At 41.2% G+C, this 144,179-nt stretch overlaps 5 protein-coding genes across 5 annotated transcripts in view; 1 reads left to right on the top strand and 4 right to left on the bottom strand.

The window, feature by feature from the left end:
- LOC307167265 (alpha-2-macroglobulin-like protein 1) overlaps window positions 1–2,382 on the bottom strand; it is a 15,984-nt gene extending 13,602 nt beyond the window's left edge. The window contains exon 1 of the mRNA XM_079886252.1: window positions 2,240–2,382. The gene's annotated coding sequence lies outside the window, so the exon portion shown is untranslated. The remainder of the gene's footprint in view (window positions 1–2,239) is intronic.
- Window positions 2,383–10,797: 8,415 nt separating this feature from the next.
- Window positions 10,798–50,870, bottom strand: LOC307167525 (alpha-2-macroglobulin-like). Its single transcript, XM_079886691.1, has 34 exons — window positions 50,723–50,870; window positions 50,214–50,394; window positions 49,951–50,107; window positions 46,204–46,256; window positions 46,071–46,091; window positions 45,720–45,885; window positions 37,886–37,970; window positions 35,341–35,452; window positions 35,072–35,222; window positions 34,848–34,957; window positions 34,585–34,755; window positions 34,261–34,497; window positions 33,941–34,153; window positions 33,704–33,853; window positions 33,348–33,461; window positions 28,966–29,044; window positions 28,420–28,561; window positions 27,982–28,207; window positions 27,785–27,911; window positions 27,209–27,330; window positions 27,078–27,129; window positions 24,993–25,076; window positions 24,730–24,906; window positions 24,543–24,618; window positions 24,253–24,409; window positions 24,036–24,110; window positions 22,459–22,621; window positions 13,566–13,759; window positions 13,270–13,482; window positions 13,038–13,156; window positions 12,242–12,323; window positions 12,073–12,156; window positions 11,878–11,983; window positions 10,798–11,762 (listed from the first exon to the last, which is right to left on the bottom strand). The coding sequence occupies exons 1-34, from the start codon at window positions 50,806–50,808 to the stop codon at window positions 11,722–11,724; spliced, it is 4,326 nt and encodes a 1,441-aa protein (XP_079742817.1). The 5' UTR covers window positions 50,809–50,870; the 3' UTR covers window positions 10,798–11,721.
- An 11,581-nt stretch (window positions 50,871–62,451) lies between these two features.
- LOC307167530 (alpha-2-macroglobulin-like) lies at window positions 62,452–88,350 on the bottom strand. The gene is made up of 34 exons (XM_079886697.1): window positions 88,210–88,350; window positions 79,892–80,072; window positions 79,623–79,785; window positions 78,668–78,720; window positions 78,535–78,555; window positions 78,180–78,345; window positions 73,186–73,270; window positions 72,883–72,991; window positions 72,663–72,783; window positions 72,432–72,541; window positions 72,135–72,305; window positions 71,811–72,047; window positions 71,494–71,703; window positions 71,257–71,406; window positions 70,892–71,014; window positions 70,668–70,725; window positions 70,215–70,338; window positions 69,766–69,991; window positions 69,569–69,695; window positions 69,048–69,169; window positions 68,917–68,968; window positions 68,426–68,509; window positions 67,955–68,131; window positions 67,768–67,843; window positions 67,478–67,634; window positions 67,262–67,336; window positions 67,016–67,178; window positions 66,657–66,850; window positions 66,361–66,573; window positions 66,129–66,247; window positions 63,315–63,396; window positions 63,146–63,229; window positions 62,951–63,056; window positions 62,452–62,829 (listed from the first exon to the last, which is right to left on the bottom strand). Exons 1-34 carry the CDS (start codon window positions 88,293–88,295, stop codon window positions 62,789–62,791), a joined length of 4,266 nt encoding a protein of 1,421 aa, XP_079742823.1. The 5' UTR covers window positions 88,296–88,350; the 3' UTR covers window positions 62,452–62,788.
- Window positions 88,351–92,656: 4,306 nt separating this feature from the next.
- LOC307167641 (alpha-2-macroglobulin-like) lies at window positions 92,657–142,849 on the bottom strand. The gene is made up of 35 exons (XM_079886901.1): window positions 142,710–142,849; window positions 142,193–142,373; window positions 141,924–142,086; window positions 140,997–141,049; window positions 140,861–140,881; window positions 140,515–140,680; window positions 136,289–136,373; window positions 135,131–135,236; window positions 134,881–135,031; window positions 134,657–134,766; window positions 134,372–134,566; window positions 134,048–134,284; window positions 133,728–133,940; window positions 133,491–133,640; window positions 133,124–133,246; window positions 132,900–132,957; window positions 132,389–132,515; window positions 131,952–132,177; window positions 131,752–131,878; window positions 130,628–130,749; window positions 104,944–104,995; window positions 104,439–104,522; window positions 104,183–104,359; window positions 103,996–104,071; window positions 103,708–103,864; window positions 103,491–103,565; window positions 103,246–103,408; window positions 102,067–102,260; window positions 101,771–101,983; window positions 101,423–101,541; window positions 98,870–98,951; window positions 98,700–98,783; window positions 98,067–98,121; window positions 92,873–92,923; window positions 92,657–92,751 (listed from the first exon to the last, which is right to left on the bottom strand). Exons 1-35 carry the CDS (start codon window positions 142,793–142,795, stop codon window positions 92,711–92,713), a joined length of 4,323 nt encoding a protein of 1,440 aa, XP_079743027.1. The 5' UTR covers window positions 142,796–142,849; the 3' UTR covers window positions 92,657–92,710.
- LOC307167571 (uncharacterized protein) lies at window positions 113,533–117,339 on the top strand. Its single transcript, XM_079886778.1, has 11 exons — window positions 113,533–113,877; window positions 114,135–114,357; window positions 114,451–114,577; window positions 114,730–115,028; window positions 115,119–115,209; window positions 115,293–115,409; window positions 115,517–115,592; window positions 115,701–115,958; window positions 116,107–116,278; window positions 116,598–116,746; window positions 116,834–117,339. Exons 2-11 carry the CDS (start codon window positions 114,155–114,157, stop codon window positions 117,016–117,018), a joined length of 1,677 nt encoding a protein of 558 aa, XP_079742904.1. The 5' UTR covers window positions 113,533–113,877; window positions 114,135–114,154; the 3' UTR covers window positions 117,019–117,339.
- Window positions 142,850–144,179: the final 1,330 nt, after the last annotated feature.

Raw genomic sequence — 144,179 nt, 5'->3', positions numbered from 1 at the left:
CAGTTTCTTCTCATGTACTCGCATCAACTAGCCGGTAAGAGATTCTGCTCAGGTGTCTTCGCTTGCTCGCCATTCCTCTCCACGGATGGAATACGTGCGATATTCTCCTCAGGTGAGCCTAATAAGCCCTGAGTCTCCTCCAGCACTGACGACGTCAACGCCAGAGTTATGCCACCGGCAGCTTCCGCGCTTGGCTAGGTGCCTCCATGTGCATGGTTCCCCTCCGGGTGACCCCCACATGTGTATTCCACTGTAAGCCTCTTTGAGCATGTGTCTTTCCCTTGGCAAGCCACCTTGCCACCCCTGGGGTTGAAATATTCCACCTGCGGCTGGACACCCCAGTGTTACTCCGTATGCAGCCCTTCGGGGTCATATGTGTATTCCAAGTCCCCCCCTTCGGGTTGGGCATGATTGAATATTTCCACTGGATATGCTTCCCAGTGTACCTTGGTATTCCTGTGTTAAGTAGGACTCCTTCGTCCGTGCTAGTCTCACGACAGGGAGCTCAGACTTACGCAGGGCACTGGAAGACAGTCGAGACTCGAGAGGTGGCGTGATTTCACTGGGAACCCCATTCGTCGTCATCCGACGTAACTCGGAGTGACAACGAAAGGGAACGTCTCGGTTACGGATGTAACCCTCGTTCCCTGAGTAGGGAACGGAGACGTTACGTCTCCCTGCCACTTCCGCTGTACCGCTGGAAACGCCTGAGTTCAGTCTCGGCTCCTCAGCGAAGACATATCTGCATGTTGCCAGCGCACTTCCTTTATACCCCCAGGGTGGGGCGGAGTTACGCTATGCAAATTCCGCAGACCCATGGCATATCTTTGCCATTGGCTTGTTTTATATACTCGAAGGTGATAGGATTTCTAAGCGAAACCCCATTCGTCGTCATCCGACGTAACGTCTCCGTTCCCTACTCAGGGAACGAGGGTTACATCCGTAACCGAGACGTTTCTGGTCTCATTGACTTCCATAGTATATTTTTCCTACTATGGAAGTCAATGAGACCAGAAACTGTCTGGTTACTGATATTCTTCTAAATATCTTCCTTTCTGTTCAGCAGAAGAAAGAAATTCATAAAGGATTGAAACAACATGAGGGTGAGTAGGCTATATGATGACAGAATTTTCATTTTAAAGTGGAGTATCCCTTTAAACTGTACAGTGCAGAAGCCGGTTCGAGAATTACTAACTGTCAGAATCTCACTGACCTTTATGAAGACTGTTAATTTTCCTATAGGATTTGAAAGAGCAGAATATAGCAATGACATTGTAAGACTGTATTTACATTAATTGTGAACTGTATGGGCCTGTTGTTTGTGAACAAATCATAACATATTATTGCAAATGAACAAAGTTGAGTCAAATATGTTTCTAGAACAGTGATTAAAATGTTGAAAATTGGCTGGAATATGTTTTTGTATATGAGACATGAACTCTGGTGGTGATGCACTCTAAAAACTTTTAATATGATTTGTGTTTGGTGAATTTTTTTTTACACTTTATTATTAATATTAATAAGATTTTTAAGCAGTGAAATAAATTACATACAGTGTATTAACTGAGTAAATGTAAGTAAAACTAATTAAATAGATCTGAGTAACTGCATTTGATACATTAACAAATAAAATTGAGTAGAAATAATTGGGGGGGAAACATTTAAAAACAAATATTTATGAGTAATATTAACTGTGTTTATATGCCAGTAATATTAACTTTTTATTTCCTCTAAACCTTTGTAAAAATATTCCATACAACCAGTATAACTACATGCCATTGGCCTTTATTGTCGATGAGTAAGTAATAGCCTACAGCAATACAGCATATTTTATACTATTTTTAACAATTATACAATATTGCCTACATTTAAACTTATGTAAGAAACATTTTCGAAGTAAAACTTAAACATTTAGGCCTAAACATTCAAGTAATTCAAGTGTAATCAACCGGTCTGTTATCCAGCTGCGTCACTCACAGCCGAAAGATGCTGCGACGCGACTGACTCTATAACCTGCCAATAAACAAACAGTGCACAGTTCTGAGGACATTTTATCATCCAAATTAGTTATATTCATTATCTTTAGGAATATAGTCGTGTGTTTTTTTATGCAAGGCGTTAATCATGTGAAAAGACAGGCGCGAGTCGACACTCGTTTAGCTCGTATGTTCTTTCGCACTAAATAAAATGATTTGAAGCACATTAATGATTATATAGATAAAATAAAACATGCACACACCTGAATTTCACACAGGAAATGCACCAATTCTGCGCCGCTGAGGAGAGAAGAGGAGAACTGTTCTGGAGACTGAAGAGAGTTCAAACTAGAGTTGTGACGTTCGCGAACGAACCGATTCTTTTGAACGGCTCATAAACATGAACGATGGGAGCCGAGTTCAGTAGCACCTCAATGCAGTACACAAGATCCGAGGGGAGGAGTCGGATCTTATATAAGGGGTGGAGATTGGTAGGTTTAGGGGTGGAGATGGGTAGGTTTAGGGGTGGGTTTAGGGATCAGGGGGTGGAGACTGGTAGGTTTAGGTATGTAAGGTGGGAGGAGTTGGATTTTATCCAACTCCTCCCCCTGGATTTTATGCTCTGCATTGAGGACCATCTCGCCGAGTTGCGGCTGGAGGGGAGCCGTTCTTTCTGTCGTTCTTTTTTTCCTATGCGTGTTTCACACAGATGCACACAAATGAGCTCCTCCGCGAGACAGAACAGTTATAGGGGGAGGGGCGCACCCAGCGCAGGGGTGCTAATGCTGCGTTCTATTATTTATCCGTGTCGGAGTTCCGACTAGAAAGACAGACGTTGCCTAGCAACACGCAACAACACGCCCCCTTTCTGGTCCTTTAGAGCTGTGCCCTGTGTGACTTGTTTTCATTGTTTGTGTACCGCTTTGGTTGTTTAAATGACGTTGTTTGAATTTTAATCACTCGTCGTATTACTGCAATACCTTACTGCGTCCGTATCACTGCCTGTGGGTATGGGAATCGGTCTTGTTGTGAGTGCAATATTGAATGAAGCCTTGTTTCAAACAGGTGTTACTAACGTGGCTAGCGTTGCTAACAGAAGGTAAACTAGTTACTAGGTGAAGCACATAGTGCTACTTATTTTGGAGCGCCTGGTACTCGGCCAGTGCTACATAGCAACAGCTTTCCGGGTGGCGTCCATGTTTTTCTCCGACTCGGACGCGCAAAACATACCAGAACGCTTGAAGTGTGGAAGTGACGTCATATCCGAGGTCCGAGTCGGTTCGTTGACAATAATAGAACGCACCATTACAGCATGATGATAGTTGTGCACGCATCCTTGCTATCAAAATGTTCTTTTGTGATACTGTTCTTGTATAGAATTTTTTCACTAAAAGCTGTTTTGTACAGACATTCATTGCAGCCCACTTTGTTATTGTTCATTTAAGACTTGAAGGGGCTGATGTCCTATTTGCAAAGTTTAGTAGTAATAGTCGACTGTATGTAGACATTTCCATTTTATTTATTCTAATTTTATCTACAGTATATATTTAAAACTTTAAATATTTTTTGTTTTCTATCAAAATGTTCTTGTGTGATAACAGTGTTCTTGTGTGGAAGTGTTTGTAGTAAAAGCTGTTTTGCACAGAAATTCATTGCAGCCAGCTTTGTTTTTGATGTTTATTTGTGAGTAGGTATTGTATTTGAATAACATAAGTCAACGTAGCTTTACACACACACTTTGTACTAAAGGTAAATCCAAAATAGTGATGTCACTGTCTAAGCAGAGGGATGTTGTGCAACCCTATGGAATATAGTCCACACATGACAAATGAGGTAATAATCAATATTTCAGAATAATTCAAACTCAGATATTGGTGTGTGATAGGCTATCTGAGTTTGAATTATTTGACTACAAATCTCACCTCATCATTCCTCCCAGTGATTATTTCCAGGATAAACTGAGATGCCCCCAAGCTGGCTTCTTAAAGGTGAACTATTACCTTAACTGAACAGCTTCGGAGTCATTGGAATGGTTACATTACTTATTTCGGGTTGAATGGTGGTCGTTTCGCACCCCCCTGGTGCCCGTGAGCGGAAAATTCGCACTTGCAACTTTGAGCCGGCGGGCCGGCGGCCGCCGAGTCAGGAAGTCTCGCATGATATCAGGTCTCGCGATGTAAACAATTGCTTTACGGCCAAAAGAAATCTGCTAAAATGCTGTCATTATTGCGCTCCCTCACGCTGTTTGAACCCGAATGAAGAAGACGTTTTAAAGAATGTCCCATCTGCTTTGATATCGTTGATCTACTAGCCTCTGGTGTCCGAGAATCGCCTACGAGTTTTTACAACAGTGTTGTCAAATATCTATTCCGAAGCTGTGGGGGGAGCTCTAGAGAGAAACCTGCGAGCAAAAAGCGAGAATACAGCGAAGAAATCCCGAAGTTACTGAGCCCCGCTTTAAAACTGACTAAAAAAAGAGCCAAAAGAGCCGTTCAAAACTTTGAAAGGAACGGATCGCCAAGATCCGGATCCCCTCAAAGAGCCATAAATCCATCCCATCTCTAGTTCAAACAGCGCACGCCACACTCGCTCACTCAACCGTTGAGCTGTCGTCACGTCATAGTGGAGGGTGGAGGTGCGCATTGTTTTAATTGAGTAATCTTAATTTCTTATGCGTGTTAAATATTAATAATATTTATTTTATTTAAGTAATATCTGTGGTTCTTGAAACAGATTAGTTTAATTATGCATTCTCAAATATTGTGATGGAAATTTCACAAATATATTAGCTCAGTGTATTTTAAATAAATAATTGGTTAGTTAATTACTAAATTATTTTAGTGAAAAACTTCAAACTTAAATATAACTGTAAATTTCAGACAAAATTAATTGTTGGAGTTTTAGTCAATTATTTCGGTATGTTCATCTCAAACTATCAAGTAAATGATATTCAGAGATTTTATTAAGTTAATAAAGTTAATTATTTCTGTGATATTTACTAAGCCACTGAATTATTTTTTAGATTTTTTAGAATTTATTTTTTATTTTACCCATGAGAAACACTTCGACATTTAGGAAAGTTTTATGCTTGTAGGTTAAGAATAGAACTGTTGTATACCATAGTTGTACTGTGATAAAGTTTAGAGAAATTGTCACAAATGAAAATGAAATCTGGTGATGCAGGATTTAAAATGAAAATTATTTATATGTGAAATATGCAACTGTATCTTGTAGAACACACTCTAATAAATAATTTTGTAATTAAAATGTGTGCTTGTGTGTGTAGTTTAAATGTTGTGTTTCATCTAAGGCTGATTATACAGTATATACAGTAACCATGATTGACTACAGGCATAGGGCTCGACTTAGGACAAGATAAGAGCAAGCATGAGTGAAGTACAGCCTTACACTGATTGGTAAACTGCACTGTGTTTTATACACATCCATGCTGGACATTCATATTAAATTAGCATTATTTTCCTATGTTTTTACATCATGAAAATCTATATGGCTTCAGTTGTATGTAGGACATATATGACATAATATGATTAAAAATACATGAATATTATGCAATTTATATATGTGGTTTTTGCAGCATATATGTCCCTTACAATATTCTGTTGGAACATATAAGAATCACAGGTGTTTTTAGCAAACTTTTTCCATATGGGTGTAGGCACTGCAGTTCCAAAACATGTGCTAAATTAGATCTACTAAAGCCTTAGAAATACATTTGCGACAAATATTAAAAATAGAAGTCTGGCATGCAGTAAAAGTCAAGTCAAGTCACCTTTTTATATAGCTCATTTTACAATGCAGTTTGTTTCAAAGCAGCTTTACAATGATAACAGGAAAATAATGCAAAGTTTGTTTTGGCTGAACTCCAATAGAGTTAAGAATGCCTCTAAATGCCAATCCCAATGCATCTTTTTCATTATCTACATGGATATTAAAATCACCAACAATTAGGACTTTATCTGCAGCCAGTACTAACTCCGATATAAAATCAGCATTTTTTGTTGATAAAGTCTGTATGTTGGCCTGTATACAGTGGCCAGCACAAAAGTCAAATGGGATTTATCACTTACACTAGATAATGTTACATAAAGCCCCAACATTTCAAAATAATTATGTTTAAAAACTGGATCTCTTAGTAATACTGAAGATATTACTATACATTACAGCAACACCTCCCAGTTTGGCTTTCAGTTGTTTATATCAGTGTAACAATTTTCAAGTTTCAGAGAAGGATGAGGACAGGGTCGGCTTGCAGAGACTGCGGGCGTTTATTGAAAACGAATGAAAAAGTCGCGCACACAGAAAATCAAAAACTCAGTCAACTAGAATTCAGCAATCAGTCAAGACGTTTCTATACTATTTCTATAATATTTCTTTCCTTTTTCACCTTTTCCACATTCTAATATATTTTTAACATTATACTTTCCAATACCAATTTCTTGTAAATGATGTTTCAAATCTTGCCTTTTTTGTGTAGATTTTCAACATGACATACAAATGTGACTGACTGTTTCCTCCTCTTGGCATTCGTCACATTGACCTGTGGGATGTTTTCCTAACATACAAAGAGTTCCATTTAATTTACAATGCCCAATCCTAAGTCTTGTTGTTATAACTTGTTCTTTCCTTCTATTTGCCATATCTCTTACAATGCCTACTTTATTTTGAATCATGTATAGATGTCTTCCTTTACTTTCATGATCCCATTGATATTGCCATAATTCCATCACCTTTTTCCACACTAGACTCTTCCCTTCTGATTTTAACTATTTAATTTCAATGTCAACATGCTCTTTTTTTGTTGCCTCTTTTGCCAATCCATATACTTTCTCATTTCCCTGTATGCCTACATGTGCTGCTATCCACATATATGTAATATTTTTCCCTTGTCTACTTACTCTTGAATTTATAAACAAGACTTCATATAATACTTCTTGATGACTACTAGCTTTTCCAGTCTTCAAACTCATAAGAGCTGATACAGAATCACTACATACTAGAATGTTGTTATCTCTGGATTGTTCCTCTCACGGCATCTCGTTTCCTCATGGCTTTTATCGGTCTCCCCACGCCAATTACTGAAACAAGACACAGGTGTTTGTTTGTCATTCACACTTAGCCCACTCACGCCACATCTGTCTCGATCCTCTCTCCTGTCACAGACCTTGCTAAGCCACGCCCCCCTTGCCACAATCAGTTATCTTGGAGGGTGGACTCATTTAAAGTGATGTAATCGTCTGGTTTTAGACAGGTTTCTGTCAAAAACAGCACATGTAGATTATGATCTCTAATCATATCATTTACAATAAGTGCTTTTGAAGAAAGGGATTGAATATTTAGCAACCCGAGCTTTATCATTTGTTCATCTGTATTATATCCGTTTTTTTTTTTTTTTGTATTTGTTGAACATCAATTAAATTTTTATCCTTAAGTTGGTTTGGGAGTTTCTTGTATTGAATAATTCAGGGAACAGACACAGTCTCTATGTGATAATATCTAGGTGAAAGAGTCTCTATGTCATGGCATTCTGGGACTCGAGACAGCTAGAAGACGGTCGGTTTAGCCAGTCTGTCTGCTTCCTGACCCTGGCCCCAGTTAGTTGTAATGACTGAGACAAATCAGACACAATTATTTGTTATACTTTTCAAATGATTTTTAAAACTCACTCTGGGATCTATGGTCTCATCCCCCCAACATGGCCAATAAGGGTCTTTGTTACCATGACTACGATCAGATAAGTTGGTTTTATTGCTGTTAAAAATGTGGTCACGTGGAAAAAGCAGAGGCATTAGAAAAGACCAACAGCCCTTAAAACAGACAATTTCTGCATCAATTCATGGACGAACTGATCTATAAATGAACATGCACCACAGGACACTGCATATGATTTATTGCCTTGTGTACTATTATGTCTTTGATACTACAGTATGTATTTTATGATAAAACCAATGGTCAATAACCCCAACGGTATCTTGTCTCCTATCTAATTAATCCTCATTTAATGACTCACGCTTTAGTATACATCACCTTCTCTTAGAATGCAGTGTGTTTGTTATATCTATCTGAGTATTAATGGACACAAACGGCCAGGCCTATGTCTACCCACACTTGGAAGTTCCCCCTTTCTTATTGGTTGAGCCAACCCTGAAAATGTGGGACCTTTCTCAGGCTTTAAATGGTCTCTACACAAGCCCTTCCCTCTCTTCTTCTGGCCTCTACTGCTGCTTCTTTGGGTTGATCTCTGTGGCCACAGTCGCTATGCCTTCACTCTCCCAACAGAGTGTCAGAAGAAAACTGCAACTTTACCATCACTGAATGGGCAACCATTAACTTTTCCGATTTCCTCACTCCTTGGTTGCCTGCGTGGCCTCTCCGGCCCAGGGACGGCAGGGCACAATCTGCACGTGCTCAGCCATGTGCTCATGGAGAGAGAGAAAACCTTCAACCAGAACGGATTCAAACAAACCACTCAAGTTCACCAACTTTTCTTCAGTCAACGCTGAATAAATTGATTGACACTCATGGGACCATCAAAAATCCTTCTTCAGGAACTTCACGATATGTTTCACTACAAAGGCCATGCAAGTATACATTTAATGAGGTGCTCTGAAAATGATAAGCTGATGGTTCTTTTCATGTTCAATGAATCATTTCCATAGTTCCATTTCCTGCTTCTGGTTTCATTCTGTCATTCACCATTTTACCTATGCATGTATGTGTGTTTAGAATAGTTATGTTCGTGATTTAGTTAATAGATTGTGAACATTTCACTATCTGTTTATTTTGGGTCAGAGAACATCCTTAGCTCATACATCTCTTTAATTTTGTGCTGGATGTTGAAGTGCTAGTTAAAAGATAAAGGTATTAGTGGTAACACTTTACAATAATAGTACATGAATAATCATGTACTAATTCCTGAATTAATAATTACTTTACTATGAACTAATGATGAGTTAAGACATGTATTAATGAGGTACTAACCTTAATTACGACATGAGTATCATGAATTCCTACATGAATATACCATCTTAACTACGCGTTAGTACATGCTTGTTAATTAATGTATTAATTAACATTTCGAGGTAAAGTAAATCAAACATGCTCTAGATCAGAAGAAAGATGTACTAAAAGGGCACAATGTTAAATTGTTCATACATTTAACACCATCAATTGTCACATACATCAGTGAATGACACAAGATGTCTTGAAATATTTATATTAAACCTACTCATTGAACACACATTCCGTTTTAAGTGATTCCACTGCTGCCTTCAAGTGTAAAATACCTACTACACTAGCATATTCATTAAACAGATGCAATTTTCAAAATTAAAATCAGTGTTAGCACAGATGATGGTTATTTTCTGGATTTGTTTACTGTCTTTATATCATAATGCAGTCGGATGTTAGTCTTGTTTGCTGGCTCTTCTTTGGGGCCACTATTGCCCCTTCAAAATTTGTCCACTTTTTTCCTACCGTTCAGTTCCTTCTCCATCTAAATTCAGGCACAGCACCTCTGCTCTTCCACTTCTTTACAAACCACCGACAAGCACCAAATGATATCTGATTTAGAAGAGCTGAATATGTATAAAACATGTGTAATTGATACATTTTTGAAGATTTACTCTTGGATTTTCCAAGTAATTAATGATGAGTTAGTAATGATGTGCCCCCCCAAGTAAAGTCATGACATTATGATACATTAACAAGTCATGAATTCATGTTACTTTCCAAGTAATTAATGATGAGTTAGTAATAATGTGCCCCGCCATGAAGTAAAAGTAACATGAATTCATGACTTGTTAATGTATCATAATGTCATGACTTTACTTGGGGGGGCACATCATTACTAACTCATCATTAATTACTTGGAAAGTAACATGAATTCATGATTTGTTAATGTATCATGTAATTTCTTGTCTTGGCCCTCCAAGAGTAAATCTTCAAAAATGTATCAATTACACATGTTTTATACATATTCAGCTCTTCTAAATCAGATATCATTTGGTGCTTGTCGGTGGTTTGTAAAGAAGTGGAAGAGCAGAGGTGCTGTGCCTGAATTTAGATGGAGAAGGAACTGAACGGTAGGAAAAAAGTGGACAAATTTTGAAGGGGCAATAGTGGCCCCAAAGAAGAGCCAGCAAACAAGACTAACATCCGACTGCATTATGATATAAAGACAGTAAACAAATCCAGAAAATAACCATCATCTGTGCTAACACTGATTTTAATTTTGAAAATTGCATCTGTTTAATGAATATGCTAGTGTAGTAGGTATTTTACACTTGAAGGCAGCAGTGGAATCACTTAAAACGGAATGTGTGTTCAATGAGTAGGTTTAATATAAATATTTCAAGACATCTTGTGTCATTCACTGATGTATGTGACAATTGATGGTGTTAAATGTATGAACAATTTAACATTGTGCCCTTTTAGTACATCTTTCTTCTGATCTAGAGCATGTTTGATTTACTTTACCTCGAAATGTTAATTAATACATTAATTAACAAGCATGTACTAACGCGTAGTTAAGATGGTATATTCATGTAGGAATTCATGATACTCATGTCGTAATTAAGGTTAGTACCTCATTAATACATGTTAGTACCTCATTAATACATGTCTTAACTCATCATTAGTTCATAGTAAAGTAATTATTAATTCAGGTATTAGTACATGATTATTCATGTACTATTATTGTAAAGTGTTACCGTATTAGTTAATAACAAACAAACAAAAACTTTAAATCAACATGAAGCCATAATATTAATATATATAAAATATGGTATAATTACAGTTTGAGAAAATAACTTCCATAATATTTTATTTTAGTAAAGCTATGCCTGGATCAGCCAACACAAAGTTTTGCATTGTGCGTGAGACCTCGCAAAGATTACACCAATATTAGATTTCTCGAACATTGCATGTTTGCACTATGCCTGAAACTTACTAATCAACATGCATTTCTGTAGGTCTGTCAAAAAAAGCATCTGTTATCATGGTTTAGTTGTATTTTAAAACACTGCTTTTTCTTAAAAACATTGTGTCAGACATATTTGGAAGCATGATTATCTTGTTTAATCGTGTATTCAGTCCATATTTATCAGGCTGATATTTGTAGAAATAAGCAAAGTAAATTTATAAAACAAAAAGAACAAGTTTATGGCCTTGTGTCAGAACACAACTGGTATGAAGATATGTTTGGTTTTTAACTTTTTATTCTGACTTTAAAGCTAGATTATCCTTTGAAAAGTGTAATACAGCATTTGATTTTGGGGGAAAATCTGGAAAACTACCTTACACAAGCAGTGTTTTCGCCAATTGACCTAAGCCATTGACCCCTGAAGTTATGACTTCTGCAGTGTCTCAGAACAAGAAAAAAAAAAAAAAAAGCAGAGCCGAAATGAGATGAGAAATTCACAAGATATAATCGTAATAACCTCATCTGATTCTGAAATGTTGCCATAGCATGTAGCTACTACACATTCAACAGTTCAACCAGCTCACCATAACTTGTTTTCAACACTTTATTAATCATATGCATTGTGAATTGATAAGTCTTGATCTCAAGAGACGTAGCCAAAAACTGATTAGGATTTGGGGGTTCGTTAAAATTTGGGATGATGGACTGGAAATAATTTTATCCAGAATAAACATTATAATATTCAACATTAGAGAGCTCAAACATCTTTATCCAAGCTGGACTATAAGGTGACGCTCTTCAGCTTCATTCACAGTGGAAGAAGTACTCGGCCTCTGACTGATCACCTGAAGGAAAAGGAAGATGTTCACATTCGTACAACAATGGAAACATGGATTAAATCTGAATAAACAATGTGCATCACTTGATCAAAGCATTCAACACTGGCATATTAAATCTTACTTGTTTGGTAGTAATCGTACACTTTAATCAGAGCTGGCTTGAGATTCTTCACTTGAAGAACCTGTTTCGTTTTTATCTGGTAATTCACTGGAATATTTTGTGTGATCTACAGGAGGAAACAAACTCATCAGTCATGGACATTAAAGACATAAAGACCTAAGACATAAAATCATATGAATGTTGCTGTTTTCTCACCTCCTTCAAATACACAATGACACGATCATCTTTAGAATCGACCCGTTCCACAGGTTTTCTGTACGTCCCGGAAGAAGTTTTGAGCTGTGGGGAAAAAGTGCTGGTTAATTTCTAAAAAGAGAAACTCTACAAATGTGTACACATTTTGTGATGAATCACTCAAACGCACCATTGATGTATCAGCTGTGAATCCAGATAAGAGTTTAATATCCACAATGACCATGTTAGTCCTTTCCTGTAGACCATCATATCTGGAAAACAGCAAATGAAAAAATGCCTCATATAAATGTACAAATAAGAGAGAACAAAAGCCAGTATAATTACCAAGACACATGCAGAGTTTTAATCACTCGAATCACTCATAATGTGTCAATAATAAAAATGTTGTATCTCAAGTCAGTGTGTAGTGTTTTAACTACTGAGATACACCGTTTCAGTTTATATTGCTTTTGTGTTTATTAAGATGTTAAAAAATATTCAGAAAACATTTATTTGTTAGTTAATCTTAAGTCATTGTCATGTTCTAGTCTTTTGACTTAAAGTCCTCCTGTGGTGAAAATCAAGCTTTTAATGTTGTTAATATGTGTATGTGGTGTTTTTAATATGCTTTAAGACAAACCACGTGTAAATTCACAAGTCAACACCATTTCTGAGTATTTTCTCCTTAAAACTGCAGTGAACCAAAGACAGTCTCAAAAACACGGTTTGAAATCACTGGTGTTTCTGACGTCACAAACTACCTTGTAACCAATCAGATCAACGTGTGATCGTCAACGAGTGGATCTATGAGCTACTGTGAGTGAGTGGAGGCGGGGCTCATTTGCATATTCATAGAACCGCGTATACTAAATGAGGCAAGGGTGTAGAGTTACATTCAATCCGTTTTAAGGCATGAAGAATTTAAAGATGAGTTTTAAGGGATACAATTATTGACTACAGGGAACTTTAAATAGAAATTCTCTTACTTGACAGTGAAGTTCAAAATGAAATCTTGTCCCAATGTTTTGCAATCTCCCTCAATCTTAGCATCAATGCTCAATGTTTTAGCTTCAGTAGGAGTGGGAATGTTGTAGAACTGAGCCATCTGAGAGAGTCAACACCAAGAAAAATACATTCATAAATCATCTCACAGCAGAATAACCAAAATGCCAAGAGAGAAAGTGAGTGTGAGTAAATGAAGCTGAACGCACTACAGACCTGCACAGACACACAGGTTGAGCCCTTCACTTCAATGCTGTATGTGGCTGGAAGTTTCTGCAGCTGCTTCTCCTGGTACAGTAACTTGTTGTCCTGATTGACATTAAAGTGGAGAGTGTCTCCTGCTGACCGTACCGTCACTGTGCTGGAGCCGTCAGAGCTGAACACTTTGGTGGCGTACAAAGACAGAGCCTGAAGAGCCACCACTGTGTCCTGGGAAATAAAGGTGTTCAGTAATGCCACTTTTACTCATTCACACCAGTAATAATGTGTTTGATTGAAGAGGTTTGAGTAACCTGTGTGGAGGAGAATCCTCCATAAGCATTCTGCTGTTTGACAAGCCAACTAACAATCCTGTTAGCATAGCCCAGATCAGCTCTAGTGACTGAATCTGCAGTGAGAACAGCAAGCAGCACATATGAGCTGATCTCCACTGCCAGAGAATCAGAGTCATCAGCAGAGCCAGACTGAGACCAGTGGAGAAAAGAGCCTTAAGGACAAAAGACACACGCGTGACTCAAGGAGCATGATTAAAACAAAAAAAGGTAAAAAACTGTTCCATCATTAATGAATAATTACCCAGAAACAAATGAGTAACACATTATTATGACCGCCGCTAGCGTAGCTAGCGAAAGCGGTCATATAGGGATTGTCAAAGTATTTTTTTTTTTTTTTTCCCGTCACCTTACTGAATTTTTCGTCAACGATACCAGGGACACCGAAGCACCGGGGAACATGAAATTTGGTGGGCATGTAGCCCCACTAGACTTCTAAGGAAAAATTTCGTTTGGTCCCCGGGGGCCACTCCCCCCCCGCGCTGGGCCCCCCCAAACCCAAAAAAATGCAGTTTTTCCTAAATAACTACCTGAACCGTGGCACCGAGGATGAAGAAATTTTTATGGTATGTTGGTCTACTAGACTTTTACGGAAAAATTTCGTTTGGTCCCCGGGGGCCACTTCCCCCCCGCGCTGGGGCCCCCGTAAATTTTTCGTCAACGATACCAGGGACACCGAAGCACCGGGGAACATGAAATTTGGTGGGCATGTAGCCCCACTAGACTTCTAAGGAAAAATTTCGTTTGGTCCCTGGGGGCCACTCCCCCCCCGCGCTGGGCCCCCCCAAACCCCAAAAAATGCAGTTTTTCCTAAATAACTACCTGAACCGTGGCACCGAGGATGAAGAAATTTTTATGGTATGTTGGTCTACTAGACTTTTACGGAAAAATTTCATTTGGTCCCCGGTGGCCACTCCCCCAGCCGCTCTGGGGCCCCCGTAAATTTTTCGTCAACGATACCAGGGACACCGAAGCACCGGGGAACATGAAATTTGGTGGGCATGTAGCCCCACTAGACTTCTAAGGAAAAATTTCGTTTGGTCCCCGGGGGCCACTCCCCCCCCCGCGCTGGGCCCCCCCAAACCCAAAAAATGCAGTTTTTCCTAAATAACTACCTGAACCGTGGCACCGAGGATGAAGAAATTTTTATGGTATGTTGGTCTACTAGACTTTTACGGAAAAATTTCGTTTGGTCCCCGGGGGCCACTTCCCCCCCCACGCTGGGGCCCCCGTAAATTTTTCGTCAACGATACCAGGGACACCGAAACACCGGGGAACATGAAATTTGGTGGGCATGTAGCCCCACTAGACTTCTACGGAAAAATTTCTTTTGGTCCCTGGGGGCCACTCCCCCCCCGCGCTGGGCCCCCCCAAACCCAAAAAAATTCAGTTTTTCCTAAATAACTACCTGAACCGTGGCACCGAGGATGAAGAAATTTTTATGGTATGTTGGTCTACTAGACTTTTACGGAAAAATTTCGTTTGGTCCCCGGGGGCCACTCCCCCCCCCGCGCTGGGGCCCCCGTAAATTTTTCGTCAACGATACCAGGGACACCGAAGCACCGGGGAACATGAAATTTGGTGGGCATGTAGCCCCACTAGACTTCTACGGAAAAATTTCGTTTGGTCCCCGGAGGTCACTCCCTCCCCCGCGCTGGGCCCCCCCAAACCCAAAAAAATGCAGTTTTTCCTAAATAACTACCTGAACCGTGGCACCGAGGATGAAGAAATTTTTATGGTATGTTGGTCTACTAGACTTTTACGGAAAAATTTCATTTGGTCCCCGGGGGCCACTTCCCCCCTGCGCTGGGGCCCCCGTAATTTTTTCGTCAACGATACCAGGGACACCGAAACACCGGGGAACATGAAATTTGGTGGGCATGTAGCCCCACTAGACTTCTACGGAAAAATTTCGTTTGGTCCCCGGGGGCCACTCCCCCCCCCCCCGCGCTGGGCCCCCCCAAACCCCAAAAATTGCAGTTTTTCCTAAATAACTACCTGAACCGTGGCACCGAGGATGAAGAAATTTTTATGGTATGTTGCTCTTAAGGCCCCACATCAACCTAGCCCATAATCACTCATTTGTGATTTGCGCCCCTCCCATAAAAAATGAAAATGCAATATTATTCTGCTTTAATCGCCCCTATCTTCAGTGGAGATGTTCAGAACTGCACCATATTTCATGTGTATGATTAACTTGACATCCTCTGGGGGTATCCTCTGCTAAGTTTCGTAGAATTTCATCCATGGGGGGGTATAAAATAAATTCATTTATGTGCACATTTAGTGACTGTACACTCATCGGCCTGTAGATGGTGCTGTTGAGCGAAAGGGTTGCTGGTTTAGGATGATACTGTCACACACACACATGCAGGAATACAAACAAACGCAAGCATGCACACACACTGACATCCACACGCACAGACACACACCCATACACACACATACAAATCCACATGCACAGACACACACACACAAACACACACGCGCACACATGTACGCACACATACATACACGCACAGACACACACACACACACACACACAGACACACACATACACAAACACACACACATACACACACACACACACACACACACACACAGACAGACATGCACATACTACTACTTTTTTTAGGTATATACATAAACACGCAATACAGCCAAATTACTCCACGTCATTTATTTTTGTGGAAAGCCAGTGCAGGCCTGAGCGGCGGTCATATTTTGTACTGCGATGCGGTACATCTAGTTAACATTCTAGTTACTACTTTTATTATATCTGTGGAATACTTGAGTCTGATTGGTCAATAGCACCATCCAGTGGTGTGTTATTGCTCGACAACAACCACTGAAAACGTCTCTGGTTACTTACGTAACCTATGTTCTCTGAATAGGGAACGAGACGCTGCGGATAGCGCAGTGGGATATTCTCTGAATGTGCCGATTGCCTGAAGCCCTATAGAATCACGCCAATTCATTGGCTGATGGCGCCCGCGCAATCTGGCTCCGCCCCGACGCGCTTACGTCGCATCATTACATATTTGCGCGCGCCATCTGCTCCTCAGATTTCTCTGCCGAAAAGAAAACCGTCAGCAGCGCGGGGAGCTTGCCAGCTAACGCAGCGTCTCGTTCCCTATTCAGAGAACATAGGTTACGTAAGTAACCAGAGACGTTCTCTTTCATAGGTTCACTCAACGCTGCGGATAGCACAGTGGGAACGGACTACCAAACTCGCCAAGCTAGAGCGCTTTCCATGACTGGTACATAAATGAGACAACGACCAAGATGAGTTCAAACAGAAAGAACCTGGGAACCCGGGGTCATGTCAAGATCCAAATTATAGAACCTTACAAAAGGGTGCGGAGAGGACCAGCCTGCCGCAACACAAATGTCCTCCAAAAGTGCTCCTCTAAAAATTGCTTGAGAAGATGCCACACTTCTGGTGGAATGTGCTCTAATGCTAAGAGGTGAAGGCAAGCCACGCACCTCGTAAGCCAACGAGATAGCTTCTGTGACCCATTGGGAAATCCTCTGCTTTGATGCAGCAAGCCCACGGCGGCCAGCACCGAAGCAAACCAGAAGCTGGTTAGATTTCCTCCAACCGCCTGAGCGGTCTACATATATCTTAAGAGAACGAACTGGGCAGAGCAAGTTAAGCTTCCTATCTTCCTCAGAAGAAAATGGAGGAGGGTGGAAAGTGTTAAGGTTAACCACCTGCGAGCGGAAAGTTGTGGAAAGAACTTTGGGAACATACCCTGGTCTCGGCCTCAAGGAAACCTTGACCAAGCCAGGAGCAAAGTCCAAGCAAGACTCGCTAACAGAAAGAGCTTGTAAGTCTCCTACCCGCTTTAATGAGGACAAAGCCAACAAAAGAGAAACCTTGAGAGTTAGAATCCACTCCAGAGCTGACTCCAAGGGCTCAAAGGGGGCCTTCGTCAAACCCTCTAGGACAACAGAAAGGTCCCATTAGGGGAACTCTAGGGGAGCGGGCCGGTTTCAGGCGCTTAACCCCACGCATGAAGGCCTAAACTAACCTTAGTTTCTCCAGGGGAATCTCGTCCGATTCCCTATGTGCTGCAATAGCTGCGACATAAACTCTGAGAGTGGTAGCAGCTGCTCCAGAAGCAAACTTCTCCTGCAGGAACTCCAGTACTGAACCAACAGGGCAGTTAACTGGGCTCCTATCATGTGCTAAGCACCATGTCTCAAAAACCTTCCATTTGGAAGAATATAGCCTCCTTGTAGAAGGGGCTCTAGCACTCTCAATGGTCTCCTGAACGTCAGTTGGGAGATCAGAACTTAATGCTAACGGCCTCTGATCGGCCAAACATACAGCTTCCACATGTCTGGGTGAGGATGCCATATCCCGCCCTGCAGCTGGGACAGCAGGTCTTCCCTGACCGGGATCTTCCAGGGGGAAGATTCCAGCAGAGGAATTAGCTCCGAAAACCATGGCTGAGACGGCCAGAACGGAGCTACCAGGAGGAGGCGGACTCCGCTCTCTCTCACTCTGGCCAAGACCACCTGGATCAGTTTGATGGACGGGAAGGCATAGAGTTTCTGCGTTGGCCAAGGGTGAGCGAACGCATCTATCCCTAATGGAGCCGGGGGACTCAGGGAGAACCAAAACGGGCATTGGGACGACTCTTGAGATGCAAAGAGGTCCACTTCCGCTTCTCCGAAAACCTCCCAGATCAGGGCCACCATCTGGCGGTTCAATATCCATTCTCCCGATCAGAGTTTCTGCCTCCACAGAAAATCTGCTGCGAGGTTCAGAACCCCTGGGACATGAACTGCTCTTAGAGATAGGAATCTACTCTGAGACCACAGGAGAAGGTGACGCGCATGCCTGTCTAGGGTGCGCGACCGAGAACCCCCCTGCCGGTTCACATGAGACACCACTGCCATGTTGTCTGTTCTGACAATTACATGGTGTCCCTCCAGAAGAGGGAGAAAATGATGCAGAGCCAGAAAAACGGCTCTTAACTCCAGGCAGTTTATGTGCCAAGAGAGAGTCTCACCAGTCCAGACCCCACATGCTGGTCTGCCCTCGAAAACTGCTCCCCAGCCGGTGAGAGAGGCATCCGTCGGAATCATCTGGCGATGAAATACCGCACCCATGCTGACCCCTTTCCGAAGAAAAAGAAGGTCCCGCCAAACTGACAGGGCTCGAAAGCAACTGCGCGATACCTTCAGTAGGCGAAGGGTTGGCCCGGAGGGCCGAACCCCTGAGAGCTTCATCCACCACATGAAGGGTCTCATGTGGAGCAGGCCCAGCGGTAGCACGGAGGAGGCCGCGGCCATTAGGCCCAGCATCCTGCGGCAAGTGCCCACAGACACATGATGGCCTAGCGAAAAACGGGCCAAGCATGTCGTCAGACTGGAAATCCGTGCAGGAGCCAAGCGGGCCTGCATGAGAACGGAATCCATGTTCACCCCCAAGAAAACGGTGCTTTGAGCCAGAGCAAGAACACTCTTCTTCGAGTTCAACCTCAAACCGAGAGACTGGATATGACTCAGAACGATGTCTCTGTGGTGGGTCACTAGCTCCCTGGATTGGGCTAAAAGAGCCAATCGTCCAGGTAATTACAGATGCCCTGAAGCCGCAATGGGGCCAGAGCTGCATCCATACACTTCGTGAATGTCCTCGGGGCTAGAGCGAGGCCGAAGGGAAGGACCCTATACTGGAACGCTCTTTCTCCAAAGGCGAACCTGAGGAACTGCCTGTGTCGCTGTACAACCTGGATGTGAAAGTAAGCATCCTAGGTCTACTGTCACGAACCAATCCCCTGGCCGAATCTGAGATATGATAGCTTTCAGCGTCAACATCTTGAATTTCCCTTTGTAAGGGCGAAGTTCAGTCGGCGGAGGTCCAAAGACCCCGTTGAAACTGGGGGGATTGCGGCAAAACTGAAGAGTGTAGCCGAACCGAACTGTGCGATTTATGCCTGCCTGCCCAGCCGCCATGTAGGATTTCCCAATGAGAGGAAGTAGTCCTACATGCTTTAGAGGGGAGGAAGGGGCGTGACTTCCAGGACGGCGCAGACGACGGAGCAAGATGGTCGGCTAAAGTCTCCTCAAGCTGCTGCATTAGTGAGGCGCGCAGAGAAAGGCTGCTTCCAGGATCTGAAAATCTCGTGATGCAGATCACTGAAAATGGCAGCTTTCTCCGTTGAGGCCTATATATATATTTTTTTTATTTTTTTTTACATAAGCGCGCTCATGACATTTGCGGCAGGGGGCGCGCTGATAACAGCGGGCAGATTGCCCGTGCTTGACTCCTCTGCGGCGGTCAACCGAGAGGGGGAGGGCTGGGCGAGTCCCATAGGAACTGTCATGTCTGTGTGTGGATGTGGGCGCGGGATAGCGGGCACATTTACCACACTGAAAACATTGTCTGCTTGAGTGAAGCAAATGCACGTTGGTTCCGTTTTTATAGAAAACTTGAGACATGCAGAACGTAGTGTTTGTGGGCAGTGGGTAGTGGGCACATTTACCACGTTTAATGCGCAATCGATCTGAGTCGATTTTAAGTGTGCGAGCCCTGTGTAGACGGGCAGTGCTTGTGTGTAGGAATGGGCACTGTTTTTTTTATTTTTTTTTAACACATAAAACACCATCGGCCGTGGCCGGGACACCAGAAAATACACTCTCTTGGGGATTTATCTGGGTAGCCGCGAAAACGGCATTTGTGTGCAGGCAAGCGGGCAATGGAACCGGCTTTTTTGGCTGCAGAAAACACTGGACTAGTCACATTTGCTGGCCAATCAATAGCGAGCTTCTCCGTAGCGCGTGAAAGTACGTCAACGAGCCCCGCGTAGGCCGCTCGGCGGGATAACCTAGTCGGCGAGAGTAGGCCCGGCCGAAATCCTTGGAGTCGGAAGCCTCGGTAAAAGTACATCCTCCAGCCCGAAAGAGACCGCGTCGCGTGCTCTCGGGCTGGGGCGCAAATAATCGTGCGAAAATTCGACTGGCATGCCTCGCACGTGCCGAGGGGAGGGAGGGAGGGAGAGAAAGAGCGGGGCTCGTCTGCTCGAACTCCACATCCTCAAGCTCTACATCCGAACCCCAAGTCACGGATCCTCGAGATGCCTCGGGAGCGCGAAAGGGGGAGACGAATGATTCCCTCTCTAAAAACGCGTTTTAACCGCGATTTGAGGGTTTTGAGCAAAACATTTTCACAGAATTGCATTTAGACGATCATATGACTACATCGCGCGCATGTGAAAAGCCCAAACATAAACATCACTTACTGCGTGGGTCGTCGTTAGCGATGTAACGATCACATGGCGGAGTACAGCGTCGGTATTCCATGGCAACTTCACAGTAAGGAGAAACAGAGTTCCGCTTGAACAGTCGCAGAAGCGGCGAGAATAATCCAGAAGTCATATTTTTCGAGCTCAGAAAAATCACGAGCGAAGGGCAAACGTGACCGCTTCGTTCTGAAGGCAGATAAATCTGCGGAGCAGATGGCGCGCGCAAATATGTAATGATGCGACGTAAGAGCGTCGGAAAACGCTCCCGGAAAGTTTTGCTTTTGGTGAGCTAATAAAATATTAAAACTCAGTCGAATCAATATTTTGTGTACGGTTATTTAATTATGCCATCCAGTCTCGTGGACTCGCTCTCTCTTGTTTCATTAAAACGCAGATGCTGCCAATTTGCTATAGTTTTTTTGTACACTGTTGGATTATTAGACAACAAACAAGTACGATTTTAAAACAGCTTAATCTCATATCAATATCTCTTATCCCCATAATTATTTCTGTGGTGAAATGCTGTGTAATAAGTAGTATGACTGTATACCGTATCTCTTAATTGTCCGTCTAGTTTGAACTTGTCGCACTAGCAATAGCTCTCACCACGGCACCTTTGCATTTAAAGAGCTAGTTAAATATTTCGAATTAGATCAATATTTCGTGTCTTATTATTTACTTATGTGGCAAGTAGTCGTGTAATAAGCGGCATAATGCACATCCAGCCGGTTGTTATCTCAGAATAAACGCCTTCTGGCTCATTCCTGATCACCCTGTCGGGTTTATTCTGAGAGAACAAGCAGCTGGATGTACATTATCCCATACTTAACTAACAAGAAACTCTGATTAATTAATTATTAAAAAATAGTTGAATGTGGTAGTTCACTATTAGCTAATCAGTAACTAATACTTTTTCATAACTCACATAGGACTACAAAGAACTACTGTATACAGGTTCATAATTAATGTTAATAATCCATAATTTATAATATATGGTTATGGTAATTCAATAGTAATGACTCAAGTGTTACTACATCCTTCTAAAGGAACTACTAATAATTTGGATCAGTATTCTAAACTGAAGATCATGGGAACACACTAGTAATGACTAAAGTGTTACCAAATCCAAAATCGTACAATAATCTTAAAAGCGTACAGTTACTTCATAATTACTAGAGAGTTATCATGCTTTTCTCACTTTAGAATATTGATTCAAATTATTAGTAGTTCCTTTAGAAGGATGTAGTAACACTCGAGTCATTACTAGTGGATTACTGTTACCTTATATTATAAATTATGCAATATTCATGTTAATTATGAACCTGTATACAGTAGTTCTTAGTGGGAGGTATGAAATAAATAGTAGTTACTGATTAGCGAATAGAGAACTACCACATTCAACTGAGCCCTATTACTTACTAATATGTTAATCATATTTTCTTGTTAGTTAATATTAGTTAAAAGAATGTTAATAGTGTGTAACTCATTTGTTCCTGCGTAGTTATTCATTAATGATGGGACAGTTTTCTAAAGTGTTACTAAAAACAATAGTACGGTCATAAAAGACAACAGAAAGTCATCAGAAACAAACCTCTTACCATCTGAAATAGCAACATCTTCCAGTTTCTTGAAAAGCTGCTGTCGAGTGTCCGTGTCTCTAGCCAGACTGAAAGTGTAGGCGAGCAGGGCAGTGGTGTAAGTGTTTTTGACATCCTCAATGACGGACCTCAAGCATGACAAACCTTTACTGACGACAGGATCCTGTGGAAAAAAAAACACATACAGTAGGAATAAACGCTGTGAGTGTCATTTTTCGATGAGTTTTTACACTGTAAAAGGTGTTCAGTTCACTTAAATTTTTTTAGAAAACCTGTTGCCTCAAAATTATGAAGTAAATGAAGACTAAAAATTTACTGTTTAATGTTATGTATTTGTATTATTTTTCTTTATTCATAATTTCATAATGTATGTTGTCAAGCCAGAGATTCATGCCTGTGTTGAGTGCATGAGGAGACTTTAGATAGCATGGAACCATGTGAAGATCATGTCACATGAGACAGGTGGATGAGCTATATTTTGTAGAGGGTGTGTACAATGTAACATGTTGCAACTGATGCAGATGTAAACAACAAAGATAGTTCTTAATATGGAAGTGAATTTTGCCATGTGTTCGCATGACATATACGTTCCATTTTTAAAGCTCAAGCAACATAGTTTGTTACCATAAAAGGAAGCTGCTCTGTAATGTATATAAACTCAACCTTACTGTACCACCTCAGAGAAACAGAGGCATGAGAAACAGAGAAACAGAGGCATGAGGGCAGAGAAACATTAAGCCAGAGAAACCATTTACATCTAGCATGATGGGATGAGAAGATAAAGAAATGGGGAACAGAGAAATCTGGAATGAAGACCTCTCATGTAGCCTTATTCTTATATGCCTGTTTCTCTCTGTCTGACACATGATACATAATAAATTGAGATCTCTTGGCAAAGGTAACTGGTGTAGCTTCCGTGATTCAACCATAATGGGGAAACCAATGATCTTTAAATCTACAGTAAATGAGCTTACTATAGAGTTATGTGAACTTGACAATTCCACATTATTAAATTTTTTTGATTAAGCATAAGTTTAATACTTGCTTAATTTTGAGGCAACAGGTTTCCTCAAATTTTTTTAAGTTAAAGTTAAAATGAAAATGACCCCATGATTTACTCACCCTCAAGTTATCCTAGGTGCATATGACGAATGCAATCGAAGTTATATTAATAAACACCCTGATGCTTCTGAGCTTTATAATGGCAGTGGATTGCATCATTGCATCTATCAGTTTGAAGTACAAAGAAGCTCATCTATTCATCAAAAAAGTGCTCCACAGAAGGTCTTTATTAACCCCCCAGAGCAGTGTGGAGTTCGTTTATGATGGATGCACTTTTTTGAGCTTCAAACTGAGAGTTGCAATCTGGCAAACTGCCAATATAAAGCTCGGAAGCGTCAGAATGTTTATTAATATAACTCAGATTGTATTTGTCTGAAAGAAGAAAGTCATATACACCTAGGATACCTTGAAGGTGTGTAAATCATGGGGTAATTGTCATTTTAAAGTGAACTGCTCCTTTAAGTCAACTGATTACAATTTTAACAGTGTACCATGTTTCCTACAGATGAACTTACTGTGACTGGAGTTTCCAGTTCAAGCAATGATGCAGTAATGTAGGCAGTCATGGTCACATCATCATTCACCCCACCCTAGAATTTATTAGAAATAAAAGATAAATAAATCAACACACTCAAACCACTGAAGGAAAGTTCATCTAGACAAACTGTGATGTTGGCTTGAGAAAGTCTGAATAAAGACGATAGATAGAGAGATAGATAGAAGATGACAGACCTTCATTCTGTTGTTGAACAGTGTTCCCTGTTGGATAAAAAAGCCGTCTGAATCCCGTCTGCTTATTAACCAATTCTTTGCACTCTGAATAATTTTTGGATCAATAAATATGTATTTCTGAGCTTTGCCAAAGGACCTCAGCACAAAGGCAGTCAACCTGATGGTGTGGGAGATATAATTAAAGTCATTTGAACTGAGACAAATTTTTAAATGTGTTTATTGGGTTTATTTTTGTAGATTACCTTGATATTATTTCTGTTAAACAAAAGTAATAGTGAAAATATATTTACCATGTATTCCCATCACCATAACCAAATGTGCTGTATGATCCATCCGAATGCTTGTAGTTCATTTGTCTCTGGTATCCTGTTTAGTGTGATAATGGTTAACACTTCAACAGTTTGTTTGAGTGTTGAATAATGTATAATTTGGTATCAAACCGTCTCAGTATTTTCTTGACATGATTTTGTCTCTCACCGCTCTGCAGGAAGCCTGTGGCTCTCTCTCGGATGGCCGAGGTGAGCTGCTCCGTGTTCTCCAGATACTCCAGAATGTAAATATTGGGAGAAAGAAGAGCCATGTTTTGCTCTCCACAGCCGTACGGCATCCGTAATAATCCATGAAGGTTCCTCAGTGCACGACCCAATATGTCGCCTGTAAACCATACACAAATGACACTCACTACATTTTATAAGTCTAAAGCCAATCTCCTCATTTCTGCTCATGTTTGTAAATGTTACCAATGACTGAAAAAGAGGATCTGGCTGATCCCTCTATCACATCTTTAGGAAGAGTCAGAGCCACTTCCTCTGAGAGACTGTCACCTATGAACCAGACAGACAGAAACACATCAGTGATCAGCAGAGTAACGCTATAAACATTATAATACCACCTGAAGACCCAATAATAATAATATAATCACAAACAGGAATTATTGTGATTCAAGCACTTTAGAAAAGGGGAGAAAATAGCCACAATTTCAAAATTTGGCACAGCTGAACAACTAAACTACAGTTGTCATGAAAGGCTGACAAATTTCAACTTTCTCAATTAAAATGTCCGATACATATGCCCTCCACAATTATTGGCACCCCTGGTAAATATGATCAAAACTGGCTGTAAAAAATAAATCTGCATCGTTTATCCTTTTTATCTTTCATTCCAAAAATTTGCAAAATTCTAACCTTTCATTGAAGTAAAAGAATTGAATGTGGGGGGGAAATCACATTATGAAATAAATGTTTTTCTCCAAAACACGTTGGCCACAATTATTGGCACCCTTTTATTAAATACTTTTTGCAATCTCCTTTTGACAAGATACCAGCTCTGAGTCTTCTCCTATAATGCCGGATGAGTTTGGAGAACACCTGACAAGAGATCAGAGACCATTCCTCCATACAGAATCTCTTCAGATCCTTCAGATTCCCAGATCCATGTTGGTGTTTCTTCTCTTTAGTTCAGCCCACTCATCAGGTCAGGGAACTGGGACGGTCATGGCAGAAGCTTCATTTTGTGCTCCGCAACAAATTTTTGTGTTGATTTTGATGTTTGTTTTGGATCGTTGTCCTGATGGAAGATCCAACCACGGCCCATTATAAGATTTCTAGCAGAAGGCATCAGGTTTTGATTTTTTTATCTGTTGATATTTGATAGAATCCACGATGCCATGTATCTGAACAAGAAGTCCAGGACCTCCAGCAGAAAAATATGCCCACAACATTAAAGATCCAACGGTATATTAAATTGTACACATGGGGTACTTTTTATCCTTGTGTTCACCAAACCCATCTAGTGTGTTTGCTGCCAAAAAGCTATTTTTTTAGTCTCATCTGACCACAGAACCCTGTGCCGTTTGAAGTTCCAGTCGTGTCTGACAATTAAATTTGCTGGAGTTTGTTTCTGGAGGAGCGAGGAGGATTTTTCTTGAAACCCTCCCAAACGGGGATGTAGGGTTTTTTTAGTTTTTTTTTTAGGCTTTCTGACCCCAAGACTCAACTAATCTCTGCAATTCTCCATCTGTGATCCTTGAAGAGTCTTTGGCCACTCAAACTTTCCTCCTCATCGTCCATTAAGACAGTATAGACAGACGTCCTCTTCCTGGCAGATTCGTAACATCTTTAGTTGATTGGAACTTCTTAATTATTGCCCTGATGGTCAAAATGGGGATTTTCAATTCTTTAGCTATTTTCTTACAGCCACTTTCTATTTTGTGATGGTCAACAATCTTTTGCTACGCATCAGAACTATATTCTTTGGTTTTACTCATTGTGATGGATGATTAAGGGGATTTGGCCTTTGTGTTTCCTCATATTTAAACTCCTGTGAAACACGAAGTCATAGCTGGACAGTTTCATGTTCCTAGTCACCCTGGTGTGCTAAAAAAGGTAAATATTAATGGGAATATACTTCAGAGATATTTTACTCGTAAAAAATTCTAGGGGTGCCAATAATTGTGGCCAACGTGTTTTGGAGAAAAACATTTATTTCATAATGTGGTTTACCCCCCACTTTCAATTCTTTTACTTCAATGAAAGGTTAGAATTTTGCACATTTTTTGAATGAAAGATCAAAAGGATAAACGATGCAGATTTATTTTTTACAGCCATTTTTGATCATATTTACCAGGGGTGCCAATAATTGTGGAGGGCACTGTATATATATTTTAGCTCCCTCTATTGGTCTTCAAATTTGGTGTGTCCTCAAAATGTCCTCTATGCAATGTGTACTTATTTTCATGAAGTTGGAGTTTGTGTTTAGAAGACAAAGAGGGTTGCAGCATTATCAGCGCTTGTACACCAAAACATATGAAATATCTGCAGACTAACCCTTTGGACACAGTAACCAGCTGTGAGTCTCTGTCTTTTCAGTTCCTTCCGCCTGCAGCAGAAATCAATCACATCAACACATCATACATAAGCAGCATTAAGATCATGAGTAAATGATGACGTGTGCTGACCTGTACGAGCAGACTTCGTGTGACCGTGTCAATGCGTCCTCTCTCCGGGACGCTCACAATCTCATTGTCACACACAGTCTGGGACGCCTCTGCCTCTGCACTGACTGTAATATTCAAGACTCCTACAACACGAGACATACGTGAATATACAACTGAGAAACAGACGCGTTTCCATTACCCTTCAAATTGTCAGCCAAAATTATGGCGATGGATGTTGGTAGGTTTACGTATATCGCAGCCACCGCACTAGTCATTATTTTTAATTGAAGGAGACGTAGACGTGTTATCCAAGCATTAATGGCAAGGAAAGTGCCTTTACTTAGGAGCGAAATATTTAGCAAAATATTCCTTTTTCGAACAGCCTGAAAAACCACCTCATGCGAGCATAAAAACTACCAACATCCATTGCAATGATGTTTGGAATGACTTATCGTTAGAGGGAAAAATAACGTTTTAGTCGCATAACATCGGTTAATGGAAACGCCATCATTTTGCAATAGTTTTTAATCGACATTTCAAAAACATCCCAAAAGTTTTGTGCAAATCTGTAATGAAAAGGCGGACTGGAAAACTCACCAAGAACAGAGGGAGTGAGGATCCATTTAAAGGTTTTTCTTCCATTAGCACATAGACAGGATGAATACTGATCATCAGAGGAGGCTTTGAGAGTGTAGTCTGAGGAAGGAGCTGGAGTCACTTTAACCTGTCAATCAAACACACATGATTAGTGGCATATTTGATATGATTTGATTAGACTGCGTCTGAAATCTCACCATGATGCACTTGGACAGATAGTTGAAGACAGTGGCCTTCAGCTCAAAGATCTCCCCGCGGATGATGGAGTAAGGCAGAGAGAGCTCTAGGAAGAAGGGCTGGAAAACTGTCAGCTGAGCAGGAGGAGCCAGACCCAGACCTTCAGAGGACAGGCAGAAGGCCTCCGTCTCCCAAGAGGTGATGGTGTCAGGAACCGTGACAGGAACCTGAGCTGATCCAGAGTCCCTGTGGAGGAATTACAACAATAGGCATATTTGATTCGGACTCAGCCATTTTTCCTGTAATAAATGACAACATTCAGCACACAGATGATGAAAAAACTGGATTAAGAATCTGCAAAGCAAGCAAGGTATTTTCTGTCCTGTGGGCAAAAGGGGAGGAGATGATGTATTAAATATAAGATATGATGTTAAATGTACTGATTATGCTTTAAATACCCCACTTCAGCAAGTTCCCAGAGCCACGTTTCTGGAAAGACAGTTCGAATCGTCACTGCTGGAGAATCAGGTGTTGAATCAGTTTCAAATGTACCATCTATTAAATAATCTGGATGAGGCTGTTGCCATTCACGGACATAAACTGAAAAAAAGTGATATTTTGTAGTTTTAAGTGATATGTATGTGAAGAGTATACGTCAAAATGATCTATTCTATATCCAGTCATAAGTAAATATAAAATGGAAAGCAGATCATTATTTTAATACACATATTTTCACATATATTAAACGTTTCAGTTTATTTAGTTTTAATATTTTAAGGCTGCAAAAGTTATATAGTTTTATAGATGAGTTTATCTTACCAATATTAACACTGATTTAAAGTTCACTAACCCCCCTAACACATCTCAATAATTGTGGAATTGTGTGAGTTTCACAATTTCACAAATTCAATATATTAGATTTTTTTATATATATATATTTAATAACGAGCACCAATATATTAAAACATTACAGCTTGGACTGTAATAACAGTACATGTACCTACCTTTAATACACTCATGGAGTCGCACATAAAAATTTGATGCCATCTTCAATCCCACTTTCTTCCACATGGTGTAGTACTCCTGAAAAGAAGTATAAGGATTAAAGAAAAATGAAATAAAAGAGAGCGCTGCAGTGATGGCTTCTTTGTTGGTGTATTTACTCAGAATGAATGATAAGAGAATATGCATATAACAAAAGCTCAAAAACATTACATTCTCAACATTTTTTCACAGTAATGACTCGTTGTAGAAATAAGTGACTTTAAACATTCCATCACACTAGAAGGAATAAGAAAAATATGATCAACAAGCTATTTAACACTCTCTCTGTACAGTTCTAAAAACATACTTTAAAAGTATGTACTCTTTTTGTGAAGAAAAGGTATTTACTTTTGAATGTGTAGCAAAAAAGTAGGCAAGCTTTGGGACATACTACTTCATCATGTTCATCGCACGGATCTGTCGCGTGCATCCTGTCACGTAAACTGCCCTGTCAATCATCTTGTTACAGTTAAAATCCTCTATAAATCTAATTTAATTTCCTACCGTTTCGGAGAGAAATGTAGTAGCTGTAGCACGTTCATCTGCCAGTGGGTCCTTCATGGAGACTGTCCTCATGTGTTTGCAATTTGAATATAATAAGGCATTTAAAAGTTGTGTGCGCTTCACCAACGGACGTCGCTCTAATGCCTCTGGGAGCAATTGGATAGAACTAAAACCAATGAGAGCGATCGTCATTGTGTAAAGCTCGCCTCAATGTTTCTGATTGGTGCCGCGATTTCGACGGATTAGAAATGGGCTTGAATGAGCTCTTTGCCAAACTGCCGGAAGTTGTCTGGGTTTTCCCAGGGTACAGTTCTCATGCTCTAGCCCCAAAATGACGTGTGGCATTTACAGCTGGTAATAACACTATAATCTCATGCTTTTAACAAACAGAATAAAACGGAAACAACATCATGTACTCTCATACACTCAAATAACATTGACATAATGACCATTTATAATGAATAGCGGGCTATCGCGCTAATCGCGAAACACTCATGCTAACCATGTGCTCAGGCATATTAAACTCATGACACACTATTAATATAGTAAAAAACAACTACTTTAAACACACACAACTCATCAGTATTGCATTAACAATGTTTATACTCAAAACCAAAAGGAGTATAAGGAGTTACTCAAAAGGAGTATAAGGATTACAGTTATTTGGGGGGAAATTTTAATAATTTCATTGCAAGCTGATTTAAGGTGTGCCCCTAAATTTTCTGCTTGCGCTCCTAACATTTTCAGTCAGGGGCTACAGCGCTCCTAGTAAATAAAGTTAGGCCCTCTCCCAAATGGAACCATAGACAGTATATAAACTGGACACAGCGACCCCAGGTTTCAACAGAGAAAAGTGAAGCAAATTAGAAGCACTCACTTCCTGATTGCCAAGCGTACTGCGCAGACTCAAACTGAGCTTGACGACGTAGATGTGACGTGAGCAACCTGTCTGACAGTTGTAAGTCTTCTAGTAGCTGTGCCAAGCGACATCTGAATAATTCCCTTCCGAATCTCGCAGAGACGGAGAACGTGAGTATTAGCTGTCCATGAGCTAGGAGCAGGAGCAACTTTATGAATCTCTATGGGCTTCTCCCTTGACTTTATCAGACTTTATGCCTCCACGTCCCCCGATTGACTGCGAGCTTCTCCTCCTGTCTCTATGGTAATTTCCAGAGAGTTGTGTGGTTATGACGCAATCATTAGCCTGTTTTTACAAAAACTGCTTCTATGGGGCCATAACGTAAGATATAAGGTAATGGAGCCTTTTATACATTGTCGTATTTCTTTAGAATTAAATAATGGACAAATGGAGTCTTTAAACACCTCAGATGTAAAGTTATTCGCTGTCAAAATGATGCCAAAATGAATGGGAGTCAATGGAATGATAACAGCAGGTGATGGCTTGTTAGCCAATGGTGGCCCCCAGGGGTGGTACGGAATTCGAGAGCTCGATTACCCCCCTGAATGGAAAAAGCACTAAGCACTCGCGGTCTGAGTCCACACTTTCGTGACGTAATGCCGCTTTGACCAGGCGCGCAGATGGCACTGGGGACGGGGGGGACATGACCCCCCCAGATTCATAGTGACCCGATCCGTCCCCCGCCCTCACTATCCCAAACGCGATCAGTAAAAATCGACAAAAATCGGTAAAACGGGATTAATCAGTGTTTTCGCTATACATTATGTGTAGGCTATACACTATACATAAACGTGTTTTTGCAAAACGGATATAAATCCGATCTTCAATTCCCGCGCTTGGCGCGCTATAGGCCTATGCATATTTAATGGAGTGCACGTCACCGAAAGTAACCAATATGAGCTGCATTTTATTGATCATCAGCTAAAATTTCTAAATTAAAGACCGCAATAAGAGAGAGCAGTAACAGCCCTGGTAAGATCATTTCGTTTCTTTACTTATAATGATGATGATTGTGTGTTAAGCGTCTGTGACTTACTTTCACTTTGAGTTGCGATAGTTTGCACGTTTGCTTGAGTTCAGCTTCTCGTCTGCGACGATGCTGTTCCAGTAGCATCGGCATATTTGGCTATAACATTACATATAGCCTATAACACGCTCTCACGCGTTTATTTTTTAGCATTTTTGGGAGGAGTAAAATTTACATATATGGTTTCAACAACCATACATTACACTTGTTTGTTCAGTTTCGTCTGGGATGCGGCCCAGACCTCCTGAAGTGGTTTGAGCGCTCGGATTCAAATCTGTCTCGAATGCGTTTCGGAGGGCATTTACACCTGGTCTTTTCACAATCGGATAGATATCCGATCTTATTACATGGCTCGGCTGAATTCCAATGTAGAATGCGGTCTGTTATTTCTTGATAACAGACCGCTGCGAAGTATAACAGACCGTTGCCATGAAAAACAGCGCGTTGCTATGGACGCGGAACGGACTATTTTCTTTGGCGGAAGCAATACAATCGTTTTTAAATCAATAAACTCCTTTTTTAAATCAATAATTCGTGTCAAATTATTTATTTATTTTGTAGGTAGCCATGTAATAAGCGGGATAATGTATAGAGAGGCGGTCGTTATAGCGAATAACAAGCCCTTCAGGCTGATTCAAGACCCCTCCGCTTCGCGTCGGGGTCCTGTTCAGCCTGTCGGGGTTGTTATTCGCTATAACGACCGCCTCTCTATACATTATCCCTTACATAGAAAACGCATGAAGTGGCCAAGTGTAAACAGCCCCTATTTCTAAACTGAGCCGGTGATTTTCTGAACTGAAAAAAATTTACTGTATAAATGTCATATAAAGGTGATAAAGAGACAAAAAAATCACCTTGTTTTTTCAAAAACCAAACAATTAGTATTAGTATTATTATTTGCACATAGGTTCTTTGCTTTTTTCGTCATAATGATAGACTTTGTATGCTGAGATAAGCAAATGTTTAAAAAAAACATACTTTGCTGAAGACATGAAGTTTTTGGTGGGTGATTGGCATACTAGTCAAATTACAGTCTGATCATGCATTGCTAGTGGTGATCAGGTAGGCTTTTGTTTACCTTTGGTCATTGTTGTTTATCCATGATTTCAAATAACAATCCCCCAATGGCTTTTTAATGCAAATCATTAGCCCAAATTATGCAAAGTTACTACTTGAGCACTAGTTAAAGCCCAAATTACGCAAATAACGAATTGAGTTTAAATCATTTGCTGACAGCTTGGTCCCCCCCAGTTAAAAAATCCTATCTGCGCCCCTGGCTTTGACTTTCGGGAAGAAGTCTGCTGCGGCAAAAGTGCGCATCAAGGGCGCAAATCAACCACATGGGGGCGCTCGCGAGCACCCTTCTGAGATTTAAAAATTACAAATGGGACACACTACAGTCTCACTGCAGTTCAATCCACAAGACCGAAAGTGCACATGAAGTGTGCCATTTGGGACAGGGCCTTTGTTGGTGTATTTACTCTCAGAATGAAGCACATCACGGGCGCGTGCGCCACCCACTGAAGTGTGCGATGATGTAATCACGCTGGTATGCCAAGCGAAAATAATTAATTTAATAAATGCAAATAACACTCTTTTTAAACATAAAGCACAAATAAGAAATCGAACAGTATTTAAAAGTATTAGAAAAATTACATTTTACTATATATATATATTATAAAGGAATTGAAGAAAATGTACGAACATAAACAGCTTGTACTCACTATATTACAATGGCAATGATGAACCACAATAAAAGTCATGAAAATACAAATTACTTTCAAATTTCAGTATAACCATGAAGGCTTTTTATGCATTTACTTACACATGTGCAGTATATACTCTCCCAATCATTATCTACTGCACTGCCACACATATAATCCAACTGTTACCTTTAAGGATTCATAAGCGATTGAGTATTTCCACAAACGCATATTCCAACACTCGTCATCTTCAACAGTCTCAGGGTAATCTGACTCCGATTGCACTGGCAGCAGGTTGAAGATCTGTGACGGGACCATGTTCACACACTATCAGTATGATTTCTAAATAATACATGTATTTCCAACAAAATTTTATTTCCAATTTGGTGAGAAAGAATGAAGATTAATGCTAAATTTCCTGAGATCAAAATGTCAGCTGATGGATAATAGCAGCAATAAGTAAAGTCTGTTATCATTAGATTGACACTGTAGATTCCCACTATGAAGAGACATTTAATCAACACTGAATCTTAAAGCATCGAGACCTTGTCAGCATCCAGACGTTCTCCTGACTTCAGGATCAGGACGCTCTTATCTACAGCACTGAGGCCACACAGTGAACCAGGCTGAGCTGAGAGCTGGAGAGTGTTTCTCTCACCGGGAACTGCTTTAGCAGGAGAAAACTGCAGAGATACCTGTGACATACAGGGAATAGGATTTATTTTAGAAATGAGTCAGTAATACAGTTTAAAGAGGCTCATTTCTAAAGCTACAATGCACACCTTGTTTTTGAAACACTTTTCAATGTTGAAATCTTTGCTACTGGCCACAACCTTTTCACTGGGGAGAAAAACACAGTACGCCAGAATCTGCACAACAGGAGCCAGATCTAGACTAATAGACAGTTTGAACGACATTGAGCCCCTTGCTCCATCAGAAATCTTCACTTCAACCTTCTTGTATCCATGATGAACAATCACTCCTCTGGACAAGACCTGAAACAGACAGATGACACTCTGATAACAAACTGACTAGTGCAGCCAAATAATACTGTTAAACAAAAACATCTCTGTGATAATGTACATACTGCACATGTTCTCACCATATAGACGATGTCAGTTTTGAAGTTTTTAATTGTCTCTCCAACAAAATAATACTTGATGGTGACAGTAAACTCAGAGTCACACTTTAATGGTTGTTCAGTATTCTCTATAATCAATTCACTTTGTGTTGGGGTGTATGGAGTGGCAGGTTGGAAGAGCTTGACTGTTTTTTTATCAACAACGATGTAAGGCGTGTCGTCGTGTCCAAAACCACGGACCTCTTGATAGACACTTGCCTAGATTACAAAAAATCAGAAATAACTCATGTAACTAAACTCTTCATGCAATACAAAAGAAAATTAAGTGAACACAAAATATCTTACTATTAGATCAATATCACTTTTAGAATGACTGGATGTATTAAGAGAGAAGTTGGCCAGTCCATCGCTGTCTGTAATGAGATTTAGGAGCAGTTTTGTGGACCAAGTGTGACCCTCCATAAGATAAACCTTTTTGCTTTGAATTGGTGCACCTTTGAAATTTGAGAGTTTTATCTGTTGAAAATAAGATTTTGAAGGAATCAATTCAGGAATAATTCCGTACATATCAATGGTGTTAAACTGAGACAAACGGATTTTAGACTTACTTTTCCTTCAATAACTGATCCGTGTTCATATGTTTTGGGCAGGTCAGTAAATGTGACTTTACCAATTTCATAAGTGAGAGATACATAATCAGATTTTGTCATGGTGATCTCTGTAAATAGTCAAAACACCTACATAAATATTTATTCAAATAAAAGTAAAATGTCAAAAATGAGAAATATAAGAAATGTAGGTAACAGAGATCTGACCAAATTGAACAGCTCACCTGTTCCTTCTTCTGTAACCATTGCCTCAACATGAAGAAACTTCTGCATCGCACGCTGTGGATACCCGTGGAACCTACGATCTTCTACCAGTGTGACGTTAAAAAAGACTGATGCATCTAAGGTATGGATGGCACAGCCTGTCTTTTTTATCTAATTATAATGAATGAACACAAACATAACTATTAACAGAAGAATTAATACATAGATAAATGTATTAAAGATAATGTATTAAAGATACAGATAAGGTACTGTGTTTCAACTCACATACCTCAATGGTTTCCTCTAAACACCCTGAATTTGTAAAATAGAAAACGTGGGACCGTAACACATGGCACACTTTCACCCGTGATTTACCAGGTACAGGCTGTCCATAAGTGTATCTGTGAAAAAGGTACAAGCAACTGATCTACAGCCCAGGGTTGAGTTAAGAAACTAATATATTAGGATGGGGGGTTAAAGTAAGAAACTGACCCAAGAGTTAAAAAAATAATAATACAATTAAAGGAGAACTCCGGTCAATTTTAACATTGAGCTAATTTTTTTGTAAATTTAGAGTGCTGTCAGTACAGAGAACAACGACAAAAATCGGTGTTGCCTACACCGTGTTATCCTCTTTTTAAAATTTGCACCCTGTTGACTTCAATGGGGCAAGTTTTAAACCTGCTTTTAGCCTCTTAACATCCTTGATGTGTCATTACAAGTGCACAGCCATGTGAGTGATTCCTTCAGAGTGAACGCGGGTGAATCTGACTGCAGTAGATGTGCAAGATATGAATAAAAAATATACAATTTCAGCCAGCGCACATACCTGTATTTACATCCTGTTTTCGGCTGAAGTCCACAGTAGTCGATTGTCGAGTTCGGGCGCATGATCTCGATGCGCGTGAACTCGACAATCGATTACTGTGGACTTCAGCCGAAAACAGGATGTAAATACAGGTATTTGCGCTGGCTGAAATTGTATCTTTTTTATTCATATCTTGCACATCTACTGCAGTCAGATTCACCGCGTGTTGACTCTGAAGGAATCAATCACATGGCTGTGCACTTGTAATGACACATCAAGGATGTTAAGAGGCTAAAAGCAGGTTTAAAACTTGCCCCATTGAAGTCAACAGGGTGCAAATTTTAAAAAGAGGATAACACGGTGTAGGCAACACCGATTTTTGTCGTTGTTCTCTGTACTGACAGCACTCCAAATTTACAAAAAAATGAGCTCAATGTTAAAATTGACTGGAGTTCTCCTTTAACAATTAAAGGAGTCATAATGTAGAAATTTCACTTTTCCACAAGAATCAATGTATGTTATGATTGCATAATGATTGTACACTGGCCGGGAAGCCGATATTTAAGTGAAGCGTTTGTTTACCTCAGGGTTTGTAAAATAGGCCACGTGCACGCGCACGAAAAAACGAGATTTTGATTTCTTCCCCCTCTTGACGTCAAGACGGGGGAGGATATACCAAATATGGACACCGCAAACCTATGCCACGGGAAGCCCGCCCCTCTCCCCCTCTCCCCCTCAGATTCAGTTAAGTCGACTCGAGAAAGATGGAGAAACCGAGTGTAGCCTACACCTGAGATGCTCTGTGGGTGACTGCCACAAACAACATGCAAATGTGTTTTATCTACCAAAAACGGACGAAACTATCAGGGAACAGTGGAGGAAATTCATTTTTAATGACGCTGTCCCAACAACTCTTTCAAGTGGCGTATCGTTAGGTGTGTGTGCTAAACATTTTACACCGGAATCATTTACAAATTTGGGGCAAAATCAGGCGAACTTGGCCTCGAAGCTCCGTTTGGGAAAAGGTGCCATCCCAACCATCAGGGACTTGCCAGAAATTGAAAAGGTAAGACTGTGTTTTTATTGCTCTACTGTGGTTAACAAATAGCAGCTAACTGCTAATGCGGCTATTGTATGCAAGTTAACGTTACCTTCGAGGTAAACACGGGGAATGGACTCTACGAATGCTAGCCACATCTTTCCACTTTGTTTTACACTAGCATCTACAGTAGTGACGGTACAGGAGTCCATGCTCAGTGGCTAAAACTGTTTAAATGCAAGTAACTTATAACATCACGTTGCATGTCTAAAGAAGAAAAATATTGAATGTCTAAATAACCACAACGTGAAACAAGGCAAAAACACCACATGATAGTAAACGTCTATCTCAAAGCCACTGTAAGCTGATAAAAAAAAAAAACTACACCTCCGTTAATGTAATCTACATTAAATAAAAGGTAAATTTATGTGGGAGAAAATAGCAACACACGTTTTTGCTCGTTACTGATGTTAATGTATGTCTCAGTCAAAATGATTGTCTTTACCATTCAGAGACATCTTGATGTAGACGTCCTTCCATCGACTCTACATCTTCATTTTCCAGCTCTGGTTCAGAGTCCGGCTCAAACATGTACGGTTGAATCCCATAGGTCGCGGCCAGGTCGGGTTCATTGACAACTTGCGCCATGATGTCAGTTTGTAATGATGCTGAAGTTACCTGCGGTGTCAACCCCCCTCCTTCCTGCAACCAATCAACGCGCCCCTCATTTGCATTATTATAATGACCGTCCACGACAGCCAAAACATCGCATCAGATCTCGCGAGACAATAATGCCTTTAGAAATAAGGGTCTGAGGGGCTCTGTGTTTATTTTTTTTCCACTTTTCTTTTTTAGAAGGGCCTGAAAGACTATAATAGAGCATTGGGTACCAAAGTTAAAACAACATTATGACTCCTTTAAATGAAAGTGTGAATGGAAGAGCACTTTGCTTTTTTAATGCAGAAAAAAAAGAAGGAAACCACTCACTTTCCGCAAACCTCAATTCTCAGTTTCTCCTCTTCAACACTTAATTTATTTGGGATTTTTAGAGTAACTTCAAACTTAGGCAAAACTAGAAGTCAGAAGGCAGAAATCAGAGTTATTAGTACTCAATTTATATATTAAAAATTAAAATATAAACATATTATTGAAACTCTTCCCATGCAAAACTACAAATTGTCTGTTCCCTTTCAAGAGAACTCGTGCTGCGTCATAAGTTACGACACTATGGGAACACCTCTGCGTGATTGCATCTTGAAGCACGTGTGAAATCAGTCCAATGGTTTGGCGGAACGTCATAGGTGGGAGACATCATGACCTGGAAGGTATAAAGCACCCCTGAACCAAACAATGTCAGCTTCTGTTTCTTCAGCAAGCGGTCTGTGTTACTCTATCTGTCATATTTGGGGTTGTGTGCCTATATATCAATATATATTTCCTCTCTCAGGATCAGGAAGCCCGCTCTGGGGTTTCTTCCACCCCGAGTGAGGGCCCGGTGCTTCAGTTATCTTCCTCTGAGGAGGTTGGTGTACTGAGAGTCGATGCAGGAGAGTCTGAAGATTCGCCACTTCACTCTCCTGGGTACAAAAAGCTAGTGAAGGTTATCACTCGTGCTGTGTCAAAATAAAATATCAATTGGCCAGCAGAGAAGTAGGACTTTTTTTGGGGGGGGGGGGGGGGGGGATTTAGTACTTGTTTATTTAGCTACTCATTTATTTAATTATTTAATTGATTGATTTTATCACGAGGAATGACGTGTGCAAGATCTAAATCTCTGTCAATCATTTTTTTTTATAAACAATTATTGATAAAGCGAATTTTTGCACAGTATTGGAAATATTTACATTTTAAACCATGAAGGTGAGTCAGTGGTTATCACACAAGCAATGTGCATACTTTGCTCTAGAGTTATGGTGGTGAAGAAGTCTCAAACCCCAGTCAATTAATTACTACAGAAAGTGAAAGCAAAAACATTTGACACTGCATTAACGGTTCATATTCTTTCAGAGACGAGGAGAGCTGAATCTACTTCAGCGTGCTGATAATGGTATATAGGCCTAGGCTAACTGTCTTAATTTATTTTCTTAATATTTCTCTTGTGGCCCATAAGTAGTGAAAAAATTAGAAGAGAAGTATTTCGTTTTAATCAAGTTGTTTTTTAAATGAGGAGTAAGCTAATCTAACTAATCTTTTATTTTCCTCGCAGCTCTTTGGTAATGGGGTGATGCGCTTTAAAAATTTTCGGGGAAAACCTCTTCTGATCATTGTCTATTGGTGCATCAGCGCAGTGCGTCTATCAACTGAGCATCGTCTATCGGCACAACCTGGCACGGTGGTTTTTGTGGGGCCCTCCAACAAGCGCTTTTGAGCGATCTTTCCCCTGATTCAGCATCATCCCTCAAGGCCCCGACCTAGGCTTATGCAGCAGCAGGTCAGTCTGATGCACGTCTGCATACTATGGGCATTTTGCAGGCATAACAGACCGACCTGCTTAAAGACTTTGATGAGGGGGAGAGGCTTTACTCAAGCCACTGATCTGGTTCTACGGGCTACCAAGGAGAGGGCCAGAGCTATTGGCCATACTATGGCAGCTCTGGAAGCCTCAGAGAGACATTTGTGGCTTAATCTAACATTAAAGAAAGTGACAAGTATATCTGTTGGATGCCCCGCTTTCTCCTGTGGGACTCTTTGGCGACTCCATTAATTCAGTAGTCGAGAGGTTCCAGAAGGCTAAAAAGCAGGTGGTGGCATTCCAGCAGGTCTTCCCTTGTTGATCAAAGGTCTCAAAAGGCTGCTGGGCGGAAGTAGCCCCAGGCACACTCAAGCTCTTCGTACAGGGCGCAACAAAAACAGAAAGTGTTGTTTCTCGTGCCCCGCCGCAGAAAGAATGGGGGCAGGGTAAGCACTCAAAGCCTCAACCTGGCAAAGATAAAACGGATCTGAGGAATGTCATCATTACGCTTCAGCTAAGAGGTTCTAACGCCAGTGTCAGACCTCTGAGGGCTGGCCCATTCGAGGAGAAGTGGTTCACACCTCATCTTACGGTGCCCACTTCTCTCCAGTGCCCTCAGGGGGCCGCTCTGCCAACCCAACTAGTCAGTATCCCAGTGTACATCTGGGAACGTAGAGAAATGTAGTACAGAATTCAGTTTTGTTCTCGTTCTCCTCGCTTTCACAGGGTTCTGCCCACTGTGGTGGGTCCAGAGAAGTCTCTGGTTATGGAACAAGATGTGGGAACTTTCTTAGGGAAGGGGGCCATAGAACGTGTTCCCCACCAGAATTCGGATTTTACAGCCGGTATTTCATTGTTCCAAAAAAGAATGTCCGATTTATTTGCACCATGTAAATCGTGCGGCCAAAAGCTAAAGTTCAAAATGTTAACTTTAAAGCAAATCGTGACTATAATCAGTACAGAGGACTGGTTTGTTATGATAGACCTCAAAAATGCATACTTCCACATATCCATCCTTCAAAACCACAGGAAGTTCCTCAGGTTTGCTTTAGGGGGCAAAGTGTTCCAGTACAGGGTTATTCCTTTTGGCTAGCACTGTCAGCTTGCACTTTCAAGAAAGGCGTGAATGTTGCACTGGCTCCTCTGCGACTCCAGGGCATTCGCGTGTTGAATTACATCGACGTGATGTTAATGACGGATGCTTCTCTCACGTGTTGGGGAGCAGTCCTGGAGGGCCACTCATCCCAGGGTCTGTGGAAGTGTGTTTTCTGATCTACGGGGGACATGTTCTTGTCCATTTAGACAACACATCGGTGGTCGCTTAGGTTGAGACAAGGGCTGAGGCCCAAGGAATGGAGACTTTACCCCGAGGTGGTGGGTCTTCTATGAAGGAGGAAGAGAAGTGGAAGAGGACATATTAGTGTCTCAAGAATGACACACTGTCCGCTTTGGTTCTGTCTGACTCATCCAGCCCCACTAGTGTTGAATACCATTATGCCTGTATGCATTTCCCCCGGACACTCTGCTCCCGGGAGTTATGGAGAGAGTTTGCCGGGAGGGTGCCCATCTAATGTTGGTGGCACCTCTTTGGCCAACTCACATCTGGTTTTTAGACTTGATATTCCTCCTCTATGGCTCCCTTAAGGAGATTCCGATCAGGAGGGACCTTCTGTGTCAGGCTGGGGCTAAATATTTAACCCCCGTCCAGAGGAAAGTTGTGGGTTTGAGTCATAGAGTCAGCTATATTCGGCTGCTCCCTTTGAGCCTGTCAAGGAGGTTTCAGGAAAATTTCTGACCTTGAAAGCTTTATTTCTTTTGGCCATTACTTCTCTCAAGAGGATTGGAGATCTACAAGCCATTTCGTTTTCCACTTCGGGTTTGCATTTTTGCCCATGGCATGGTGTAAGCACACTGGGTAGTACATTAACATTGATAATTATATGTAGGGAATTTTAACAATTAATCAGGAATATGATTAATATATATATTGCATATTACAGTTACATTAAATTATCGAAACTGAAAATAGATTGATTGTCTATATGAATAACCAATCACAACGAATTATAATTCCTCATTCAGATATCAATAGGCTACTTCAGATCATTATATGAAATAACCCTTAATGGAAATTAATGTAATTATCAAACAGTGGTTTGTCCCGCAAACGGCCGTAAGATTAACTTATCAACTTCTCACTAAAGTTACCACTTCTTATAATTTCAGGAAGAACAGTTTCTGGCCGTGAAACTATTCTCCTGACCTTATAAAATTTAGGTTACTGAAAAGTAACAAATCAGCTTTGTAGCTTAAGATAGAAACATCTCATTGATCTGGTTATATGAGCATTTTAGACAGAAACAATCAAGCATATAATGGTTTTAATAATTGAACTAATTACTACATCGAACTAAGAAATACAAATTCTACAATTTACACGAGTATGCATATAACAATACAAACAGTAAACACAATACAAGACAAAACGGATAGCAGATGAGAGAGAGAGGATGAAAGGGTGAGCGAAAGAAAGTGAAAGCAAAATGTGCGATCCGAGAGAGATCACAGACCAGGTAACCTTTGAGAGAGACAACAAGAAATCAAATCACATTAAAAGTTCCATAAAACTATACTTGCAAAATGGTTCTCTTTGTTGCTGAAGAACGCAGAGTCGTGCTCGTGCGTGTGTCCTTAAGAGCAGCGTACGTGTTCCATCGTGTCTTTTGGGGCAAGCAGAATCGCAGGAAGATTTAAAGGTTCACCGAACGTGACGTTACCAACGAAACAATTCAGAGTTCATCTCCCTCGTGGAGGGAGAGGCGAATATGAAAATAAAACTTAGTAAAGAAAAGAAAAACGAAGATGGGAATTCCCTCAGGAGCCATGGAACCAGAAGTTCTCTCAGACGAAGTGCTCGTGCGTGCTTCCTTAAGGAAGAGGAGCTGAGCTGCGGGAATTTCAACAGAGTCCTTTTCTTTGAGTTGAAGTTGCTGGCTACGTTCGCTTCACTGAACGTAGGGAGAGTCCGAAGACGAAAATAAAGAAAAGACTTAAAGAAAAATAAAAGAGAAACGGAGAAAAGCTCCCGAAGGAGCCATGGATCTTGAAAACCTCTCACAGAAAAAGTGCCCGTGCGTGCATCCTTAAGGAAGAGGAGCTGAGCGCGGTCGCGGGAGTTGGAGTTGCCGGCTACGTTCACTGAACGTAGGTAGAGTCCGAAGACGAAAATAAAGAAAAGACTTCAAGAAAAGAAAAGAGAAACGGAGAACAAAAGGGAGCCATGGATCTTCTCTCACTGAACGTAGAGGGTTCGTAAAAAGTGCTCCCCGAAGAACTCTAGGTCGGTCTTCTTAAGGAAAGACTTAATGTACGCCTACTTTGCGTCCGCGGACCAATCATCTTAGAGCATCTCGGGCGGGAAGAGTCTTGTCAGGAGAACTTATTTGCATAGTTGATGATTGTATAAAATTTCGTCATTTCTAACCAGGAAGATTGTACACACAGAACAATACATTTTACTGTAATCTCCTATGTATGAGTGGTTCAGTCAAAACAAGACGGTTAAACAGATACCAAGAATGGCAGGTAAAGGTAGAAGAAACAAAGTTCTATTCATATGCAGAATTACACACATTTAAAGTTTGATTAACACACGATAAAATTGCAGATACTCCAATTTGATATGGGAAGACATCTAAGCACAAAAAGGAATAGATTTAAAACATTTAGAGGTACTTTTCTCTGAAAAGTTCCATGGATGGTGTTTGTGTGTGTGTGTGTGTGTTAATGTGTGTGTTGGAATGTGTGTGATTTCTCAGTCTCCCGGGGGTTGTAAAGTGTTATCCTCTAGAAAGGGGAGGTCGGGTTACAAGACCATGATTCTATTTGAGACATTAACTAGGAGAAACACTTCCAAGTTACAAATCAGAAAATCATGACCATGGCATGAAAGGGCTAACCAAACATGCATATAGGAAGGTACATATATTAAAAGGATATTTTCTATCCTAGGTTACATACAAATGATGTTTCTTTGTGTGTGGGTGTATGGAATGTCTATAGAGAGTTTCGTTATCTCTCTGGTCATCTCTTTGAAGCTCCCCACAGGGGAAGAAGAATGTTGGTTTCAGGTTCTGGAGTGTCTCTGAGATGCAATAGGTGTCGGGAGAGCTGTAAAAGTTGCCACCAGCGCAGACCTAGCGGCTCTGGGGCTATGAGTTACATTTACAGGTTAAACGTTAAAAGTTCTCCCAAAATTTATAATGACAAGGCTTCAGGAGTTTTGTGTGCAGGGAGAACAGAATCATGATTCTTGCACATCCGTTACAATGGTAAAGGCTTTTTTTCACCCTAGGTTGGGCTATATTCCTAAGGTCCTCACTAACGTGGCCAGATCTGTAGTGCTGCAGGCCTTCTGTCCTACGCCCAGACCAGGAGAAATTAAAAGTGCTTTGCCTGGTTAGGGCGCTTGATGCTGACGTTCACAGAGCTGCCGTGTGGCATAAATCTGATCAACTCTTTGAATGCTTTGGGTCGCCCAGAAAGGCGTACCCAGCATCTAAGCAGAGAATGAGTAAGTGAGTTGTCGAGGTTATCTCTCTTGCTTATGAATTGGCCGGTCAGCCTTCTCTCTTAGCTGTCCGGGCCCATTCTACTAGGAGTGTGGCAGCTTTTAAAGCCTTGTACTCTGGGGCCTCTCTTCATGATGTTTGTGTTGCAGCGGGCTGGTCCTCTCCGCACACATTCGTCAGGTTCTATGACCTTAACCTGGGCACCACCCCTGGCTTCCAGGTGCTTCAGTCTTAGTTGTGCTCCAGACAGGGCCGGAGTGGGGCCACTTTTCAGCCCGGGAGTTTCAGGCCCAAGACCGGCTCTCTTTTTCTATGGTGGAATTCCAAATTAGCACTTTTTCCAAACTGGATAAATGAAGCAACAGTTCAGCTCTTACTATTATGTAGTTTTTATTAATACCATGGTTCAACAAATAATGTAAAGGTTAAATAATAATTCACTTAAGCTGAGAAGTTAACAAAAAATATTCCACTATTCCACAAGGAGAGGTTGATAAATTAACAAAAGCAGAAAGAAAGAAAGAAAGAAAGAAAGAAAGAAAGAAAGAAAGCATTTGAAATGTATCCCACTCTTCCACAAATAGGCATATTGAACTAATGTTTACAGATTTATTTGTATTCAAAAATATTCAAAAATAATGCTTTTTTAATCAAAAAACGTGATACCTACTCTCAGATAAATGAGGCCTATGATTAATCAGATGCAAACAGAAATATAAAACCAGTCCTAATTAAAAGAAAACAAGTTGACAAAAAGATTGAATCCAATATTGGGTTATAATATAGTATAATGAGACATTTTTAAGCTATTTTTTGTAGACAGGTCATTTTTGACCGGGAACACCGCAAGTGTGACTATGTGCCATTTTGTACAAAATAAAAGGTTTTCAAAACAAATTTCCTGGTGAAAATTAAAGTAGACTAGTGTGGTCAACAGTGCAAATTTTTTCATATTTTATGTAATATTTACAAATTTGTTGAAGATTGAATCCAATATTGGGTGATTATATAGCATAACAAGTGATTTATAAGCTATTTTTTGTAGGACGGTCATTTTTGACTGGGAACACAAAAGGTGTTATAGGGTTTTGAACACAACCTGAGGGTTAAATAACTTTAATTCATATTGTTTACTCTGGTATCCTCTCTACCTGTCCCTGTAGTCATCATGGCCTCATTTTCAGCGAGGGACTGGCTCTCATGGTACAACCCATGCAGAGGCTGCGCGCTGCTGTGTCAGAATGCGGAACGTGTGTAGCCTAATGTAACTAACGTGACAAATGTGGAAAAAAAAATCCTCGACCGGCCCAAAAGTGAAGCGGCCCACCGGGAATTCTCCCGATTCTCCCGATTACCCACCCCGGGCCTGGCTCCAGATATTATTCACACTAGACAAGCACTGGTCAGTATGGCATAGTAGGTATTAACGTTCCCATAGTACTGTAACTTACAACGCAACGTCAGTTCCCTTGAAAGGGAATGCTTCGGTTCCCTGAAGAGGGAACGAGATGCTGCATTGCTCCGCCATAACTTATTTCACTTCACTTACTTACTTCATGACTTACTTCAGCCTATCAGAAGCTGACATTGTTGGGTTCAGGAGTGCTTTAATACCTTCCTGGTTGTGACGTCCCCCCCCCCCCCCCCATGACGTTCCGCCACACCATTGGACTGATTTCACACGTGCTTCAAGACGCAATCACGCAGACGTTCCCATAGTGTCATAACTTATGACACAGCGTATTGTTCCCTCTTCAGGGAACCAAGGTTACCGTCATAAGTCGTTTTTATGACTTACCATATTGTTTCACTTCAAAATCACGTGAGATAACCCTGTCACCAATAAAAGCCTTCAGTTTGTACATGCCTTGACGGGCCTCTGGGTTTAATTCATAAGAACGCTGCAAAATCCACCTTGTTGAAGAAACATTTGTCCATTGGCCAATCCAGTTACCTTCACTGTCCTGTTTAATAGCAAAGACACAGTGCAGATATTTTGTGACAGTCAGCTACACATATCCTGCCTATCAATGAAGAAATATATAATTACGCTACTGAAAATACAATAATTGCAAATATAACTGAATTTCTAGTTTTAATCAGATTTAAATTTTTTGTTATGACTGCACAGAAGGTTTTGTGTTCTTACCTCAAGAACCACTGTACTATACTGTGAAAGAGCAAATAGTAATTTAAGATTATAAGACAAAAATTATTTTATTTATTAAATGTGTATTCAACAGTGCAAGAGAAAATAAAGATGCCAGATAAACACATCAGACCTGCTGATCAAGGGGTGCAAAGTTTGTATCCATGGTAACAACTCTGAAGTTCACTGTAAAATAGAAATGTGTATTAAAAAATCTTCACTTTTGATGTCTTCAGCTCTTATGTAAGGGACAATTTCTTCCAGTCATATTTCTCTCCTGTAAATGACCAAACTGTGTGTGAACCGTATTAAGTTTCAAATACTGGGCTGACAACTGTATTCTGCTGCTGGGTGAATGTGTATTTAGCTGTCACAGCTGCCTGTTTTAGCCATAATGTTACAAAAATATCTGACAATTTGCTCCAGCTGACCAGGTAGAATCAAGTAGGCCTATCCCAGACAGCTATGAGGTTTATTACATGTAACGATTTATCAGTGTTGTAATGTAACGGAGTACAAATATTTCGTTACTGTACTCAAGTAGAAATTTCACATATCTGTACTTTACTTCGCTATTTAAATTTATTTCAACTTTCACTTTTACTCCACTACATTTCCTAGATAAAATGTATACTTTTACTCCGATATATTTCCACAAAGCATCTTCGTTACTCGTTACTACAAAATAAAATCAGAAGAAATGTGTGCGACTGCAATAAGGGAGGTTTGGCGAATCACTGCTCCTAGATTGCATTACGCACGCTCCGCACGGCGCGCGCTCTATTTCAGCGTAATGGTTGTTTGTTGCCATGCCAAAGGAGGAGGAAGCACAAATGAAACCGCCATGGAAGCACAAGCACCTACTGGAGGACCTCCCATTATCGTAGACGACCACCCTGACGCAGAGCTGCCAACTCTCATGCATTCACCGTGAGACACACGCAAATGACACTTTTCACACGCTTTCACGCCACACATCCATTTTCTCTCGCACAGAAAAATCGCGAAGCAAAGAGGACACGGAGACCGACAGACTAGACAGAGCAGGTTAGTTATGATAGAAAAAAAATCTCAGCTTTTTATTATGAAATTCAAACAATAAATACCGTGCCAAACTTGTAAATGTGACTTGACAGATCCCTAGCGCACGTGAACCGATCATCTATACTAGCTAATAGTAAATAAACACGAATGAACAATGTTAAAAGAAACAGTACAACTTACCGAAATGTATATTCATCATACATAATATCGATCAATCAGTGTTTTTCAACCGCGGAAAGGGTCAGTAAAACACCTGGAGAACAATTATGTCACATAACATTTACCTCAGGAAAGCCATTTGATGACCATAAGATAGGCGATAGCACGTTAGTTGGCTAGAAAAAAGAGCTATAGAGAGTATTTAGCTAAATATGTGTACTATATTACATATTTATTATATTTTTACTTATATCATTAAATAAAGTTGTTATTATGATAAAAAACGCATTATATTTATATCTGATAGGGCTCTCTGTATGTTTACAGCATTAGGTGAGATTTTTTTTCTTGAGAAAAATTAGTGCCTATCTTGTGTACCTAATATTTATCCAAATTAGTCAATATTGCATATTGTGATGCAAGATTTTTTTTTTTTACATCCCAACAACTTCCCCAGCCACCCACCCCACAATAAAGCCACAATAAAGTTCACAATCAAAGTTTTAACCGTTTGCAAAAAAAATAAAAAAAATAATTACTTTTACTTCTACTTCAATTACTTAAGTACATTAAATATCAGAAAATTACTTTTGATACTTAAGTACAGTATATATCAGATACTTTAAGACTTTTACTTAAGTAATATTCTAAAAGGTAACTTTCACTTCTACCAAAGTCTTTTTCTAGTATGATACTTGTACTTTTACTCAAGTATTGCTTTCTAGTACTTTATACAACACTGCGATTTATATCAGGGGTGTCAAACTCCTGGAGGGCTTCAGAGTAGGGCTGCACGTTTTCAAGTTTTTCATTAACCGTTAACCGAGGCCCTTAGCGGTTAATACTCGGTTAACCATAGTGTGCGTGCGCGCCGCAACCCCGAGATAGGCGTAATTTGCGGGTGGGACATGTCCCCACCACTATTTTCTAAGGTCGATATTGTCCCCACCACTTTTGAAACATCTCGCGGCACGAATACCAATACAAATAAACAAAACATCTCCAGTTAACTAGCAGAGCATTCATTTCGTTCGTTTTTTTTTTTTTTTAGGCGATCTAGCGCTGAAATGTTTTGTTTTTTAAATCAAGTGATCAAAGTGCTCGTTGCCGCTGCGATCGAGAAGGGTCTTGTAAAACGTGCTGAGGTATTATTAATTCGTGGCCACGAAACAATTCACCTGAATATTCACCAATTCACACACACACACACACACACACACACACACACACACACACACACACACAAAAAAGGAATAAAAAGCTGTACGAGAATAGTCGGCCTTCACTGAAGAGCTATCTTCACAGGTAACAAAAACAGTTTAATAATTATTATTAATTCGTGGCCACGAAATAATTCACCTGAATATTCACCAATTCACAAAAAATAGCATTCACTAATTAATAGTATCAAACTGTTTTTGGACACGTTGTAATTCGTTAAATCAAAATGAGGGAGGGAATTAGTTCAACGTGTCCACGATTTATTAAAATGAGGGAACAAATAAGTCGTCGTAACTACTAATTATTTAGATCAGTGGACAGGGCGCATAAGAACAAACAGAGAGAGAGAGCCCCGGCCGCGCGCGCGCGCACTCTCATCTTCTTCAAACAACTCGAGCGCTGTATTGCTCTCTCCCTCGCGCATATCAACACAATAGTAAAAGGTCGGAAGACCGATTGTGTTTTATAGATTAGTAGTTTGTTCATATAAAGTGTTTGATTTGCAAGTACATGTTTAGGAAATGCATAATACAAATTGTATGGGTTAATGTAACTGGTAAACGGACTTTGCGGGTAAAACTGTTGTGATGAAACTGCGCGTGCGCGGGGTAAAACTGCTGGGGTAAAGCTGTGGCTCTGCTGCTCTGCAGACAGATATTATTGTGCTGCGATCAGTGGCGCGGATACTATGTTTGTTTCTGGCTCGCGCACAGCCTTCACTCTCGGACGCGCGCTTTCTTTGCCCGCTTCATATTAGAAAACTGGTCTAGCGGTCTCTGGTGTTGCAAAAATGTATTACAACTAAATTCAATGCACGCCATTGATGCCACTTAACCGAGCAAAATGTTTCACTCGGTTACGCAATTTTTAACGGTTAATCGGTTAATCGGTTAACCATGGACACCCCTACTTCAGAGTTTAGTCCAAACCCTGTTGATTTCAAATAACCTTGAAGGACCTGATCAGGTACATTTAATAATTAGGGTTAAAGCTAAACTCTGCTGTGGGCTCTCCAAGAACACCCCTAATCTATTGTATCCATAGATTTCATATAAATTAAAGTCACACAGATACTGATATCAATATCGATATCATATTTGTAATTACAGTATTTAGGCTGAACATGTTTGAAAGTGAGGGGATTGTTCAAATGCACACTAGATGACCATTCTCGTGTTTCAAAGCTGTTAGAATTCAAAGCTACTCATCCTTAATATCTGCTTTTCTTATCTTTTCATTTGCTCCTCTTTTTGTTTGTAAATCCATTTAACTGTTTACTTCATACTCTTTTACCATCTGCTGGTTTGTGCAACATTTGTAATCTTTGACCTATGCTCGTTGCCTGATCATAGTGTGCTTTACTTAAATGTGCTACATCAGCTGTGATCAGGGTTTAGATGTCAGTGACACCAGCATTATTTACTGAGCTTTAGCCTTTGAGACATTCACAGCTCACCTGTCTGTCCTGGAGTATAGATGGGTTTATCAGTCTGGATAAAAGTCAGAGGATGGTCAGGCTTGAACATGACTTTTCTCTCTTCAGTCGTCCTGAAAGTCTCTCCCTGAAGTTCAACCTTCATCGTCTGCACTGATTCTGCCTTGACCAGAGGAGCCTGATGAGAAATAATTCCCTGTATTCACAACCTGCCACAAAAACTAGATGCATTATGATGAAACATATTTGATAATATTCATTATGTGCATGTTTTGATGGCAGACCTTGAAGTTAAAGCAGCGATGAAACTCTTCCTCAGCTTTCTCCTGCAGCAGTAATGTGCTCTGGACACCATGAACCAGATGAATGTTCATGACAAGGCTTTCATTGGGCTTGAGAAGACTTGCACACAGTTTGGCCTCAGATCCCGACTTAATCACTGCGGGAAACGTCACCATGAAATATCTGTCCAGAGAAAATGATCATACAATATTGCCTGAGTGGTTAGATATAATAAGAATAATAAAACATAAACTGGGAGGGAAAAAAATATATTTAATTTACTATTGATCAATTATATGCAAAGTGTATGTTTATTCAGAGCAATATTGCTCTTAAAAATACACTGTCAGTAATTATAAATAATCGTGTGCCTTAAGTTGTCTTTCAAACAGTAAACCCCTACTGTGCAACACAGATCGGTTAAATAAATACAGGAGAAATCATCAAGACTTACAAAATGACTATTGGTATATTAATGATTTATCCTCAGCAAAAAATGTTAAAAACTTACGGCCCTGATGTTTGTCCATTGACACAGATCAGGAGGAAAGAGAGCAGAAGAAGCCCTTTCCAACAGCAGCCAATATTCAGAGCCATGATGACGAGCGATCATCCACGGCATGAGATGAACTGGACCGTCTCTTTTAAAGGGGGCTCTCAGGCTAAAGGAGGTCCTTCAAAACATGTGTATTGATCATCTGATTAATGATTCAACCATGAAGGCACTGCAGTTCAAAAACATGTGCTAAATTAGATCTACTAAAGCCTTAAAAATACATTTGCGACAAATATTAAAAATAGTAGTCTAGCATGCAGTAAAAGTCAAGTCACCTTTATTTATTATTTATTTATTATTTAATACAGTTTGTTTCAAAGCAGCTTTACAATGAGAACAGGAAAGAGAACCTGGAGAACGGTACTTGACTGAATGCATTGTGCCAAGTCTAAAGTTTGGAGGAGGGGGGATAATGGTGTGGGGTTGTTTTTCAGGGGTTTTGATGGCCCCTTCCGGTTCAAACATGACTGTGCACCAGTGCACAAAGCAAGGTCCATAAAGACATGGATGAGCGAGTTTAGTGTGGAGGAACATGACTGGCCTGCACAGAGTCTCGACTGAACACCTTTGGGATGAATTAGAGCAGAGACTGTGAGCCAGGCCTTCTCGTCCAACATCAGTGCCTGAACTCACAAATGCACTTCTAGAAGAATGGTCAAATATTTTCCATAAACACACTCCTAAACCTTGTGGAAAGCCTTCCCAGAAGAGTTGAAGCTGCAAAGGGTGGGCCAACTCCATCTTAAACCCTACGGATTAAGAATGGGATATCATTAAAGTTCATGTGCATGTAAAGCCAGACGTCCCAAAACTTTTGGCAATATAGTGTATCTTCTCCACAAACTATACATAGAAAAAAACAGGCACCTGACCTGTGTCCTGAAACCAATCAATACTGAAATCAAGGGTCAACAATCCCCTACACCCACTCAGTGAGAGTGAGGGAGTTACAGTAAATGTTTGTTTATATTTGCAAACCCCTCGACCCCTTCCTAATATGGTGTCTGAAAAGATTTTATCATTAAAATAAGTAAGTCAAGTAAATATTTTTGATGAGCAATTAAACAATACATATATTTACTTGAGATCCTACACCATGATGAAGATTTACCATGTTTGTTTTTCTGCCTGTTGTAGAAGGATTAAAGGCATTGTCACATTATTTGGAGAAGAGACCACCAGAACAGATGCCCCCAGCAGAGTTGATCTTAAAACTAACAGAATGGACACTAACTAACAATGTTTTCTTATTCCAAAACAAATTCTTTAAGCAGATAAAAGGTACAGCAATGGGAGCTTGCTTTGCACCAACTTATTCAAATTTGTTTATGGGTCTCTGGGAGGAAACATTTGTCTATTCAAGTCTAAATGAATATATTAATAAGATTGTATGGTGGGGTAGGTATATTGACGGCGTTCTTCTTATATGGTCTGGGTCACAGCAAGAGCTGCTACAGTTTCATGCATATCTTAATAACACTAATCCTAATTTGAAGCTGAGTCTAGAGTTCTCATTAACAAATATCCATTTCCTAGATCTGGAGATAACAAAAGATGACAAAGGTGAATTGCACACGTCCGTGTTTAGAAAACCCACTGATCGGAATACCATACTGAGGGCTGAAAGTTACCACCCACCTTGGTTAATAGAGAATATCCCTTTTGGCCAATTTCAAAGGATTAAACGCATACAGTATATATGATTCTGAAGACGTTTTTGATAAAAATGCTCAAAACATGGTTCAAAGGTTTAAGAAAAGAGGATATAAACACAAGACCTTAGATACAGCCTATAATAGAGTTAAAGAAATTAGTAGGGAACAGCAGTTGGTTCAGAAACAGAGGCGAAAACAAGAGCCAAACCAAGTTTATTTTGTTACACAATACAGTAGTCAAGCCAATAAGATAAAGCAAATAATCAAGAAGAATTGGGACATAATAAAAAGTGATACCGTCTTGAGAGATGCACTGCCGGAGGTACCTACTATCACCTTTAAAGGAGCTCCTACTCTAAAAGATAGTCTTGTGAAAAGCTATATGCATCCTGTACAGAACAAAACCTGGCTAGGCACAAAAAGAGGTAACTGTAAGTGTGGAAACTGTAATCTCTGTAACAATATGGTCAAGACCAATATTTTTACAGATGTGACATCAAATCGTGAATACAGTATACACTCATTTATTAATTGCAATACCTCATTCGTTGTCTATAGACTTGAATGTCCTTGTGGCTCTTTTTATATTGGAAGAACCAAGCATAAGCTTAAAGAAAGATTAGCAGAGCACAAATATGCGATAAGAACAAGCAACCACCAATACCCTATGGCTCTACATTACAAAGAGGCGAACCACGGAAGAAGCGATACTCTAAAAATCTTTGGGATAGAACATGTTAAAATATCACCAAGAGGGGGAGATAGACTCAAAAAACTTTTACAAAGAGAATCCTTTTGGATTTATACTTTAAAAGCTAATCAATACCCTGGTCTAAACTTGGAATTTGATTTTTCTCCTTTTTTGTAACTGACTATATGCACATGTCAATGTTTTGCTATATGTATCTATCTATATTGATATTTCAAATCGTATCTTGATGTGGAAAGTGGTAAAATATAGAAAGTGTAAAATTATTCAACATCTGAGACTGCACATATTTATTAGAGCATGAAATGAAATCTTTTTCACAATGTAACCTTTTTCTGTAACTTGTCTTATATAAAGTAACCTCTTGTTATTTGTATCTATTTATATTGATATTTTAAACTATCCTGATGTGGGAATTGGTAAAATATTGAAAATGTGACTTGTCTTATATAAAGTAACTTGTTGTAATTTCTCTCTGTCAGGTGATACCTGTGCAGATGAGCACCTGTGCTTCTAGGTCATGTGACCACATGCAGATATACAGGATGCAGTCTACAGACTGCCATTTTGAATTTGCCCTGAAGAAGGCCACAGAGGCCGAAACATGTTGGCATGTTTTTTAATGGATAGCCAAGTTTAAATAAAGGCTTTATAAACTTATATTCCTTTTGAGTGCCTCAGAACTACTGTTTATTTGGGAAACATTTTGGATCTCCAAGCTGAAGAGCACCAGAGGAACACACCTCTCAATACCCAAGTAGCACTCCTAGTAACTCATTTGTGGACATATACAAACTGTTTTGAATCATTGAATCATTAAAAGTAAATGTATTTTTTACCATCATTCATTAAAAAGTCATCATCATTAGGCACACAGTAGTTGGCACAATACTTCATGTTTTATTTTAATTAAACAACATACAATATAACAAAATATTTATAATTACATTAATCATTTTGTCTTTATTTATTAAAGTGCATAATGTCAGCATCATATCATATCCGTATGCAGTGATAATAGTCATTACAATTCAAGTCTTATCATATCTGGTAAAACCTGAAAAGCCAAAGAAAGAAAACATCTGTATTTTTACTTTTTATATATATATATATATATATATATAATATCACTCTTTAATATAATATATTATAATATATAATATAACTATATTATATAACTATATATATATATATATATATATATATATATATATATATATAATATATAACTATATAACTATTATAATATAATTATATTTTTTTAATATCACTGAATATTACTATTAAATACTATGATAATGCCGTGATTGAGTCCTGCCTGTCGCGACATTACCTTATCTGCCTTCCCTTATAAAATAACCTAACATAGTAAAATCGAAATATCGTTCCCAATCCCATCAAAAGTATTTTTTAGCATAAAACATGTTCAAGATTAGCGAACGGGCTGTGTCGATGCAAAGTCAATGCAGACGGATGGATTGTTTTCCCCCCGGTGGGCGTGGTCTTCAGATTATGACGCGTCGCTCTGTCTCTATGCTTTGTCTGTCTCTATGGCTTTGGTGGGACCTTGATATCGTGCCTCCACTTCACGCTCACTACTGCGCAGACTCTGAGACTTCGGCGGCCTCTGAGTTTACAAGAAGAGATTCAAAATTCACTGTTTAATTCCTTTTTGATCACTGCTGAGCACCGTAGGCCTATGTAAGATGTACACTTTTATTACTGAAATGCTGGAAAGTATTTACAAGAACAATATTTCATCGCAGCTCCACCTCAGCGAACTAAAATGGGAAAGAGAAGAAAGCACGTTAAAAACTGAAATGGTTATCATGGCAGCAATATATGGTACAATTTTAAAATATGTTGGCTAGGCTATTAGGCTGGATTTTGTATAATATCCCATGAGTCCCTTTAGTTAAGTTATACCTTAAGAGTCTTCGTAGCACACTAGGAGACAATGTTATCGGAAACGCAGCCATGGTCTGTACAGGGGAAATGCGGTTAATGATTTCTGACTGACACAGGGTTGCCAACTCTCACGCATCTGGCGTGACACTCACGCTTTCAGCATCAATCTCACGCTCTCACGCACACGCAAGAAATGTCACGCCAAAATCCATGTTTCTCCCCTCTCAATCCGTTAATTTTCTGTTGATGACTAGACCACAGCGTATTAATGACAGGAGAGGAGTTTAAGGCCCACAGCTGTAACATCTGCCAACAGCGATCTCACTGCAGTATTCTCTGATCGTTGATTCGCTGAAAACCTTGCACCTGAGACGTCAGTTGCGTGTGAGAAGTTCAGTGAGAGTTCAGAGCACAGGTTCGGAGTCGGAGCCACTGATGCGCGTTTGAAAGTTTGGATGACAATGAATCAAGGTTAGCAGATAATACAATGGTGTGCCTTTCACTCACGGGCGTAATTTCCTATAGGGACAGGGGGGACATGCCCCCCCTCCTCCCCTCTTTTCGAAATCCTGTTCGTTTCCCCCCCACTTTCAAGTTAGTTTGTTATGATTTTTTAACCGCACGCCGTCATCGCCACAGAGGAGCAGGACCGAGTAGGACACGGAGCGCCTGCCTGCGTCAATGCACACAGCCGTGTCCAGGAACATCGCTTGCACACACTAAAAATACCTCATTGAAAGTTAATGAGCAGGTACCGCGCTGTCTGTGAATGTCCTGACGCACACACTCACACACACGACGCACAGAAAGACTCGCGCCAGTATCGAGCGCACAGACAGCGCGTCAGAATCAGTTTTGCTGGGCAGTTCTCTTACGCGCTTGAACGAACAATAACACACACCAAAATGCCAAAATGTCCGTTTTGTCGAGTATCCTCATAACAGAAAAGCAGTCTTAAATTAGTTACATAAAGTCTTAAATGAACAAGAGTAAATTAGAAAATGAGACGTGTGAGAGACTGTCAGCAGCGGCAGATTTTAAAGGGACAGCAGCCACTAATTCTGTAGTCAGTAACGTTAACCAAAGAACAAAGGGAACAGAGAAAATCACTCACTGCTCTTGACTAAAGAACGCTTGCAGCTTTAATAAAGATTAATCTAATTTAATTAATAATTTATGCAGTGCAGACTGTTTGATAACCTAATTCAATTTCTGTAATTTCATACCTGTTAGACAGGAAGGGCACATGTAAATATTACATTTATTTTTGGGTTTATGTGAGGATAGTTTTAAGTTCACTTATATTAAAAGTTGTTATAATTTTCAAAAGTAAAAACATCAGACATCAGTAGCTACAGTGATACTGGCCTTCATTCATAAAAAAAAAAATGCTATTAAACAATTATTTACTGTCTTTGTGTTGTTTCTATATTACAGTGGAAATTGAGTCTCAAATTATTTTAATTTTATTTGCACACAAAACATTAATGGTGAACATTTTTGACTTTATAAAATGATTCTCTCAAGTCTTGGCAATTTGCCCCTATTAAACAATAAAGAAAGTAAGACATATTTGTCTTATACATAGTTTAGTAGCCTACTTAATTTATGTTTAATTTATTAATAATCAACTTAATTATTTTGTATCACCATAGTCCCTAAAGGTATGTAAATGCAGGAAATGTGATTAAAATTGTGAAAAACCAATTTTCATTTTTGGGTGAACTATCCCTTTAATGCTACTGTTTTCATTTGGAGTAGACTGTTCCCTTACGAGAACGTTCTCTCGTACTGCGTTGCAAACGCTGTGGGAAAATATTGAAGCCTTTATTTTAAAACGCATTGCAGCTGCACAGCGAGAGCATCATAGCTCGACTGAGCGAGCTGATTGGCTGTGCTGCGGCAACTGCACAAACCTATGGCGAGTGAGCAGAGGCTCGCGGTCCAATGGGAGCGCTTGGCGGCCTGCCAGCCTCGAGCGCGCCAATTTGGACGCGGCTGGAGAGTATAAATTCAGAGAAAAACTCGCCAAAAGACAGATTTATTCTCCTTCAGCTCTGAGACTCACCTCGTCGCTGACTTCTCCGGATTTAGAAGCCTCTCTCACCGTAGAACAGCCCTTCAGCGCCTTGGCAGACATCGCCCAGCTGTGGCATCCGGCAAATGGCGTTGTTCCAAATGCCGCTCCCCATCTGTGAATCCTGCGGGATTCCTCTTCACTTGTCAGACCGACACACCCAGTGCGCTATCTGTCTCGGCCCTGAGCACGCTGAGGCAGCGCTCACTAAAGGCGGCTGCTCCGATCCAGACTCGCTCTCTGACGTAGCCCATCTTCCATCTTCGGCGCCCCACAAGCCCCGTAGGAAGAAGCGGCGCGATCAGAGGACCCTACGAGCATGGTGATTTAAGCACGTCCAGCCGGGTCCTTCCCCGCGTGCCTCGGCCTACACCAGGATCTGATACATCTCCGGTTCTGTTCACAAAGAGCGACCAACGCCCCAGTCTTGGAGCGGCAGGACTCGTTTCTTTCGGTGGATCTGCTGAGGAACTGGATGATGCTGTTTCAGTGGCGGCATCTGATGGTGAGGATTAGCCGGGCTCTGCGGACCCCCCCCTCTCTCTCAGTGTGATCATTTTGACACCAGAACGAACATTGACGCCGAGCTTCTCCGTGTCTTGACTAGCACTGTCGACGAGCTGGGTCTCGACTGGCTTTCCCAAGCTGAGCCCGCTAGAAGCCGCCTCGACGAGTGGTACCTGCCGGGGCGCCAACAGGCCCTTTTTGTGCGCCCTTTTCAGCTCGAAAGCGCTCTTCTGTCTCTGCTACGCTCTCTACTGTTGACTGCGCTGAGGAAAAGGGCTATGTGATGCTCCAGCCACTCGAAGAAGCGGTCGCCGCTCATTTGTGCCCTCCCACTGCAGGCAGTTGGAGAACAAAAGCAACGCACCCATCCAAACCGTGCAGGACTACTTCCACTATGGCCAGCCGCGCATATTCCGCCGCCGGTCAAGCCGCCTCTGCACTACACACCATGGCAATCCTCCAGGTGTTCCAGGCTAAGCTCCTCCGCGCTATGGATGAGTCGGGACCTGAACCGGATGCCTTTAAGGACCTCCGCAGTGCTACGGATTTAGCGCTACGAGCCACTAAGATCACTGCTCAGGCCATCGGTCGCAACATGGCCAGCCTAGTAGTTCTGGACCGCCACTTATGGCTTAACCTGACTGAGATCAGGGACGCGGATAAGACCGCCTTTTCGACTCGCCAGTCTCCACGACAGGTCTCTTCGGCCCTTCCGTCAGCGGCTTCGCAGAGCGCTTCACTGAAGCATAGAAGGCTTCCAGTGCGATGAAGCACTTGCTGCCAAAGCGTTCAAGTTCTGCTTCACGGCGCCCCAAGAGCACGCCGCAGCCAGAAAAACCAGTGCCGCAGGTCTATCAGCCAAGCCCAGTGGCTGAGACCAGCCAGCGTCTGAAGCCAGCTAAACGGTACCCGCTTCCCAAGCGCCAGGGCCGAAGCTCACGCTCGACCACGTGACCAAGAAGCCTTCCTAACCGGCAGAAAGAGGGGTCTATGTCCCGCCGCAGCCGGACCAGCCCCGAAGATCGCTCGAGTGCTTCTCACAGCCCCCTCTTCAGTTCAGGTGGCTGGAGTTGTGTTAAATGCAGAACATGGGCCCGTCATCTGTCACGCACACCTGCACCCAAACGCTGTTTTAACAGCAACCCACATAAAGCACAAATTGAGCAAAACCTCTCACATAAACCCCTGTCGGTTTGGGCCCCCGAGTCTGGGCGTTCCCCCGTCAGATATAATTTTACCTCTGGCTCATCGGGCTCTGGCTTGGCAGGCCATTCCCGGAGTTTCAGATTGGGTAATGAACATTGTAAAGCGCGGCTACTTGCTTCAATTCGCCCGCAGACCACGCGCTTTCACAATATAATCCAAACCTCGTAAGGAGCACCATGGCTCATGTCCTCCGCGCCGAGGTATCATGTCTGCTAGCGAAAGGGGGCTATCAAGATAGTTCCCGCTTCACAAAGCGATTCAGGGTTTTACAGACGTTATTTTCTCGTTCCGAAGAAAGACGGCGGCTTGAGACCCATTTTAGATCTCAGACACCTGAACAAGGCCCTTATGGCAAGGCCATTCAGGATGCTTACGACCAGACACATCCTAGCGCAAATTCGCCCAGGAGACTGGTTCTTTTCAGTGGATCTAAAAGACGCTTACTTTCACATCCAAGTGAACCCCCATCACATGCCATTCTTGAGATTCGCCTTCGAGGGGCAGACATATCAATACACAGTCCTACCATTTGGACTGGCGCTAGCGCCTCGTACAGTCACGAAGTGCATGGATGCGGCTCTCTCCCCCCGAGACAGCGGGGAATGCGCATTCTGAACTACCTCGACGACTGGTCGTCATACTGACTCAGTCAGAGGCGGAGTCCCATACTCACAAAGCCTGGCTCCTTGGTCATCTAGAATGCCTCGGGCTCAGGGTAAACTTTTCCAAAAGTATACTGTCCTCCGGCCAATGAATCACGTTCCTGGGAACAGTTCTCGACTCCGTACATATGAGAGCATGGCCTACACCGGACCAAGCTCTATCAATTCAGTGGCTCGCCGCGTCATTCAAAGAGGGCTCCATTGTACCCCTCCGAATGTTTCAGAGGATCTTGGGCCTTATGGCTTCGGCATCATCAGTACTCCAACTAGGCCTACTACCTATGCGACCTCTTCAGCTGTGGCTAACACCTCAAGTACCACCCCATGCATGGCGCTTGGGCCTCGTGAATATCAGGGTGGCCCAGCGCTGTATCAAAGCCCTGGACCCCTGGAAAAACACCAGCTGGTATCAGCAGGGTGTGAACATGGGTTTGGTTTCAGAGAGGAGGGTCATTTCAACAGACGCTTCCAACTCCGGTTGGGGAGCCCTGTACAAGGGCAGGCCTGCCTCCGGCCTCTGGTCGAGCTCGGAGAAACGCCTACACATCAACTGCCTCGAAATGAGAGCGGTTTTTCTAGCCCTAAAAACCTTCCTCCCATATCTGGCGGGACACCATGTCTTGGTCCGCACAGACAACATGTCAGTGGTCTCCTACATAAATTGCCAGGGTGGTCTCGCAACCTGTTCGCCATAGCCACACAGCTACTGCTATGGGCTCAAGCCAAACTGCAAACATAAGAGCAGACATGCTTTCTCGGGGCAACGTTCCCCCAGAAGAATGGTCGCTCCACCCCCAGACGGTTCTCCTGTTATGGGAGGTCTTCGGGAAGGCAGAGGTAGACCTCTTCGCCTCAGAAGACAACTGTCACTGCCCAATCTTCTTTACAAAGAGCAGGGATGCGCTGGCCCACGAGTGGCCCAGCCTCCCCCTTTATGCATTTCCTCCTGGTAGCCCCCCTCTGGCGAACCCAGATTTGGTTCCCAGAGCTGATGCAGCTGTCTGCGATAGCTCCGTGGCCAATTCCGCTGAGGAGCGACCTCCTCACGCAGGCAAACAGGACTATCTGGCACCCCCGTCCCGACTTGTGGGCCCTCCATGCATGGCCCCTCAACGGGTACCCCAGGACCTCCCAGAAGGTGTCCTGAATACCATTATCTATCATCATCATTATCGTCTACTAGACGCCTCTACCACCTTAAATGGTCAGTGTTCTCCAGCTGATGTTTAGCTCGGAACCTCGACCCACATATTTGTAAAGTACCAACGGTACTCTCTTTTCTCCAAGAGCTGCTGGACGCGGGACGCTCCCCCTCCACGCTCAAAGTGTATGTGGCAGCCATCACAGCCTTTCATGTGCTAGTAGCCGGCTCAACATCGTTCAGAGCCCAGGTTATCTCTCTATCAGCTCTCCCAGTTTCGAGAGAAGATAGTGATGCTCTTACGCTCTGCCCCGTCAGAGCTCTGAGAATATATTTCGTTATATTCGAAAAGCGTTCGGCCTCTTTCAGACAGTCTGAACAGCTCTTTGTCTGTTTCGGGGGTCGCACCATGCTGGTCACGAAACTCACGTTATCTAGATTGATAGTAGATGCTATCTCTCTGGCCTACACCTCACTGGGCCTCCGGTGCCCCATAGGTGTAAGAGCTCACTCCACAAGAGACATGGTTTCCTCTTGGGCATGGTCCAGTGGAGTCCCTATCGAAGACATTTGAGCGGCAGCCGGCTGGTCCGCTCCGTCCACATTTGCAAGATTTTATAACCTAGAGGTCCCTGCGCTGCAGGCACGAGTTCTCTCTATCTAGGCCCTGGCTCTACGGACCCAGGCCAGTGTATAGTCAGTGTATAGTATAGTGTATAGTAGACTCAGATACACTCTGTTGTGACTTCACATTTTCTATGTGGGAATAATATTCTAGGTCCCTGGCTCTGTCGACCCAGCCCTATATATATAACTTAGTGGCCCTTGTGCTTCACTATATACTTTTATATACATATCATTTAGACCCGAAGCTCTGGTCTGTGATATTCAGACTACTCTGTTATAGTCCCGGGGCTCCCCGGACTCCTTAGAGTGGTCACAGGCGAATAGCACTGCGTTTTAAATTGGGTTCCCACAGCGTTTGCAACGCAGTACGAGAGAACGTTCTCGTAAGGGAACGTACTTGGTTACTTACATAACCTCGGTTCCCTTAGAGATAAGGGAATGAGTACTGTGTTGCCTTGCCATGCTATTTCGCTCATATCAGGTATTTTGCTTCAGTCGATATAAACCTGTCTTTTGTCGAGTTTTTCTCTGAATTTCTCTCCAGCCGCGTGCAAATTGGCGCGCTCGAGGCTGGCAGGGCGCCAAGCACTCCCATTGGACCGCGAGCCTCTGCTCACTCGCCATAGGTTCGTGCAGTTGCCGCAGCACAGCCAATCAGCTCGCTCAGTCGAGCTATGATGCTCTCGCTGTGCTGCTGCAATGCATTTTAAAATAAAGGCTTCAATATTCTTGAGAAAAGGAGTTTTCCCACAGCGTTTGCAATGCAGTACTCGTTCCCTTAACTCTAAGGGAACCGAGGTTACGCAAGTAACCAAGTACGTTTATTGTAGTCTGCTTATTGGTTTATTGGTGAGTATTTCTACAGTTTTCTCTTTTTAAAATTGTGCAATTTGCTTGATTTATGAAATGCCCTGTTTAATGCTCTATGTATTCATGTGCTTTTATCTGGCACAATATATAAAGGCAATAAACACTTAAATCTTTTTCCTGGATTCTCTTTGTATGTTTGTTTAAAATGGGGTCATAAAGAACATTTTCATGAATGGTTCTACAAAGAATCTTATAAAGTGACATGAAGACCTGTTAAAGGCTCTTTTAAGAACTTATGAGGCGAGTTCTTGCAGTACCAAAAAGGCTCTTTATGTCACTAAGAAAAAAAAAAAGGTTCTTCTCACTATGAAAACCCCGTTTTGGTTATTTCTGGCACCTTTATTTAGCTGAGATAAGATATCAAAAAATAATATCATCATCATAATCCTGAAATATTGCCATAGCATGTAGCTACTACACATTCAACAGTTCAACCAGCTCACCATAACTTGTTTTCAACACTTTTATTAATCATATGCATTGTGAATTTATAAGTCATGATCTCAAGAGACATAGCCAAAAACTGATTAGGATTCAAATTTGGGATGATGGACTGGAAATAATTTTGTCCAGGATAAAGAATAAACTTTATAATATTCAACATTAGAGAGTTCCAACATCTTTATTCAAGCTGAACTATAAGGTGACGCTCTTCAGCTTCATCCACAGTGGAAGAAGTACTCGGCCTCCGACTGATCACCTGAAGGAAAAGGGAGATGTTCACATTCGTACAACAATGGAAACCTGTACATGGATTAAATCTGAATAAACAATGTGCATCACTTGATCAAAGCATTCAACACTGGCATATTAAATCTTACTTGTTTGGTAGTAATCGTACACTTTAATCACAGCTGGCTTGAGATTCTTCACTTGAAGAACCTGTTTCATTTGTATCTGGTAATTCACTGGAATATTTTGTGTGATCTACAGGAGGAAACAAACTCATCAGTCATGGACATTAAAGACATAAAGACCTAAGACATAAAATCATATGAATGTTGCTGTTTTCTCACCTCATTCAAATATACAATGACACGATCATCTTTAGAATCGACCCGTTCCACAGGTTTTCTGTACGTCCCGGAAGAAGTTTTAAGCTGTGGGGAAAAAGTGCTGGTTAATTTCTAAAAAGAGAAACTCTAGAAATTTGTACACATTTTGTGATGAATCACTCAAACGCACCATTGATGTATCAGCTGTGAATCCAGATAAGAGTTTAATATCCACAATGACCATGTTAGTCCTTTCCTGTAGACCATCATATCTGGAAAAGAGCAAATGAAAAGGTTCTTAAATGCCTCATATAAATGTACAAATAAGAGAGAACAAAAGCCAGAATAATTACCAAGACACATACAGAGTTTTAATCACTCGAATCACTCATAATGTGTCAATAATAAAAATGTTGTATCTCAAGTCAGTGTGTAGTGTTTTAACTACTGAGATACGCCGTTTCAGTTTATATTGCTTTTGTGTTTATTAAGATGTTAAAAAATATTCAGAAAAGATTTATTTGTTAGACAATCTTAAGTCATAATCATGTTCTAGTCTTTTGACAAAGTCCCCCTGTGGTGAAAATCAAGCTTTTAATGTTGTTAATATGTGTATGTGGCAGAGCCGATCCTGACCTCCCTGGGGCCCTAAGCAAAATTCTGTTAAGGGGCCCTCCTACCTGACCCATTAGCCATTTGCCACACAGTCACACCTGACACCCCAGTGCTCCCACTACAATCTTCCCTCCTTTAACTAGTAATTCCTTTTAATGAACTAGGAATTCCTGATATCAGAAATAGACATTGTTACTAGAAAAAGTACATTCTTAATATCAAGAATTCACATTTTAAATTGTACAAATTTAATTATTGATATCAAAAATGCATCCTGTGAATGAATAAAAGCTAAAATGATTTGCCATAGCTGCGTTTTAAATAATGAAAGCAATACTTGATACTTGATGGTTATTATTTACTGAGGGATGTGCATCCATATTGACCAGTATGTCCAGCCAATCAACATTTTAAATGCAATATAGCTTATAAATCAATAGTCAATATCAATGCTTTCCATCTTGTTTTATTGCAGAGTTGTAACTAAACTGACTTGGAGACTACAATCATTGTCTTGTTTTAAAAGTATGTGCGCCTATAATGAGGAGTGCATGAACGCAACATTAACATGCAATGGTTTGCAATGGTGTATGCAACGGTGTTTAATGCACGACGTGGTTATCTTTTCCGAGCTGCAGTTTATAAACAAACACCTTTGCCCTTTGTCGTTTATCAAACCTAATAAATAGTTGTATTTCACTCTCACTTTTTTTTTGTCAGGCACAAAGTCACAGAACACAGCCCTGGAAGTGTCCAACATTAGCAAGCAAGACACAGAAAGACCAAAATACAGTATGCAGTGCCCAGCTGTGTTAGACAGACAGACAGACAGACAGACTAAAGAGAGATGCACATCAACTTAACTTTACTGACATCAAACTTGGAGAGGAGAGAACCTAAGTCTACCTGATAATTCACTCTCATGGTGTTTTTTCCGCTTAATTTTCTCATCGATGTTTTAAACTTTGATTGACACGCTTTGACACGAGGGGGAGGAGGGGCCTTGAGTAATTTGCGGGGCCCTACGCAACTTGCGTATTGTGCGTATAGGGCTGATCGGCTCTGGTATGTGGTGTTTTTAATATGCTTTAAGACAAACCATGTGTAAATTCACAAGTCGACACCATTTCTGAGTATTTTCTTCTTAAAACTGCAGTGAACCAAAGACAGTCTCAAAAACACGCTTTGAAATCGCTGGTGTTTCTGACGTCACAAACTACCTTGTAACCAATCAGATCAACGTGTGATCTTCAATGAGTGGATCTCTGAGCTGAGTGAGTGAGTGGAGGCGGGGCTCATTTGCATATTCATAGTACCGCGTATACTCAATGAGGCAAGGGTGTAGAGTTACATTCAAGCCGTTTTAAGGCATGAAGAATTTAAAGGGTAACTAAACCCCTGGTCAGAGCCTGACTCCACCCACTGGCAATATTTGAAAAATGCTAGAAAAGTGGGAAGAGCCCAGCGGAGATAGAGGGGACAAACCGTGAGCGGGGGGGCGTGCACCTGAGACCTGCTGTCAGACTGTCTAAAATGGAGAGTTTGCTCACAGGGTCGCAAGACGACGTAAATATGCATCTGATGAGTTTTATCGAGTTGATGTCAATAGCGCGCGCGCTCTATAGGCATATTCATATTTTGCCGCTATGTGAAAAAATCCAGCAAAATGCACCGACGCGTTTGTCGACCCCCGATTGACTTTAGCCTAACCATAAATTGTAATTAAAATATATCACTCACATCAAGACGCCGCTGCGGTGGAGTCCATGCAGGAGGAGCAGCGTTTGGCATAGCGTCGCTTTTCAGCGCGAGCTGTGTGTGGAGAAGCCCATTTCCACCTCTATTGCGTTGTAAAATTTAGGTTTCACACTCACGGTCTTCCAGGCCAAGTGCATGCAAACACTGGCGCTTAATTTCCAAGTCTGCTGGAAAGCTATGCAGTCCAGCAGTGCTGTTGCACCCAGCAACACTACACCTACCACTGTACTAAATACAGATAAATCTACGCTAGCTCATCCAAGGGCGTGGTGAGCTCGTACCAAGGGAGGGCGTGGTGAGCTGGAACCTGCCTACGTCTCGCAGTACCGCTTACGTCACGCAGTACCGCAACATCCAATAGGAAAATTCAACTGCAGTAGCCACCGTTCAACCTGAAGAGGGCAGCACTCAGACGTTTTTACACCATATATTGTAGAATTAAAACACTTTATACCCAAATGTCAAAAAAGTTACTCAAATCAATGAACAGCACTAATAAAGCCCCATTCTTACAGATCATTAACTAAAAAAAGTTGGTTTAGGGTTTAGTTACCCTTTAAAGATGAGTTTTATTATTACAATTATTGACAATTATTGACTACAGGGGGACTTTAAATACAAATTCTCTTACTTGACAGTGAAGTTCAAAATGAAATTTTGTCCAAATGTTTTGCAATCTCCCTCAGTCTTAGCATCAATGCTCAATGTTTTAGCTTCAGTTGGAGTGGGAATGTTGTAGAACTGAGCCATCTGAGAGAGTCAACACAAACAAAAACACATTCATAAATCATCTCACAGCAGAATAACCAAAATGCCAAGAGAGAAAGTGAGTGTGAGTAAATGAAGCTGAACGCACTACAGACCTGCACAGACACACAGGCTGAGCCCTTCACTTCAATGCTGTATGTGGCTGGAAGTTTCTGCAGCTGCTTCTCCTGGTACAGTAACTTGTTGTCCTGATTGACATTAAAGTGGAGAGTGTCTCCTGCTGACCGTACCGTCACTGTGCTGGAGCCGTCAGAGCTGAACACTTTGGTGGCATACAAAGACAGAGCCTGAAGAGCCACCACTGTGTCCTGGGAAATAAATGTGTTCAGTAATGCCTCTTTTACTCATTCACACCAGCAATAATGTGTTTGATTGAAGAGGTTTGAGTAACCTGTGTGGAGGAGAATCCTCCATAAGCATTCTGCTGCTTTACAAGCCAACTAACAATCCTGTTAGCATAGCCCAGATCAGCTGTAGTGACTGAATCTGCAGTGAGAACAGCAAGCAGCACATATGAGCTGATCTCCACTGCCAGAGAATCAGAGTCTTCAGCAGAGCCAGACTGAGACCAGTGGAGAAAAGAGCCTTAAGGACAAAAGACACACGTGACTCAAGGAGCATGATTAAAACAAAAAAAAAGGTAACACTTTAGAAAACTGTTCCATCATTAATGAATAACTACACAATGTGTCAAAAACAATAGTACGGTCATAAAAGACAACAGAAAGTCATCAGAAACAAACCTCTTACCATCTGAAATAGCAACATCTTCCAGTTTCTTGAAAAGCTGCTGTCGAGTGTCCGTGTCTCTAGCCAGACTGAAAGTGTAGGCGAGCAGGGCAGTGGTGTAAGTGTTTTTGATATTCTCAATGACGGACCTCAAGCATGACAAACCTTTACTGACGACAGGATCCTGTGACAAAAAAACACAGAGGAATAGACGCTGTGAGTGTCATTTTTCTGAGTTTTTACCATGTTTCCTACAGATGAACTTACTGTGACTGGAGTTTCCAGTTCAAGCAATGATGCAGTAATGTAGGCAGTCATGGTCACATCATCATTCACCCCACCCTAGAATTTATTAGAAATAAAGGATAAATAAATCAACACAGTCAAACCACTGAAGGAAAGTTCATCAGACAAACTGTGATGTTGGCTTGAGAAAGTCTGAATAAAGACGATAGATAGAGAGATAGATAGAAGATGACAGACCTTCATTCTGTTGTTGAACAGTGTTCCCTGTTGGATAAAACAGCCGTCTGAATCCCGTCTGCTTATTAACCAATTCTTTGCACTCTGAATCATATTTGGATCAATAAATATGTATTTCTGTGCTTTGCCAAAGGACCTCAGCACAAAGGCAGTCAACCTGATGGTGTGGGAGATATAATTAAAGTCATTTGAACTGAGATAAATTTTTAAATGTGTTTATTGGGTTTATTTTTGTCGATTACCTTGATATTATTTCTGTTAAACAATAGTAATAGTGAAAATATATTTACCATGTATTCCCATCACCATAACCAAATGTGCTGTATGATCCATCCGAATGCTTGTAGTTCATTTGTCTCTGGTATCCTGTTTAGTGTGATAATGGTTAACACTTCAACAGTTTGTTTGAGTGTTGAATAATGTATAATTTGGTATCAAACCGTCTCAGTATTTTCTTGACATGATTTTGTCTCTCACCGCTCTGCAGGAAGCCTGTGGCTCTCTCTCGGATGGCCGAGGTGAGCTGCTCCGTGTTCTCCAGATACTCCAGAATGTAAATATTGGGAGAAAGAAGAGCCATGTTTTGCTCTCCACAGCCGTACGGCATCCGTAATAATCCATGAAGGTTCCTCAGTGCACGACCCAATATGTCGCCTGTAAACCATACACAATTTAATTTAATAACAAATGATCGTTGCGACGGAAACAAATCAATCAAAACTAATTTTAGATGGAAAATAACTTAACTCTGCTATAAAGCCAAAACAAGCTCTGTTACCTTAAATTATACTCTTACCTCTGTAAAGCTGCTTTGAAACAATCTACATTGTTAAAAGCGCTATATAAATGAAGATGACTTGACTTGACTTGACACAAATGACACTCTTTATAATAAGTTATAAGTCTAAAGCCAATCTCCTCATTTCTGCTCATGTTTGTAAATGTTACCAATGACTGAAACAGAGGATCTGGCTGATCCCTCTATCACATCTTTAGGAAGAGTCAGAGCCACTTCCTCTGAGAGACTGTCACCTATGAACCAGACAGACAGAAACACATCAGTGATCAGCAGAGTAACGCTATAAACATTTTAATACCACCTGTGAAGTTCCAATAATAATAATATAATCACAAACAGGAATTATTGTGATTCAAGCACTTTAGAAAAAGGGAGAAAATAGCCACATTTGGCACAGCTGAACAACTAAACTACAGTTGTCATGTAAGGCAAATTTAAACTTTCTCAATTAAAATGTCCGATACATATGAGTATATTTTAGCTCCCTCTATTGGTCCTCAAATTTGGTGTGTCCTCAAAATGTCCTCTATGCAATGTGTACTTATTTTCATGAAGTTGGAGTTTGTGTTTAGAAGACAAAGAGGGTTGCAGCATTATCAGCGCTTGTACACCAAAACATATGAAATATCTGCAGACTAACCCTTTGGACACAGTAGCCAGCTGCGAGTCTCTGTCTTTTCAGTTCCTTCCGCCTGCAGCAGAAATCAATCACATCAACACATCATACACAAGCAGCATTAAGATCATGAGTAAATGATGACGTGTGCTGACCTGTACGAGCAGACTTCGTGTGACCGTGTCAATGCGTCCTCTCTCCGGCACGCTCACAATCTCATTGTCACACACAGTCTGGGACGCCTCTGCCTCTGCACTGACTGTAATATTCAAGACTCCTACAACACAAGACATACGTGAATATACAAATGAGAAACAGACGCGTTTCCATTATCCTTCAAATTGAGCAAATTAAATTGGAAACAGTTTTTTCACATTTCCAGCTGACCTGAACTCATTCTTCACACGATCATTCACAGTTCCTCTGTTTCCATTATGATTTGTGCAAAACTTTTGCAGTATTTTCTAAATGTCGATAAAAAACTTTTGCGAAATTGATGCCGTTTACATTAACCGATGTTATGCGACTAAAACATAATTTTTTCATCTTGCGAGAAGCCAACATTATGGCGATGGATAGTTGCAATAGTTTTTAATCGACATTTCAAAAACATCCCAAAAGGTTTGTGCAAATCTGTAATGAAAAGGCGGCTACTGATGCAGACTGGAAAACTCACCAAGAACAGAGGGAGTGAGGATCCATTTAAAGGTTTTTCTTCCATTAGCACATAGACAGGATGAATGCTGATCATCAGAGGAGGCTTTGAGAGTGTAGTCTGAGGAAGGAGCTGGAGTCACTTTAACCTGTCAATCAAACACACATGATTAGTGGCATATTTGATATGATTTGATTAGAGTGCGTCTGAAATCTCACCATGATGCACTTGGACAGATAGTTGAAGACAGTGGCCTTCAGCTCAAAGATCTCCCCGCGGATGATGGAGTAAGGCAGAGAGAGCTCTAGGAAGAAGGGCTGGAAAACTGTCAGCTGAGCAGGAGGAGCCAGACCCAGACCTTCAGAGGACAGGCAGAAGGCCTCCGTCTCCCAAGAGGTGATGGTGTCAGGAACCGTGACAGGAACCTGAGCTGATCCAGAGTCCCTGTGGAGGAATTACAACAATAGACATATTTGACTCTGACTCAGCCATTTTTCCTGTAATAAATGACAATATTCAGCACACAGATGATGAAAAAACTGGATTAAGAATCTGCAAAGCAAGCAAGGTATTTTCTGTCCTGTGGGCGAGAGGGGAGGAGATGATGTATTAAATATAAGTAATAAGATAAATATGATGTTAAATGTACTGATTATGCTTTAAATACCCCACTTCAGCAAGTTCCCAGATCCACGTTTCTGGAAAGACAGTTCGAATCGTCACTGCTGGAGAATCAGGTGTTTCAAATTTTCTAAAATGTGGGTGAGGATCTGGCCCTAAACTGTAATAAACTGAAAAAAAGTGATATTTTGTAGTTTTAAGTGATATGTATGTGAAGAATATGTCAAAATGATCTATTCTATATCCAGTCATAAGTAAATAGAAAATCGAAAGCAGATCATTATTTTAATACCAATATTAACACTGATAGTGAACTGAAAAGTTCACTAACACCCCCCTATGACAAACTATGTATTTTCTTACTACATCTCTATAATTGTGGAATTGTGTGAGTCACAATTTCACAAATTTAATATATTTAATTTTTGAAATATATTTAATAAGCACCAACATATTAAAACATTACAGCTTGGATTGTAATAACAGTACATGTACCTACCCAGCTCACACAGAGGGAGCTCCACAAACAAATTTGTTGCCATCTTCAATCCCACTTTCTGCCAAATGGCAATGATGAACCACAATAAAAGTCATGAAAATACAAATTACTTTTAAATGTCAGTATAATCATGAAGGCTTTTTATGCATTTACTTACACATGTGCAGTATATACTCTCCCAATCATTATCTACTGCACTGCCACACATATAATCCAACTGTTACCTTTAAGGTTTCATAAGTGAATCTTTGGATTTGGTTTATCCAAAAACGCATATACGGACACTCGTCATCTTCAACAGTCTCAGGGTAATTGGACTCCGATTGCACTGGCAGCAGGCTGAAGATCTGTGACGGGACCATGTTCACACACTATCAGTATGATTTCAAAATAATACATGTATTTCCAACGAAAATGTATTTCCAATTTGGTGAGAAAGAATGAAGATTAATGCTAAATTTCCTGAGATCAAAATGTCAGCTGATGGATCATAGCAGCAATAAGTAAAGTCTGTTATCATTAGATTCCCACTGTAGTTTCCCACTATGAAGAGACACATTTAATCAACACTGAATCTTAAAGCATAGACCTTGTCAGTATCCAGACGTTCTCCTGACTTCAGGATCAGGACGCTCTGATCTACAGCCCTGAGGCCACACAGTGAACCAGGCTGAGCTGAGAGCTGGAGAGTGTTTTTCTCTCCGGGAACTGCTTTAGCAGGAGAAAACTGCAGAGATACCTGTGACATACAGGGAATAGGATTTATTTTAGAAATGAGTCAGTAATACAGTTTAAAGAGGCTCCTTTCTAAAGCTACAATGCACACCTTGCTTTTGAAACACTTTTCAATGTTGAAATCTTTGCTACTGGCCACAACCGTTTCACTGGGGAGAACACAGTACACCAGAATCTGCATTACAGGAGCCAGATCTGCACTAATAGACAGTTTGAACGACATTGAGCCCCTTGCTCTATCAGAAATCTTCACTTCAATCTTCTCATATCCATGATGAACAATCACTCCTCTGGACAAGACCTGAAACAGACAGATGACACTCTGATAACAAACTGACTAGTGCAGCCAAATAATACTGTTAAACAAAACCATCTCTGTGATAATGTACATACTGCACATGTTCTCACCATATAGACGATGTCAGTTTTGAAGTTTTTAATTGTCTCTCCAACAAAATAATACTTGATGGTGACTGTAAACTCAGAGTCACACTTTAATGGTTGTTCAGTATTCTCTATAATCAATTCACTTTGTGATGGGGTGTATGGAGAGGCAGGTTGGAAGAGCTGGACTGTTTTTTTATCGAAAGCGAAGTAAGGCTCGTTGTTGAGATAGTATTCAAAGATCACTTCATGGGCACTTGCCTGGATAACAAAGAATCAGAAAAAACTCATGTAACTAAACTCTTCAGGCAATACAAAAGAAAACTAAGTGAACACAATCTCTCTTACTATTAGATCAATATCCCATTTAGAATGACTGGATGTATTAAGAGAGAAGTTGGCCAGTCCATCGCTGTCTGTAATGAGATTTAGGAGCAGTTTTGGGGACCGTATGTTACCCTCCATAAGATAAACCTTTTTGCTTTGAATTGGTGCACCTTTGAAATTTGAGAGTTGTATCTGTTGAAAATAAGATTTTGAAGGAATAAATTACTATATCAATAAATAAACAAATACATATCAATTAAGGAATAATTTCGTACATATCAGTGGTGTTAAACTGAGACAACTGGATTTTAGACTTACTTTTCCTTCAATAACTGATCCGTGTTCATATGTTTTGGGCAGGTCAGTAAATGTGACTTTACCAATTTTATAAGTGAGAGATACAGATTCAGATTTTGTCATGGTGATCTCTGTAAATAGTCAAAACACCTACATAAATATTATTTCAAATAAAAGTAAAATGAAGAAATGAGAAAATGAGAAATAAAAGAAATGTAGGTAACAGAGATCTGACCAAATTTAACAGCTCACCTGTTCCTTCTTCTGTTACCATTGCCTCAACATGAAGAAAATTCTGCATCAGTTGATGTAGTTCGAAGTTAAAAAAGAGTGATGGATCTAAGGTATGGATGGCACAGCCTGTCTTTTTTATCTAATTATAATGAATGAACACAAACATAACTATTAACTGAAGAGTGGTTTAATTAGATAAATGGAGGAAAGATAATGTACTGCGTTTCAACTCACATACCTCAATGGTTTCCTCTAAACACACTGGATTTGTGTTATAGAAATTATTGGGCCAGTCACGGCACACTTTCACCCGTGATTTACCAGGTACAGGCTGTCCATAAGTGTATCTGTGAAAAAGGTACAAGCAACTGATCTACAGCCCAGGGTTGAGTTAAGAAACTAATATATTAGGATGGGGAGTTAAAGTAAGAAACTGACCCAAGAGTTAAAAAAAATAATAATACAATTAACAATTAAATGAAAGTGTGAATGGAAGAGTACGTTGCTTTTTTAATGCAGGAAATAAAAAGAAACCACTCACTTTCCGCAAACCTCAATTATCAGTTCCTCTTCTTCAACACTTACTTTATTTGGCCTTTTTACAATAACTTCAAACTTAGGCAAAACTAGAAGTCAGAAGGCAGAAATCAGAGTTATTAGTACTTAAATTATATATTAAAAATTAAAATACAAACATATTATTGAAACTCTTCCCATGCAAATCTACAAATTGTCTGTTCCCTTTCAAGAGAACTTGCGCTGTGTCATAAGTTACGACACTATGGGAACACCTCTGCGTGATTGCGTCTTGAAGCACGTGTGAAATCAGTCCAATGGTGTGGCAGAACGTCATAGGCGGGAGACATCATGACCTGGGCCGGGTTTCCCGATAACGATGTATCTTAGCTCTTAAGAGCGCTTTCTACGTGCAAGATTACGAACGCTCGCAGCAATTCTACGAGCGTTTCCCAAAAATGAACTTAACATGAACGCGCGAGAACGCGCTCTACGTGCTACTTAAGAGTCGCTGTCCATTCGTGAAGTTCTGAAACATAACCTTATATGGAATCGTATTCTGAACGTTTAACCTAATAATTGTAATCTGTTGTGGATTAGCAATCAAGACAAGTCTATATAAAGCACCTACAGGCGGAGGCACTGAAAAAATGGCTAAAAAAAAAAAAAAACATAATTTTTTTTTTTTAATTTTTAACAGATTTAAAGGATTTGTTTTATTTATTTTATGTTCATTCATTTCATTTTGATTAAAATGATTAAATTAAATTATTTCAATTTTTTTTTTGTTTTCTGACCTTTTTAATTATTTAATTTATACATTAATTTAACCAACAACAAAAAAGAGTAATAAAGTGTACAATAAAGTACAATCAAAACCTTAATTATAATCACATTGCATTTGAATAAAGCTAAAGGTGTAATCTGCCGGTTGTCCTGCAGGTGTCCTCATAAATCTGTCTTCTTACGATGCACTTGGGGATGTACGATTACTCCAGAGCACTCGTAGATCTACGAAGATTTTCAAGTGCTACTTAAGCTACGATGCTTTTGGGAAACAGACCGTAATATTAAGATCAGTCGTACGATCGTTTTTACGATCAACTTAGGCTTACGATGCTTTTGGGAAACGCAGCCCTGGAAGGTATAAAGCACCCCTGAACCAAACAATGTCAGCTTCTGATTCTTCAGCAAGCGGTCTGTCTTACTCCATCTGTCATATTTGGGGTTGTGTGCCTATATGTGTGCCTATATATCAATATATATCTCCTCTCTCAGGATCAGGAAGCCTGCTCTGCGGTTTCTTCCGCCCTGAGTGAGGGCCCGGTGCTTCAGTTATCTTCCTCTGAGGAGGTTGGTGTACTGAGAGTCGATGCAGGAGAGTCTGAAGATTCGCCACTTCACTCTCCTGGGTACAAAGAGCTAGTGAAGGTTATCACTCGTGCTGTGTCAAAATAAAATATCAATTGGCCAGCAGAGAAGCATTACTTGTTTATTTAGCTACTCATTTATTTAATTATTTAATAGATTTTATAACGGGGAATGACGTGTGTAAAATCTAAATCTCTGTCCATCATGTTTCGAACAATTGTTGATTAAACAAATTTTCACACCGTATTGGAAATTTTAAACCATGAAGGTGAGTCAGTGGATATCACACAAGCAATGTGCATACTTTGCTCTAGAGTTATGGTGTTGAAAAAGTCTCAAACCTCAGTCAATTAATTACTACAGAAAGTGAAAGCAAAAACATTTGACACTGCATTAACGGTTCATATTCTTTCAGAGACGATGAGAGCTGATTGTACTTCAACGTGCTGATAATGGTATATAGGCCTAGGCTAACTGTCTTAATTTATTTTCTTAATATTTCTCTTGTGGCCCATAAGTAGTGAAAAAATTAGAAGAGAAGTATTTCGTTTTAATCAAGTTGTTTTTTAAATGAGGAGTAAGCTAATCTCACTAATCTTTTATTTTCCTCGCAGCTCTTTGGTAATGGGGTAAAAAAATTCGGGGAAAACCTCTTCTGATCATCGTCTATCGGCGTATCAGCGCACTGCGTCTATCAACTGAGCATCGTCTATCGGCACAACCTGGCACGAGGGTTTTTGTGGGGCCCTCCAGTACAGCCTGCGTGCTCGTCTGCTGCGCCACTGGTTGATGCTTAAGGTGGAGCAGACGCTTTTGAGCGATCTTTCCCCTGATTCAGCATCATCCCTCAAGGCCCTTACCTAGGCTTATGCAGCAGCAGGTCAGTCTGATGCATGTCTGCATACTATGGGCATTTTGCAGGCATAACAGACGGACTTGCTTAAAGACCTTGACGAGGTGGAGGGCCTTTACTCCAGCCACTGATCTGGTTCTACAGGCTACCAAGGAGACGGCCAGAGCTATTGGCCATACTATGGCAGCTCTGGAAGCCTCAGAGAGACATTTGTTGCTTAATCTATCTATTAAGCCACAAATAAGTATATCTGTTGGATGCCTCGCTTTCTCCTGTGGGACTCTTTGGCGACTCAGTTAATTCAAGAGGTTCCAGAAGGCTAAAAAGGTTTTTTTTTTTTTTTTTGTGGGGCCCTCCAACAAGCGCCTGCGTGCTTGTCTGCTGCGCCACTGGTTGATGCCTAAGGTAGAGCAGACGCTTTTGAGCGATCTTTCCCCTGATTCGGCATCATCCCTCAAGGCCCCGACCTAGGCTTATGCAGAAGCAGGTCAGTCTGAAGGTTAAAGAAGGCTAAAAAGCAGGTGGTGGCATTCCAGCAGGTCTTCCCTTGTCGATCAAAGGTCTCAAAAGGCTTCTGGGCGGAAGCAGCCCCAGGCGCACTCAAGCTCTTCGTACAGGGCGCAACAAAAACAGAAAGTATTGTTTCTCGTGCCCCGCCGCAGAAAGAATGGGGGCAGGGTAAGCGCCCGAAGCCTCAACCTGGCAAAGATAAAACGGATCTGAGGAATGTCATCATTACAAGGAAGGCTTCAGCTAAGAGGTTCTAATGCCAGTGTCAGACCTCTGAGGGCAGGCCCATTCGAGAAATGGTTCACACCTCATCATACGGTGCCCACTTCTCTCCAGTGTCCTCAGGGGGCCGCTCTGTCAACCCAACTAGTCAGTATCCCAGTGTACATCTGGGAACGTAGCGAAATGTAGTACAGAATTCAGTTTTGTTCTTGTTCTCCTTGCTTTCACAGGGTTCTGCCCACTATGGTGGGTCCAGAGAAGTCTCTGGTTATGGAACAAGATGTGAGAACTTTCTTGGGGAAGGGGACCATAGAACGTGTTCCCCACCAGAATCCGGATTTTACAGCCGGTATTTCATTGTTCCAAAAAAGAATGTCCAATTTATTTGCACCATGTAAATCGAGCAGCCAAAAGCTAAAGTTAAAAATGTTAACTTTAAAGCAAATCGTGACTATAAACAGTACAGAGGACTGGTTTGTCATGATAGAACTCAAAAATGCATACTTCCACATATCCATCCTTCAAAACCACAGGAAGTTCCTCAGGTTTGCTTTAGGGGGCAAAGTGTTCCAGTACAGGGTTCTTCCTTTTGGCTAGCACTGTCAGCTTGCACTTTCAAGAAAGGTGTGGATGTTGCACTGGCTCCTCTGCGACTCCAGGGCATTCGCGTGTTGAATTACATAGACAATTGGTTGATACTAGCTCATTCAGAGCACATGGCGTTTTAACATCGAAAAGTTGTCCTCGCTCATATGAAAGAGCAGGGGTTGAGGCAGAACGCAAAGAAGAGTGTTCTTTCTCCAGTACAGAGATCCACCTTTTTGGAGGATTCTGTGATGATGCAGGCACGTTTCTCTCCTGCACACATAATCCTCTCAGCATTAAAAGAGCTGAAGCTAGGCCAGTCACACACTGTCAAACAGTTTCAAAGATTGTTGGCAGCAGCAGCCAACATCATACATTTTGGCCTGTTGTACATGAGATCCCTGCAGTGGTGGCTCAATACCAGGGGATTTTCCCCGAGGGGCAATCTATTCCACATGATCAAGGTTACAAGAAGATGTCTTTGTTCCTTGACGATGTGGAGGAAACCCTGATTCTTGTGCAAAGGCCCAGTGTTATGACTTACTTATCGTCACTTGATACTTATGACAGATGCTTCTCTCACGAATTGGGGAGCGGTCCTGGAGGGCCACTCACCCCAGGGTCTGTGGAAGTGCATTTTCTGATCTACGGGGGACATGTTCTTGTCCATTTAGACAACACATCGGTGGTCGCTTAGGTCGAGACAAGGGCTGAGGCCCGAGGAATGGAGACTTTACCCCGATGTAGTGGGTCTTCTATGGAGGAGGAAGAGAAGTGGAAGAGGACATATTAGTGTCATCCAGCCCCACTAGTGTTGAATATCATTATGCCTGTATGCATTTCCCCCGATCGCTCTGCTTTCGGGAGTTATGGAGAGAGTTTGCCGGGAGGGTGCCCATCTACTGTTGGTGGCTCCTCTTTGGCCAACTCACATCTGGTTTTTGGACTTGATATCCCTCCTCTATGGCTCCCTTAAGGAGATTCCGATCAGGAGGGACCTTCTGTGTCAGGCTGGGGCTAAATATTTAACCCCCGTCCAGAGGTATGAAAGTTGTGGGTTTGAGTCATTGACCAACTCATAGAGGCTGGTCTCACAACGGAGGTTTAGACCCAGTTAACTGCCCGGTTGGTACAGTGCTAGAGTTTCCGCAAGAGTGTTTCTATACAGGATTATCCCCTTCTACACTTAAGGTTTATTTGGCCCTGCTTACCACACTCCTTTTAGTGGTGTATCCTTGAAAAGAGACCCATTATTATCTCGTTTCCTCCGTGAAACCTTGAGGATTAGGCACCCTAATGGAACCGTCACCCCCCCCCCCCCCATGATGTTCAGCCACACCATTGGACGGATTTCACACGTGCTTCAAGACACAATCTTGCAAAGGCGTTCCCATAGTGCCGTAACTTACGCTGCAGTGTCTCATTCCCTCTTCAGGGAACCAAGGTTACAATCATAACGAGTCGTTTTTATGACTTACCATATTGTTTCACTTCAAGATCACGTGAGATAACCCTGTCACCAATAAAAGCCTTCAGTTTGTACATGCCTTGACGGGCCTCTGGGTTTAATTCATAAGAACGCTGCAAAATCCACCTTGTTGAAGAAACATTTGTCCATTGGCCAATCCGGTTACCTTTACTGTCCTGTTTAATAGCAAAGACACAGTGCAGATATTTTGTGACAGTCAGCTACACATATCCTGACTATCAATGAAGAAATATATAATTACCCTACTGAAAACACAATAATTGCAAATATAACTGAATTTCTAGTGTTAATTAGATTTAAAAGGTGAGTTTGTTATGACTGCACAGAAGGTTTTGTGTTCTTACCTCAAGAACCACTGTACTATACTGTGAAAGAGCAAATAGTAATTTAAGATTAAAAGCCAAAAATGTGTTCATTTATTAAATGTGTATTCAACAATGCAAAAGATAATAAAGATGCCAGATAAACACATCAGACCTGCTGATCAAGGGGTGCAAAGTTTGTATCCATGGTAACAACTCTGAAGTTCACTGTAAAATTGAAATGTGTATTAAAAAACGTATGTATCTTATGTAAGGTACAATTGCTTACAGTCATATTTCTCTCCTGTAAATGACCAAACTGTGTGTGAACCGTATTAAGTGTCAAATACAGGGCTGACAACTGTATTCTGCTGCTGGGTGAATGTGTCTTTTGAGCCAAATTCAACTAGCTGTCACAGCTGCCTGTTTTAGCCATAATGTTACAAAAATGTCTGACAATTTGCTCCAGCTGACCAGTTAGAATCAAGTAGGCCTATCCCAGACAGCTATGAGGTTTATTACATGTAACGATTTATATCAGGGGTGTCAAACTCATGGAGGGCTTCAGAGTTTAGTCCAAACCCTGTTGATTTCAAATAACCCTGAAGGACCTGATCAGAACATTTAATAATTAGGGTTAAAGCTAAACCATGCAGGGCTGTGGGCTCTCCAAGAACACCCTTAATCTATAGTATCTATAGATTTCATATAAAATAAAGTCGCACAGATACTGATATCAATATCGATATCATATTTGTAATTACAGTATTTAGGCTGAACATGTTTGAAAGTGAGGGGATTGTTCAAATGCACACTAGATGACCATTCTCGTGTTTCAAAGCTGTTAGAATTCAAAGCTACTCATCCTTAATATCTGATTTTCTTATCTTTTCATTTGCTCCTCTTTTTGTTTGTAAATCCATTGAACTGTTTACTTCATACTCTTTCACCATCTGCTGGTTTGTGCAACATTTGTAATGTTTGAACTATGGTGCTACATGAGCTCATTGCCTGATCATAGTGTGCTTTACTTACTGTATATGTGCTACCTCAGCTGTGATCAGGGTTTAGATGTCAGTGACACCAGCATTGTTTACTGAGCTTTAGCCTATGAGACATTTACAGCTCACCTGTCTGTCCTGGAGTATAGATGGGTTTATCAGTCTGGATAAAAGTCAGAGGATGAACTTGAACATGCTTGAACAGGACTTTTCTCTCTTCAGTCGTCCTGAAAGTCTCTCCCTGAAGTTCAACCTTCATTTTCTGCACTGATTCTGCCTTGACCAGAGGAGCCTGATGAGAAATAATTTCCTGTATTCACAACCTGCCACAAAAACTAGATGCATTATGATGAAACATATTTGATAATATTCATTATGTGCATGTTTTGATGGCAGACCTTGAAGTTAAAGCAGCGATGAAACTCTTCCTCAGCTTTCTCCTGCAGCAGTAATGTGCTCTGAGCACCATGAACCAGATGAATGTTCATGACAAGGCTTTCATTGGGCTTGAGAAGACTTGCACACAGTTTGGCCTCAGATCCAGACTTAATCACTGCGGGAAACGTCACCATGAAATATCTGTCCAGAAAAAATGATCATACAATATTGGTTAGATAAGAAAAATAAAACATAAACTGGGAGGGAAAATCAATACAGTTAATTTACTATTGATCAATTGAAAATATGAATATGAAAAGTGTGAATAAATGACCAAACAAAGTCAGGTGACTAAATTCTTTATATTTGTACGTTTATTCAGAGAATTGCTCTTAAAAATACACTGCCATTAAAAAAATCTGTCACTGTCCTTAATTTTAAATGATCTTATATGCATAAAGTTGTCTCTTAAAGGACAAGTTCGGTAATTTACACTTAAAGCCCTGTTAATAGATCGTTTCTGATGAAATAGAACGGTTAAGATTAAAATTTGGACACATGCTGCTGGCCCGAGAATTTTAGGTTTCTTTCGCTTTCCGCAAAACCTCTAGAATGGGTGTATAGGTGCACTGGAACAGTCCTTCCTAAAACACATTAAACTTTTGTTTACAAAGACGTGAAACTCACCGAGTGGTCAGGGGTGTCCACTGATATGCTCACACAAAAATCGCTGCAAAAGATGCTTTCCAACAGGTTTTATCGTAGTTTTTGTCCAACTCTATTTACTTGTATTGGATGTGCTGTGAGGTACGATATTACTCCGCCGCCACCAACTGGGCTGGAGTGTCTATTATTCAAGCTCTCAACGGAAGAATGTACGGGTGTGAGACGTTTGGAAAAATACGTCCACAGTTTTACAACGAATGATAAAACACCTGTTGGAAAGCATCTTTTGCATCGATTTTTGTGTGAGCATATCACTGTAGGTATTCCAAATGGGGGGAAATGCACGTTATTTTCCTGGTTTGACTGTGTTATGATCAGGCTTGGGAGGGTTACTTTAAAAATGTATTCCGTTACTACAAATTACTTCATAAAAAAAGTATTCAGTAACGTAATCCGAGTACTATAATATGAAAGTAATGTAACTGATTACTTTTGGATTACTTCAAGGTCACGTATATAAATAAAGACAAGCAAGAAGAAATATTATTTACTATATTATATTACTATATTTACTATAACTTTTATTTATTAAGAATTTGGTCCAGTGTACAATATTTGCAAAGTATACACACAGGCCTGAATATATATTTATGTAAAGGGCTATACAGACATCTAGTGGCTAATGTATGGTATTACAGATTGTTTTATTTTTAACTAATTTTTAACAAAAAAAAATAAAAACACAACATTTAAAATTTTTACACAGTCTACATATTAGTTTATTTTAATATAGGCCTACATGTTGACTAAAGCCGTGATCTTTCTTAATTTGCCTGACTGAACTTGGGGCGTTGGCAGTGGGAGTTCCCCCACGTTACCTAGACAGCGAACATCTCGTTATGTGAGAAAAGATTAAGAAAGGACATTTTGGGTACTAAAAAAGCTACTCTCCTAATTTCTACAAAATAGCAGCGGAATTTCCATGAATTAAAACAAGCGATTTTACCCGCAGGCAGCATCGTTTCTACTAGCAGCAGTGATTCAATCTGCGTCTGAGGAGATTGTAGAAAGCTTATTTGTGCATTCACCAGCGTGTGGCACACGTGTCATTACTGGCAACAGAACCAAGAACTACTGTATAATCATGCAGCGCTTAATATAGTGTTATTATGCCAAAATACTTATTTATTTAGTTTTAAATGAAACCATTGTAATCCTGAAAGTATTCCCCCTTTTTTCAATATGTAACTATAATCTGATTACTACGTTTTTTGACGTAACTGTAACGGATTACAGTTACTGGATTTTTGTATCCTGATTACATAACGCCGTTACATGTATTCCGTTACTCCCCAACCCTGGTTATGATGCATTTTAATGGCTCAGTGATCCAAAATGATGTTTCTGAGTATGTGTGGATGTCTGAGAGCAATGTGTGTCTGCGTTGACAAAAGTGTGTGTGTGTGTGTGTGTGTGTGTGTGTGTGTGTGTGTGTGTGTAGGGCCTAAATATAATACATGGTGTTTAGGCGAGTGACAAAAATCATAATATCCTGAAGGTCATATTTTATCCTCTCTCTCTCTCTCTCTCTCTCTCTCTGTGTGTGTGTGTCGGTGGTGTAGGATGTGTGTGTAGGCGTGTATGTGTGTGTGTGCATTTAGCAAGAGAAAGCACTTCTCACTGCATTGTTTTCTTTTGATTTGATTCATGCGTATTTTACGCACAGACATGAACCTTTGACACAGCTTTGTTTTTTTTTTAGCAGTCTACATTTCAAAGTTAATTGATAATGTCTCACCTACGTAGAGGCACAAACACAGCCATGCAGTCAGTCCTTAGACAATAATAACACCTTGCATCTTGCGGCAACACAAAGATGTAGCTGCGAGGGATCCAAAACAAAGGCAGACTTTGTTTTGGATTAGAAAAGTTGAGAAATCAGTGTTTATACAAGTGCGGTTGATGCAAAAGTTATAAAGCTGTGCACCTCTTTGGTGCGGCCATTTCACACTCGACAAGATGAAGAAAACCTACACGACCACCGAAGCAGTGGACTACGTTACTGAACCAAGTGAATAATAATATACCTGGATAAGGTATGTGCTATTAGCAACAGTAACTCACACATTTATTTATATACACATCTTTATGTGGTTTTCTAAAATATATAGGCATATTTAGTACTAAGTTTATCATGCATTTGTTTTTTCTTGTATATTTTTTTCTCTTATAACTTGGGCCAAAAAATAGATACATGTTATTCATTTTTCCTTGATCTTTTTTTTATTTTGCTCTATCAGTTTCCTATAATGCCGATGGTGTTATAAGTGTAGAAAATGTGCCCACTCCCACGTGCTCACACCTACCCGCTGCTCGCTCTGCCACTCAGTTACCCCGGGTTGCAGATCCTCTAAAGCTCACAAACATCCTGGCTCTGGCCGAAGGTGTCATAAGTGTAGAAAATGTGCCCACTCCCATGTGCTCACCACTACACACAAACACGGTCCCCATGGTAACACGCTCAGAGCGCACTCTCATAAAGCGTACACATGCCGCTCGAGTACTAAGTGTAGTAAATGTGGCCACAACTCTGTGCTCACACCTACCTGCTGCTCGCTCTGCCATTCAGTTACCTCGGGTTACAGACCCTCTAAAGCTCCCAAACACTGGCCGTGTTATAAGTGTAAACTCTGCGTCCGCTCACGAGCACGCGCACTCACTTTTAGACACGATAACCCCCACGCCGCTCTCGCGCCAGGAGTGTTTGACAGCAAAACGCGCTCCATCCTTAGGGACCGAGCTACCGTACGCTGTACAGCCGGCCAGCACTGTTTACCAGCCCCCGTGTTCGAGCACCGGCGGCGCACGCGCTGCCCCATCCTCTCTGATACAGGTTCCCCATCCCGCGCAGCGCGGCGATCTGAACCCAGAGACCATTCGACCCCTAGCTATGCGTGCAAAGCATGGGAAGCTATTCAGGGCGTGTCAGAATGGGTGCTGAATACTATAAAACACGGCTATTCGCTTCAATTCGCTCATCGCCCCCCACACTTCTGGCGCAGAAGGAGACGAAAGTGAGTTTAGAAGCAGCGCACCTGCTTCAAGCAGAAATAGCGAAGCTGCTGCACAAAGGGGCTATAGAACAGGTTCATCCTTCTCTGAGCGAGTCGGGCTTTTACAGCCGTTACTTCCTCGTACCCAAGAAGGACGGAGCGTTAAGACCTATTTTAGATCTGAGACATCTGAACAAAGCCCTCATGAGACGGCCGTTCAAAATGATTACAACCAGACAAACCCTCGCGCAGATTCGCCCAGGAGACTGGTTTATCTCTCTCGATCTAAAGGACGCGTAATTTCAGATCCAGATAACTCCCCGTCACAGGCCATTCTTGAGATTCGCCTTCGACGGTCGAGTATATCAATACACAGTCCTTCCGTTCGGCCTGTCTTTAGCACCCCATACATTTACGAAATGCATGGACACGGCCCTCGCTCCCCTGAGAAAACAGGGAATGCGAATACTGAATTATCTGGACGATTGGCTTATTCTAGCGCAGTCAGAGACGGAACTTGTGTCTCACAGAACAGCGCTTCTCAGCCATCTGGAGGATCTGGGTCTCTCGGTCACTGGACCAAGAGCTCGCTATCGCCCCGTCAGTCAATTTCCTTCTTGGAATAGAACTGGACTCGGTGGCTATGACGGCCAGATTGTCGGAGCAGCGCGCGCGCCGCATCCGTCACCTCGCCGCATCCTTCCAAATAGGCAGCCAGGCTCCCCTGAGGACATTCCAGCGTATCCTGGGGCATATGGCCTCAGCTGCAGCAGTGCTCCAGCTGGGCTTATTGCGCATGCGCCCGCTTCAACGCTGGCTGAAAGCGCGCGTGACCCACCGAGCCTGGGCGGCCTGCGGCTCGCGAGTCAGAGTGAATCAGGGCTGCATTTCAGCCCTGCAGCCCTGGCTGGCAGCCGAATGGTATCACACAGGAGTGACTATGGGGGTGATCTCACATTGGAAAGTTGTCTCGACAGACGCTTCCAACCTAGGTTGGGGAGCGGTCTTCGAAGGCAGACCGGTCTATGGCCGCTGGTCAGACCAGGAGAATCTCCTACACATAAACTGTCTAGAGATGCTCGCGGTCGAGAAAGCGCTCAAACACTTCCTCCCATTCCTCCACGGTCACCATGTTCTAGTCCGCACGGACAATACATCGGTAGTGGCCTATGTGAATCGCCAGGGCGGTGTCAGATCAAAGACGCTCTGTACCCTGGCGGAACGCCTCCTCGTGTGGGCTCAGCACTCTCTGCGCTCACTGAGAGCCGGGCATGTGCCTGGCCACCTGAACGAGGGCCCCGACAGACTGTCCAGGGACAACGTTCCCCCTGGGGAGTGGTCTCTACACCCCCAAACAGTCCAGTCACTGTGGCGCCGTTTCAGCAAAGCGAAAGTCGACCTTTTTGCGTCAAAAGACAACGCTCACTGCCCAGAGTTCTTTACGAAGAACGAGGACGCGCTGGCCCACACCTGGCCCAGCGGCCCGCTATATGCTTTTCTCCCCGGTCTCCCTGCTGCCTCAGGTCATCAGGAGAGTCAGGAAAGCGCGCCACACAGTGTTCCTCATAGCCCCATACTGGGAGAACCAAGCTTGGTTCCCGGAACTGATACAGCTGGCAGACACAGTCCCCTGGCCGATACCGGTGAGGAGAGACCTTCTCTCTCAAGCCCGCGGCTCGATCTGGCATCCCCATCCAGAGCGCTGGTCTCTGCATGCATGGAGCCTCAACAGTTACCCGTTGGTCTGCCAAGAGGGGTTATGAACACGATCTACGAGGGGGCTCTACACGTCAAAATGGTCTGTGTTTAGCAAATGGTGCACTGCCAAGGGGCTCGATCCACAGACATGTGGGGTATCGCAAATTATTGTGTTTCCTTCAAGAGCTGCTGGACGCGGGCAGGTTCCCCTCCACGCTCAAAGTTTATGTTGCGGCCATTTCAGCTTTCACTGTCTCAGAGCTGGGCCGCGCATTAGGAAGGAACGAGTTCGTCACCCGCTTCCTTAGAGGACCCAGGAGGATGAACCCCCCGCGACCCCCCTCGGTTCCTATGTGGGATCTTTCACTGGTCTTGGAGGCCCTGAAAACGCATCCCTTTGAACCCTTGGAAACTGTGGATATGAAATACCTCACGCTCAAAACCGTTTTTCTGATAGCTCTGTCTTCAGTCAAACGCGTGGGAGACCTTCACGCGTTATCTATTAACGCCGCGTGCCTCGAGTTCGGACCTAACGACTCTAAAGTTATTCTCAGACCGAGGCATGGTTACGTTCCCAAAATATTGGGCACTCCCTTCTAATATTGGGTCATTTCCCTCTCAGCCCTGCCAACTCCCGGTAGCGAGGCCGATAGTAATCTCCTCTGCCCGGTCAGGGTGCTGAGAAACTAGAACTACATTACACGCTCCGCCGCTTCAGGCGCTCGGAGCAGCTTTTTGTTTCGTTTGGAGGGCGCACCAAGGGTCTCGCCGCCTCGAAACACAGCCTGTCCAGATGGACAGTGGACGCTATCACAACTGCTTATGCGTCTAAAGACCTGCAGTGCCCACTGGGCATTCTAGCTCACTCCACCAGAGGCATGGCCTCATCGTGGGCGTGGTCCAGCGGGATTTCCATTCATGACATTTGTGCAGCGGCAGGCTGGGCCTCCCCCTCTACATTTGTTAGGTTTTACAACCTGGAAGTTCCCGCCTTGCAGGCGAAAATTTTATCAGTCTAAGTCTCGCATAGACCGGCCCACTATCAATGTGCGGGCTAAGTTGGTTGATTTAGCTCTACTGGTTGAGCTGCACTGTGCAGGGATTTGTCAGTTCGGACCGGCTGTGCCGTTCCGTGCTCCCTAGTATGTGCTTGTGTACTGCGCTAGCCTTCTGTTGGCCGCCCGGCTCCCTGCTATCACGTTCCCCGGGCTCTCCCTGGGACTCATTCAGTGGATGCTGGGCGCGCACGGCGTTGACAAGGGAGTTCCCGCAGCGTAAGCTACTTACGCAATACGAGAGAACCTCTCGTAAGAGAACGTATTGGTTACTAAACGTAACTTCTGTTCTCTCTAGAAGAGGGAACGAGTATTGCGTAACCCGCCGTGCTCACGCCACGAGCTCACTCACTTCAGCGACAGAAACCAGTGAAGCAGCCTCTGAGCCCTGCTTATATATGCTAAGCCACACCCCTTTTGGCGGGCTGTGAAGCATGAAGCGCGCCAAGCGCGCTTATTGGTCATGACGTCACGCCAAGGGCTCAGCGATAGGCTGCTACAGTTGCCGCAGGGCAGCCAATGGGCACGCTAGTAGCCTGCCCTAGGTCTGCATGCTGCCGCACTGCGTTGACAAGATTATTAAAAATTAAGAATAATTTTTTGGCTTCAGTATCTCGAGAAAGAAGACTTTCCCGCAGCGTAAGATACTTGCGCAATACTCATTCCCTCTTCTAGAGAGAACAGAGGTTACGTTTAGTAACCGATACAATCTTAAAGAGTGCGATGGATTATAGGGCGATAGAAGATCCGTTAAATAGACTGGAGCTAAGCCGTTTAGGGCTTTATAAGTCAGTAGCAATACCTTGTAATTAATATGGAACTTTATAGGTAACCAATGTAGTGATGATAAAATCGGTGTTATATGGTCAAATTTTCTTGATCTAGTAAGAACTCTAGCGGCGGCATTTTGGACTAACTGTAGCTTGTTTATTGAGGATGCAGGACAACCGGATAATAAAGCATTACAGTAATCTAGTCTCGAGGTCATGAACGCATGAACTAACTTTTCTGCATCAGAAACAGATAGCATATTACGTAGCTTAGCAATGTTTCTAAGTTGGAAAAAGGCTGTTTTTGTAACATATGAAATATGATTTTCAAAAGACAGGTTGCAGTCAAGTATAACACCCAGGTCTTTTACTGGAGAGGATAAAGTAACAGGACATCCTACTATGTTAAAGTTGTATTGTGAGAGGTTTTGTGGGCGTTTTTTTGAACCAATAAGTATTACCTCTGTCTTGTCTGGATTTAATAAAAGAAAATTGCACGTCATCCAATCTTTTATATCTTTAACACACTCTGTCAATTTGGATAATTTAGCGTTTTCATCCGGCCGTGATGAAATATATATTTGAGTGTCATCAGCATAACAATGGAAACTAATTCCATGTTTCCTTATAATATTTCCAAGTGGCAGCATATATATTGAGAATAACAGAGGGCCTAACACAGATCCCTGCGGCACTCCATAGTTTACTGGAGTTATGATCGATTTTTCTCCATTTAAATAGACAAAATGGTAGCGGTCAGATAAGTATGATCTGAACCAGCTTAATGCTTGTCCTTGAACACCAGTATAATTTTGTAGTCGATCTAAGAGTATTGTGTGATCTATAGTATCGAACTCAGCACTAAGATATAAACTATATATATATAGTTTTATGGCAGTGTTTAGAGTGGACATTTTTGTCCCTTAATGCAATCAACGTCGTAAAATAAATAATAAGGCATAAAGGTTAAACAGTAAACCTCTACTGTGCAACACAGACCAGTTAAATACATACCGGAGAAATCAAGACATTTCTTACACAATGACTACTGGTATACTAATAATTTTAACCTTAGCAAAAACTGTTAAAAACTTACGGCCCTGATGTTTGTCCATTGACACAGATCAGGAGGAAAGAGAGCAGAAGGAGCCCTTTCCAACAGCAGCCAATATTCAGAGCCATGATGACGAGCGATCATCCACGGCATGAGATGAACTGGACCGTCTCTTTTAAAGGGACTCTCATGCTAAAGGAGGTCCTTCAAAACATGTGTATTGATCATCTGATTAATGATTCAACCATGAAGGCACTGCAGTTCAAAAACATGTGCTAAATTAGATCTACTAAAGCCTTAAAAATACATTTGCGACACAAAGTACAGTAGTCTGGCATGCAGTAAAAGTCAAGTCACCTTTATTTATATAGCGCTTTTTACAATACAGTTTGTTTCAAAGCAGCTTTACAATGATAACAGGAAAATAATGCAGTATAAATAATGCAAACAATAATGTTTGTTTTGGCTGTACAGCAGAAAATAGCGTCACAGTCCAGTTTAAGTAAGTTCAGTGATGGTTCATTTTTGTTGTAAAAAAGTTATTAATTTAGGTAATTTATCCGATGCCAAACCGATGGACTAGTCTGGGTTTGGCGGTTGCCAGGAGAACGCTACTCAACTAAATGCATTGTGCCAAGTGTAAAGTTTGGTGGAGGGGGGATAATTGTGCGGGGTTGTTTTTCAGGGGTTGGGATTGGCTGCTTAGTTCCAGTGAAAGGAACTCTTAATGCTTCAGCATACCCCAAAGCATTTTGGACAATTTCATGCTCCTAACTTTGTGTGGAGGAACATGACTGGCCCGCACAGAGTCCTGACCTCATCCCGATAGAACACATTTGGGATGAAATAGAGCGGAGACTGCGAGCCAGGCCTTCTCGTCCAACATCAGTGCCTGACCTCACAAATGCGCTTCTAGAAGAATGGTCAAAAATTCCCATAAACACACTCCTAAACCTTGTGGAAAGCCTTCCCAGAAGAGTTGAAGCTGCAAAGGGTGGGCCAACTCCATATTAAACCCTACGGATTAAGAATGGGATATCATTAAAGTTCATGTGCATGTAAAGGCAGACGTCCCAAAACTTTTGGCAATATAGTGTATCTTCTGAACAAACTATACACAGAAAAAAACAGGCAACTGACCTGTGTCCTGAAACCAATCAACACTGAAATCAAGGGTCAACAATCCACTGTGAGAGAGTTACAGTAAATGTTTGTTTATATTTGCAAATCCCTCGACCCCTTCCTAATATGGTGTCTGAAAATATTTTAGCATTAAAATAAGTCAAATCTTTTAGATGAGCAATTAAACAATACATATATTTACTTGAGATCCTACACCATGATGAAGATTTACCATGTTTGTTTTTCTGCCTGTTGTTTGTAACATTGTAGACTTTCCGATATATTATTGTGAGTTCTTTTGGTTTTTAGGAATAATAGTATGTCTCGTACTTGGCTGTGATGGGATGAGTGAAGTTTCTGACTTCTCAATGACTTTGGTTAAAGTGATTTGTCATTGATATTTGTTTGTTTTTCAAAAATGTGGTTGTTGTTGGTTGATCCAGTTCAATTAATAATGACAATTAATGAGGACAAAATAAATATTCTACAGCTTGAGGACATACAATGGATATAAATTGCCATCTTAACAAGCTAAAAGCTTATAACTTGATTATAGAATTCTTCATAATTACTATAACTGTAACTCTTTTCTTACCAATTTCAAGACATTTCTTAACATTCTGTAACTCTAAACTTGAAACAATATCTCACTTGTTTTTTGAATGAGATTATGCAAAGAAGTATCTTGGCTTATTTTCTCATCTTAAAACAAACATATTTTTTATTTTTGAAACAACAAATGTACGGTTTTTGATTTGGGATTTGGGGACTTAAAGATTAGGATTTAGATTTGGCAAAATAAGGGATATCCATTCACGTATATACGATATCCAGAGACACATTATTTATTATAAATGATTCATAAAAACGATAAATTAATAATTAGGCTCGGCGTGAAGATCAGACTCGGCAGGGCTGGCGTGGAGCGCAGGCTCGGCAGAGACCTCGACGGAAAGAGACTCTGGAATGGTGGTTTTGGCAGGACAAGACCCCTATCGGCCGATCTTCTTGGCCCTCCGTGCTGACATGAGTGGTGAGTCCATCACGCTGGACATTAATCTAGAACGTCCAGAGACCGATCCGGTGATAGGCCTGATGGGTGGCATGACGTGAAGATTCTCAGGCTTAGAGTTTGCGGGGTTCTTCCTCCGCAAGGCCCACAGTAAATGACGAACCGCTCAAGGAAAGGGCCAAGTCAATATACTGTTCAAGAGTCCCGTTAGGGTCATGCAATGGCATACGGTAGTTGAGTGACTCAGATAGTCCTCCGCGAAAAAATATCATTAGACATACCTCATCCATGTAAGTCAGAGGAGCAAGCTCCAAAAAGTCCATTACATAATTCTCGATGGGTCGATCTCCCTGACGGAGACGGAAAATTTGTGCTGCTGGATTCATCGATGGGTCTGGGTCTTACTTGGCTGCTGGATCTGTGTTGGCGTAGTTTTCTGTCACAAACTGCTCGGAGACCAGAAAGTTTAGATCCAAATGCAGCTTTAATCAGAAGGGGACAATCCATACACGTAAACAAATGAACAGGCAACAGGTTCAAGTCCAGGTAGGCAGTCCAAACAAACAAACACACAAGGCAGGGGACAAGGCAAACGGGTAATCCAGAGGCAGGCAGAGAGTCCAAGAAACCCAAATACAGGGAACCGAAGAAATGCTCAGAGAAGCAGTGCAACACATACAAAACTACGCCGTGATTGAATGTGAAAACCAGGCTTATAAGAGGTGAGCTAAACAAGGTAATGACAAACAGGTGAATGTGATCAGTGAAGATGAGTCCGAGCAGTGAGTATGGGAAATGTAGTTGTGAGGGAAAATGACAATCTGAAATGGAGTGCCCTCTGGTGGTTCTCGAGGGCACTCCAGCTGATGACCGTTACAGAGTGGACTGTTTATTGTAGTCTGCTTTTTGGTTTATTGGTGAGTGTTTCTACTGTTTTCTCTTTTTAAAATTGTGCAATTTGCTTGATTTATGAAATGTCCTGTTCAATGCCTTACTGTTTGTATTCATATGCTTTTATCTGGCACAATGTATAAAGGCAATAGACACTTAAATCTTATTCCTGGATTCTCTTTGTATGTTTGTTTAAAATGGGGTCATAAAGAACATTTTCATGAATGGTCTACAAATAATCTTATAAAGTGACATGAAGAACTGTTATAGGCTCTTTTAAGAACTTATGAGGCGGGTTCTTGCAGTACCAAAAAAGGCTTTTTATGTCACATAAACAAGGTTATTCAAGAAACCTTTCAGGTTCTTTTCACTGTGAAAACCGCTTTTTTTGTCACTTATTTTTAAGGGTGTACACATACCTGTCAAGTTTTGGATTTGAAAATAAGGGAAATTTTCCGGCGCCCACCGCGAGCAGTAACATTTTACATTTACATTTTATTTTCATTCCACATATTCTTTTCATTTCATATTGCTTTTCTTTTACAGTTTTTCTTTTCATTTCACATAACTTTTCTTTACTCTTTTAGTCAGTTATTGTATAAATTTGTTGCAGACTTTGCATTCGCGGTATTTACATGAGGGTTTTGTGATTTTGGCAGGAGTGCCTTACGTCTTTTTTTTTTTTTTTTTTTTTTTTTTTTAACGAACTTTATTATGAACAATGCACAGGACAATAGGTACAGAGAACACTACAAATACTGTGCGTGCCTTCCGTCTCTGTAGTAGCGTCCATCATCCGTCCCTGTTTTTTCTTTCTTTCTGTTTTTTCCCGCGTTGTCACCATAGGGTTGTCACTCATCATCTGACCTCACACACTGACCTCGCGACAACTGCCAGCTACAGTACCTGTAGTAGGCTACTGCAGGTGGCAGTTATCGCGAGGCTACTGACAGACTCAGATTAGGAATGTTTTTTTGTTTTTTTTTTACTCCGCCCGGGCCCGGGGTAGCCTATTATTATTTTTTAATAACGCAGGTTAAAAACCGGGAGATTTACGGGAAAATACTAATACGGGAGGACGGCGGGAAAGAAGGGTAAAATACGGGACTTTCCCGGCCAAAGCGGGATACTTGACAGGTATACAGTGTCTCAGAACAAGATTTTTAAAAAAGCAGAGCCGAGATGAGATGAGAAAAAATAAATAAAAAATCACAAGATATAATAGTAATAACCTCGTCTGATTCTGAAATGTTGCCATAGCATGTAGCTACTACACATTCAACAGTTCAACCAGCTCACCAGAAATTGTTTTCAACACTTTTATTAATCATATGCATTGTGAATTGATAAGTCATGATCTCAAGAGACGTAGCCAAAAGCTGATTAGGATTTGGGGGTTTGTTCAAATTTGGGATGATGGATTGGAAATAATTTTGTCCAGGATAAAGAATAAACATTAACATTAGAGAGTTCCAACATCTTTATCCAAGCTGAACTATAAGGTGACGCTCTTCAGCTTCATCCACAGTGGAAGAAGTACTCGGCCTCTGACTGATCACCTGAAGGAAAAGGAAGATGTTCACATTCGTACAACAATGGAAACCTGTACATGGATTAAATCTGAATAAACAATGTGCATCACTTGATCAAAGCATTCAACACTGGCATATTAAATCTTACTTGTTTGGTAGTAATCGTACACTTTAATCACAGCTGGCTTGAGATTCTTCACTTGAAGAACGTCTCGGGTTACGTATGTAACCCTCGTTCCCTGAGTAGGGAACGAGACGCTGCATCGATACTCGATACTTTGGGGAATGCCTTCGGCATGAAGCGTCTGAAGTCAACTATGGAACTATTCCAATCTTGATTGGTGCAACGTCACCCGTGACGTCGCATGTGACGGTGATCCGGAAGCTACAAAAGGGTCACAGGAACCAGGAAATGTTAGCTTCTAATTGGTCAAAGCAAGTCGTTCTCAGGGGCGCGAAAAGTGTGGCCGAGGGATGCAGCGTCTCGTTCCCTACTCAGGGAACGAGGGTTACATACGTAACCCGAGACGTTCCCTTTCGTAAAGGGAACTCCCGCTGCATCGATACTCGATACTTTGGGGAACGAATACCCACGCCGCCACACTGAGAGAAAAAACGCCCTGGTATAAAGCATCTGGTACACTCACGGACGATAGAATGAGTAGAGGGCAGATCCAAACTAGCTTGTCATAAGATTTGGTGCAAGAAGGGGAGGTCTGGAGCCGGAGGCTCGACTGACCTCATGGCTGGGAGCCCCAGACAGTAGAAAATATTAGATGAGAGGTGAAGGCAGAAGCGCACCTTGTACTTCATATATGAGTGGTTTTAGATAACCAACTGTACTCTTAATAAAGGGAATAGCTCCTAACCCTTGATGCGTAACTAGATGGACTGACTCCTCTCAGCCTGAGTCCTAATTTAGGAACCTCAAAGGCTACGACCTTGACCATCCGACACATGCGATGGAGGATGGAATACCTGAAGAATCTTAACATTGCCTACAAGTACCTCAGTACCGGGCAAAAATAACGTTGAGTGGCTCCCACGCTAGCAAGTAAGAGGGGGCAGCACCACCACTCTTCCAGGGAGTAAGACGAGCAGGAAGCAGACTCAATAGATTCTCCTATATATACTTATATATCTCAAATATATATTTGTATACCTCACCCACAGGACATGATGGGTGCCAGGGATAACCCATCAGCCTGATGCCAATAGGCTGGATGACAGGATTCATCCTCCAATCTACAGGAACATGGAGTTTCAGTGGGAACGTCCTTTCGAGAACACCCTTAGAGGCTTGCGGAGGGCACTGAGGCCGCCACAGAGGCCCTAAGCATGAACAGGAGATCCCGTTAGAGAGCGGGATGGAACACCAGTACTGAAGCCAGTGGGCAGTAATAAACTGGGTTCAATGCCCTCCCTAACTTAATTGTTTAGTTCCTAGTAGAGTGGGGTTCTAGTATGGATGTCCTGACCACCTCGGTGGAAAGGGCAACCTAATTATGGGTGGGACCCCCTCAGGGGCCAGACCCATAGTCTCCATAACTCTGGTCGGGGATGAAATAATATACCATCAGCCTGAGACAGAAGATCTCTCCTAATAGGAATTTTCCATGGAGGACTCTCCAAGAGACTAATAAGGTCCGAAAACCAAATTTGGGCCGGCCAGTACGGAGCTACAAGGAGTAGTCTCACTCCGTACCTCCTGACCCTTTCTAGAACCCCAGGGAGCAGAGCGATCGGGGGAAAAGCATACAGATGTGACCTCAGCCACATCTGTACCGTGGCATCCAAGCCCAAAGGAGCTGGATGTGAGAGAGAGTACCAGAGCGGGCAATGAGAGTTCTCATGAGAAGCGAACAGGTCAACCTCCGCCCGGCCAAACTCTCTCCATATAAGCTCAACCACTTCAGGGTGGAGCCACCATTCCCCGGGCCTCGGCCCCTGCCTCGACAGGATGTCTGCTCCCATATTTTCAACCCCAGGAATATAAATAGATCTGACAGAGAGAAATTTGTCCTGGGACCAAAGAAGAATTTGATGCGCCAATCTACAAAGAGGGCGAGATCTCAAACCTCCTTGGCGGTTGATATAAGAGACCACCGACATATTGTCTGTCCTAACAAGAACATGATGGCCTCTGAGGTCTACAAGGAAGTGCCTCAGGGCAAAAAATACAGCCAACATCTCCAAGCGATTAATATACAATGTGAGATGATGGTCTTTCCAAGTACCTCGGGTGTAACGGCCCTCCATAACCGCACCCCAGCCCGTGAGGGACGCATCCATGGTCAGAGTTTTTCTCTCACATGGTGCTCCCAAAACCGGGCCCTGAGACAGGAACCATGGTTTCTTCCATACGACAAGAGAACGAAGGCATCTGCGCGTAACTCTGATCGTACGAAAAGGGTTTCCCAGAGGAGAAAATCCCTTGTTCCTGAGCCACCACTGCAAGGCCCTCATATGGAGCAGACCAAAGGGTACTACCGTGGAAGCTGCAGCCATAAGACCCAAAACTCTTTGAAAGTGTTTGACAGTGATAGCCTGGCCTAACCTAATACTCTTCATTGTGTTTAAGATAGTATTCATACAAGCAGGAGACAATTGTGCCCGCATTGTGACTAAGTCCCACTCTACTCCCAGGGACGTAGTCCTCTGAAGAGGAGTTAAGGAACCTTTCTTGACATTGAGTCTCAACCCCACGCACCTCAGATGGCGCAAAACAACATCTCGATGTTGAATTGCTAGTTCTTTTTGACTGAGCCAAAATGAGCCAGTCATCTATAAGATACGGACCCCCTGAAGTCTCAATGGAGCAAGGGCCGTGTCCATACATTTAGTGAAGGTGCGAGGGGATAAGGCTAGGCCGACTGGAAGAGTCCAGAACTGATGCGCTTTCCCCCCCAAAAGCGGATCTCGGAAACTTCCTGTGATGGGGTTAGAAGGGAAAGAGGAGTTAAGGAGCTTGTGGATCTATCAAGACAGACCAGTCCTCGGAGCTGGTCTGACTGACAGTCGGTAACTTGAATCTGAACCCCCTCGGAGGTTGATCCAGTACCCTGAGATCCAAAATAAGGCCTAACTCCCCCCCCTCATAGGAACTATGAAGTGCCAGCTGTAGAACCCGGGCTCCCGTAACCAAGGAAGAGCCCACTTTGAGGTTTCCTGTGTTAAGAGGGACTAGACTTCCTGTTCCAAAAACCGACCCTGCTCGGGGCTGGCCGACATGTGAACCACCCTTAGTAGATAATATTTGTATATTAGCTCCACCATAAGCAGGACCCCCTAGGCTATATTTTGAAGACCCCTCGGGGTGTCTAAATATGCCATTATGGGGACCAGTCCCTCGAGACTGGCCTCGGCTATAAATTTCCAAATGGCTTTGGTGACCTGAAGCAGCTAACTGGCAGGAACTAACCGAAATATGCTCTCTACAGACCTCCTGAGAGGCGGCGAACTCGACAGTGCCGCAACGTCTTCGGGCAGATACTGCGATTTGTGTTCGCTGGAAGCCGATGTGTCCCGAAGCGCCATCGGCGGCGGGAAGCAAACATCGATTTCCTAAGGGCTGCATAAGGGGGCGAGACTCCTGTACTCGCTCTCCTGGGGGAACGCCCATAAGGGTCTGCGTGTTACGACAAGACCTCTTAGTTGAAGCCCTCTTAGCCCGAGAGACAGTCCTCAGACCTGTCTTCGGTATGGAGAGCTTCGTGCGAGAATGTTTCTTCTGGCCCCAAGCCTTATACGGGGGGGCACGAGAGGAAACTTTCTCAAAATATGAGGAGCTGGCGGCTGTCCCGTGAGGCTGCCCCCTGGCAGCAACCCCATGAGACCTGGACTGACAACTGGGGATAGCTGATTGTCGCTCTGCCTCCTGAAGCCTCTCGACAACGGTTCTTGCCGCGTCGCCAAAGAGGCCAGAAGGTGAAAGGGGAGCATCGAGAAGGAAAGCCCTGTCTTTCTTCCCGCTCCACAAGCGAATAAGCCATAAATGTCTCTCTGAGACGACTAGTGCTGCCATAGACCGGCCAATAGCACGGGCCGTCTCTTTAATACTACGGAGAGATAAGTCAGATACTCTACGATATTCAGTAATATAGAGTGAGACCTCCCAGTTATCATCCACCTGCTTGAGGAGGTCAGCCAGGTATGCCTGTAATAACCCCATCGTGTGTGGGCATGCACCAGCTCGACCACCGCCATATATGCTTTCCCTAACAAATTCGATGTACGAGATTTGGAGGGAAGTGTCTGAGCTATCAGGGGTGACGCAATGTCGGGGAGAAAATATTTCGCAAAATATTCCTCAACCCGAGCCATCACCTAATAACCATTTTCATTAGATTCCCTAATGGATGAGTAAATATATACATGGGGGAAAATAATTGAGATGAAAATGGATTTTTCCACGATCTTGATACCTCAGTATGGAGATCAGTGAAAAAGGGAAGGCTCTGACACGAAGATTGTGACTGGGTCTGCAGGAAGCGCTCATTCATTTTATTTTTCTTAGTCGCTTCCTGCTTATTATATGGCCATTTAACATTTAATTTAACCACTGCCCTGATTACAACCTCCAGCAACTCCTCACTAACGGGAATATGGGGTGGCGAATCCCCCTATCCACGTGATTCAGTGTTAATAGATAATATCTAACTCCTCGGAGCCAGATAAATCAAACGCTGTGTCTTTAACACGGTCGGAAGAAGCCGCAGCGCGGGCTTCCGAACCGTGCGCGAGACCAGTGGAGCTGGTTAATAAACACTGAGAAAGGGTCGCAACCGTCTCAGTATCATATGCCAGCCCCACGTGTGAATCACATGCATACAAGCGCCGCGCTGCCTCAACAGACGCGGGACCTGATGCACTGGAAACGCGAGCCTGATCTAATTGATCGAACAAGCTCAAACGGGAGCGGAGCTTTTTCATTGAAAACAGTTTGCACAGACAGCGCCCTCGAGCACCGCCCGTGCATGCTCCACTCCCAGACAAACTACACAAAGCGTGTGTGTGTCATCCTCGCTTAAATAACGTGGGCAAGGGGACGCACACTGCCTGAATAGCTTATCTTTTTTCGCCATAAATAATACTCCTTTTCACGGGACAAACAACACCAAATAGAACAGACAAGATGACATAGAGCGCTTGCTGAAGACCAGAAGCTAACATTTCCTGGTTCCTGTGACCCTTTTGTAGCTTCCGGATCACCGTCACATGCGACGTCACGGGTGACGTTGCACCAATCAAGATTGGAATAGTTCCATAGTTGACTTCAGACGCTTCATGCCGAAGGCATTCCCCAAAGTATCGAGTATCGATGCAGCGGGAGTTCCCTTTACGAAAGGGAACCTGTTTCGTTTGTATCTGGTAATTCACTGGAATATTTTGTGTGATCTACAGGAGGAAACAAACTCATCAGTCATGGACATTATGGATAAAACGTTTATGAATCAACATAAGACATAAGATCATATGAATGTTGCTGTTTTCTCTAGCCTGGTAATACCAAACTCTGCTACTTCGCTTTGCTTCGTAGACAGAGTCTGGAAAGGCATAATAGAGAAGTGTTTTCTCTCTCGCGGGAGGGTGCTTGTCTGAAGTTTAAAATCATTGGTTACCCGTAAGCCAATCACATAACGTTTGGTTATGGCGTGTGTTATGCGCATGCTCAGCCGCATCTAACTTCCACTGTAAACACATGTACGATGCGAAAACAAAACCATCGAGCGAAATACCGGAGTGAACATGGCTGTGAACGACTTTAGCAGATTATGTGAAGTAAATCTACGCATCCACGGTACAATCAGCGTCTACGTCACGGCTCTCAGCCCGCCCTCTGTTCGTTGATTGGCCGGCTGTTTTCAGGCCGGAGGAAAACGGAAAGCTATGACGCTGTCTCAGACTGAGTACAGAAGCGAAATGAAATTGAGCGGAAGTATGAAGTCTGACGTAGTCAGGCTATGTTTTCTCACCTCCTTCAAATATACAATGACACGATCATCTTTAGAATCGACCCGTTCCACAGGTTTTCTGTACGTCCCGGAAGAAGTTTTAAGCTGTGGGGAAAAAAGTGCAGATTAATTTCTAAAAAGAGAAACTCTAGAAATGTGTACACATTTTGTGATGAATCACTCAAACGCACCATTGATGTATCAGCTGTGAATCCAGATAAGAGTTTAATATCCACAATGACCATGTTAGTCCTTTCCTGTAGACCATCATATCTGGAAAACAGCAAATGACAAGATTCTTAAATGCCTCATATAAATGTACAAATAAGAGAGAACAAAAGCCAGTATAATTACCAAGACACATGCAGAGTTTTAATCACTCAAATCACTCATAATGTGTCAAAAAATAGAAATGTATCTCAAGTCAGTGTGTAGTGTTTTAACTACTGAGATACACCGTTTCAGTTTATATTGCTTTTGTGTTTATTAAGATGTTAAAAAATATTCAGAAAATATTTATTTGTTAGTTAATCTTAAGTCATAATCATGTTCTAGTCTTTTGACTTAAAGTCCCCCTGTGGTGAAAATCAAGCTTTTAATGTTGTTAATATGTGTATGTGGCAGAGCCGATCCTGACCTCCCTGGGGCCCTAAGCAAAATTCTGTTAAGGGGCCCTCCTACCTGACCCATTAGCCATTTGCCATTGTCACACAGTCACACCTGACACCCCAGTGCTCCCACTACAATCTTCCCTCCGTTAACTAGTAATTCCTTTTAATGAACTAGGAATTCCTGATATCAGAAATAGACATTGTTACTAGAAAAAGTACATTCTTAATATCAAGAATTCACATTTTAAATTGTACAAATTTAATTATTGATATCAAAAATGCATCCTGTGAATGAATAAAAGCTAAAATGACTTGCCATAGCTGTGTTTTAAATAATGAAAGCAATACTTGATACTTGATGGTTATTATTTACTGAGGGATGTGCATCCATATTGACCAGTATGTCCAGCCAATCAACATTTTAAATGCAATATAGCTTATAAATCAATAGTCAATATCAATGCTTTCCATCTTGTTTTATTGCTGAGTTGTAACTAAACTGACTTGGAGACTACAATCATTGTCTTGTTTTAAAAGTATGTGCACCTATAATAAGGAGTGCATATACAGTATAATGAACGCATGTGTTAAAGGGATACTTCAGGATTTAGCATTAAGCTTTGTATCAGTAGAAAACCTGTAGTATTTTCGAATTACCATGCTTTCCCCCCTCATATCCCCCTGAGATGAGAGATTTATGTATTTTTTGTCTGGAAAAAATCCTCCGATGACGCAAAAATCGTCATTTTGCGTCATCTGAGGATTTTTTGGCCAGAGGCTAAAGACTACAGCCAGTAGAAGGAGCTGTCCCGCACGTGTTCAACCCGCCCATAGAGGGTGGGATCTCACTCACAGAATATACAAGCAGTGTCAGCCATCTTTATTTGGAAGCTAAGCTATCAAGTTCTTATTCTGTGGAGAAAGCTGAGTAGTAGGTTACCATACATCCTCTTTTTCCCGGACATGTCCGGCCGTCGAGATCGTCCAAAATGTCCGTTTTTGCTTTCTACAGTCGCCATTCATTGTTTACATGCACACCTTTTGTTTCAATCTAACTGAATTCATTCCGACTGGTGAATCTGAATGTAGTGTTTACATGAACGCTAAACAAGTGATCGGTTGATGTGCGTTTTACCATTGCTAAGAAAATACCCGCTCCTCCGTGAGAGATACGAGACCAGTGCGTCTCACAGGCGCTCATCAGTAATCACGCCACCGGCCTCGCGCCATTCTCCCGCGCCACTCAGTCTCGTCCAGCTCGCCACAGTAAACATAAAGAATGGCGACTGTAGAACGCAAAAGCCGAATCCCAGACATTTTGTGCGATCTCAAAAACCCGGGCAGACTCGTCACGGAGACTCACTTGTAGCTTAGCTTTGTTGTTTACAACTGCTCTGTAACCAGTAGGCGTGGCTTGGGGGTGGCCTCGTAGAGCAGCGAAGCAAGTGCATTCTGGGAGTTGTTGTCTTTCATCCACATGAGCCAAAAATACATTTTCTGTTTTTTCTCATTCTAGAAGGCTCCAAATTAAAAAATAATTTCACATTTCTACTACATAAATGACCCAATTTAAATACACATTTATCTTTCCAGAGGTGAAGTATCCCTTTAACATGCAATGGTTTGCAATGGTGTATGCAACGGTGTTTGACGCGCTTTGACACGAGGGGGAGGAGGGGCCTTGAGTAATTTGCGGGGCCCTACGCAACTTGCGTATTGTGCGTATAGGGCTGATCGGCTCTGGTATGTGGTGTTTTTAATATGCTTTAAGACAAACCATGTGTAAATTCACAAGTCAACACCATTTCTGAGTATTTTCTCCTTAAAACTGCAGTGAACCAAAGACTGTCTCAAAAACACGGTTTGAAATCGCTGGTGTTTCTGACGTCACAAACTACCTTGTAACCAATCAGATCAACGTGTGATCGTCAACCAGTGGATCTCTGAGCTACTGTGAGTGAGTGGAGGCGGGGCTCATTTACATATTCATAGAACCGTGTATACTCAATGAGGCAAGGGTGTAGAGTTACATTCAAGCCGTTTTAAGGCATGAAGAATTTAAAGATGAGTTGTATTATTACAATTATTGACAATTATTGACTACAGGGGGACTTTAAATACAAATTCTCTTACTTGACAGTGAAGTTCAAAATGAAATTTTGTCCAAATGTTTTGCAATCTCCCTCAATCTTAGCATCAATGCTCAATGTTTTAGCTTCAGTTGGAGTGGGAATGTTGTAGAACTGAGCCATCTGAGAGAGTCAACACAAAGAAAAACACATTCATAAATCATCTCACAGCAGAATAACCACCCTGACAGCAACATAAAGTCAACTCAGATCCGGCCCACATCTGATACGCGATGAATCCAAATGTACCAGATGTGGCCCGGATCTGGGCCGACACTATGTTGCTGGTCTGGGCATAAAATGCCAAGAGAGAAAGTGAGTGTGAGTAAATGAAGCTGAACACACTACAGACCTGCACAGACACACAGGTTGAGCCCTTCACTTCAATGTTGTATGTGGCTGGAAGTTTCTGCAGCTGCTTCTCCTGGTACAGTAACTTGTTGTCCTGATTGACATTAAAGTGGAGAGTGTCTCCTGCTGACCGTACCGTCACTGTGCTGGAGCCGTCAGAGCTGAACACTTTGGTGGCGTACAAAGACAGAGCCTGAAGAGCCACCACTGTGTCCTGGGAAATAAATGTGTTCAGTAATGCCACTTTTACTCATTCACACCAGCAATAATGAGTTTGGTTGGAGAGGTTTGAGTAACCTGTGTGGAGGAGAATCCTCCATAAGCATTCTGCTGTTTGACAAGCCAGCTAACAATCCTGTTAGCATAGCCCAGATCAGCTGTAGTGACTGAATCTGCAGTGAGAACAGCAAGCAGCACATATGAGCTGATCTCCACTGCCAGAGCATCAGACTCATCAGCAGAGCCAGACTGAGACCAGTGGAGAGAAGAGCCTTAAGGACAAAAGACACACGCGTGACTCAAGGAGCATGATTAAAACAAAAAGGTAACACTTTAGAAAACTGTTCCATCATTAATGAATAACTACACAAGAACAAATGAGTAACACACTATTAACATTCTAGTTACTATTATTATTATATCTGTGGAATACTTGATTCTGATTGGTCAATAGCACATCCAGTGGTGTGTTATTGCTTGATAACAACCACTGAAAACACAGGCTCAATGGGCTTTCTTCATGGAAGTTTTGCTTTTGGTGAGCTAATAAAATATTAAAACTCAGTCGAATCAATATTTTGTGTACGGTTATTTAATTATGCCAAATTATTGATTTGAGATGATTATAATTAATTAAAATTAATTATTTATGTGGTGAAATGCTGTATAATAAGTGGTATGACTGTATACCGTATCTTTTAAATGTCTGTCTAGTTTGAACTTGTTGCGCTAGCAATAGCTCTCACCGCGGAACCTTTGCGTTTAAAGAGATAAAATTTTGAATCAGATCAATATTTCATGTCGAATTATTTACTTATGTGGCAAGTAGTCGTGTAATAAGTGGCATAATGCACATCCAGCTGGTTGTTATCTCAGAATAAACCCCTTCTGGCTCTACTACTACTACTTTTTTATAACTCACACAGAACAACAAAGAACTACTGTATACAGGTTCATAATTAATGTTAATAATCCATAATGTATAATATAAGATAATGGTAATTCCCTAGTAATGACTCAAGTGTTACTATATCCTTCTAAAGGAACTACTAATAATCTGGATCAGTATTCTAAACTGAAGATCATGGGAACACACTAGTAATGACTGGAATGTAGTTACAAGAATGTTAATAGTGTGTAACTCATTTGTTAATTCGTAGTTATTCATTAATGATGGAACAGTTTTCTAAAGTGTTACTAAAAACAATAGTACGGTCATAAAAGACAACAGAAAGTCATCAGAAACAAACCTCTTACCATCTGAAATAGCAACATCTTCCAGTTTCTTGAAAAGCTGCTGTCGAGTGTCCGTGTCTCTAGCCAGACTGAAAGTGTAGGCGAGCAGGGCAGTGGTGTAAGTGTTTTTGACATCCTCAATGACGGACCTCAAGCATGACAAACCTTTACTGACGACAGGATCCTGTGACAAAAAACACAGAGGAATAGACGCTGTGAGTGTCATTTTTCTGAGTTTTTACCATGTTTCCTACAGATGAACTTACTGTGACTGGAGTATCCAGTTCAAGCAATGATGCAGTAATGTAGGCAGTCATGGTCACATCATCATTCACCCCACCCTAGAATTTATTAGAAATAAAGGATAAATAAATTAACACACTCAAACCACTGAAGGAAAGTTTATCTAGACAAACTGTGATGTTGGCTTGAGAAAGTCTGAATAAAGACGATAGATAGAGAGATAGATAGAAGATGACAGACCTTCATTCTGTTGTTGAACAGTGTTCCCTGTTGGATAAAACAGCCGTCTGAATCCCGTCTGCTTATTAACCAATTCTTTGCACTCTGAATAATGTTTGGATCAATAAATATGTATTTCTGTGCTTTGCCAAAGGACCTCAGCACAAAGGCAGTCAACCTGATGGTGTAGAAGATATAATTAAATGATATAGATAAATAATAATTTTAAATGTGTTTACTGGGTTTATTTTTGTAGATTACCTTGATATTATTTCTGTTTAACAATAGTAATAGTGAAAATATATTTACCATGTATTCCCATCACCATAACCAAATGTGCTGTATGATCCATCCAAATGCTTGTAGTTCATTTGTCTCTGGTATCCTGTTTAGTGTGATAATGGTTAACACTTCAACAGTTTGTTTGAGTGTTGAATAATGTATAATTTGGTATCAAACCGTCTCAGTATTTTCTTGACATGATTTTGTCTCTCACCGCTCTGCAGGAAGCCTGTGGCTCTCTCTCGGATGGCCGAGGTGAGCTGCTCCGTGTTCTCCAGATACTCCAGAATGTAAATATTGGGAGAAAGAACAGCCATGTTTTGCTCTCCACAGCCGTACGGCATCCGTAATAATCCATGAAGGTTCCTCAGTGCACGACCCAATATGTCGCCTGTAAACCATACACAAATGACACTCTTTATAAGTCTAAAGCCAATCTCCTCATTTCTGCTCATGTTTGGAAATGTTACCAATGACTGAAAAAGAGGATCTGGCTGATCCCTCTATCACATCTTTAGGAAGAGTCAGAGCCACTTCCTCTGAGAGACTGTCACCTATGAACGAGACAGACAGAAACACATCAGTGATCAGCAAAGTAACGCTATAAACATTTTAATACCACCTGTGAAGTCCCAATAATAATAATATAATCACAAACAGGAATTATTGTGATTCAAGCACTTTGGAAAAAAGGGAGAAAATAGCCACAATTTCAAAATTTGGCACAGCTGAACAACTAAACTACAGTTGTCATGAAAGGCTGACAAATTTCAGCTTTCTCAATTAAAATGTCCGATACATATGAGTATATTTTGGCTCCCTCTATTGGTCCTCAAATTTGGTGTGTCCTCAAAATGTCCTCTATGCAATGTGTACTTATTTTCATGAAGTTGGAGTTTGTGTTTAGAAGACAAAGAGGGTTGCAGCATTATCAGCGCTTGTACACCAAAACATCTGAAATATCTGCAGACTAACCCTTTGGACACAGTAACCAGCTGTGAGTCTCTGTCTTTTCAGTTCCTTCCGCCTGCAGCAGAAATCAATCACATCAACACATCATACATAAGCAGCATTAAGATCATGAGTAGTAGTATATATGCTATGGCATGTGTCAAAATGATTGATGGCTTCCGGTTGTCATTGCCCTTCCGGTTGACCTTCCGGCTTGTATTGTTATGGATTGACCTATTGACCCTCCCTATCCGTCGATCATGTGGTTTTGACAGTTAGTTTTGACCTACTGACCCTGCCTATCCGTCGATCATGAGTTTTTGACAGGTTGGTCTTCCGGTGTCTTTCCGGCATATGTTGTTATGGTTTGCCCTATTGTCCTTGCTAGTCTTTGATCATGTGGTTCTGACAGAAAGTTTGCCCTATTTGTGTGTGTGTGTGTGTGTGTGCGCGCGTACGTGTGTCTGTGACAGGTTCCGGTAAATTAGCGTGCCGTCATCTTTCTGAATTTATTTCAAAACATAATCGTAAAAGTTTAAATATGATCTTTTAAAATTAAAAGACTGTTTAAATCAAATCTTTAAAGTTTGAATACATTCATATCTTCTATTTATCTTCTAAGAAGACTTATGTATTATTTTTACTAAACAGCGTCTGTTCAAAAACGTTAGATTGTTGAAAAACTGTGCTTGGGCATCTTAGATCTTTTGTCCATACAACATGTTGTCAAAGTTTTGTTGTTGTGTTGTTTTTAAGAAATCCGAGGACTCCACATTGCTCTTATTTAGACTAAGTTGTATCATTTGGAAAATCACTGACACGGCATAAGTAAAGTTGGTCTTGAGCGAATATTTAATTTTACTCGTCTTAATTCAAAGTATAAGTATAAGATCGTATAAGATCATTTTTACTTGCATCTCCCGAACTATCCTTAATCAGTGTGGAAACACACAGGGTGAAACCCTTTTCTGAGAATATCGGTTATCTACTCAAAATATATGTAGAAGTGTAAATCGGTGTTTAAAATCTGTCTGGTGGCCGCATGAATAGACTTTGGGGAGAGCTGATGATACTATCTATAGCAGGAAGCATGCCCTTTGACCTCCTCGATTGTGGAGGCTTTTTTTTTTTTTTTTTTTTTTTTTTTTTTAAAGACGCAACTACAAGTTAGTTCTCCCAAAAGAATTTCTCCCATCTAGTGGTTCTCCCATCTACTCGCTTTTTCAAATGCGTGTTGCAACTGCGGTAGCCGTAATGTGTCAAGAAGCTATGACAACATGGCTTCCAATAGCGCTTCATTGAGTTTAACGATACTTGTTCTACTGTTATTGTCATGATCAAGGATGATGGAAGCAAGATGCAAGAAACTCAGATTTTAATGTAATTGAAGCACAAAAATAATCTTCAAACATACAAACAAACAGTCCAGCACACACAGCAACTGGCAACGCAGGGACTAGATGGTCAGTGCAGAAGAAGTGATGAAATGTCCGGTTGAAGAAGTGATCCAGGTGATTTCGTGAGCGGTGAAACAATGAACAGGCAGGAACACGAAACAGGAACACCAACACGTAACGCGGGATCTCAGACACGGACATCAAACAACGATCTGACAATGAGAGGAGATAAGGAGTGAGTATATATATGGATCGCGAATGAGTTGCAGCTGTGTGATGGTGATGAGATGATGTGAATCAGCTGGAGCGCTGATAACTGAGCGCGAGTGGAAACGCCCACTCGCGCACACCCACACACATGTAAACAACAGTGACACGAGACAAGAAGGACACAGTGAATTTACCAACCGTGACAGTACCCCTCCTCCTAGGAACGCCTCCTGGCGTCCCCAGACTCCCTTACCTGTCGATTGTAATCATCAATAAGGGAGTGATCCAGAATGTCTCGGGCAGGTACCCAACTTCTCTCCTCCGGACCGTAACCTTCCCAGTCCACCAAGTACTGGAATCCGCGTCCCCTCCGTCTCGAGTCCAGAATACGGTTTACCGAATATGACGGTTCACCATCTACGAGACGCGGCGGTGGAGGAACCGGGGCTGGCGGATTAATACGGGAATAAAACACTGGCTTGATTTTGGAAACATGAAACACGGGATGAACTCTCCTGTACGCTGGAGGAAGGTTAAGGCGGACTGCCACCGGACTAACAATCTTGGTGACAGTGAACGGGCCAATAAATTTGGGAGCAAGTTTATTCGAGACGGACCGGAGAGGAATGTTCTTTGTTGAAAGCCACACTTTGGAACCGACGACGTATACGGGAGGTCTAGACCGGTGGCGATCGGCCTTGACCTTGGTGCGCGCCCCCACTTGGAGTAGAGTCTCACGGGCTCTAGTCCATGTGCGGTGACACCTCTGGACAAAAGCGTGAGCGGAGGGAACCGCGACTTCGGATTCCAGACTAGGAAAAATTGGTGGCTGGTAACCTACACTACACTCAAACGGAGACAGGCCCGTAGATGACACTGGTAATGTATTGTGGGCGTACTCCACCATAGACAATTGTTGACTCCATGAAGTAGGATTCTTAGAGACCAGACATCGTAATGTTCTCTCTAAATCTTGGTTGGCTCTCTCAGTCTGACCATTGCTCTGGGGATGGAACCCGGAGGACAGACTGACCGTCGCCCCCAATAATCTACAGAATTCTTGCCAAAATTTGGACACAAACTGGGGTCCCCTGTCGGAAACCACGTCTGTCGGGAGGCCATGTAAGCGAAAGACGTGGTCAACGACAGCCACCGCTGTCTCCTTGGCTGAGGGTAATTTGGGCAAGGGAATGAAATGAGCCGCCTTCGAGAACCGGTCCACCACGGTCAAAACTACCGTGTTACCCTGGGAGGGTGGGAGGGCGGTAATAAAATCTAGCGAAATGTGGGACCAGGGTCTCGAAGGGACTGGCAGCGTTTGAAGGAGCCCATCAGGGGGTCGATTGGAAGTCTTACCAGTGGCGCAAGCTGAACAAGCCAATACAAAATCGTGAACATCATGAGCCATAAGTGGCCACCAGAATCGTTGTTTAACCAAAAACTTGGTACGACTAACCCCTGGATGACAAGCCACATTGGAACAATGCCCCCACTGAATAACGTCGGACCTTACTGACTCCGGTACAAAAAGGCGGTTTGGTGGGCAACCGGCCGGAGGCGTTACCCCTTGTAAGGCTCTCTTGACCTTCGATTCGACCTCCCATACGAGTGTTGAGACAAATAGACTCTCAGGTAAAATGCACTCGGGAGTAGACGGGCGTTCGGAACGGTCAAAAATACGCGATAAAGAGTCGGGTTTGACATTTTTGGAACCCGGACGGTACGAGAGAACAAAATCAAAACGTCCGAAAAAAAGTGCCCACCGAGCCTGCCTGGAGTTCAGTCTTTTAGCAGTCTTAATGTATTCCAGATTCTTGTGGTCGGTCCAGACGATAAAAGGTACCCCTGACCCTTCTAACCAGTGACGCCATTCCTCCAACGCAAGTTTGACTGCCAACAATTCTCTATTACCAATGTCGTAATTGCGTTCTGCAGGGGACAAACGATGAGACAAAAACGCGCATGGGTGCATTCTGTCATCTGTGGGAGAACGCTGGGATATCACTGCACCTACCCCCACCTCTGACGCATCGACCTCCACCACGAACTGACGTGAAGGATCAGGGGTAATAAGAATGGGAGCCGAAACAAAGCGACTCTTCAGTTTGGTGAACGCAGCTTCAGCTGCGTCTGACCACCTGAACGTCGTCCTGGGGGAGGTCAAGGCGGTCAGAGGCGAGGCTAGTTGGCTGAAGTTGCGAATAAAACGCCTGTAGAAATTGGCGAACCCCAGAAACCGCTGTAGGGCCTTACGGGAATCTGGACTTGGCCATTCTACCACAGCCTTAATCTTCTCAGGATCCATGCGAATTCCCTCAGCCGACACAATGTGACCTAGAAAAGAAACAGACTGTGCATGAAAATCGCATTTCTCCGCCTTGACAAAAAGCCCATTCTCTAGCAACCTTTGAAGCACTCATCGGACGTGCTGCACATGTTCCTGGAGAGATGTAGAAAAAATCAATATGTCATCCAGGTAGACATATATGAACTGATCGACCATATCTCGCAGCACGTCATTGACGAGCGCCTGGAAGACTGCAGGACTATTGGACAAGCCGAATGGCATAACCAAATATTCAAAGTGCCTTCTGGGGGTGTTAAAAGCTGTCTTCCATTCATCCCCCTGCCTGATACGGACCAAATGATAAGCATTGCGTAAATCCAATTTTGTGAAGATAGACGCTCCCTGCAACCTCTCGAAGGCTGAAGACATCAACGGCAAAGGATAAGTATTCTTTACCGTGATGCTATTCAGCCCTCGGTAATCAATGCAAGGTCGCAGGGACCCGTCCTTCTTCCCCACAAAAAAGAACCCCGCCCCCGCTGGAGAAGAGGAAGGACGAATGAACCCCGTTGCTAGAGAATCAGAAATGTATTTCTCCATGGCCCCCCTCTCCGGAACGGAGAGCGAGTATAACTTGCCCTTCGGCGGAGTCTTACCTGGCATTAAATCTATTGCACAGTCATAGGGACGGTGCGGAGGCAGAGACGCAGCCCGAGACTTACTGAACACTTCCTTCAGGTCCAGGTACTCCGTGGGCACGTTAGATAAATTCACAGCCTCCTCCTGAAACACAGAAACAGAAACAGACGAACAGGCAGACACAAGACAAGACTCATGACACTTAGTGCTCCACTCCAAAACTGTTTGCTGGAGCCAATCGATTCTGGGGTTGTGTTTGATGAGCCAAGGGTGTCCTAAAACGATGGGAGCCAGGGGGGAGTCCAGGATGTAAAATGATAATGTTTCAGTGTGATTGCCAGAAGTGATGAGCGTGACTGGTCCGGTGTCGTGTGAAATGTGAGGTAGATCTTGACCATTGAGTGCATGGACCTCAATCTTGTGGGTGAGTAGTTGGAGTGGAATCTGTAACTTGAGTGCTAGTGAGTGGTCCATGAAGTTACCTTCGGCTCCCGAGTCCACCAGTGCTTGACAGTCGTGCTCGTGAATAGACCATCGTAGTCTAACCGGGAGGAGAGTCGATGTAGATGAGGTCTTTTTGGCAGAGATCGCACCCGACAGTAGCCTCATACTTACTGTCGGGCTTGCCCTTTTACCGGGCAGTGAGAGGCAAAATGTCCCGCGGCTCCACAATACAAACAAAGTCCCTGGGATCTCCGCCTTTCCTTCTCCTCCCGGGAAAGCCGAGCTCGCCCCACCTGCATGGGCTCGGGATCGTAGATGTGACCGACCGCATCCCCGCCGCTGGACCGCTGGCTCTCTGTTAACCCCGGATGGCGATTGGGTGGAATGCGTCGCTCCATCCGGGATAGACGTGCATCCACTCTAAGAGCCAGCTCCACGAGTCCGTTGAAATCCGCCGGGAGGTCCAGGGCGTAGATCTCACGTTGAATGCGGTCGGCCAACCCATGCAGGAACATGTCCCACTGCGCCTCGTCGTTCCATTGGCACTCTACCGTCAGTGTTCTAAATTCAATGGAGTATTCAGATCCCGATCGTTCGCCTTGCTTTAATTCGGCCAGAACGCGGGCCGCTTCTCGTCCGGTGTTGGCCCGATCAAATACTCTCCGCATTTCGGCGGAGAGTGCCTGGAACGACTCGCAGCATGGATCAGAGTTCTCCCACACCGCCGTCCCCCATAGCGCTGCCCTCCCAGTCAGCAGGGTGAGAACAAATGCCACTCGTGCAGCCTCCGTGGCAAAAGTGCGGGATTGTAGAGCAAAGTGCATAGAACAACGGGTCAGAAATGCCCTACAAAAGTTAGGCTCACCTCCATAAGCCTCCGGAACCGGCAGACGGGGTTCTGACTGGGAGGCGCGATCTGGTGGTGTGGGAGGAGCGGCTGGTGTGGGGGGCGCAGCGGGACCTGCGTTACCAGTGCCTGAACTGCCCTCGCCGTATCATTGAGGTTTTTCTCTTGTTGGTCCATCCGTTGAATGCTGCTTCCCACAAATTCCTCCATGGATGCTGGAGCTCTTGCTGCTTCCATGGAACGGTCAGATCGTTCTGTCATGATCAAGGATGATGGAAGCAAGATGCAAGAAACTCAGATTTTAATGTAATTGAAGCACAAAAATAATCTTCAAACATACAAACAAACAGTCCAGCACACACAGCAACTGGCAACGCAGGGACTAGATGGTCAGTGCAGAAGAAGTGATGAAATGTCCGGTTGAAGAAGTGATCCAGGTGATTTCGTGAGCGGTGAAACAATGAACAGGCAGGAACACGAAACAGGAACACCAACACGTAACGCGGGATCTCAGACACGGACATCAAACAACGATCTGACAATGAGAGGAGATAAGGAGTGAGTATATATATGGATCGCGAATGAGTTGCAGCTGTGTGATGGTGATGAGATGATGTGAATCAGCTGGAGCGCTGATAACTGAGCGCGAGTGGAAACGCCCACTCGCGCACACCCACACACATGTAAACAACAGTGACACGAGACAAGAAGGACACAGTGAATTTACCAACCGTGACAGTTATGGCAGCTATATAATGATTTACACAACCAAGCAATGAAAAAAGCTTGTAATTTAGACCATACCTTTGACTTACCTGTCAAGAAGAAATCAGGCAACTTCCCTTTCAAAGTCTTTCTCCTTCATTAGCTCTTTCCACATGGGGAAAAGCTATTCCGATATTTATTTACATACCGATAAATTAAATTTTAGCTTTTAGGCGATGAGGATTCCTTCTCCCGTGGCTCGGCATAAGTATGATCCTGCATTATAATGTACTGTGCAGTGCAGCCTTTCAAATGTGCCGGGGCAGCATCATTGCCTCCCATATGGTATAGCGGTTAGGATTCCTGGTTTTCATCCAGGCTGCCCCGGGTTCGACTCCCGGTATGGGAAGACAATTTTTTTTTACATTGTCAACAAAATTCAAGTTATTCAATAATCCAGTTATCCATAGTCTCTGAGGCCTACACGAACTGCAGAAACAAGTAGAAGATACGTAAAAACTCATAAATGCTGTTTCAGTACTGAATCATTTTCACAAATACAATTATATAGAATTCAGAAAATTTCACTATGGAATATTTACTTTATCTATCATAATTTCAATTTAGTACATCATCATTTAAACTTTTCATCTCATAATTATGACGCATAGTCATAATTGTAATTTCAACTTTTTACTTAATTATTATTATTACTTTTTTCTTAAAAAAAATTAATTATTATTTAATTCAGAATTACAATTTTTGTCAATTACGCCTTTTTAATGTAATACTTAAAGGCCATCTTTCAATTTAATTTTATAACTTAATTTATACAGAATCTTGTATGAAAATGTCAATTCAAAAAGACATACATAAGAATACATATGTTTTATAAGACCCACGGGCAGAAATTAAGAAAAAAGTGTACCTATTCTAAGCTAGGCTTCAAAAAAACGCCCTTTTCCAGAGAACGCGTCATATGACGTAAGGACAGGCAAACAAAGGCGGGGGCGCTGCCCTGGACCCTGGTTCTCAGTGTGGGTTTACGTAGTCTGAGAGGTGGTAATAGAAAAGAGAGCTTGTCGTTATCGTTATTATATAGTACGTTTGAGTTGTCACAATGGTGAATTCTTGTGTTTGTTTTGGATGCAACAACTCCAACTTGTCTGGCCATCGGGTCCACCGATTTCCAAACAAGAAACACAAAGATTTCCGTGCTTGGATACGTTTCGTCCAGGCAAAGAGAAGCCATTTCGCTGCCTCCTCGGTGACAAGACACACGGTGGTATGCGAAAAACACTTCACACCGGACAACTACAACCAAGGAGATCTTATGGAATTTCGCATGGGATTTCGACGAAGAGAGTGGGTTAGGCTGGCAAATGGAGCTGTCCCATCGGTGCATGCAAGTCCACCAGCAAAATCTGGCGGGAGTGAAGAGTCCGTTAGCACTAGCAGAGAATCTGCGCGCCGAAAACGGGAGCTTTGCACAGTAAGTCTTATAATACTTTATACAAATTGTTGCATCGAAATGTAGCTCTGCATGTAATTTCTGCAAATGTATTTTTCTTGATGTTATAATGGATTAGTCTTGGCATGACTTAGTTTGAGAAGTTAACGTTAGCACCATGAAGGCACGAAAGCCCGCCTAGCTGTTAACGTTAGCTTACTCCTGTTACACCCCGTGAGGCTGCACATGAGCCTCCTGACACTTATTTTATTGAACTAATAAGACAGGCTTCCAGACTGCGACCATTTTCTGAGAATGTGGGAGTCAAAATTTTATGTGGTCGCATTTGTGCGAGTGCATGCAGGTTCATGTAACGTTAGCCTACTACTCGGTTAAATTCACGCATAAATTTTCCTGCATTGAACTTGGTTTAGCGCCCGCCAAAGTGAATTTTTGTCCCGCCAAAGCTTTATTTGATCGGTGAGTAATAGATGAACTGCTGCGCTTGGCTTGTGACAGTGTGCATGTTTCGAGCAGAGAGAGAGAGAGCCCCTGTCACGCGCGCGCACTCTGTAAACAAGACTTCACCGTCTCCAAAACGAAAAACAAAACAAAAGAGAGAGAGTGCGCGCGCGCGCGCGACCGGGGCTCTCTCTCTGTGAAGCTGGTATCAACAGGGCACATGCGAGGGAATGCAGCTCGGGACAACTTTGAAAAGATTTTGAAAAGATTAGCAGTCTTTTAAATAATGCATGAATGGGGTATTTTCATGAAAGGACTACATTTTTTTAAAGTTTAAAGTTGTGATTTTGTTTTCAGATTTTGGGAGAGAGTGCTGCCAGCAAAGATGGGGCGGGTGCAACTGCCACTTCAGATCCTGAAGATGATGTAGATGGAGACATCTCTACAACGGACCCTGAGCCAGTAGTGGTCCATCGTGGATCACAGTGCAACATAAGATGTTTACATCGTTCATTAGGTAGTTAGCTTATATCTAGCATTCACCATACATGCCATATACAATCACAAATAAGGATTACATGTCAAAATTTTTCATGATCTCCATGGTTACTATTTTGTAATTTACACTTTTCAGACAGTAAACATTAAAAATTATGAACTTCATAATGTTAGAAAAATATATTTTGTACTGGGATGCATTAGATTAGTGCATGTGTTGTTGCCAATGAATGTACAATGGTGAACAATTATTAAGATGAATCTCTTTCATCTAAGCTGTTCAGGTAAAGCCTCAGATGGTGGATGTGGGGACTCAAACCGAAAGGTTTGAGCATCGCAGATCAACTCCACTGGCCAGTCCTGAACAAAGTGATGATGAATGGTCATTTTCTGATATCATCAACCATTCTGGTGATATGTCATGGAGTCCCGGGGAGGAGATGTTGAGCGAGTCCTCTGAGGAGGAACCAGAAGAGCTGGAATCTCTCAGTGACCCAAAGTAAAAACCTTTTTATTAATGGAAAATGTCTGATTGTGTATCAAAAAATGTCATAGTCAGAATTAATGTGTTTTTTCCTTTTCTTGTTTTCAGTGCTGTTGACAAGTTCATTGTTTGCCAGAGGCAGTTGCTGTCTTTGTTCACGGTTTGTCCTGCATGCTGTGGGGAAACCCAGGGACACATAATGCACCCGGAAGGAACCTTCATAAAAGTCAAGCAGGTAATGTCTTATTTGTCAACTGTCTGTGAGGAGCTGAATTATAGTCTGTGAATGTACAGTATGTATATTCATTATTTGTGTCTTAACTATACAGGTATTTCACTGCCTCATCTTAAAGCTGCTTGAGTCTTGAATCTTCTCTCATCTTTCAGGCCTGCGGAACTTGTGGTTATGAGCGTTACTGGCAAAACCAAGAGAAGGTGCATCGAAACATGCCTGCCTGCAACCTTTTACTCAGCGGTGCCATCCACTTCTCAGGTTGCATGGCTACTCAGACAATCAGGATGCTGAAGCTGTTTGGACTGCAGTGCATAAGTCCCGGCACTTTTTTCCGCCATCAGCGCTATTACACTATCCCTACCATCGTGCAGGCCTGGAGGAATGAGCAGAAGGGGATCATCAGGGAGTTGAAGGAGACTGGGGGTGGATTGATCCTGTCTGGTGACTGCAGGTAGAATGGTCAAGCTCACGTCACTGATGTAGAACAGGTCAGTGTGTTTTTGCATTAACCTCTAAATGTAACTGTTTTTGACGTTCTTAGATCAGATTCTCCTGGACACTGTGCCAAATATGGTAGCTACTCCTTGATTGAGGATCGAATTAACAAAGTTTTGGATGTTCAACTTGTCCAAGTAAGTTGATGTCACATAAAAATCTTGCGTCTGATTTAGTTACTGATATTACTGTTACTGTTAATAATCCGTTGGTTTTACAGAGCTCAGAAGTCCCAAGCAGCTCTTGGTGTGAGCTAGAGGGTCTAAAGCGGAGTATGCAGTTCCTGATGGACCAAGACATGCAAGTGTCTGCTCTGATAACAGACAGAAATCGGCAGGTAATGATGCTAGGAGAGATCTAAAGCTGAAGCATATTGACATGCACAGTATCACTCAAAATAAGTTCTAAATTCTATAAAATCAATTTGTGTCTTATTTGTTTTAGGTGGCCAAGTGGGTACGTGAGAAAATGTGTTCAGAAGGAACAAGGCATTTCTTTGATGTCTGGCATATTGGGAAAAGTATGTATTGTGATGTTGGTAGTTCTATATAATAGACTTGTTTTTTGTAGTTAAATTCACTTTCCTAATAATTAGTTTGCTCTGCTCTGTTTGTCTGCTCTGGAACAGGCGTACAGAAAGCACTGGATGCTGCTGCAAAAGAGAGGGACTGTGAGGATCTGAAGCTGTGGAGGCCAGCCATTATCAACCATCTGTACTGGACCGCAGCTTCCACTCCTACAGGAGATCCAGATGAGATGCAGGCAAAATGGCAGAGTATGATAAATCATGTACAGGACATACATGAACACAGCACTCCTGCATTTACCAGCTGCGCACATCCACCGTTGGAAGGAGAGGCAAGAAACAAGGAGTGGCTGGAACCAGGTACAACATAGTAGCCTATGTTAAAAGATGTCAAATGTTTAGTTTGTCAAGTTTAGTTTGGTTTTATCAATACGTAACCCCATGTGTACTAATAATTACTTGTGTTATGAAATGCGACAGACTATATGACATAATATGTTTTATTTAGGATCACCAGCAGCCACTAAACTGGAGAGTGTAGCTGCCAGGAAAGCACTGGTAAAGGATATTCGACAATTGTCACCTCAGCATCAGACATTCTCCCTGGAGGCCTACCATTCCCTCATTCTGCACTTTGCGCCCAAACACACTGGCTTTTCTTTTCTTGGGATGTACAGCAGGTAGTGTTATCACTCAAAAGTATCAATACTAATAAAATTAGGCATTTATTTTCAGTTTCAGGATATTGCAATACTTTTGTAGCAGGATGATGACAGAATGAATATGGCTAAAAACTAATGCAGTCTTGTATAGCAGACCAAAATGTTATTGATTGATAACTGCATTACATATTATTTGCAACAAAAAAAAAATTGCAAAGATGAGTCATTGTCTTAGACCCATTTGAACTGAAAACATTAATGTCATGTATTTCTGTTGCATTTCACTGCATTGGGTTAGCTTTGGAGACATAATGTTCTATCTACTTATCTCCTACAGACTTCTCTTGGCGGCCCTACATTACAATAGTAATGGCAACAGAGATGTAGCTCGAACCAGTGAGGGTGAGGCACGCTACGCCGTTCGCTACCCACGGTTTCGGAAAGGTGGCTGGGTAGTCCACCCCATCAAGGAGAAACCATCTTACGGTTAGTAGATTCACTTAGTTTTTCAATATCTTTTTTATGTGGGTCAACCATGTTACTAAATGTGTTCTAAACATTTCTCTCCTCAAGGATACGCAACAAATCTTATGGTCTCTCTGGTAGAGGAATACTCAAAGTCACCACAGGCCCTACAAGAAAGCAGTGCTGTCTTGTCCTCTGCTGCCCCGCCCCCCCTCACCACTTCCCTCCAGAAGGTTGCCAAGGATGAGGCAGTCAGCCTCCATCTCGCACAACACTCACGCTTTAACATCTAATAAAAGATCAATTTTACCAGTTGAGTTTGTTTCACTATGGATTTATTAATCATCTTCCAAGCGGGGCCACTGGAAACCTTTGTATGTTTGTCCCTCCTCTGCAAACTGCCTCCTTATTGCTGACACAACACACGAAGGTATGGCTTTCCTAATGTCCCTGCCTAGTATTCCGTACGCCCAGCGGACAACCTGCCTGTATGCTGTGTATCGGAACTGCCTGTGGTGGAGATTGGGACATAATTACATTTTGATCATACCATGGTTTCATAATAAACAATTCCAATGGTAAATATTGCATGTCCTGTTGGCTGATATTCTACTGTACTACACAACACCAAAATTGTTTTTATAGTAAGTATATGGAAACCACTGAGTTTAAAAACCTGCTTAACAGGATTTACTATTTTGGTGTAGAAAAGCTGGTTCTTTAAATTGCAGTGTGAAATAATTTTTGCTCAAAACATACTCTGGTCTGCTGGCTTGGAGAGGGCCATGCTCCTGTCTGAAGTTCATGTATGCTATCTGCAGCACAAAAGGATTCAGACAGGATGCTTCAAACCCTGGATGGAGTGTGAGGCAGGTAATGTCTTCTGGGGGATCTAGGGTTTGGACAAGGGTCCAATAGGCGTCGACCTCCCTACAGCACACACTCTCCACTGCTGATGGCATAGCCTCACATCTACCACACAAGCACCTGTTAAACAAAATGCGCTAAGATAAACTCACTCTCCTTCCCTCCTTGTAGCTCTAGTGGTTGGTGTAAGACCTTGTAAGAAACGACATGTAGACTACCTACTTACTTCCTAAAGCTTATGTAAATATGCACAGTAAAAAGACGACCCCCCCACACACACACACACACACATTTATGCACAGTATAGGCTGTCAATTAGATGCATTTATCTGCATGCCTTACACCCAGTATCCCTCCACGTGACAATAAAATATCCTTGTAACAATGACTATATTTACATGAACAGCATATTCCCGTCCTAACCGGAACACTAACTGCTTTCATACATGTACTCCGCAGTACATGCGAGCTCATTTACATAATGTCCGTCGGAAATACTAGGAGGGGAATAGTATAACAGCCGGCTAAGTTCGGAATTCCAGCTGGCCGGTTATGTTGTTCAGATATACGGCCCAAACGCTTGACATCTGCAGAAGCAGAACATGCGGACACCTAGGTCTGAAAGCAGCTACTGATTAAAAAAATCAGCTAGCAATTTCTACAAAATGTCACGATAAACTATGTTGTGCAGAAATGCACAGCTTTTCCATCCCTGTCCAGACTAGCTGACCGTCACAGATGTAAGCTAACGTTATAGCCTACAGCATTCATTAGAATCTGGGATCTAAACTCAACATTTTAAGACACATGTTGCATATGGTGACAATCTACATGGATGCTTGAAAAACAACAAAGTCGACAGCAATATTGCAAAATATGATTTATTAAAGATGCAATGTGATAAACATGGAGACAACGTTAGCCACAATTAGCTATAGCCTGTGGTCACTCACCAAGACACCTGCCCAATTCTCCACCGATTCTCCTCACACCACAACTCTATCTCTCTCCTCTGTCCATTTACCCTTCCCCTTAACTCTGCCTGACCCCTCTCTTGCCTAGGTGGCTCATAATTATACGGCAATGGCCCATCGTAAGAGTTTACATTAACCCCTACTGCAACCTCTTCACTGTCTGACTCCATTACGAAGAGATGAGATTTACCGGCCGTTGCGTCACTTCCGATCAGAGCGTTTTTGACAGCGGAAGTAATTTTACTCACACTTTCTTTTTAAAAACTTTTTTCATGCACATTTATGATTAATTTCTTCACGCAAATCGAGTTCCTACACTATTTATCTACACGTTCATTCACAGGGATCTTCAACTTGAAAGATGGACTTTAAAACGTTTTTAAGGCATAATTTGGTTGTTGACTATAGTAGTGTTGATGATGAAACATGTTGAGTTAGGCTAGCGCTTTTTGTCCCTCTCTGGTATTATAGTGTTTCAAGATGGCGGAACGACAGATCATTGGCAGAGGTCATTTTACACCCATGAGGACATATTTTATGAATACAGACAATGATTTTAGCTAATAAAATAAAAAATTTTCAACGAGCGAATCTACACATGAGAGGCCTTCAGAAGTCATAACTTCAGGGGTCAACGGCTTAGGCCCATTGGTTTAGGTATTTGTAAAAATCAAATACTGTATTACACTTTTCAAAGTTACAATAAAAAGACCTGTTGTGTTCTGACACAAGGCCATTAACTTGTTTTTATAAATGTATTTTGCTTATTTCTACAAATATCGACCTGAAAAATGAAAATCAGAAAAAAAAACGAAAAAAAACGATGTTTTAAAATACCATGATAATGTTTAGTTTAGATGTTGATGACTAAGCTTCTGGCATATAGTGCAACCACGCAACAAGAAATCTAATATTGGTGTAATCTTTGCGAGGTCTCACTCACGACGCACAACTTTGTAAATAAAATAAAATAAAATATTATGTAAGTCATTGTACTGTAATTTAACCATATTGTATTGATTAATATTATGGCTTCATGTTGATTTAAAGTTTTTAATTGTTATTAACTAATACCTTTATCTTTTAACATCTGGCACAAAATGAAAGAGATGTATTATTTAAAAAAAAAAAAAAAGGAATGTTCACAATCACTATGTGTCAAAAACAGTATGTGTGTAAATAGTTGTGCAAAGTTCCACACCCTATGGACTAACTTTAAAAAACAAAACAAAAATACACATAAATAAATATATATAACATACACAAATCATTTCTTAACTAAGCAACTGTTTCTTAAATTATCAGACACTCACCGCACTGATGTTAAAGGAGAACTCCGGTCAATTTTAACATTGAGCTCATTTGTTTGTACATTTGGAGTGCTGTCAATACAGAGAACAACGACAAAAATCAGTGTTGCCTACACCGAGTTATTCTATTTTTAAAATTTGCACCCTGTTGACTTCAATGGGGCAAGTACTAAACCTGCTTTTAGCCTCTTAACATCCTTGATGTGTCATTACAAGTGCACAGAAAATGTGAGTGATTCCTTCTGAGTGAACACGAGTGAATCTGACTGCAGTAGATGTGAAAGATATGTATAAAAATGATGTTATTTAAGCCAGTGCAAATACCTGTTTACATCCTGTTTTTCGGTTGAAGTCCAAAGTAGGCGATTGCCGAGTTCACGCGCGTGATCATAGGTAACTAAACCTATGCGCGTGAACTCGGCAATCTTGCACTTGTAATGACACATCAAGGATGTTAAGAGCCTAAAAGCAGGTTTAGTACTTGCCCCATTGAAGTCAACAGGGTGCAAATTTTAAAAATAGAATAACTCGGTGTAGGCAACACCGATTTTTGTCGTTGTTCTCTGTATTGACAGCACTCCAAATGTACAAAAAAATGAGCTCAATGTTAAAATTGACCGGAGTTCTCCTTTAACATCACCATATATTGTGTTTTCTAACATGATTGTAGTAACTATTGTCCCACCATTCTTCTGGGCAATTGTTAAGTTAAGCTGATTAGGGTTCTGAATTAATGGCTGTCCGAATGATGTAGAAATATTATCAGAGGTGGAAAGAGTACTGAAAATTTGTACTCAAGTACAAGTACCGTTACATTGCTGAAATAATACTCAATTACAAGTAAAAGTACTGGTGTCAAAAAAGTAATTAAGTAAAAGTACAAATTACTCTTCTCAAAAACTACTCAGAGTACTAGTTACTAATTACTTTTTAGCTGGCGATAGTTAATGCATTACCAATAAAAATATTCAACAAAATCATAGATTTATGTAGAAAATAGCTACTTTTAACACGTTTTTACCTTATTGTCAAAGGACATTAATTAGTGGATACTGGAATTTCTAACTTCAATATGACACCTTGAAATATGTCAATATTCAGTAGGCCTAGCCTATAATTTTTAATACCATCGGGAAAACTACTACATACTAAATATTTTAATATCTACATTTTTGTCCATCCATTTTGTCAAGGCAATCATTATTTTCAAGCATTGAAAAGCACAACACTCATTGTAACAGTAATCTATTTGAATGGAAAAGTTTAATTCAAGTCTTCTGAAGAGACACGTCCACTTTATAAGGTGAGATTTTAATTTAGGCTTTTGTTTACATATTTAAACATTGATCAATAACCATTACAATAATCTAATATTTACTCACTCAGTGTATTTGTCTAGCTCACACACAGCACAAGGAAGCTTGATTTCAATTCAAACTGAATTTAATTTGCAAAAAGACTAGATTTTTCATAACTTTTGACAGCGTTTAATTCAAGAGCATGGAGAGATTGGAGCTGGACGTCATTTGAGTCTGCAGTGAGAACCACTTGGAGAGATTCGCGATTGCACATGATATGACCAAGCGGCAACCTCCCCGTCTCTCTCTTGAAACCAACACGGAAGTGAGTTAAACTGCAATTCGTTGACTGGCCGCTTGAGGCTGTTGTCAGAAGTGAGTCAAATCTGTATCTCCTCCATGTTAAAATGCCAAATTTTACAGCAGAAAAAAACGTGTTTAAAGCCTGGTGTCTGTATGTGGATTTGGTCTATACAGCTCATTTTGCCCTTCATAACAACTGTGAGGGGGGTGAATTATTTTATAACTCGTCCGTTTAGTTGATTAATATTTAAATTTAAGGGTGTGGCCAAGCTACTTGAGTGACAGATGGATTGCCGCTGTCAGTGCTAGCTGTTTGTCTGCTGTTACTAGCCGTCACTTCACCTCAGCAATGTTAGCTGCTGAACTTGCCATCTCTGCAGTGTTTGTGCTTTTTTTCGGGATTATTATTTTATAGTATTAGTAATTTAATACTTGGGTAACGTTACAAAGCCCACGTCTTTGGATTCCGTCGTTATCGTTCGAGAGAAAAACCAGAGCTGTATTTAAGTTGTTTTCCTTTGTGAACATGCACTAATGGATGTCTGGCAATTTCGTTGCTTTTTGGGGTTTTCAAATTTAAAACGTCAATAAATGCTCGTTCGTTCTGCTCTCACGGAACAGATTGATTATAATATGCTTATGTAAGTTACCGTCAGATGAAATCATGCAGGCGTCGGCGCTTTCTCCGTCCGTGCAATAAATGCACATGAATGAGCGCGGATTTTCTAGGGCATTTACTTGCACTTCAAAGGCAATATATCTATGGTTTAACGGTTAAACCATAACCCATTTGAGAGACGGCCAACATCAGAATTTAAAATGGACTGAATAAGCTCTCTATGAACTTGAGCGATGCCGCGCTGACGGACCATGAAAGAGTGACTGACATGTATGCACATAAATCACCTTCATACACAAACACTCTCGAAGTAATACACAGTCTCACTTGTAGCCATGTCTTTTAACTATTATAATATTTCGAAGGGCAAAAATAGGAACGTTTAATTGGCTTTACATCATCAGCTAACTCGATCACGTCGAGCTAGGTGATTTCCATAGACTGTGGTGATTTCAGATAGCCATAGCCAAGCTCCTCAGCTCCACTCACGCCCCGCCTGTTTGCCTATTTTCTGTTATCCGGGAGTGACGCAAAGCCAAGATGGCGACGGCCGGCTCCGCCTACTTTAGGCTTCAAAAATGCTCTTCAGAAACCTACGGGTGACGTCACGGACACTACGTCCATATTTTTTTACAGTCTATGGATATGACACACAGTCCGAGAGCGCACACTCAATATCCGAGTCCAGTTCATTCGTATATTTGAGAGCTCGCGTCCAGTTTTCTGCGATTACATGAATGTGCCCTCGCGTTATAATATTGTTCGTGACATTTGCCATTAAAATATGCCATAGAAACTTGCAGGTATTAATAAAATTATGCGTAATAGGCCTACCTGCAATCCCGCGCTGAGAGGAGGCGGGTGTGTCAAACTCGCTGTCGTTGAGATGAGAGAATGAGAACGCGCAGCTGGTAAAATATAGATATTTTGACAATACTACTATGTAGTTTGTTGCTCCAAACTTTCAGTCCAGCCATTAATCACTCTGAGCTCCTCGCCTCCTTCATGATCAGCTCTTCCAAACCTGCTGCGACTGCGGCGGCTTTCATTCAGTCCAAATATCAGGGGTTTTATTGGTCCGTTTACGATCGAATATTTTTATTGGCTACCGAAATGCCATTCAAAGATTTGAATATCAATTCAAATTGTACTCAGTAACGAAATGTGATTTTACAAGTAGCGAAGTAGATTACTTAGCTTAATATGTACTTGAGTACAAGTAAAATTACAGATTTAAAAATATACTCAAAAAAGTACAAGTACCCAAAAAAACTACTTAATTACAGTAACGTGAGTAGTTGTAATTCGTTACTTCCACCTCTGAATATTATGCTGTCGTCGTTGTGGAAGGTTGTTAGGCTGTTGATTTGTCATGTTTCCAGAATGTGTTTGAACGCTCAGCGTTTGAACGTCACCATCTGTTATAAAAATTAACAATTAAATACACAACCAAAAACCATGTAAACATTATAGTAAAGCTTATTGAAGATTGAGAAACATATTGACTACTAACAAAGTAAATTATACAACTTTTCCTATGTTTGATATTCTTTTTTCTGATTTTTTTTCACTATGGACTTGATCCTTTTTAATGCTGTTTTCTCTCCATATTTATTCTGTAGTTCCTCTACTGTGTCTTCCAACCTCCCTGTTGTTCTTCTCCAGCTGTGTTAACCAAAGACAAACAGTTAGAAGAATAAAATGTATGTACAATAGCAAAAATAAAGTTGGTCATTAGTTGTTAGGGTTAGATACACCTGTAGACACATTCATACACCCGTTCGCCTGTTTTCATTTAGCATACACCAGAGTTCAAACATTCACTTTTTCAAAGGCCGAATGATTACGCGGTCAAAATTTCTCTTTTTAACATAAGAGTTAAAAAATGTACATGAGTCACGACGCATTGCATTATGCACCTGACCTGCCGGCTGATGAAATATTTATTACATCAAGAAAACATGAATACAACACACTGCACTTGGATGAATACATTTATTAGATTTATTTAATAATATTACCAGTTCCATATTATCTTTTATTAAAAAATAAGGCAATAAATGATTTTATTTTTTAAATTTGACTGCATTCTTGCCCATTTCTAAATGTTTACTTTTTGATTTATGAATTATAACAGACTGATGGGAAAAACATTATTTTGCTGTTACTTTATTAAAATTTGTTTTATTATTCAACTATTTCTTTCTTTTTGTTAGTTTTTATTAGTTGTAATTTTATATAAACATTTAACTTTTAAAATAAAGGTTTTACAACAACATCACCATCTTCTGTTATATTTGGGCCTCCATGCTCATCTATTTACAGTATATGATATTGGTGAAGGGGGCCTACATAAATATTTTTTAGGGGACCCCCGTATTCTCTAGCTACGGCCCTGTTCACAGGAGCCGCTGAGAGCGAGTTCCAACTGATAACGGTCATAAAGTGCAAGATAAGGTGCAAGTAGCTAAACTAATCATTTCATATTTGGCAGCTGTTTTTAGAAATGTTAAACAACGACAAAAATAATCAGTCAGACTAATCAACTTTTTTCTAATTTCACCATTTTGAACTTAAAATAGGCCTATATAATACATGTGATTTAATGTGAGAGGAGAAGAAACGCATAACAGCCATTTTCATCATATTAGGCATAAGATTAATAATGAATGTGTACATATTGTGAATTAATTTAATAAACATATTTACCTAACATCCATAGCCTTCAGTAGATTAAGGCTAGACAAAGTTCCTTTTTAACTCTGCCCCCTGCTCTAGTTAGAACTCTGTAGCGCTTAAAAGTGTGGGGCTCAAAAATAAGTGTCATTTGGAACTCTTTTATCAAAAAATATGTTGATCATGATTAAAAACTTCAGTGCCCTTCGAAGGAACCATTTTAGATAGTTTGGCATGCATGGGATTGTGTGTCCATAGGCTGGTGAGAGAGAAATACATTCTACAATGATATAAAAAATATAAAATATGCCTTCATTAAATGCCTATTTTTTATTCTATTCTTTAATCCACACATAAAATAGTTCACTGCCTCACTCCTACACACTGACACACACACACACACACACACATCGCATCGTAAGCGCATAATATCACCTGCTCAAGTACTTCTTGATGAGTTTCTTCTGTATTAAACAGCGAATCTTCTCAGTCAGATCGTCGCAAGATCTCAGGAATCCTCTCACACTGCTCGTGTTCACGTGCTCCATCGCTGCACTTTTGTGCGGCTGTGTGTGACTCTAACGATTCAAACTTCCATAAAGCGCACCAAAACAGCAGCGCGGAGATGTGACGCCACGTGTCGAGCCGGCGCTCGTAAAAAGCACATCTTTGTATTTCTTCTGAAACAACCTGTTTTGAAATTGTTTAACAATTTTAACATCACTAGCGCAACACTTATCGTATTGCCGGGTGTGATTGTAATGTTTTGTATGGCGTTTTCTTTATACTCTCCCCCGGATATCTGTTTCCTACAGTTAGCTGTAATGTTAGTGAGCTCTAGGTCTTCTCTTTGTTCATATACGACAGTATTCGCATGAATTAGCTTGATTTGATAAAAATGATGGTTTAAACCATCATCTTCACGTGAGACATTTACATTATATTGTTATTATACCGTCCTAGTTTTTAAATAGCGCTAAAATGTATATTTTATATTTTAACCCTTTATGCGGATATAGAATGCCGCACGAGGTTCTCTGACATATCTTATCGTGTAAAACATCTATGTAGATCTATCTATGTTTTTAAAAATGCCTCGAAACAAGGACGCCTCTTTCTATAAGCGACCCTCAAAATCTGTGCATACAACAAAACACATGTATGTGTATGATGATTTATCAGAAAATTACTTTTGTTTGAAGAAAAACTTAAATCAGCTGGTGCTTGATAACTATCGAAGTTATTAAACACCCATGAATTCGGTAATGATCCGTTTAATGTGATATGGATATCACGTTTTAATCTTAACTCAATACATTTGAATGCGCTAAAGGACTATGAACTTTAATATTTGGTAAAATTAACTAAAGCCTGCGCAAAATGTTTGTTGCGAACAATTCACCTATGTTGGGGCCAGGGGCGGACCCCAGTCGTTGTCATGATAAATATTTCAGGACATCGCATGCTCTAGCTCTACTCTAGCTCTGCTAGCCACAGACTGCTGTGCTACTGCTGTGCCATCCGCATCGGATTCAAGGAACAGTCGGGACTATTCTGCACGAAATAAAAGACAAACCATTCATCGCCCCTAAGCTAGAAGAAATCAGGGGGAGACTTCTGGACAAACGCTGCACGGAAATCGTCAACGACGTCGTTGATCTCTGGGAAGGTCTTTCAATCGTGAATGGCGAGTGACCAAAACCCCAGCAGCATGGCTGCTGCCAGTACAAACATTTTGCGCAGGCTTTAGTTAATTTTACCAAATATTAAAGTTCATAGTCCTTTAGCGCATTCAAATGTATTGAGTTAAGATTAAAACGTGATATCCATATCGCATTAAACGGATCATTACCGAATTCATGGGTGTTTAATAACTTCGATAGTTATCAAGCACCAGCTGATTTAAGTTTTTCTTCAAACAAAAGTAATTTTCTGATAAATCATCGTACACATACATGTGTTTTGTTGTATGCACAGATTTTGAGGGTCGCTTATAGAAAGAGGCGTCCTTGTTTCGAGGCATTTTTAAAAACATAGATAGATCTACATAGATGTTTTACACGATAAGATATGTCAGAGAACCTCGTGCGGCATTCTATATCCGCATAAAGGGTTAAAATATAAAATATACATTTTAGCGCTATTTAAAAACTAGGACGGTATAATAACAATATAATGTAAATGTCTCACGTGAAGATGATGGTTTAAACCATCATTTTTATCAAATCAAGCTAATTCATGCGAATACTGTCGTATATGAACAAAGAGAAGACCTAGAGCTCACTAACATTACAGCTAACTGTAGGAAACAGATATCCGGGGGAGAGTATAAAGAAAACGCCATACAAAACATTACAATCACACCCGGCAATACGATAAGTGTTGCGCTAGTGATGTTAAAATTGTTAAACAATTTCAAAACAGGTTGTTTCAGAAGAAATACAAAGATGTGCTTTTTACGAGCGCCCGCTCGACACGTGGCGTCACATCTCCGCGCTGCTGTTTTGGTGCGCTTTATGGAAGTTTGAATCGTTAGAGTCACACACAGCCGCACAAAAGTGCAGCGATGGAGCACGTGAACACGAGCAGTGTGAGAGGATTCCTGAGATCTTGCGACGATCTGACTGAGAAGATTCGCTGTTTAATACAGAAGAAACTCATCAAGAAGTACTTGAGCAGGTGATATTATGCGCTTACGATGCGATGTGTGTGTGTGTGTGTGTGTCAGTGTGTAGGAGTGAGGCAGTGAACTATTTTATGTGTGGATTAAAGAATAGAATAAAAAATAGGCATTTAATGAAGGCATATTTTATATTTTTTATATCATTGTAGAATGTATTTCTCTCTCACCAGCCTATGGACACACAATCCCATGCATGCCAAACTATCTAAAATGGTTCCTTCGAAGGGCACTGAAGTTTTTAATCATGATCAACATATTTTTTGATAAAAGAGTTCCAAATGACACTTATTTTTGAGCCCCACACTTTTAAGCGCTACAGAGTTCTAACTAGAGCAGGGGGCAGAGTTAAAAAGGAACTTTGTCTAGCCTTAATTTACTGAAGGCTATGGATGTTAGGTAAATATGTTTATTAAATTAATTCACAATATGTACACATTCATTATTAATCTTATGCCTAATATGATGAAAATGGCTGTTATGCGTTTCTTCTCCTCTCACATTAAATCACATGTATTATATAGGCCTATTTTAAGTTCAAAATGGTGAAATTAGAAAAAAGTTGATTAGTCTGACTGATTATTTTTGTCGTTGTTTAACATTTCTAAAAACAGCTGCCAAATATGAAATGATTAGTTTAGCTACTTGCACCTTATCTTGCACTTTATGACCGTTATCAGTTGGAACTCGCTCTCAGCGGCTCCTGTGAACAGGGCCGTAGCTAGAGAATACGGGGGTCCCCTAAAAAATATTTATGTAGGCCCCCTTCACCAATATCATATACTGTAAATAGATGAGCATGGAGGCCCAAATATAACAGAAGATGGTGATGTTGTTGTAAAACCTTTATTTTAAAAGTTAAATGTTTATATAAAATTACAACTAATAAAAACTAACAAAAAGAAAGAAATAGTTGAATAATAAAACAAATTTTAATAAAGTAACAGCAAAATAATGTTTTTCCCATCAGTCTGTTATAATTCATAAATCAAAAAGTAAACATTTAGAAATGGGCAAGAATGCAGTCAAATTTAAAAAATAAAATCATTTATTGCCTTATTTTTTAATAAAGATAATATGGAACTGGTAATATTATTAAATAAATCTAATAAATGTATTCATCCAAGTGCAGTGTGTTGTATTCATGTTTTCTTGATGTAATAAATATTTCATCAGCCGGCAGGTCAGGTGCATAATGCAATGCGTCGTGACTCATGTACATTTTTTAACTCTTATGTTAAAAAGAGAAATTTTGACCGCGTAATCATTCGGCCTTTGAAAAAGTGAATGTTTGAACTCTGGTGTATGCTAAATGAAAACAGGCGAACGGGTGTATGAATGTGTCTACAGGTGTATCTAACCCTAACAACTAATGACCAACTTTATTTTTGCTATTGTACATACATTTTATTCTTCTAACTGTTTGTCTTTGGTTAACACAGCTGGAGAAGAACAACAGGGAGGTTGGAAGACACAGTAGAGGAACTACAGAATAAATATGGAGAGAAAACAGCATTAAAAAGGATCAAGTCCATAGTGAAAAAAAATCAGAAAAAAGTATATCAATCGTAGGAAAAGTTGTATAATTTACTTTGTTAGTAGTCAATATGTTTCTCAATCTTCAATAAGCTTTACTATAATGTTTACATGGTTTTTGGTTGTGTATTTAATTGTTAATTTTTATAACAGATGGTGACGTTCAAACGCTGAGCGTTCAAACACATTCTGGAAACATGACAAATCAACAGCCTAACAACCTTCCACAACGACGACAGCATAATATTTCTACATCATTCGGACAGCCATTAATTCAGAACCCTAATCAGCTTAACTTAACAATTGCCCAGAAGAATGGTGGGACAATAGTTACTACAATCATGTTAGAAAACACAATATATGGTGATGTTAAAGGAGAACTCCGGTCAATTTTAACATTGAGCTCATTTTTTTGTACATTTGGAGTGCTGTCAATACAGAGAACAACGACAAAAATCGGTGTTGCCTACACCGAGTTATTCTATTTTTAAAATTTGCACCCTGTTGACTTCAATGGGGCAAGTACTAAACCTGCTTTTAGGCTCTTAACATCCTTGATGTGTCATTACAAGTGCACAGAAAATGTGAGTGATTCCTTCTGAGTGAGCACGAGTGAATCTGACTGCAGTAGATGTGAAAGATATGTATAAAAATGATGTTATTTAAGCCAGCGCAAATACCTGTTTACATCCTGTTTTTCGGTTGAAGTCCAAAGTAGTCGATTGCCGAGTTCACGCGCATAGGTTTAGTTACCTATGATCAGGCGCGTGAACTCGGCAATCGACTACGTTTCACCCTGTGTGTTTCCACACTGATTAAGGATAGTTCGGGAGATGCAAGTAAAAATGATCTTATACGATCTTATACTTATACTTTGAATTAAGACGAGTAAAATTAAATATTCGCTCAAGACCAACTTTACTTATGCCGTGTCAGTGATTTTCCAAATGATACAACTTAGTCTAAATAAGAGCAATGTGGAGTCCTCGGATTTCTTAAAAACAACACAACAACAAAACTTTGACAACATGTTGTATGGACAAAAGATCTAAGATGCCCAAGCACAGTTTTTCAACAATCTAAAGTTTTTGAACAGACGCTGTTTAGTAAAAATAATACATAAGTCTTCTTAGAAGATAAATAGAAGATATGAATGTATTCAAACTTTAAAGATTTGATTTAAACAGTCTTTTAATTTTAAAAGATCATATTTAAACTTTTACGATTATGTTTTGAAATAAATTCAGAAAGATGACGGCACGCTAATTTACCGGAACCTGTCACAGACACACGTACGCGCGCGCACACACACACACACACAAATAGGGCAAACTTTCTGTCAGAACCACATGATCAAAGACTAGCAAGGACAATAGGGCAAACCATAACAACATATGCCGGAAAGACACCGGAAGACCAACCTGTCAAAAACTCATGATCGACGGATGGGCAGGGTCAGTAGGTCAAAACTAACTGTCAAAACCACATGATCGACGGATAGGGAGGGTCAATAGGTCAATCCATAACAATACAGGCCGGAAGGTCAACCGGAAGGGCAATGACAACCGGAAGCCATCAGTCATTTTGACACATGCCATAGCATATATACTACTATAAGTAAATGATGACGTGTGCTGACCTGTACGAGCAGACTTCGTGTGACCGTGTCAATGCGTCCTCTCTCCGGGACGCTCACAATCTCATTGTCACACACAGTCTGGGACGCCTCTGCCTCTGCACTGACTGTAATATTCAAGACTCCTACAACACAAGACATACGTGAATATACAACTGAGAAACAGACGCGTTTCCATTACCCTTCAAATTGAGCAAATTGAAAATTACAAATTAAGTTTCCCATTGTAAACACGTCCGTTTCGGAAAAAAACATTTTTATGCACGCATGAGGTGGTTTTTCAGGCAATTCGAAAAAGGAATTTTTCGCAAACTAATGGAAACAGTTTTTTCACATTTACAGGTGACCTGAACTTATTCTTCACACGATCATTCACAGTTCCTCTGTAGCCACGTTTCCATTATGATTTGTGCAAAACTTTTGCGGTATTTTCTAAATACTAATATTTTCTTTTGTAAAATTGATGGCGTTTAAATTAACCGATGTTATGCGACTAAAACATAATTTTTTCATCTTGCGAGAAGCCAAAATCATGGTGACGGATGTTGGTAGGTTTACGTATATCGCAGCCACTGCACTAGCCATTATTTTTAATCAAAGGAGACGTAGACGTGTTATCCAAGCTTTAATGGCAAGGAAAGCCCCTTATACTTAGGAGCGAAATATTTAGCAATATATTCCTTTTTCGAACAGCCTGAAAAACCCACTCATGCGAGCATAAAAACATTTTATTTTCAATGGAAAATGGTCTTTCTCTTTTTAATGGGTGTATTTTCAATTCGCATTTTCAATTCGTGCAATTTGAAGGGTAATGGAAACGCGGTGAAATTCCATGTTTAACATTTACATTAACATCTTCCCTTGCCAATAATGCTTGGATAACACGTCTACGTCTCCTTCGATTAAAAACAATGGCTAGTGCGGTGGCTGCGATATATGTAAAACTACCAACATCCGTTGCAATGATTTTTGGAATGACTTATTCGTTAGAGGGAAAAATAACGTTTTAGTCGCATAACATCGGTAAACGGAAACGCCATCATTTTGCACTGTAGAAAAAACATTGCAAAAGTTTTGTGCAAATCTGCAATGAAAAGGCGGCTACTGATTCAGACTGGAAAACTCACCAAGAACAGAGGGAGTGAGGATCCATTTAAAGGTTTTTCTTCCATTAGCACATAGACAGGATGAATACTGATCATCAGAGGAGGCTTTGAGAGTGTAGTCTGAGGAAGGAGCTGGAGTCACTTTAACCTGTCAATCAAACACACATGATTAGTGGCATATTTTATATGATTTGGTCATCATACTGCGTCTGAAATCTCACCATGATGCACTTGGACAGAAAGTTGAAGACAGTGGCCTTCAGCTCAAAGATCTCCCCGCGGATGATGGAGTAAGGCAGAGAGAGCTCTAGGAAGAAGGGCTGGAAAACTGTCAGCTGAGCAGGAGGAGCCAGACCCAGACCTTCAGAGGACAGGCAGAAGGCCTCCGTCTCCCAAGAGGTGATGGTGTCAGGAACCGTGACAGGAACCTGAGCTGATCCAGAGTCCCTGTGGAGGAATTACAACAATAGGCATATTTGATTCTGACTCAGCCATTTTTCCTGTAATAAATGACAATATTCAGCACACAGATGATGAAAAAACTGGATTAAGAATCTGCAATGCAAGCAAGGTATTTTCTGTCCTGTGGGCAAGAAGGGTGGATATGATGTATTAAAGATAAATATGATGTTAAATGTACTGATTATGCTTTAAATACCCCACTTCAGCAAGTTCCCAGATCCACGTTTCTGGAAAGACAGTTCGAATCGTCACTGCTGGAGAACCAGGTGTTTCAAACTCTTCTCTAAAATTTGGGTGAGGCGCAGGCCCTCTACTGTAATAAACTGGAAAAAAAGTGATATTTTATAGTTTTAAGTGATATGTATGTGAAGAGTACGTCAAAATGATCTATTCCATATCCAGTCATAAGTAAATAGAAAATTTAAGGTAGATCATTATTTTAATACACATATTTTCACGTTTCAGTTTATTTAGTTTAATTTTAGTTTTAGAATTTAGGATCTATAAACAAAAGTTATATAGTTTTTTTTAGTTGAGTTTATCTTACCAATATTATCACTTGATTCAAAGTTCACTAACCCCACATCTCTATATTGTGGAATTGTGTGAAAATTTTACAAATTGAATATATTTGATTTTTTTAAATATATTTCATAACAAGCACAAACATATTAAAACATTACAGCTTGGACTGTACATGTACCTACCCATCTCGCACAGAGGGAGCTCCACAAACAAATTTGTTGCCATCTTCAATCCCACTTTCTGCCAAATGGCAATGATGAACCACAATAAAAGTCATGAAAATACAAATTACTTTTAAATGTCAGTATAATCATGAAGGTTTTTTATGCATTTACTTACACATGTGCAGTATATACTCTCCCAATCATTATCTACTGCACTGCCACACATATAATCCAACTGTTACCTTTAAGGATTCATAAGTGAATCTTTGGATTTGGTTTATCCAAAAACGCTTAAACGGACACTCGTCATCTTCAACAGTCCTAGGGTAATTTGACCATGATTGCACTGGCAGCAGGTTGAAGATCTGTGACGGGACCATGTTCACACACTATCAGTATGATTTCTAAATAATACATGTATTTCCAACGAAAATGTATTTCCAATTTGGTGAGAAAGAATGAAGATTAATGCTAGATTTCCTGAAATCAAAATGTCAGCTGATGGATCATAGCAGAAATAAGTAAACTCTGTTATCATTAGATTCCCACTGTAGTTTCCCACTATGAAGAGACACATTTACTCATCACTGAATCTTAAAGCATCTAGACCTTGTCAGTATCCAGACGTTCTCCTGACTTCAGGATCAGGACGCTCTGATCTACAGCACTGAGGCCACACAGTGAACCAGGCTGAGCTGAGAGCTGGAGAGTGTTTCTCTCACCGGGAACTGCTTTAGCAGGAGAAAACTGCAGAGATACCTGTGACATACAGGGAATAGGATTTATTTTAGAAATGAGTCAGTAATACAGTTTAAAGAGGCTCATTTCTAAAGCTGCAATGCATACCTTGTTTTTGAAACACTTTTCAATGTTGAAATCTTTGCTACTGGCCACAACCGTTTCACTGGGCAGAAAAACACAGTACGCCAGAATCTGCATTACAGGAGACAGATCTGCACTAATAGACAGTTTGAACGACATTGAGCCCCTTGCTCCATCAGAAATCTTCACTTCAATCTTCTCATATCCATGATGAACAATTACTCCTCTGGACAAGACCTGAAACAGACAGATGACACTCAGATAACAAACTGACTAGTGCAGCCAAATAATACTGTTAAACAAAACCATCTCTGTGATAATGTACATACTGCACATGTTCTCACCATATAGACGATGTCAGTTTTGAAGTTTTTAATTGTCTCTCCAACAAAATAATACTTGATGGTGACAGTAAACTCAGAGTCACACTTTAATGGTTGTTCAGTATTCTCTATAATCAGTTCACTTCGTGATGGGGTGCGTGGAGTGGCAGGTTGGATGATATGGACTGTTATTTTATCAGCAATGATGTAAGGCGTGTCGTCGTGTCCAAAACCACGGACCTCTTGATAGACACTTGCCTAGATTACAAAAAATCTGAAATAACTCCTGTAACTAAACTCTTCATGCAATACAAAAGAAAATTAAGTGAACACAAAATATCTTACTATTAGAACAATATGCCTTTTAGAATGACTGGATGTATTAAGAGAGAAGTTGGCCAGTCCATCGCTGTCTGTAGTGAGATTTAGGAGCAGTTTTGTGGACAAAGTTTCTCCATACTCCATAAAACTCCATATGGACTCCATAAGATAAACCTTTTTGTTTTGAATTGGTGCACCTTTGAAATTTGAGAGTTTTATCTGTTGAAAATAAGATTTTGAAGGAATCAGTTAAGGAATAATTCCGTACATCAATGGTGTTAAACTGAGACAAACGGATTTTAGACTTACTTTTCCTTCAATAACTGATCCGTGTTCATATGTTTTGGACAGGTCAGTAAATGTGACTTTACCAATTTCATAAGTGAGAGATACAGATTTAGATTTTGTCATGGTGATCTCTGTAAATAGTCAAAACACCTACATAAATACTTATTCAAATAAAAGTAAAATGTCAAAAATGAGAAATTCAAGAAATGTAGGTAAGAGAGATCTGACCAAATTGAACAGCTCACCTGTTCCTTCTTCTGTAACCATTGCCTCAACGTGAAGAAAATTCTGCATCACATGCTGTGGATACCTGTGGAACCTACGATCTTCTACCAGTGTGACGTTAAAAAAGACTGATGCATCTAAGGTATGGATGGCACAGCCTGTCTGTTTTATCTAATTATAATGAATGAACACAAACATAACTATTAACTGATGAGTGGTTTAATGAGATAAATGGAGGAAAGATAATGTACTGCGTTTCAACTGACATACCTCAATGGTTTCCTCTAAACACGCTTTGGGATAGAAAATGTAGCGCTTTATTTTAGGGCACACTTTCACCCGTGATTTACCAGGTACAGGCTGTCCATAAGTGTATCTGTGAAAAAGGTACAAGCAACTGATCTGCAGCCCAGGGTTGAGTTAAGAAACTAATGTATTAGGATGGGGGGTTAAAGTAAGAAACTGACCCAACACTGTAAAAAAAATCCCGTAGTTTTTACGGAAAAAAACTGGCAGCTGGGGTTACCAGAACAATTCCGTAAAATATACAACAAAACAGTAATTGCTTTTACCGAATAACATGTACATTTTACAGTTTAAACCAGCATATAACACACTGGAGTTCTGTTATATTTACTGGTTTAAACTGTAAAATGTACATGCTATTCTGAACAACATGTCAATTTTACAGTATAATCCAGTAAATATAACAGTACATTTCAGTAATATGATATAATGTTAATATACCGTCCTATTGAAGTATTAATATCTGTTTTGTACACTGATAACCAGCAGTGAAACAGCAGTGATGAGAGTCACATGATCAATCAAAGCTCAACACAAGCAGTTCTTCCACAAGAAAGTTAATACTAATATATATAGAAGCTGCACAGTGTCATTCACACAAACATTAAACACCATCATGGTAACACATGAAATTTTAAAAATGCAATAAACATTAATTTAACAACATTAAATGTAACATAAACCCCTAATGTACATAACTGATTAGAAAAAACGAAGAAAATTATGAAGAAACAAACATAGTTATTTCAACAAAAATACATCAAATGTGAAGTGTCACAGGGAATTGTGGGAATGTCAATTTACGGTTTTTCACTGTAAATTATACAATGAGTTGTTTTTCACTTTCAAAAACTGTAAATTTAACGGTATGTTACAGTAAAATTACATTAAATGTACCGTTAGATCTATCACAGTTATTTACCGTATATAGTACGGAAACTTTCTGTTAACCAATTAACAGTTTTTCACTGTAGCATTTTTACAGTCTTTTACCGTTAAAATTACGATCATTTTTTACAGTGAAGAGTTAAAAAAATAATAATACAATTAACAATTAAATGAAAGTGTGAATGGAAGAGCACGTTGCTTTTTTAATGCAGGAAATAAAAAGAAACCACTCACTTTCCGCAAACCTCAATTATCAGTTCCTCTTCTTCAACACTTAATTCATTTGGGCTTTTTACAGTAACTTCAAACTTAGGCAAAACTAGAAGTCATAGGCAGAAATCAGAGTTATTAGTACTCAATTTATATTTTAAAAATTAAAATACAAACATATTATTGAAACTCTTCCCATGCAAAACTACAAATTGTCTGTTCCCTTTCAAGAGAACTTGAGCTGTGTCATAAGTTACGACACTATGGGAACACCTCTGCATGATTGCGTCTTGAAGCACGTGTGAAATCAGTCCAATGGTGTGGCAGAACATCATAGGCGGGAGACATCATGACCTGGAAGGTATAAAGCACCCCTGAACCAAACAATGTCAGCTTCTGTTTCTTCAGCAAGCGGTCTGTGTTACTCCATCTGTCATATTTGGGGTTGTGTGCCTATATATCAATATATATTTCCTCTCTCAGGATCAGGAAGCACGCTCTGGGGTTTCTTCCGCCCTGATTTAGTACTTGTTTATTTAGATACTCATTTATTTAATAATTTCATTGATTTTATCACGGGGAATGACGTGTGCAAAATCTAAATCTCTGTCCATCATTTTTCGAAAAATTATTGATAAAGGAAATTTTCGCACAATATTGGAAATATTTACATTTTAAACCATGAAGGTGAGTCAGTGGATATCACACAAGCAATGTGCATACTTTGCTCTAGAGTTATGGTGGTGAAGAAGTCTCAAATCCCAGTCAATTAATTACTACGGAAAGTGAAAGAAAAAACATTTGACACTGAATTAACGGTCCATATTCTTTCAGAGACGAGGAGAGCTGAATCTACTTCAACGTGCTGATAATGGTATATAGGCCTAGGCTAACTGTCTTAATTTATTTTCTTAATATTTCTCTTGTGGCCCATACGTAATGAAAAAATTAGAGAGAAGTATTTTGTTTTAATCAAATTGTTTTTTAAATGAGGAGTAAGCTAATCTAACTATCTAACTTTATTTTCCTCGCAGCTCTTTGGGGTTATGCACTATAACATTTTTGCGGGGAAATCCTCTTCTGATCATCGTCTATCAGTGCATCAGCGCACTGCATCTATCAACTGAGCATCATCTATCGGCACAACCTGGCACGGTGGTTTTTGTGGGGCCCTCCAACAAGCGCCTGCGTGCTTGTCTGCTGCGCCACTGGTTGATGCCTAAGGTGGAGCAGATGCTTTTGAGCGATCTTTCCCCTGATTCAGCATCATCCCTCAAGGCCCCGACCTAGGCTTATGCAGCAGTCTGGAGGTTAAAGAAGGCTAAAAAGCAGGTGGTGGCATTCCAGCAGGTCTTCCCTTGTCGATCAAAGGTCTCAAAAGGCTTCTGGGCGGAAGCAGCCAAAGGCACGCTCAAGCTCTTCTGAAGGGGGGAACAAAAACAGAAAGTGTTGTTTCTCGTGCCCTGCCGCAGAAAGAATGGGGGCAGGGTAAGCACTCAAAGCCTCAACCTGGAAAAGATAAAATGGATCTGAGGAATGTCATCATTACAAGGAAGGCTTCAGCTAAGAGGCTCTAACGCCAGTGTCAGACCTCTGAGGGCTGGCCCTTTCGAGGAGAAGTGGTTCACACCTCATCATACGGTGCCCACTTCTCTCCAGTGCCCTCAGGGGGCCGTTCTGCCAACCCAACTAGTCAGTATCCCAGTGTACATCTGGGAACGTAGCGAAATGTAGTACAGAATTCAGATTTGTTCTCGTTCTCCTCACAGGGTTTCACAGGGTTCTGCCCACTATTGTGGGTCCAGAGAAGTCTCTGGTTATGGAACAAGATGAGGGACCTTTCTTAGGGAAGGGGGCCATAGAACGTGTTCCCCACCAGAATCCGGATTTTACAGCCGGTATTTCATTGTTCCAAAAAAGAATGTCCAATTTATTTGCACCATGTAAATCGTGCGGCCAAAAGCTAAAGTTCAAAATGTTCCCCGCCAAATTGTGACTATAATCAGTACAGAGGACTGGTTTGTCATGATAGAACTCAAAAATGCATACTTCCACATATCCATCCTTCAAAACCACAGGAAGTTCCTCAGGTTTGCTTTAGGGGGCAAAATGTTCCAGTACAGGGTTCTTCCTTTTGGCTAGCACTGTCAGCTTGCACTTTCAAGAAAGGCGTGGATGTTGCACTGGCTCCTCTGCGACTCCAGGGCATTCGCGTGTTGAATTACATCGACGATTGGTTGATACTAGCTCATTCAGAGCACATGGCGTTTTAACATCGAAATGTTGTCCTCGCTCATATGAAAGAGCAAGGGTTGAGGTAGAACGCAAAGAAGAGTGTTCTTTCTCCAGTACAGAGAACCACCTTTTTGGAGGATTCTGTGATGATGCAGGCACGTTTCTCTCCTGCACACATAATCCTCTCAGCATTAAAAGAGCTGAGGCCAGTCACGCACTGTCAAACAGTTTCAAAGATTGTTGGCAGCAGCAGCCAACATCATACATTTTGGCCTGTTGTAGATGAGACCCCTGCAGTGGTGGCTCAAGACCAGGGGATTTTCCCTGAGGGGCAATCCATTCCACATGATCAAGGTTACAAGAAGATGTCTTTGTTCCTTGACGATGTGGAGGAAACCCTGGTTCTTGTCCAAAGGCCCAGTGTTATGACTTACTTGTCGTCACGTGATACTTATGACAGATACTTCTCTCAAATGTTGGGGAGCGGTCCAGGAGGGCCACTCATCCCAGGGTCTGTTGAAGTGCATTTTCTGATCTACAGGGGACATGTTCTTGTCCATTTAGACAACACATCGGTGGTTGCTTAGGTTGAGACAAAGGCTGAGGCCCGAGGAATGGAGACTTTACCCCGAGGTGGTGAGTCTTCTATTGAGGAGGAAGAGAAGTGGAAGAGGACATATTAGTGTCATCCAGCCCCACTAGTGTTGAATACCATTATGCCTGTATGCATTTCCCCCGATCGCTCTGCTTTCGGGAATTATGGAGAGGTTGCCGGGAGGGTGCCCATCTACTGTTGGTGGCTCCTCTTTGGCCAACTCACATCTGGTTTTTGGACTTGATATCCCTCCTCTATGGCTCCCTTAAGGAGATTCCGATCAGGAGGGACCTTCTGTGTCAGGCTGGGGCTAAATATTTAACCCCCATCCAGAGGTATGAAAGTTGTGCGTTTGAGTCATAGAGTCATTGACCAACTCATAGAGGCTGGTTTCACAACGGAGGATTAGACCCAGTTAACTGCCCGGTTGGTACATTGCTAGAGTTTCCGCACAAGTGTTTCTCTACAGGATTATCCCCTTCTACACTTAAGGTTTATTTGGCCCTTTTTACCACACTCCTTTGAGTGGTGTATCCTTGAAAAGAGACCCATTATTATCTTGTTTCCTCCGTGGAACCTTGTGGATTAGGCCTGCAGGCCTTCTGTCCTCCGCCCAGACCAGGAGAAATTAAATGTGCTTTGCTTGGTTAGGGCGCTTGATGCTTACGTCCACAGAGCTGCCGTGTGGCGTAAATCTGATCAACTCTTTGAATGCTTTGGGTCGCAGAAAGGCGTACCCAGCATCTAAGCAGAGAATGAGTAAGTGAGTTGTCGAGGTTATCTCTCTTGCTTATGAATTGGCCGGTCAGCCTTCTCCCTTGGCTGTCCAGACACATTCTACTAGGAGTGTGGCGGCTTCTAAAGCCTTGCTCTCTGGGGCCTCTCTTCATGACGTATGGGCTGCAGCGGGCTGGTCCTCTCCGCACACATTCGTCAGGTTCTATGACCTTAACCTGGGCACCACCCCTTGCTTCCAGGTGCTTCAGTCTTAGTTGCGCTCCAGATATTATTCACACTAGACAAGCACTGGTCAGTATGGCATAGTAGGTATTAACATTCCCATAGTATTGTAACTTACAACGCAAAGCCAGTTCCCTTGAAAGGGAATGCCTCGGTTACGACTGTAACCTCGGTTCCCTGAAGAGGGAACGAGATGTTTCATTGCTCCGCCATAACTTATTTCACTTACTTACTTCATGACTTACTTCAGCCTATCAGAAGCTGACATTGTTTGGTTCAGGGGTGCTTGTGATGTCACCCCCCCATGATGTTCTGCCACACCATTGGACTGATTTTACATGTGCTTCAAGACACAATAATGCAAAGGCGTTCCCATAGTGTCGTAACTTACGATGCAGCGTCTTGTTCCCTCTTCGAGAAACCAAGGTTACAGTCATAACGAGTCTTTTTTATGACTTACCATATTGTTTCACTTCAAAATCATGTGAGATCATCCAGTCACCAATAAAAGCCTTCAGTTTGTACATGCCTTGACGGGCCTCTGGGTTTAATTCATAAGAACGCTGCAAAATCCACCTTGTTGAAGATACATTTGTCCATTGGCCAATCCAGTTACCTTTACTGTCCTGTTTAATAGCAAAGACACAGTGCAGATATTTCAGCTACACATATCCTGACTATCAATGTAGAACTATATAATTACCCTACTGAAAATACAATAATTGCAAATATAACCGAATTTCTAGTGTTAATCAGATTTAAAAGGTGTGTTTGTTATGACTGCACAGAAGGTTTTGTGTTCTTACCTCAAGAACCACTGTACTATACTGTGAAAGAGCAAATAGTAATTAAAGATCAAAAGCCAAAAATGTGTTAATTTATTAAACATGTTTTCAACAATGCAAGAGAAAATAAAGATGCAAGATAAACACATCATCAGACCTGCTGATCAAGGGGTGCAAAGTTTGTATCCATGGTAACAACTCTGAAGTTCACTGTAAAATAGAAATGTGTATTAGAAAACTTGTGTATCTTATGTAAGGTACAATTGCTTACAATCATATTTCTCTCCTGTAAATTACCAAACTGTGTGTGAACCGTATTAAGTGTCAAATACAGGACTGACAACTGTATTCTGCTGCTGGGTGAATGTGTATTTTGAGCCAAATTCAACTAGCTGTCACAGCTGCCTGTTTTAGCCATAATGGTGCAAAAATGTCTGACAATTTGCTCCAGCTGACCAGTTAGAATCGAGTAGGCCTATCCCAGACAGCTATGAGGTTTATTACATGTAACGATTTATATCAGGGGTGTCAAACTCCTGGAGGGCTTCAGAGTTTAGTCCAAACCCTGTTGATTTCAAAACCTGATCAGGTACATTTAATAATTAGGGTTAAAGCTAAACTCTGCAGGGCTGTGGGCTCTCCAAGAACACCCCTAATCTATTGTATCCATAGATTTCATATCAAATAAAGTCACACAGATACTGATATCAGTATCGATATCATATTTGTAATTACAGTATTTAGGCTGAACATGTTTGAAAGTGAGGGGATTGCTCAAATGCACACTAGATGACCATTCTCGTGTTTCAAAGCTGTTAGAATTCAAAGCTACTCATCCTTAATATCTGCTTTTCTTGTCTTTTCATTTGCTCCTCTTTTTGTTTGTAAATCCATTAAACTGTTAACTTCATACTTTTTTACCATCTGCTGGTTTTTGCAACATTTGTAATCTTTGACCTATGCTCATTGCCTGATCATAGTGTGCTTTACTTATATGTGCTACATCAGCTGTGATCAGGGTTTAGATGTCAGTGACACCAGCATTGTTTACTGAGCTTTAGCCTTTGAGACATTCACAGCTCACCTGTCTGTCCTGGAGTATAGATGGGTTTATCAGTCTGGATAAAAGTCAGAGGATGAACTTGAACATGCTTGAACATGACTTTTCTCTCTTCAGTTATCCTGAAAGTCTCTCCCTGAAGTTCAACCTTCATTTTCTGCACTGATTCTGCCTTGACCAGAGGAGCCTGATGAGAAATAATTTCCTGTATTCACAACCTGCCACAAAAACTAGATGCATTATGATGAAACATCATTGATAATATTCATTATGTGCATGTTTTGATGGCAGACCTTGAAGTTAAAGCAGCGATGAAACTCTTCCTCAGCTTTCTCCTGCAGCAGTAATGTGCTCTGGACACCATGAACCAGATGAATGTTCATGACAAGGCTTTCATTGGGCTTGAGAAGGGTCGCACACAGTTTGGCCTCAGATCCAGACTTGATCACTGCGGGAAACGTCACCATGAAATATCTGTCCAGAGAAAATGATCATACAATATTGCCTGAGTGGTTAGATGTAATAAGAAAAATAAAACATAAACTGGGAGGGAAAATAATACAGTTAATTTACTATGGATCAATTATATGAAAAGTGTGAATTTGTATGTTTATTCAGAGCAATATTGCTCTTAAAAATACACTGTCAGTAATTATAAATAATTGTGTGCCTTAAGTTGTCTTTCAAACAGTAAACCTCTACTGTGCAACACAGATCGGTTAGATAAATACAGGAGAAATCATCAAGACTTACAAAATGACTAGTGGTATATTAATAATTTATCCTCAGCAAAAACTGTTAAAAACTTACGGCCCTGATGTTTGTCCATTGACACAGATCAGGAGGAAAGAGAGCAGAAGGAGCCCTTTCCAACAGCAGCCAATATTCAGAGTCATGATGACGAGCGATCATCCACGGTATGAGATGAACTGGACCGTCTCTTTTAAAGGGACTCTCATGCTAAAGGAGGTCCTTCAAAACATGTGTATTGATCATCTGATTAATGATTCAACCATGTAGGCACTGCAGTTCAAAAACCACCTGTGCTAAATTAGATCTACTAAAGCCTTAAAAATACTTTTGCAACAAATATTAAAAATAGTAGTCTAGCATGTAGTAAAAGTCAAGTCACCTTTATTTATATAGCTCATTTTACAATACAGTTTGTTTCAAATCAGCTTTACAATGAGAACAGGAAAATAATGCAATGTTTGTTTCGGCTGTACAGCAGAAAATAGCGTCACAGTCCAGTTTAAGCAAGTTCAGTGATGGTTCATTTTTGTTTTTAAAAAAGTTATTAATTTAGGTAATTTATACGATGGCAAACCAATGGACGAGTTTGGGTTTGGCGGTTGCCTGGAGAACGGTACTTGCCTGACTGCATTGTGCCAAGTCTAAAGTTTGGTGGAGGGGGGATAATGGCGTGGGGTTGTTTTTCAGGGGTTGGGATTGGCCGCTTAGTTCCAGTGAAAGGAACTCTTAATGCTTCAGCACACTAAGACATTTTGGACAATTTCATGCTCCCAACTTTGTGGGAACAGTTTAGGAATGGCCCCTTCCGGTTCAAACATGACTGCGCACCAGTGCTCAAAGCAAGGTCCATAAAGACATGGATGAGCGAGTTTAGTGTGGAGGAACATGACTGGCCTGCACAGAGTCCTGACCTCATCCCGATAGAACGCCTTTGGGATGAATTAGAGGGGAGACTGCGAGCCAGGCCTTCTCGTCCAACATCAGTGCCTGACCTCACAAATGCGCTTCTAGAAGAATGGTCAAAAAATTCCCATAAACACACTCCTAAACCTTGTGGAAAGCCTTCCCAGAAGCTATGATAGCTGCAAAGGGTGGGCCAACTCCATCTTAAACCCTACGGATTAAGAATGGGATATCACTAAAGTTCATGTGCATGTAAAGGCAGACGTCCCAAAACTTTTGGCAATATAGCACTCTTCTGAACAAACTATACACAGAAAAAAACAGGCAACTGACCTGTGTCCTGGAACCAATCAATACTGAAATCAAGGGTCAACAATCCCCTACACCCACTCAGTGAGAGTGAGAGAGTTACAGTAAATGTTTGTTTATATATGCAAATCCCTCGACCCCTTCCTAATATGGTGTCTGAAAAGATTTTATCATTAAAATAAGTAAGTCAAGTAAATCTTTTAGATGAGCAATTAAACAATACATATATTTACTTGAGATCCTACACCATGATGAAGATTTACCATATTTGTTTTTCTGCCTGTTGTTTGTAACATTGTAGACTTCCCGATATAT

The sequence above is a fragment of the Squalius cephalus genome (assembly GCF_949319135.1).
Source record: "Squalius cephalus genome assembly, chromosome: 11".
Lineage (NCBI taxonomy): Eukaryota > Metazoa > Chordata > Actinopteri > Cypriniformes > Leuciscidae > Squalius > Squalius cephalus.
Note: the sequence above shows the minus strand (reverse complement) of the source record. Positions and strands in the feature narration are given on the sequence as shown.

What these genes read in the sequence shown, in the direction of transcription:
- LOC307167525 (XM_079886691.1), bottom strand. Translation starts at nt 50,808, where the DNA reads ATGGCTCTGAATATTGGCTGCTGTTGGAAAGGGCTTCTTCTGCTCTCT. An exon ending in TTTTGAAGTGAAACAATATG is followed by an intron (nt 37,971 to 45,719) that starts GTAAGTCATAAA and finishes TCTGACTTCTAG; the next exon opens with TTTTGCCTAAGTTTGAAGTT. An exon ending in AGATGTTGCTATTTCAGATG is followed by an intron (nt 13,760 to 22,458) that starts GTAAGAGGTTTG and finishes TTTGTCCTTAAG; the next exon opens with GCTCTTTTCTCCACTGGTCT.
- LOC307167530 (XM_079886697.1), bottom strand. Translation starts at nt 88,295, where the DNA reads ATGGCTCTGAATATTGGCTGCTGTTGGAAAGGGCTCCTTCTGCTCTCT. An exon ending in CTATACTCCAGGACAGACAG is followed by an intron (nt 78,721 to 79,622) that starts GTGAGCTGTAAA and finishes TCAATTTTACAG; the next exon opens with TGAACTTCAGAGTTGTTACC. An exon ending in ATAATTGAGGTTTGCGGAAA is followed by an intron (nt 72,992 to 73,185) that starts GTGAGTGGTTTC and finishes CCTTTTTCACAG; the next exon opens with ATACACTTATGGACAGCCTG.
- LOC307167571 (XM_079886778.1), top strand. Translation starts at nt 114,155, where the DNA reads ATGGTGGATGTGGGGACTCAAACCGAAAGGTTTGAGCATCGCAGATCA. An exon ending in ATCCTGTCTGGTGACTGCAG is followed by an intron (nt 115,029 to 115,118) that starts GTAGAATGGTCA and finishes TGACGTTCTTAG; the next exon opens with ATCAGATTCTCCTGGACACT. An exon ending in TGTCTGGCATATTGGGAAAA is followed by an intron (nt 115,593 to 115,700) that starts GTATGTATTGTG and finishes GCTCTGGAACAG; the next exon opens with GCGTACAGAAAGCACTGGAT.
- LOC307167641 (XM_079886901.1), bottom strand. Translation starts at nt 142,795, where the DNA reads ATGACTCTGAATATTGGCTGCTGTTGGAAAGGGCTCCTTCTGCTCTCT. An exon ending in GATCAGTTATTGAAGGAAAA is followed by an intron (nt 134,567 to 134,656) that starts GTAAGTCTAAAA and finishes TATTTTCAACAG; the next exon opens with ATAAAACTCTCAAATTTCAA. An exon ending in GTACGATTACTACCAAACAA is followed by an intron (nt 92,752 to 92,872) that starts GTAAGATTTAAT and finishes CTTTTCCTTCAG; the next exon opens with GTGATCAGTCAGAGGCCGAG.